General features: G+C 64.9%; 4 protein-coding genes and 1 long non-coding RNA gene across 9 annotated transcripts in view; 3 read left to right on the forward strand and 2 right to left on the reverse strand.

Annotated features, from left to right (window-relative positions):
- The first annotated feature begins 41,099 nt into the window (after positions 1–41,099).
- Positions 41,100–58,014, forward strand: SLC6A19 (solute carrier family 6 member 19). Its single transcript, XM_047753501.1, has 12 exons — positions 41,100–41,323; positions 47,789–47,929; positions 48,353–48,490; positions 49,846–50,027; positions 50,378–50,488; positions 50,680–50,792; positions 52,536–52,664; positions 52,766–52,922; positions 54,164–54,368; positions 54,507–54,666; positions 56,141–56,303; positions 56,444–58,014. Exons 1-12 carry the CDS (start codon positions 41,122–41,124, stop codon positions 56,645–56,647), a joined length of 1,905 nt encoding a protein of 634 aa, XP_047609457.1. The 5' UTR covers positions 41,100–41,121; the 3' UTR covers positions 56,648–58,014.
- Positions 58,015–59,525: 1,511 nt separating this feature from the next.
- Positions 59,526–73,950, forward strand: SLC6A18 (solute carrier family 6 member 18). Of its 2 annotated transcripts, none has more exons than XM_047796597.1 (12): positions 59,526–59,727; positions 63,874–64,014; positions 64,603–64,740; positions 65,256–65,437; positions 67,207–67,317; positions 68,031–68,143; positions 68,985–69,113; positions 69,991–70,147; positions 70,588–70,792; positions 71,094–71,253; positions 72,281–72,443; positions 73,675–73,950. In XM_047796597.1, the coding sequence occupies exons 1-12, from the start codon at positions 59,568–59,570 to the stop codon at positions 73,864–73,866; spliced, it is 1,851 nt and encodes a 616-aa protein (XP_047652553.1). In that variant the 5' UTR covers positions 59,526–59,567; the 3' UTR covers positions 73,867–73,950. The 2 variants fall into 2 exon arrangements, with proteins under 2 accessions (XP_047652553.1, XP_047653307.1); XM_047797351.1 differs by having other exon boundaries at positions 59,533–59,727; positions 68,037–68,143.
- Positions 73,951–75,546: 1,596 nt separating this feature from the next.
- Positions 75,547–94,593, reverse strand: TERT (telomerase reverse transcriptase). 3 transcript variants are annotated; one of them, XM_047798137.1, is made up of 16 exons: positions 93,468–94,592; positions 92,024–93,371; positions 89,078–89,273; positions 87,854–88,034; positions 87,008–87,187; positions 86,338–86,496; positions 85,067–85,162; positions 84,557–84,642; positions 83,826–83,939; positions 83,323–83,394; positions 83,007–83,195; positions 80,400–80,526; positions 79,655–79,716; positions 79,006–79,130; positions 78,229–78,366; positions 75,547–77,829 (listed from the first exon to the last, which is right to left on the reverse strand). In XM_047798137.1, the coding sequence occupies exons 1-16, from the start codon at positions 93,684–93,686 to the stop codon at positions 77,726–77,728; spliced, it is 3,396 nt and encodes a 1,131-aa protein (XP_047654093.1). In that variant the 5' UTR covers positions 93,687–94,592; the 3' UTR covers positions 75,547–77,725. The 3 variants fall into 3 exon arrangements, with proteins under 3 accessions (XP_047654093.1, XP_047654904.1, XP_047607600.1); XM_047798948.1 differs by having other exon boundaries at positions 77,397–77,829; positions 86,338–86,460; positions 93,468–94,593; XM_047751644.1 differs by lacking the exon at positions 83,826–83,939 and having other exon boundaries at positions 77,397–77,829.
- Positions 80,427–82,513, forward strand: LOC125110799 (uncharacterized). Its single transcript, XR_007130800.1, has 3 exons — positions 80,427–80,493; positions 80,765–81,545; positions 81,743–82,513. It is a non-coding gene; the product is annotated as an uncharacterized LOC125110799 (long non-coding RNA).
- A 9,205-nt stretch (positions 94,594–103,798) lies between the features above and the next one.
- Positions 103,799–109,163, reverse strand: part of CLPTM1L (CLPTM1 like) — an 11,646-nt gene continuing 6,281 nt past the window's right edge. The window contains exons 9-17 of one of the 2 annotated variants that reach the window (XM_047753487.1): positions 108,356–108,459; positions 107,480–107,545; positions 106,661–106,711; positions 106,012–106,094; positions 105,643–105,677; positions 105,150–105,205; positions 105,032–105,076; positions 104,485–104,600; positions 103,799–104,251 (exon numbers count right to left, since the gene is read on the reverse strand). In XM_047753487.1, the coding sequence (XP_047609443.1) occupies positions 104,167–104,251; positions 104,485–104,600; positions 105,032–105,076; positions 105,150–105,205; positions 105,643–105,677; positions 106,012–106,094; positions 106,661–106,711; positions 107,480–107,545; positions 108,356–108,459 (641 nt within the window). In that variant the 3' untranslated portion in view covers positions 103,799–104,166. Of the gene's footprint in view, positions 104,252–104,484; positions 104,601–105,031; positions 105,077–105,149; positions 105,206–105,642; positions 105,710–106,011; positions 106,095–106,660; positions 106,712–107,479; positions 107,546–108,355; positions 108,460–109,163 lie in introns of those variants that run through there. The other variant, XR_007131009.1, reaches the window with a different exon arrangement.

Below are 109,163 nucleotides of genomic sequence, written 5' to 3' on the forward strand. Positions count from 1 at the left end.
CAGGCAGCGCTCTTGGACGGCTGAGGCCTGGGGAGCTGGACAGGAGGCTGCAGTCCTGAGCACGGTGTGGCCAGGCCTGGAGCGCGTCTGCCTTCCTCCGGGCCAGCGTCTGCTCTAGGATCTGGTCACGTGGGGCCTGTGCCCTGACCCACATCCCCAGGGCAGCTGAGGGTGGCCTTCAGGGCACCAAACAGCCACCCCCGGGGACTGACTTACCTGGGGGGACAGGAACCAGGCCAGATGCTGCCTCGGGAGCGAGCCCCCTGCCGCCCCTTCCCCGGCCTCGCTCTCTTTTATTTCCCATCCTTTCTGGGCTCGGTTCCCTCGGGACCACAAGCCCTGATGGCCCAGCTCTACCCAAGCGACCACGAGCAGTGGCCATGGGGCATGGGTTGCTCTGAGGTCCTCACCCACCTGACTGCAGCGTGCACCTCTGACCCCCTTGCAGGGCTGGTGAGGACAGGGTGCGATTTCGGGGGCTGCAGCCTCAAAGCCACCAAGTGTGACGCCTACGTCAGCATGGCGTGGGGACCATGGGTTGTGGCCCAGGTCATGGCTGCTACGAGGCCCACCTTCAACACCAGCCTCAGGCACGCTGGCAACTCCTTTTGACTTTTCTTTCCCTTTAAAAAAAAAAAGATGAGAAGTTCCCATCATGGTTCAGCAGAAACAAATCTGACTAGCAACCATGAGGACACAAGTCTGATCCCTGGCCTCGCTCAGTGGGTCAAGGATCCCATGTTGCTGTGGCTGTGGCGTAGGCCGGCAGCTGTAGCTCTGATTGAACCCGTAGCCTGGGAACCTCCATACGCCGTGAGTGTGGCCCTAAAAAAAAAAACCCAAAAAAAGGTAAAATTAAAAGAAATAAATAAAAATAAAAATCATTAAACAAGGAGCCACTACATGGGGTTGCTCTGGCACCTTGGGGGCCTAAGTGTCAAATGGAAGCTCAGGCCATCAGGGCAGGAGGTAGAAGGGCCATGGTCAGAGGGCGTCACGGTCAGAGGGCGTCACGGTCAGAGGGAGGGCCACGGACTGAGCTCATCGGGGCCACACGCAGGCCCCCCATCGAGTCCCCTCCACGAAGCCTCTGTTTCTCCTGTTGGGGAGGGACACCCCAACCCCTTCTGCCAGATTCAAACCCGCATCTGCTCACACAGCCTCAGTTTACCCTTCGCCCCGGGTTGTGCGGCCCTCAGCACCTTTTTCATCCTGCGAAACTGACCCGTTAAACGCTCACCCCCCAGGGACCCACGCTTCCGTCTCCACGGTCCGCCTGCTCCACCCCTCGGTGGAGACCCCACACAGAGCTCGTCCTCCGTGACCGGCTCAGCACGGCGTGTCGCGGTTCTTCCGACCTGGGGTAGGTGTCAGGCCGCCCTCCTTTTTAGGCAGAATCACGTTTCCGGGTCCGCACGGGGTTTGCCGTCGGCCAGCGGCGGGCACGTGGCTGCTCCGCTCTCGCCCGCCCACGGTTCTGCTTTACTGCCTGACGCCCCCGGGAAGAGGCAGGGACACGTCCCAGGGCAGTTATCAAGTAAGAACAGAAGCCTTTCAAGGGCATTGCTGTTTTCACGCAGGACGGCAGCGACGCACACACACACGACCCTCTGCAGGGGACGGGGACCCGCCGCTGACGGAGCGGACAGGCCTGACTGTGCCCAGGCTTCTCTGGACCTTCTCCAGTTCAGAGCAGAGCCAGCAGCGCTGAGACAAAAATACCTGACAATCATTTAAATGAAACAGCTGCCACAGGCCGGAGATAAGAGGCCACCCTCCGGCCCAAAGGTGATTTCTGTCCTATTATTACCCACGGCACAGATAAGGTGACCGAGACCATCCCGAGGTCACACCAACCGTCCTGAGGCCCCGGGAGGGGACCTGCCGCCCATGGGCCAGAGGGCCGCACCCACCTCTGGGCTGAGACCCCCCGCGGAGGGCAGCAGTGGACCCGGAGAGCACAGGGACTGGGGACACGCCAGAGGCGGCTCTAGTCAGTTCTGCCAACCGTTTCCCAAGCTGGCTGAGCCACGGCTGCAAGTTTGAAACTTCAGCTCTGCTTGGCAAAACTGAAGCAAAGCCGCCTCTTTCTGGGCTGGCTTCTGTTCCATGCAGAGAGAGGGAAGTACGTACGTTTGATTCACAGTTTCTGAGTTAGAGAACCATCTCCCTGCTTAATTACCTCGTTCAAACCTTAAATATTTGGCTTGAATCACAGGAGAGCAGAGGGAGGGCTGTGCCTTTGGGCGTAACTGCGTCTGCAGAGAACGGCTTTTTTGTGTAAATACTGCAAGTCATTCATTTCTATTTTCTCAGAGTGAGTTGAAAACACCTCTTAGCAATACGTGCTGATTGCCATGGAAGTAGGTCAGGGTCACAACTCCGAGCCCACTGGTCAATCCGGGCCCCTTGCAGGGGCGCAGAGGAGCCCTGCACACAGAGGGAAACACAGGGACGAGACCGTGCCATCGCCTCCTCCGAGAAAGCGGACGCGTGTCGCAAACCAAAACCAGGGAGGATGCACCGCTTCAGGGTCGGGTTGGTCCCAGAGGCTGGGCCGGCGGGGAGCAAGGGGTCTTTAAGGGGCCCAAGGAAAGCAGCCACCGGCCAGGTTCCCACACCGGCAAACGCGGTGGGTAAACGGGGCAAAATAAAGACATCTCCAATCCAGCAAAGCTGAGAGGGGACGAGAGGAATGAGGCTCCCGCGGAAGCACAGACCACGGGTTCACCAAAAGGCTGAGGACGTGGGAGATGGGTCAGACCACGGGCTGCGGCAGCCGGCGACAGCCGTGGGCGCAAGTCTAACCCACTAAGCGCTCAATACATTTGCAGGTTGAACACAAGCCACAGCGCCCGAGAGGTGGGGGGTCCGGGTCTTGCACCGCAAGGTGAGTGCGCGTTCCCTCCCAAGGCAGAGGCAGCCCCAGCGAGAACGAGAGGACGCGGACCAGCCACCAGCGCAGAGCAGAGGCACCGAAGAAGGGGAGGGGGAGACGCCCGGGGTGCAGCCGAGTCCTGTGCCTGAGGCAGAACCCCAAGGGCAGGCTGGCCCTTGCGCCCTGGCAGTTAGAGACACGCCTCAGCCACGATACTGAGCGGGGGGACACATGGACCCACCCCCAAACCGGCAGAGATCGATTCAAACCACAGGTAACGAGGCCGACGTGCAGACACCAGAACACACGCCAACAACCGCAGACCCGTTCTTTCCAAGTTCATAGAGCGGTGAGCACAACAGGTCACGTTCTGGACCCCCGAGCAAATCTCCCCCGATTTCGGCGTGAAATGCCAGAGCAGCACCCCGGACCCCAGAGGAACACGCGGCACTTCAGCCTGAGCGGCGGAGGGAAGCCCAGGCGACTGAGGCTCAGCGACACGTTCACGGGCCCACGTGCTGCAGGAGAAACCACCGCTGACCGCAGGTGACACTCCAAACCAAAGGAGGCTGAAAACACGGCCCAGTAAAGCGCGGTCACGGCGGAGATGCTGCGGAAGGTCAAGGACCACACAGAGGGAGGAACCGCGTCCCCCAGAAGAAGCCCTGACGCCTGCCCCCAGCAGCCGTTGTCCAGAAACAGGGCCACTGCGGACGCAACGAGTTACACTTAGGTCGAGGGCCTAGGGTGGGCCTGATCCAACACGACCGGTGGCTTTAAAAGGAGAGGTTTGGGAGTTCCCGATGTGGCTCAGTGGTTAATGAACCTGACCAGCATCCATGAGGACGCAGGTTCAATCCCTGGCCTCGCTCAGTGGGTTAAGGATCCAGCGTTGCCGTGTGCTGTGGTGGAGGCTGGCAGCTGTAGCTCCGATTTGACCGCTAGCCTGCGAACCTCCATATGCTGCAGGTGCGGCCCTAAAAAGACAAATAAAAGGAGGTGGAGAGAGGTTTGAAGATCCCACAGGAGCGCTATGGGGCTGGAGGTGAGCGTTAGAAGCGGGGGTGGGGTGATGCAGCCACAGAAGCCGGCAGAGGAGCTGGACAAGCGGCAAAGACCCCCCACCCCAGAGCCTCCGAAGGGAGCACACACTCGATTCAGGGCTTGTAGCTTCCAGACTGGGAGACAGGTATTTGTACCGTTTTAAGCGCCCGTGTGTGATCATTCGTTAGAGTAACGTTCAGAAATCGGTCTGCATAGGACAGGGTGGCTTCCTCCCCCCAAATGCCAATGGCCTTGACCAGGGCCCGGCCAGGCCTCCAGAGCTGCAGCAAATAATCAGGAGGAGCCAGAGGCAATGTCTGGGGGAAAGTTGCAGCCTGACCCCGGTGGGGTGTGGCCGACACGACTAAGCAGGCAGAAGGTAGAGGACCTGGGCTGGGATCACATTCCCAGATGCCGGGGAGCCCTGCTGCCCCGAGACCAGGGGGCTCAACAGGAGACAGCATCCCGCTGTCGTCACAGGCTGGGAATCTGTGCTGCTCACTGTCACCCGACTCCTGGGCCGAGCCTGCGGGCGGCGTCAGCCCTCGTGGCAGGGGCCTCTGCGCCAAGCCAGCCCCACTTTCCCAGGAAGGAAAGTCAAAAAACCCAAGAAGCCTTTGAGGTCACCGTCATGAGTTCACTTCCGGATATGGTTCCAAAAACAGGCTGAAAGTCGCCTAAAAGTGCCTTTGTTCGGCTTGTCTGGTGACTTTTCCGTAGCCCCATCAAAGCGGCCAACTCTGGCAGCTCCAGAACTCTCCAGAACCGTCTAGAACCCTCCAGAGGTGGGTTGTTCCAGCCAGGCGACGAGCGGGCCCGGGGGAGGCTGGCTGCAGGAGGTGCCCCTTGGCGAGTGTCCTGAGCAGGCATGCCCATCTGAGGGGCCTCTGCGGTGTCCGGGGAAACCTCATGGGGCCCTGAGCCCTGACACAGGAGGACCCCCCTGGATGGGCAGAGCAACGGGAGGTTGGCTTGAAGTGAGGGAGGGAGGGGCTCAGCAGGGCTCCAAACCCCCCAGAGTGGACGTGACTGGGCCCCGAACCCTCCAGCCTTCTGCTGGGCACCCCTGAGTCGGGCAGTGGGAGGAAGAGGGGTTGCACCGTCCCTGCCGGGGCAGCCTTGGACGCACCTGGACAAGGCAGGGAGAGACCCCTGGGCTTCCAGGGCTCCCAGGAGGTGGGAAGGTGGGGGGCTCAGAAGGAGCCAGCTGCTGCCTCTTTGCATCTTGCACCAAGGGGCCCCGGGCCAGTCTGGAAGGGTGGCCCAGAGGGAGTCGGCAGAGGCTGGGGGCGCCCAGAATGTGCCCAGGGAGGGCGATCTGGGGTGCGTGGCCAGAGGCAGGTGGCCTCCGCCTCTTCAGGGAGCACGTGTGCAGTGGAGACAGGGCTCGGCCTCTGCCTCGGCCTCTCTCAGGACAGACTCCTGGGCCTCCTGAGCCATAGTCTGCAGCGTAGCTGCCCCGGAAGCTCTGGGGTTTTGCTGCCGCCCTGGGGGACCTGGCGCTCGCCCCACGCAGCTCCGGCTCCCAGTCTGGGGCAGAGACATGCTTCCGGGGTGTTAAAGGCCCTCCACACGCATCAGGACAGCTGCTGTCAAGAGAACACGGTGATGCGTGAGTGGTGACGGGAGCTCCAGCTCTACTGGCAGGAACGGGAAACGGGGCGGCTGCCGTGGAAAACGGAACGGAGGGCCCCTAGACATTCATTGAGGCGCCACATAACCCGCCCATCTGAGGACAAACGCAGAGGCACGGAAAGCAGGTCTGGCAGAGCTACGTGCACAGCTACGTCCACAGCAGCGTGTTCACGGCGGCCCAGAGGCGGGAGCAGCCCACGCGTCCGTCCACGCATGATGGACACACGCAGCGTGGCCCGTCCCTACCCTGGGGTCTTATTCAGCCTTACAAAGCAGGGGAGTCTGTCACAGGCCACGACACGAGTGAGCCCCGAGGACGCTGGGCTCCGTGAAACCAGCCACACAGGGCAGCTTCCGTAGGATCCACCCGCGTAAGGGGCCCGGGGGGTCAGAGCCGTGGAGACGGAGGGTGGGGGGCGGAGGGCAGCCAGTGTCTGATGGGGGCACAGTGTCTGGGACAAGGAAAAAGTTCTGGAGATGACGGTGGTGAAGGCTACACGACTGTGGATGAGCTTAAGGCTGCTGAGCTGTGCCCTGAAAACGGCTCTGACGGTGAGCTTGAATGGTGTGCGTCTCCACACAGAGACGGAGCTGGACGCTCACCGCGCAGGCAGGAAGAGGTCTGCGGGGCCAGGAGGTCGCGTGTGGCTCCAGGGGCTGCTGGAACTGGCCCACAGACGACAGCGTCAGCAGACTCCCTGGGGTCGCCAGTGCCCCCGACACGGCCATGTCCCCACCTCAGAGGGAAGGGCTGCCTGGCCAAGGAGGGGGTGCAGGGGACATGGACCCCATGCAAGAGCGGAGCCCACCCCAGGCAGACACGCACGTGAACACACACACAGACATGCACACCCAGGCACACACGTGGACACACACAGACGTGGATGCACACAGACGTGCATACAGAGACACACACATGAACACAGACACACAGGCACAGACACGGGCACACACACACAGCCGTGGACCCACAGAGGCACACAGGCACAGACACGCCCCTTAATGGGCCTCGCTCCCGCCCGCCCCCCATGCGTGCCCAGCACCACCTGGCCTTCCGATCACCGCGGGCGTCCCTCCCGGGCCTCTACTCGCCACTGCCCCGTGCAGGAAGATGAGGGCAGCCTGGCAGGTGGGCGGCCAGGTCAGGCCGAGCATCACAGGCAGCCCTCGGGGGTGGGGCTGTTTACTGTGACAGGTGTGGCACAGGGGTCAGCGGGGGTGGGGGGGGGCACACGGGGAGGTGGCACGTGGACAGCAGAAGGGGCGCGGGCAGAGCTGAGCGGCCTCCGGGGCCCACACCCCAAGGACTGGAGGGTGGATGAGGAAAGGGCGCCTCCATTCTGTGGGCGGGGGCGGGGGGGCAGTCTCCACCGCTCTGGCAAACCCCGCAGGAAAGGAATTCCTCTCCAGACCAGCAGGCCTCCCCTGGCCTCTGAGGGCCCGGCTGTGTGATGACGGTGTGACCGTGGCCGTGACGGAGGGTGAAGGCAGCTCCTCGCATGCTCACAAGGGCCTGCCTGGGGACGGAACTGCTCGCTGGCCACATGCTCATGACTCAGCGTCCAAGGGACCTTCCTTCCTCACGACAGAATCGCAGCCTCCAATCACGAGACCAGTGGGCCCAGCAGGGCGGCCCGCAGCGCTGGGTGGGGAACTCCGCAGAGCTCCCGCTGGCCTGGCCTCTGCTTTCTCGTGGCCGCCCTCCCACGGAGGCGAACGCCTGCGTCCTCGGGCCTCGCCACGCTCGCCGAGTCACGTCTCCGGCTGCAGGGACTTGAGGACATGGCGGGACTGCCCCCTGGTCACCACAGGCTCCAGCCCCCTGGCTCCCCCCGGAGGTCACCTGGCCTCCACTGCCAGGCTGTCCACCCCACACAGTGCACCTCACCTCAAAACGAGCCAACATCCTAGTCCTGGAGGGACCCGGAGCCGCCTCCGCACGCGGCCCCATCACCTGCACCGGGAGGCACTGTGTGCACAGCGGCCAGAACACAGGCACAAGCCCACCACCACCGCAGCCACCAGCCCAGAAGCCAAACCATAGCCTCAGCCGCCACGGGTCCCGGGGCCAGGACCTGGTCAGAGATGCCTCTCCCAGCTCAGGACCAACCACATGAGCCGGCACGACCGACCTCGCGGGACGCCTGCTCCTGACTCCCTTTGGCCTCCCTGGCCTGCACCCCCATCAGGGCCCCTGCCGCCCCCTCTCGGCTGAGACCCTCTCCCGACTCTGCCCGCCTGGGGGTCTCTGCCCGCCTGGGGGTCTCTGCCAAACCAGTGCCGGTGATGGGCCAGGGCGGAGTCCCCGGGCCAGCGCCCCCAGCCCCCGGCCGCCGCCCACACGCACTGGAAGGTCCTCATCACATCCAGCCCTGTCCTGGCCCTGGTGCCGCCCCAGGGCCTTTGCACGGCTGTCCTGGCTGGACACTGGACAGCTTAGGACACGGCATCCTGGAGGGGCCCTTGCAGCTGAGGCCCCTCCTGCTCACGGCACAGCATCCTCAGGACCCACAGGACCGAGGTGGAGGCAGCTGAGCACGGAGCTCCGAGCTCTGTTCCCGGCCCCTGGATCAGGGTCCCACACACGGTGGACAACCCCTCCCCCACCCAGTCTGGGACCAGGGCCGGCACGTAAAAGCGCAGAGAACAGGCACCCTCGCCCCGCCCGCCGGCCGCCGCTGGCTGGTCCTCCCTGGGCTGGACGGCGGCACCCGCAGGTCCTCCCTGCGTTCTGTGCCTGACGGTGCCGCGGCAGCCGCGCCTGGGGCAGGTGTCACCTGCGTCCCCCACGGCCACCGTTCCCGTCCACTGCTGACGTCACCGCCAACCCCGTGGGGCATCAACAGGTGGGCGAGATGTTCACCCCACTGGGTTACAGGCCCACAACCAGCTCCCAGGGAAGGTGTGGCTGTTGCCAAACATTAGCAAACTTCAGACAGCCCACTGTGACAGAGGGCGGTGGCCCAGGGACGGACAAGGCCCCGCCGAATTCCAGGGACATCTTCGCTTCTGCAAACGCAGCAGCCGATTCATACACACTCAGTGGCCCGTGCCTTGCGCCGTGTCCTTGGGGCTGCCGTGGGGGGCCCTCAGCCATGGTGCTGGCTCGGAGGAGGGACCCGGTCTGCACGGGGCGGGGGGCGGGGGGGGGCTGCACAGGAAGAAGCTTTGGTCCAGGGGAGCGTGGAGCCTCCTCCTGCATGGCTGCTTCAAGGACACTCGACTCTGGGGGCGGGGGCTCAGCCCCTCCATGTAGGGTCCGCTCTAGGCACCGGGCTCCTGGCTCAGGTCCCAGCCTCTGTGGGCTCCCGGTCACCCTTCAGTCCAACTCTCCCCGCCATCCGGCCCACCGCGATCCCTCTTGCTGGGGTCCGGGGCCGCCTGGGAGCAGGGTCCAGCCTCCTCTTCCTGGTGGAAGCAGATGGGTGTCCGCCGAGGCAGAGACCAGGCGTGGCTTTCCACACATCAGAGGAGCTGCTCTGTGAACTGAGCCTGGACACAGCCCTTGGCCTTGAACGGGTCTGTCATCCGTGATCTTCAGGGATGTGAGGGGAGCAGTCGGGAAACGATAATTCAGCCATAAAACACTCCTAGTTCCTCCTCTAGGGACACAGAACAAGCTGACCCACAGCTCTGAGGTCTGCAGGAGCCAAGGCCCCTCCCACCGGGAGGGTGAACGCTGCTGCTGACCGTCCCGAGGTCGGTCAGCTGGGGCCCCTAGTTCTAGGCTCAACGCTTCTCTGTCCACGGCCCTGGTGAATATGCATGTGCCCTGAGCTTAGACCACGCCTCTGTTCACGCCCTTCATGAATATGCATGTGCCCTGAGCTTAGACCACGCCTCTGTTCACGCCCTTCATGAATATGCATGTGCCCTGAGCTTAGACCACGCCTCCGTTCACTCCCCTTGTGAATATGCATGTACCCTGAGCTTTGAGTCTGCTCCTGGGGAGGCGCTGCTCTGGAAAAGATGCCTGGTCCACCTCACTTACTGCAGGAAATAAATGCTTCCTGCTCCCGATCTTTGGCTTGGTTGTGTCTTCTGGCTCAGCAGCCACCAAGAGGCAAACCTCCACGAAGTCCCCCAGCCCCAGAGAAGGTGGCTCTGTGGTGCTGCGAGGACGTGCAGGGCCCCTGGGCTGCAGGGTGGGCTCCAAGGGATGGGCTGAGGGCCTGCATTGTGCCCACTGCCCCAGGGCCCCCCTCTAGCCCTGTAGACACTGAGGTGGTGATGCCCCCCCAGGGCCAAACCGAGCGCCCAGAGCAACAGCATGTGAAAGACCATCTGGACCGCGGCCACAACAACGCCACACAATAGGAAAACCCTCGAGGGTCCAGTGTGGCCAGCACAGGCGTTGAGCCCAATCCCCTCTGCGCCACCCCCTCCCCAGTGCCCGGAGGCTCCAGAGATACTTCCAGGCGAACCTACCCAGGCCCTGTTGGCACCCCCACCCTGGAGAGCCCCTCTGAGGGTCATGCGGCTGCTATGACCCAGAACCACAACCAGTGGCCTGTCACAGAGATGCCCACGCCGGCACTGGGGCTGGAAGTCTGGGCAGGGCTGTGCTCTCCCTGGAGGCTATGCGGGGGGGGGGAGGGGGGGGGTCCGGTCCTCCTGCCTCCTCCAGCTGCTGGGGCTCCAGCCGGTCCAGGGCTTGCAGTTGCTCCCTGCGCCTCCATTTCTGTCTTCACGTGGCTTCTCGTCTCTTCGGGTCTCTTTCCGTGTCTCTTTTTGGCGTTTTGGCCACACCCGTGGCATATGGAGGTTCCCAGGCTAGGGGTCTAATCAGAGCTGTACAGATTGCCAGCCTACACCACAGACACAGCAAATGGGGATCTGAGCCGCGTCTGCGACCTACCCCACAGCTCACGGCCACGCTGGATCCTTAACCCAGTGAGTGAGGCCAGGGATCGAACCTGAGTCCTCATGGATCCCAGTCAGACTCCTTTCTGCTGAGCCACGACGGCAAGTCCTCCCCTGTGTCTCTTGAGGACACCTGTCATTGGATTCGGGGCCCTGGGATTTCTGGGGTGACTGCATCTCATCCCTAGTCACACCCTTAGGACGCTTTCCCAGATGATGCCCATCTATAGGCAGCAGGGCGGCGGGGCCAGGCCCGGTTCACAGGCCCTGAGCCCATGAGGCAGGTGCACAGGCTCCAGGCCCCTTTCTGCCATCCAACCCAGGGGCTGTGTCCACCGAAGGCGGGGGCCTCCCCTCGTGCCGACTGAGGGGGTGGAGGGACCCAGGCCCACAGGAGCCTGCAGCCCCCGTGCCGAGGAGGGAGCCTCGGCCCCTGTGCAGGTTTGGCCAGGTCCTTCTGAGGAAGGCGGCCCTGGTGTTGGCTGGCTCTGCCGGCGGGGGAGGAGGCCTGGCGGTCCCTGAGGTCCCTGGGGCCGTCCCGACCGCTGTCTGCACACCAGGCTCATGGATGTCTGGTCACCCCGAGGGTCACTAGCGTGCCCAGGCCGGGGGACGGGATGGAGATGGACGCCGGCGTTACCCGCTGGCTCCATAGCCCCTCCCGGCAGCCCCCGGGGGGTCCTGTTAACGGGGTTAGGGGGGACGTGGGCCCGCACGGCCCTTGCTCAGGATCCTGGTGCCGGCTGCTGTGCTGCGCAGTCCAGGGGGACGAGGGCGCTCAGGTCTCTAGGCAACAGGGAGAGGAGTGGCCCGGGGGAGGGCGCAGGTGGCCGGCGGGGGAGGGGCAGGGAGCCTCGGTCTGGGCGAGGCCGCGGCGCCAAACTGCAGAGTCTCTGTTCCGCCAGCAGAGCTCAGAGTGACCTCAGGTGGACCAGATGGGGCTCAGGGTGAGGCAGGGCAGGGTCCTGAGGAGGCCGAGCCCAAACAGGCCCGCCCCTCGGGGCTGGAGGCGGCTCAGGTGTCACATGCACCTGTGCCCTTGTGGGGTCGCACCCCTGGGCGTGTCTGTGTCCTCATCTCTCCTGCTAAGGACCGTGTGGCTGAGGACCACCCGAGTGACCTCATTTACCTTCGTGGCCCGCCGGGAGGGCCAGCTCCAACGACAGCACTGGCTCAGGCCCTAGGGTGGTGGCTCTGACAGCAGAACCTGGGGACACAACTCAGTCCACAGCACGGTCCTTGCAGCCGTCCCTGGTGCCTCCCTGCCCGGCTCCCCCAGCCCTTCCACCCGCTGTCTCCTCCCGGACGGAGCCCCAGGCCGGACCGCATGTGCTCTTCCTTGCTGCCCGGCACCTGAACAGGAGGCACAGTTCTGCGGCCACGAAGCACATGCGCTTCACGGAGCTCAAATTTAAGTTAATGAAAAATTTAAAAAGCTAAATCCAGTTCCTGGGTTGCAGTGACCCTGTCTCAAGTGCTCAGTGGGCACCTGTGGCCAGTGGCGGCTGTAGGGGCGGCAGCTGTGAGCAGGGTGGCCGTCACAGAGGACAGGGCTCGCGGGGTGGACGGAGGGATGGACAGGCCTCCAGAGCCACGTGGAGAGAGACGGCCTGCCCTGCGTCTGAGTCACTGTAACCAGGTGCTGTGGGGACACTCGCGTTCCCTCAGGTGGGCAGGTCGGTAGCGCTCCAGGGGGCGTGGCTGGGGTCCCTACCTGGGGAGGGGCCGCTCCCTGCAGACCACGGAGCTGGGCACGGCCTGGGTCTTGGTGCTGCGGCCTCAGCTCTGAGCCGTGGGCAGCCCCACCCCCGAGCCTCACTGGGGCCACGTTGACGCCGCTCAGCCTCTGGGCCCCGACGGCCACCTTCCCAGACCGGGGGCTGACGGCCCTAGGGAGGGGCCAGGTCTGTAGATCCTGACGAGCTTCCTAAGGAGGAGGAGAGCGCGGTCCCTCCCCCCCTTCCCCCCTTCTCCGCTCCCCCCCCCTCCTGTGTGTCTCTATCTCCGTCTCTCTCGGTCCCTCTGTCTCTGTCCCCCAGCCCCATGCTGAACATACGGCCCAGAAAACCAGGCAGTGCTTTTCTCGCTGGGCCAGCCCTGGATCACTGGCCATGAGATGCCCCCCACACGCCCTGTCCCTCACACCCCAGACTCTCCTGGTGGCCCCCACTCTTTGGGCAACGTGAGCAGAGCTCAGCGCGGATAAAGGCGGCTGGACAACCGGAGACAGAAGTGGACTTTCCCACCCATTTGTCCTCGCTGCAGGCTCTGGGTCCTGGGTGCTCACTAGGGGGGCTGGCAGGGGCCGACGCGGGCCTGGCTGGGGAGTCCTCCGTAGGCCTGACATGCGACCCGTCTGCTCCTGGGGAAGGTCTGGGAGCCATCCCCGAAGTCCCTCTGGGAGCCGGACTACCCCACAGCCCAGGAGGTGAGCCCTCGGAGCGCCCGACTATCCGGCATGGCTCCCAAAGAAAGCCCGAGACGCCCTGCGCTGTGTGTGTGTGAGCTTCCCCCTCGTTCTCTCCATCCTGGCCCTGCTCGTCCACTGGAGGGCCCCGCCTGCCCCCCAGCTCCTGAGCTGGGCACCACCCTGCATGAAGGCCGCCCAAAAAAGAGCCACCAGCCCCACAGACAGCAAGTCGGAGGGTGGCTGGCCAGCAGGATCGGGGAGGGAAGGCTGTCCTGGGCCAGCAAACCTGTCCAGATGGGCACCCGGAGGGGGTGTCAGGCCCAGACCAGGCAGGTCGGTGTCTCCAAGGCCTAGAATGGGGGCACTGCTGAGGCCAAGGTCTGTGCGCCCCCACCTGCCTGCCGGCTTCCCACGCAACCCCTGCCCCCGGGCAGCAGTGGTGCCCACCCTCCTCTGGCCAAGGGCAGTTCCTGACCAGACCAGGTGACCAGGTCCCCCGCTCGCACGACCCAGAGGGACAGGCTGCCTGGGCCTCGGGTCCCCTTGGCCAATGTGGATGGCTTCCCGCAGACCCTATTAGCCCAGGAGGAGGCGCCCCTCACAGGCAGCCCCGGGGAAGGATAGCGGCTGTCCGCTAGCCCTGGCCTTGCTTCCAGAACCTTCCACTCAGAGTCTGTTTCAAGTGCAGCCTGCCCCAGACACAGAGACAGGGACGTGGCCGAGGGGAATCTGAGCCCCGCAGAGCCAAGCTGACCTCTGAGGCATGTGGCCCTCGGGATGGGGGGCCCTGGGGAGAGGGGAGGGCATCTGGAGCAACACCTGCCACCTGCAGTGAAGAAGCCACAGGCTGCTCCTGCCCCAGCACAAAACCATGTCGGCTCCATGGTGCTTAATGGACGCAGCTCTGAAGCACGCCGTCACACCCTGGCCTGCGCGGAGGAGCCCCGGGACGCGGACTGAGACAGGGACACAGGGGCTGGGGGTGGGGGGACCCTAGGAGCTGGGTTCGCATCCTGTCCAAGGCAGAGAGGAGGGAGACCCCGCCGCTGACCAGCGCACACCCCACACGCGCACGGCCCAGCCAAGTCCACGAGGCGCCGAGGGCCCGGTCGAGACCAAGCGCTGGAGGTCCCTCCAGGCCACAGGTGGCCAGGAGCCCGGGACGGCCCCTGACACGGCCACAGGCTGGGGGCTCCCACGTGAGAGAGCGCCCTCTGCCACCCGCCACACACCTGCGCATGACAGGGCAGTGCAGGACAAGCGCCTGTGCGCCACTCTCTGGCTCTGGCCCAAGGCGCCAATAAAACCCACATTTGCTTTTTTAAACTGCGTTTACCTTGTCTTAACAGCAGCGTCAAATAATAAGCCCTTTGTTCTACGGTAGGAACGACGGTAAATCATCCGACTGACCCTCAGCTGGCACTGTGCCCGTGGCTCCCACACCGCTGAGCCCCACTCGCTATCGGCTGATGCCTGTCAGGGGCCGCGGGCTCTGAACACGTTCCACGCTGACAGCTGGAGTGGCGGGGGGAGCCCGACACCGGACACAGCTGGCCCTTGAGAAGGGCCGAGCGGGTGGGGGGGTCCCAGGGCCAGGGATACCCTTCCTCCCGCCTGCAGCATCAAGGATGCCAGGCGATGGACGTCTCCAGGTCAGCCCGAGGACGGAGATACTGAGAGCCAGTGGACGGTGTCCCCGGGGCCCAGGCCAGCGCTCTGGCACCGAGGGCAGCAAAGCAGCGGGGCCCCAAAGGGCAGGGAGGTGCAGGGAGGGCGTGCAGGGTCAGACGCACACCCAACCAGGCCGGTGCCCTGGAGTCCAGCCAAGAGACAAGGACCAGGCCCAGGCTGGGGTCCTCGGGGCCCAGGAGACTGGGGCCTCTCACGGCTGCCGGCCACCCCGGGCAGGTCTCCATCACCCAAGCTCTGCTCTCCCTCCGACTCCCCTGGGCAGACCGCAGGCTGGCACACACCCCAGCAAGAGCCAGCTGCTCTGGCCTGGCTAGGCACTGACCTGCAGGATCACCTGCTCATAGAGAACCGCAGACGCACCCGTGCCGGGGCTGCAGGAGCAGGAAAGCCCAGCCCGTCCAGGGCGCCCCCACAGAGGCTGTTGGAGGGGTGCATGGGGAGGGCCACCTCTGCATCTGGGGTTGAGGCCGCAGATCACACACCAGGTGCCACAGGACCCCTCCTGGAGCCCAAGAAATGGCTTCTGGGGCCAAGAGGGTGACCTGAGAACCACAGTGACAAGTGTCCAGTGTCCAGTGTCCCGTCCACACCTGGCCCGGAGTTCAGAGCAGCTCAGATGGAGACTGGCGCCCCAGCGCCTGTCATGCCGCCGGTCAGAGTTCTCAAGTCGGAAGGTGAGCAGCAGGTAGAAGTTCAGGGGTTAAAGGCAGGGCGGGGCGTCAGGGAAGGACACCACCCGAGAGACAGATCACAGGGCTGCGCAGCTACACAGAAACGGGAGGGAAGCAGCCGCTACACAGAAACCGGAGGGAAGCAGCAGGCGCTTCCCGTGGGCTCCAGGCCCCTCCCCCTCACACCGGAGCGCACCTTGCCGGGACCCTGCGCTCCAGGAGCAGCGAGATCCAATGGAGCCTGGGAGCTGTCACCAGCCAATCCTTGCAGACAATGACCCAGGACTCGCTTCCCTCGGGGGGGGGGGGGGGGGGTCACCGCCAAGGTGCCTGGGGAGGGCGCGGAGGACCAGCAGCACCAGCTCGACCGCAGCTCGACCATGCAGCGACACGCGGCTGTCCCCAAGGCCAGCGTCCAGGCAGCCCTCCCCCTCAACTACGAGCCACCGCCTCCGACCCACTGGCCACCACACAGGGCCCTGCGCCCCAGGCGCCGCGTCCCCGAGGGGACGGCCCGCACCTACCGTAGCGGTTGGGCTCTCGGAAATAGCGCAGAATGGGCAGCGCGTCCACTCCCCGAGGCTCCGGGGAGGCTGCAGGGTCCGGGTCGGGGACCTGGCCGAAGCTGGAGCTCTGGCTGCCGCCGTCCCGGGGCCGGAGCCCCGCGTCCCCCGCCCCTCCCGCCGCGGGGGTCACCACGAAGCGCTGGGACATGGTGGCCCTATCCCAGCCTCCAGGTCCCAGGGCGCCGCTGCGAAGACACCAAGACACCACACCTGGACGCAGGCGGGGCCCTGGGGGTGGGGGTGGGGAAGGGGCGGGGCTCCGGGGGTGGGGGGGAGGGGAGGGGCAGGGCCGACGCGAGGGCGGGGCCTGGAGGGCGTGGCAGGGGCGGGGCCCGACGGGTACCAGGGGAGGAGGCAGGATGGACCCTGAGCCGTCAGGGAACCGGAGGGGCAGGGGCACCTGGGAAAGTCGTCAGGGCCACCGAGCAGAGGCGGCGGCCGACCTTCACCCACATTCCCTGCCCCCCAGGTGACACAAAAGCCTTCATCTGGAAGCTAGTAGCGTCCCTTTCAGAACAGCCGTGGGGTGTCCTTCCAGGACCTTGGAGACACAACCCCAGGGACCAGGGATCAGAGCGCCAGGGTCTGGTCTGGGGAGGGGACAGCCCAGGGATGCTGGATGTCTGGCTTTGGCGTGGGGAGGGCAACCACCCCAGCACCGGGCGGTGGCCTGGGGACCACCCAGTTTGCCCACAAAGATTCTGGGAGTGAGGGTGGAGGTCTGGGGGAGGAGCCCCCGGCCGGGCATCTCCTCACCCCCAGCTCTGGCCTCTTGGCCACCCTGGGTCCAGCCATTCAGACCCCGGAGGTCAGGCAGGTGGCCCCCCTCAGACCTCTGCCTGTGCTGCGGCCGGAGGGGCCAGCTCGGGGCCGAGGCTCTGTGGTTTGCTTTCCCCCCATGTCTCAGGTGAGTGCGGCCACTGCCTCATTGCTTGTGAAGCGCTCACTCATCCTTTCAGGGGTCCTTGCAGGCGCCGAGCGATGCCCAGCCCTGCAAGTGCCGTAAAGACGCAGGTGTCCCTGCCTCTCTCAGGACACAGATCAAGAGCTCCGATTAAGAGACAAAGAGGGGTCTGAGAACTGTGGTATTTTAAAGGGGGTGTCTGGGGCGGCACCAGGAGAGGTTGACGTTCAAGCCGTGACTTGAAGGAGGTCCGTGGTTAGCTGTGTGTGGCTTCCATTCCCTCATCTCATGACCTAGGATGGCTGCTCCCGGTCCAGCCATCACACTTGTGTTCCAGCAGTGGTGCTGGAAACAGTGGAAGAGCAATTCGCACCCTTCCCAGGAGCACAACCCAGAAGTTGCACCCAGTGCCTTTGCCAGAGCTCACTCACGTGACCACACCTGCCTTTAGGACGGTGGGAACCGTGCCTCCCCGGCTGGGGGCTCTGCTAACGCGGAGAAACGAGGGGTTGGGGCAGAGGCCCCTCAAGCCCAGGAGGAGCGGTCAAGCCTCCTTTCTTGCAACCACCCTCTCATGGCAGCCCCCCCCCCTCCATTCACCGGGCAGCAGAGGAGCCCAACCGGGCCCACGTTCCCACACCTGCAACACACCTGGCCGCCCCCATCTCATTCCTGCACCACCTTCTCAGGCTCTTCTGGAAGCTCAGAGGCCCTCCTGGCAGGAGGGGTCCTCCATGGGTCCCAGGGTCCCCGTGACGTATGGGGACCCCCGTTCTGCCCCCTCCCGCCCCGTTCTTCAATGTCTCCTAGATCATTTTTGGCCCGAGATGAATATTTGAATCATTGTGGAAAGTTTTCCAAGTAGCTTCATGTTTTGATTGAAAAGGCTTCCGTCTAAACACGAACGCGTCCAGTCCTTCTGCCGGTGGCGCCCACGCAGCCCTCTCGTCACGTGCATTCATATGGATTCACAGTTTCTAGTCGCTGCTGTGATGGATCCTGCAGCTGTGCTGAAATGTAAAGATAGAAGCCAAACAAACGCTGTCGGCTGATGTGCATTTATTCTGCAACCGCCACCTCTCAGAGCTCTAAATTCTGTCATTCACTTGTTTTTCCAGTTCAGCCTCTGATATTTTACAGGCGTCTTTTTACCTGTAAAGAACGATAGCTTTGTCTTCGTCTTTTCTGTTTTCTGCCTCCCTTTTGTTCTTGTTTTGGAATTTTCTAGACATTTCAGGGCAATGTGAAATCATATGTTTGCTCAAGCGGCTCCCCTGGTCAGAACAGACGTGGGAACAGCCCCGGGGATCGTCACCGGTCACCAGAAGCCCCCGGAGCTGGGAAGGACCACCCATTCCAGGCCCGACACCCTCAAGACCTGGAGCCGCTGAGGGCGGCTCGAAGGAGGAGGCCTGGGAGGAAGCTGCGGGCGGGGCGGGGGGCGCCGGGTCCTTTGGGCCTGAAACGTGCAGCTTCAGAGACATGCGGTCAGAAGGCAGTGAGCAGCGGGTGGGCCTGCGCATGACTGTGGGGGGCGCGGGGGTCCGGGCATCCGCGAGGGTCAGCGTGCCGTCAGTCACTGAACAGGAGCCCCAGGGTCCGCAGTGCCTGGTGGTCACTCCAGGGACTCCGGCTGCACAGATTTCTCTCTCTTTTTTTCTTTTTGGCTTTTTGCCATTTCTTGGGCTGCTGCCACGGCATATGGAGGTTCCCAGGCTAGGGGTTGAATCGGAGCTGTAGCTGCCAGCCTACACCACAGTTCACGGCAACGCTGGATCCTTATCTTAACCCACTGAGCAAGGTCAGGGATTGAACCTGCAACCTCATGGTACCTAGTCGGATTCGTTCACCACTGAGCCACGACGGGAACTCCAAGATTTTAATTCTCTGCTCAGGAATTGAACCTGGGAAGCTGGAGTGAAAACCAGGAATGCTGGCCCCTAGACCGGCTAGAGGCTAAAAGCTGCCTGCACAGATCTCAACAGGAGTGGTCGTCCCGGGCTCATCCTGCTTGGCCCTGCCAGGCTGTCCACAGGGTCAGGGCCAAGGAGGTCCCTGCGTGGTCTGCAGACCCACTGCCCAGGAGATACCCCCCAGGGGACATCCCCCTAGCTCACATCCCCAGGGGACACACTCCCTGGGGACACCCCTGGGGGTCCGTCATCCCCCCAGAACTACCCAGAAGCTGCAGGCACTTGGGGAGGACCCCTGACCAGTGTGATCAGAGCAGATGAGTCGTGGGTCTGGGGGATGACAGGACTGTCCCCAGGCCCATCAGAGAGCCTGTGCCTCGGGGGCGTGGATGGTCCAGGGCCCTTTGCAGCCTTCTTTGACGACCCCACTACACACATGCGCAAACACACACACGCGCGGCACCTCGGGGCTTTATTCCCTGGCCAGGGAGCTCCTTGGGGGCTGCCTAGGGAGGCCCAAGGCCACAACGGATCAGTCACCTCGGGGGGTCAGGGCCCCACAACCTCCCCAGGGCTGGGAGACCCTGGGGGCGGGCCCGTCACAAACCTGGAGGCTGCTCTCCACCCCATCCCTGTCAGCACATCCTGTGAGGCTAGTGTCTCCGGGGAACGTGTCCCCACCGTCACCCAGGAGCAGGATTGGGGGAGAGTGTTCACCAGTGCAGGGGGCGGCGGCCCTGGTCCTGCTTGCTCGGCAGTGGCGTCTGGCGCTGTGGGGTCTGGTGAGCCTCAGATGGGCTTGCTCTTGTTCTAGAGTCCACCTTGGGGGTGCCCAGCGTCAGGAGGCCCAGAAGCCCCACCTGTGGTGTCCCCCCGCCTGGAAGCCCAGTCCACCCCTGGCCCCGCTGCTCTGCGGTCAGTCTGTCAGCCCTCAGCTGTGGGCCCCTTCCTGCACTGAGCCTGCCCCACTTTTCACATATAAACACGGAAACTTGGGCCACTGGACCTGCCGCCTCGCTCCCCTGGGAGGTCAGGTTTCCTGGGCTGGGTGCCCCAGTCTGCACCAGGGGACCCTGGCCCTGAGCCTCCCCAAGCCCCTCCCACGGCTTGGGGGGCACGGGAACCATGACCCTCAAGGAACTGCAGGCCTCGGGTGGATCAGAAGCCCGTGGCGAACTGCCCACAGGTGGGTAGTCTGAGCCTCGAAGTGTTCGCGCCCCCCAGACGCCTCTGTCGGGAGGTCTAAGACAGCACACCCGGTCCAGGAAAGCTACTTCTCCCCCCCCCCCCGCCCCCGTGTCCACTCCTCCCCCGCCCCATCCCCTCCACCCCCCATCCCCCACCCCATCCACACTTATCCCCCACCCCATCCACTCACCCCCATCCTCCTTCCCCCATCCACTCAGAAACTATCATTCGAGCACGTGAAGGTCGGGACAGGTGCTCCAGAGCCAGGCTCTCGGGCTTATATCCTCACTAGTCTGAGGCAGCAGACAGCCAGGTTTCTCCAAATTCTAAAGTGTCAGGGTGGTTGCGAGATTTAAATGGGAAACTTCTGTCGCCCCATCACTGTGACCACGGAGGTCAGCAGGATGCAGCCGCACAGGAGGGGCGAGCAGCGAGGGAGGGACACCCCCCGACAGGAATGGGCCATTTCCGGGACCCATCTCCTCCGAGGCCCTTCATTCATTCTCTGGAGGTGCATTTTTAGTGACGTTATTAGTAGATAAATGACAATTTTGTGAATGTGGCTTTATTTTTGCTGAGTTTTTTAGCTTAAGGGAATGAGCTCGCTTTTTTTTTTGTCTTTTTACTTTTTTTTTTTGTCTTTTTGCTATTTCTTGGGCCGCTCCCTCGGCCTATGGAAGTTTCCAGGCTAGGGGTCGAATCAGAGCTGTAGCCACCGGCTTACGCCAGAGCCACAGCAACGCGGGATCCGAGCCACGTCTGCAACCTACACCACAGCTCACGGCAACGCCGGATCGTTAACCCACTGAGCAAGGGCAGGGACCGAACCCGCAACCTCATGGTTCCTAGTCGGATTCGTCAACCACTGCGCCACGACGGGAACTCCTCTTTTTACCTTTTCTAGGGCCGCTTCCCATGGCACATGGAGGTTCCCAGCCTAGGGGTCGAATCGGAGCTGTAGCTGCTAGCCTACGCCAGAGCCACAGCAACGTGGGATCCGAGCCTCGTCTTTGACCTACACCACAGCTCATGGCAATGCCGGATCCTTAACCCACTGAGCAAGGCCAGGGATCGAACCTGCAACCTCATGGTTCCTAGTGGGATTCATTAACCACTGCTCCGCGATGGGAACTCCGGAATGAGCTCACATTTGAAAGAGAAATAAGAACCAGAATTGCACTGTGTTCAGAGTAGCTGGCCTTCTGTTGTGATCTGCCCCAATCTTTGCCTTGGAGCCGCGTGCATCTCTTTGGGAGCAGAGCGGGCTGTAGAAGCCACTGGCCACCTCATGAGAGTCCTTTGCCATCACTGGTGCCTGGTGCCCGAGGTGCAGCCGCTGTAGTTCTGGCTCAGCCGTGGATGGGGTCCCTGCCTGGACCCTGGGCCATTTCCGTGAACTCAGGGTCCCCGGGCGTAACCTTTGAAAATCACTTGAGCACCAGTGTTCTTTGAAATCTTTGCCGAGCTGTGCAGAATGTTAATGAAGTGGTTGAAAGTAGAACACGTTTCCATTTTAAAGGACAGTTGAGAAGTGCTGGCTGACCTTCCAGAAGGCTCCACATGGGAGAGACACCCAAGACAGAGTTGGCTGCAAGGAGCCTTACGGAAACGGTCAGCAGCGACGGCAGAGCCTCCGCGGGCGGAGGAGGCGCCTGTAAGGAAACCCCGTCTCCACGCAGCTTCACCCGCCCGGAGGTGGAAAGCGCACAGCCTCGCCCTGCGGCCCGGCAGGGGTCCTGGCCTGTGGACCAGCGCAGACCCGGCCCCCCGGCGGGCGGCCTTGGACCTGTGGGCGGGACTCGAGGCTCCAGGATGTGCGGAGGTGTTGCTGGAGCGACGGCTCCTGGCCTCGTGAGGACTCACTCCTCGGACCAGAGGCTGGAGAGGGAATCCCAGCTCTTCAGGCCTGAGCGGCGCTGGGCCCCAGGGCGCTCGGAAGGACACGCAGGAGCCGGGAACACGGGCACCAGCCCGCGCTCACCAGGCAAGGAGCTCCCCGGGCGGGGGCTGCCACCGCGCTGCTCTGGGCCCCGGGAACCGTCTGGCTCAGGGCCCTGGCCGGGTCCCGCTCGGGGGAGATCAGCGGGATCCAAGGAGCCACATCCTCAGGTCCGGAAACAGGAATTCTGTTCCCAGGCAAGGCCCTGCGCCAGAGGGCAGACGCCAGGCCTCTCTCGGGAGCCCTGGGCACCCACAGCCTCTGAGCAGGTCCTGGAGAGCGGCAGGTGCTCGTGGGGGCAGGGGGCTTGGGCAGGTGGGGGACAGGACACCACTGGCTGGACGCCCCCCTTGGAGGACAGGGCTGCGAATCAAGGACTCCGGGTTGGAGCTACCTACCCATGGAGCGTATGTCACAGCGGTCACGCGTCACCTCTGTGATCCAAATTCCTGACCCCCTGGCCCCGGAACCTGAGGGTGTTTGGAGAGGCAGGGGCTTCCAAGAGGGGACTGCAAGAGGGAGGAGGAGGAGCCAGGAATCTGCCAGAAGCCCAGGGCACGTGTGGATGACAGGCTGTGATTCCCCAGACAGCCCTGCCCAGGGGTCTGCCAAGCCAGGGTGGCCCCTTGTGCCCCCCACTCCCGAGGGGACTCTCATAGAACCCGCCGACCTCATGGACCCAGAGACCACAGGCACAGGAGCAGATGTGCAAACCTGTACGGCCAGGCCAGTTAACGGGATGTCAGCCGGGTGCCAACAGTGCCACGTGTGTGCTGAAGGCACCTCTGAGCCCAAAGCAGCTGGGGTGGGCTGGGCCTCAGAGAGGACAGGGAGGGAACCCTCACAGCTCCGGGGGCGGGGGGTGGGGGCAGCTCACTTGGAACAGATCTCCAATAGGAGTTCCCGTAGGGGCTCAGCAGGAAGGAACCCGCCTAGTATCTATGAGGACGCGGGTTGGATTCCTGGCCCCACGCAGTGGGTTAAGGATCTGGCGTTGCTGTGGTGTAGCCGGCAGCTGCAGCTCTGAGTAGAACCCCTAGCCTGGGAACTTCCATGTGCCGCAGGTGAGGCCCTAAAAAAAAAAAAAAAAGATCTCCAGTCACTCTGGAACCAGAGCTGGAGCTACTTGCTAAAGAATGTGCGTTTTAAACTTGAATGAGACTTTGGGATTTATCCTGGCCAAGACTTCTTTCCAGGGCGCTGAGAACTTGTACCCCCAGGGGGCGCTGCTCCTGCTGCGGTGGGGGCAACCCGTGCTGGCTTGGAACCGCTTTTTTCCCCGGTCTCCAGGGCACATAGAGAGCCCTGGGTCTGCAGGGGGAGGGGGGCGGTGGGGGAGGGGGGCCCCCGGGGCGTGGAGGCCGCCTCCACCCGCGGCTGTAGGGCTTTCATCAGCTGGTGTGCTGGCCAGGGTGCCTGTGCACGGGCGCATCTGTGTCCCTCTTTACGCCTGCCGCCTTTCCTCTGGATGACTGCGCCCCCTGCTGGCGTATCCAGACATTACGGTCAGCAGTGTCTCTCGCAGGCAAGACCTTGAGCTGTTGGGACAGGTCTGACCTGGAGTGACCCCTCCAACCCCCTACCAGGCCCGTTAACGCGCTTCCCTGTGCACCTGCCAGGAGAGGCTGGGCCTCGCCGAGGCTCTCTGACTGCTCCCTGGCTGCCCTGTTCCCCCGCGGCGCACTCGGGGTGGGTCGGCAGAGCCCAGCACCTGCACCTCCAGCGCGTGTCAGAGTCTGAGGCACCAGCCTGGGCTGCACTTGTCACTGCAGAGCCCGCAATTAATATAAAGACGAACAGCTTATTTCTCTGTTTATTCTTTTGGCCATATTCACGGCGAACAGAAGTTCCCGGGGCCAGGGATTGAATCTGCACCACAGCAGGGACCTGAGCCACTGCAGTGACAACACTGGATCCTCAATGCACTGTGCCACAGGGGAACTCCTAGACAAACGGTTCAGGAAGCGCTTCCCTGAGATGGAGAGTAGGCGTTTTGTTTGTTTTTTGCTTTTTAGGGCCATGCCTGCAGCATATGGAAGTTCTTAGGCTAGGGGTCGAATCAGAGTTGTAGCCACCGGCCTACACCACAGCCACAGCAATGTCAGATCTGAGCCGCGTCTGCGACCTACACCACAGCTCACGGCAACGCCGGATCCTTAACCCACTGAGCAAGGCCAGGGATTGAACCTGCAGCCTAATGTTTCCTGGTCGGATTTGTTTCTGCTGCGCCACAACGGGAGCTCCCAGAGTAGGCTTTAACAATCCGTCTCACCTGAGGCCTTCTTGTTGTTCTGCCTGGAGCAGGGGAGCAGGCACCAGGGGCTCCTCGTCCAGCCTGCCACTTCCTAGGGAGGGTGGGGGACCTCCTGGGGCCTGTGCCCCTGGAGCCCAGGCCTTGTCCCGTCCTCCCGTCTCAGCCATGACTGTGGGAGGCGGCACAATGAAGACACGGGTGATGGCACCAGAACGGGCCGTGTTAGGGCTGGTGCTTGGAAGTGTCCCTGGTTAAAGGGCAGAGTCCTGGCGCTTGGCAGCCCACGTGGAGAGGAGTGGCTTGGTCTGCTTCGTCAGCATCCGCGGTGACCATGAATGACAGGAATGTCACCCACGGAGGACCTGGCGCCCCGGCCACATTGGCACACGGACGGAGGGAGTCCAGCAAAGGCCCCTCTGAGAGCTGCCCCTCCTTGGGGGACCCTCCCACTCCCCGGGGTGGCTGAGGGGGGCGGGCCAGGGGACCCTGAGGGGAGCAGGGAAGCGGGCGCGAGGGTCTCCACCTGGCCGAGGACCCGCCGTTCCTGGGGTCTGCTCACGGGGGCCCCCAACTCCTCCTTCTGGGTGTATCAGGGCTGCATGGGGGCCCCCAGCTTGGGTCTTGTCTGCTGTGGCCTCGGCTCTGTGCTCTGGGCCCACTGCACTCTGCCCTAGGGAGGGGGCAGCAGCCCCGCTCTGTCCCCAGGGCTCAGTGGCCACCTCACTGTGGACACTGCGCAGCCCCCAGGAAAGGGCTCCACAGAGGGAAACCCGCCGAGCTGCCCCGCACCCCGGCCCGCTCATCCCCTGGGCTTCTGTTCACCCTTTCCCCAAATTCAGTCCCCACCCCGTGCACACGAGGCGCCCTCCCCTCCCGAGAGGATGTCCGAACCGAACCCCCCGAGCCGTGACCCGCCACCGTGCGCACGCCTCATAGACCTCGGCGCCGCCTGGGTTCAGGTCACGTACAGTAAGAGACAGAGGCGGAGGAGCTGCTCATGGAACCTGCAGATCAGGGCCCGCTGGCTGCCCGGGCCTCGTGCTCCCTCGGAGCTCAGACGTGCCGGTCCTGAGCCAGCGGGTGAGCCCCCTCTTGTTCCTGAGTGGCCCCTCTGGGGTTATACCCACACGGGCGTCCCCCCCACCCTGCCCCGGATGCGCCGAAGGCCCTTGGAAGACCTGGTTCCAGACACACGCCTTGCTGTGCACAGAGCTGTGCCCCAAATTCCCAGGCTGAAGCTTAACCCCCAGTATGGCTGTGTTTTGAGGGATTAGGGTTAAATGAGGTCACCAGGAGAAGGGGGGCCGTGTAGGAAGAGGCCCAGGGCCCTCCGTCTCTCCCCCCGAGGACAGAGGAGATGGTGGCATCTGCGGCCGGAAAGAGGTCTCGCCAGGAAGCAGAGGGCTGGCACCACGAACTTGGACGTCCAGCCTCCAGAACTGGGAGACTAAACGCCAGCTGTCTCTGCCGCCAGACTGCAGCGTTTGCTGTGGTGGCCAAGCAGGTGCCGAGTGGGCTGGCGGTGTCCCCGTCTTGGAGTCCTTGGTGATCGGGAGCCGGGCTCCAGCCGGCTGCCCTATGGTTCCGAGGCACCAGCAGCCAGAGGCCCTGGCAGCACGAGGGACCTGCTGTGTCCCTGGAGGGCTCCCCCTCAGCTGCAGGGCGGGGACGGCATCTCGCAAGTGTACCTGGAGCAGCGGTCAGCGCACCAACCCACACCGTCTTCCCCCCCGCGGCTCCAGGAGGTCCCCAGTCGGCCGTGATGGACGGCATGCCCGCCCACGGGCACCCCAGGCCCTCGTTGAGTCTCCTCCCTGCCTCCGGGGACCTGAGCTCCCACGGGAAGGGTAGGGGCTGGAAAGAGCCCTCCACCTCCCTGCTGGGCTCTGGGTCTCCCTGGGCACCGAGAGAGGGCACATGTGTCCTCTGGCGCCATCGGCATCTGGGTAGCTCTGTCTGCAAAGCACCTCCCAGGCCACCTGGTTGTCGATTTCTGGGTGGCCTTCCTTCCAGGTCGCCCATCAGCCAAACCAAGAGCCGTGGCCCAGGGCCTGGCAAGTGGTTCCTCTGGACACTGCTCCTTCCACACAAGTGCACGGCCCGCCAGCGGGAAGGCTGTGTTACGCCTCCAAGAGGCCCTTCTGTCTTGCCTCCTCCAGGAGCACCCACGTGGTCCTGCAGCGGCCCCCACCCCAGCGGGGGCCCACTGTGCAGAGAGGAACTGGGAGCCCTGAAGCCCCCGCGGTAAGAAGGTGGACTTGCTTGCTGGGCCCAAGGTGCAAGCTGGTTCCCTGAGGTGAGGGCTTCCTCCTGCTGTGAGCAGCTGCCGCTCGTCGCCGTGTCTCAGCCGTGACCCACGCTCCTTCTGGGCACACATCCTTGGGAAGCATCCCCAGCTTATCCCGGAGTCTGACTCCAGCCAGAGTCCGGAGGTTGAGCGGGCGAGGGGCGTCTGGAGAAACAGGGCAGCAGGTGGGGGCCCGAGGAGCCCCCCAGAGGAGAGGTGACAATGCTCCCACCCCCCAGATTCTTGGACAGCGACACCGTAGGCATGAACACAAGACTGGTAGGCAAGCTCGGTGCTCCAGGGAGGAGGGAGGTGCCGGCTCTCGGGGGAGGGGCCGCAGGGGCCGATCAGTGGGGCTCCTCTCTGGGACTGGTCGGCATCAAGGTGAAGTTTCCAGCACCATCAGCCTTCTGGTTGCAACCGGTCCGGGCCCACGTGCTTGTAGCCTTTGTCTGGTGGGGCTGCTTCCCGCAGAGTCGCCTTAGGACGCTGTGTTGTACCCTTATCTCCATCTTTCAGGATTTGGGAGTTGGGCGTTTCTGCTGGGTGACTTGTGCCTCCTGCCCCGGTCCTTTGGAAACCACACACACACACTCACTCACACACACGCACGCACGCACGTCAGGTGCGGAGACAGAGCTGATCTCTTACTCGGGGTCTCAGATCCGAGGCTTCGGGAGCTTTGTCTGACCAGCCCCGCCAAGCCCACATGCTCAAGGCTGCTCCCTCCATCCTTTTTCCAAGGTGGATGGTCTCTCGTCTCCCTGTCTCACCTGGATGCCCAGGTGTCTGCAGCCAGGCATCTGCAGGCTCTTCTGATTCCACCCAAGGCCATCTGGATGGCATAGACTTGGAAGCCAGTGATACCAACCCAGGTTGGGGCTCTGGGCCCACTGGTGAGGCCTGGTTCTGCCGCACATGTTTGGGGTTCCTTTGGGGCTCCCCAGGCTGCCCTCGCGTCCCATGAGCCTGCTGCCCGCTCATCCTGTTTCCACGCGGATTCCACCAAACATTGCGGCCGTCTGCTCTCGTCTCACTTTTCTATTTCTGCCCAAAAAACCCCCAGCGCTTGGCATTAAAACGGCTTCTTTCTCCCTTCACGGTCAGAGCTCAGGATGGCCTCAACAGAGGGCCCTGCTCCCTCGGCGGCTCTGGGCGTCACACCTGGGCTGGGCTGGACGGTCCAAGAAGGACTCACTTGCAAGACTGTCACCTTAGTTTTCCCTCACGCGGCCCCCGCCCCTCTCCGCGTGGCATCTTGCCCAAGCTACCCGACAGCATGGCTTCCAGAAACAGGGGCTGTCCTGGCTGAGACGCCCGAGGCTGCACAGCCTCACCTCCTCTGCTTCCCGCTGGTCAGGGCAAGCTGCAGACCAGCCCAGGCCCAAGGGGAGGCCGCGGGCCTCTGCGCTCGCTCGGTGGCAGCCGGCACCATGTGCACTGGGTGGGGGGATGCACCCGGGAAGCCCAGGGCCATGACGGAAGTGGTGGTGTCACCAGTCAAGTGTCCAGACTGGAAGTCATCTTGCAGCCCCTGCCTCTGGGTTCACTGCCGGTGTTAAACCCCAGCCAGCTGCGGCCGGGTCCCAGGACCATCTGGCCTCCCAAGCAGGAGGGGCTGGTGGCAGAGGCCAGGAAGCCATCCCAGGAAACCTGGACAGCTGGCTCCGTCCCCAGGGAGGGTCCCAAGAGATGCGGAAGGCACCTTCCTCCTGCAGCCAGCCTGTGGTGTTCAGATCTCTGGGTGCTTCCAGGCGGCAGGCCTGCTGCCCCGCGTCGCCCACAGACCCTGCTCGGGGCAGAGCTCAGGCCTCTGACAGGATGCAAACAGAAAGACTGCACTTCTGTGACCCTCCCTTTGCTGCATGCAGATGCATTTTTTTTAGGGCTGCACCCGCGGCATATGGAGGTGCCCAGGCTAGGGGTCTAATCAGAGCTGTAGCTGCCGGCCTTCACCACAGTCACAGCAACGCCAGATCGGAGCTGCACCAGGATTCGACCTACCCCACAGCTCATGCCAGCGCCGGATCGATCCTTAACCGGCTGAGCGAGGTCAGGGTCCAAACCCGCATCCCCATGGATACTAGCTGGGTTCTTTTCCACGGAGCCACACCCTGGAACTCCAGCAGGTACAATCTAACCGAATCAGAGAACCTTCTGGAAGACCCTGTCCCACACTTCATTTGCAAATGCGCCCCTGAGGGTGGGAGCCCTGACATGCCTGAGGGGGTGGGGGTGGGTGGAACTTGCTGGCTCATTGGGTTTCTCTCCTCAGGGCTCAGCTTTTGTCCTGTTCCTGTAACTGGGGTCCTGGGATCTGAGACCCAGGAGCCAGAAGGGGCGCGAGGCCACCTGCGTGGGTGGGGAAGGCCCCTGGGGCTCCAGCACGTCTCCACTCAACTTGCTGGGAATATGGGCTGTGCCAGCTCACCCAGTGGTCCTGGAGCTGCCTTTTCACTCTGCCCCCCCACCAACAGGGACCACGGAGCACCCCGGCCCCTCCCAGGGTGGGGCCTTCTCACCAGCCTCCAGGACTCCCCGAGGGCCATGGCACCCAGACCCTCACGCACCCGCCCCACGGGCTGGCCTGGGGCTTTCGTGGGCACCCAGGCGAGGGCCCACTCAGCAGGAGAGCGTGGGGCAGGGACAGGTTTTGTCTTTCCTTCCTTTATGACTTCTGCCAGTGTCCCGGGTCCTGGCGAAGGACACAGGGCAGTTTGGCCAGATGTGTCCCCCTGGCCAGGCCCATCTTCAATTTCCAGACCCCGGCAGCCCACCCTGCACGCCCGGCAAGGATTCTGCCCCTCCCCCCCCCGGGGGAAACAGGAAAGCCCCCAGGGTGTGTGGGGGACCCTCACATCCACACCCACCACCCCTCCTTCTCTGGGAACCTCCCTCCCCGGCCTGGGAAGGAACCGGTTGGGGAAGGGGCGGCCGGTGGAGCTGGGGCCCCAGGCCACCTGCCTGGCCTCTGAGCAGAGCGATGATGGAGTCCTGGGCTGGGCTCCGTGACCTGCCGTCCAACAAAGACGCCTCCATAGCACCCAGACGCTGGCACGCAGGATGGCACCCAGGGGGCCAACGGGGCGCCTCGGGGAGAGGGATGGTCCAGGAGGGCGGGGAGTTGGGGGGCTGCGTTCCCCGAAGCCACCCTGCGCAGAGCGCCCTCACCCCGGGTGCACTGGGGTCTGGGGAACACAGGGGCTCTGGCCCTCCGCCCCGCCTCCCAGGACAATGACCCCCACAAGGACAGCCCGGGCTCCTCTGAGCTTTTCCCACCAGGGCAGCTGGCTCAGAGCAGAGCCTCCTTTGAGAACCCCCCCCCCCCCCCCAAGTCAGGAGGAAATCCCATGGCCCCCCCCCACTTCCTGACTCGACTGGTCCCTTTGCCCCTCCCCACCCTGCTCACCTGCCCGCGCACAATGGGGCAGGGGGTGGGGGGCCCACGTGCAAGGGGCTTGTCCTGTCAGCACTTGGGACAGGAGTGTGGGGCAGGGGGTCAGGGCCATCGGGGCCAAGGTGTGCGGGCCACCTGGGGTCCTCCTGGACTGTCCAGTCTTGCCCTTTGGGGGGCAGAGGCCCAGGGCCATCGGGCCAAGGTTTGCAGTTTTCCTGAGCTGAGGCCGGCAGGCAAGGCTGGGCTCTGAGCCGTGGTGACTCGGGGTCTGTGATGGGGCCAGGCCTCGTCCTGGGCCAAGGTGACCAGAGGGAAAGAACACAGGGCCGACCCCAGGCAGAGTCCCCGGGGCCAGGGAGAGCAGGCCACAGCTGTCCCTGCGTTGGAGCGGGGGAGGGGGCAGAGGCCGGGGTGGGGGGGCCTGGCTTGTTCCACCAGAGGTGGGGCATTGTATAGAGATGGGGGCTGGGGCTGCTGACCCCAGAGTGAGGTGGTCCTACCTACTCAGGTGAGCTGAGCTTGTGGGGAAGGGGTTTCCCGGAGGCCACTCCTCTCCCAGCCCCATGGACTTCGGTGTAGGGGCCATCCTGCCCCCCCAGCCACCCCTGAGCCTGCCCCTCCCCAGCCCAGCCCCGCCTCCTTCCTGCGACATTCGACCTCTGACCCGGCCGCTCCTCTGAAGACTCTGCCCCTCCCCTCCCTCCTGGACACTTTTGCCGGCCTCTCACGTGTTCGGCGCTGACTCAGGTACTGCCCACCTCTGCGACCTTTGCCCTCTGAACCTTGGCCACTTTCGAAGGCCACACCCGGCCCGTGTCCAGCCTGGAGTGCCTGGTCCCTGCACCAGTGCCCGCGGATCCCCCAGCCCAGCCTGGCCGAGCCTGCAGCCCTGGGCCCCGCAGCCCTCACCTGTCCTCCTGCTCTAGAACCTTCTCCCCAGCACTACCTCCAAGGTTCCTGAGTCCACTCTGGGCGGCCCCATGTCCCGGTGGGGGTGGGGCCTCTCTGACCCGCAGGGGGGTCCCCAGAGCTTGGTGTCCTTCCCCGCTTCAGGCTCTCAACGATGCCCGCACCCCTGACATCCTGCCTGGCCGCCCCCGACCACGTGCGGAGGTTCAGGAGTGGAGTCCAGATCCTGGAGCCCAGTCCCGGGGGGCGGGGGGGGTGCTCCCCTGGCCCCGCCCCTCCCCAGTGGGGCTGCAGGTGAGCTGAAGACACCTGTGCCTCAGCTCCTTTTCAGCAGCCCCTTCCCAGCCGGAGCAGCGCTTCTGAAGGAATTAACTTCCCTTTACATGAAATCTTACGAAACCAGCACAGTTTAAGTCATGAAAACGATCTGCTCAGGACTGCTCTCCCTTTCTTACTCCTTCCATTCGCTTCTCTCTTAAGACACACTCCTGATGTCCAAGTCCCCGAAGGTGGCCCTCCAGTGGCTGCAGTGGGTCACCTCCCTCTCCTCCCACACCTATGTGCCCGGCGGCTGCACCTCAGGTGGGGCTGGCACTTGGGGCGGGGTCTCCGCCGCCCACCCTCCCTTGTTCCTCTCGGTGTCAACCCCAGGGCCTCTCAGGGTCCCGAGGGGTGCACCTGCAGATGCCACCCTGGCTGGGCTCCCGTGCTCCCTCCTGGGTGGGGTCTCCCTCCGCCCTGCCCCATCACTCCCCCGCTACAGCCGGCATTGACTCCGATCCAGGGACGCAGGGGCCCCCAGCCTGCCCGCACTGCTGGCCTGACCCCTGCCTGCTTCTCTGCCAACTCCCTTGGTCATCCTTGAAAGTGGGGGCCCCGGGGCTCCTCCCTCTTCTGCCGCCCCCCCCTGCCCCGTGGCCTGTGTCCAGTGGCACCTCACGGAGCAGGTGCTAGGGAAGTGCCTAGTCTGCTCCTGATGGGCCATCCACCCCTGCCGCTGTGTTGAAGGCCATCAGTGACCACTCAGCCAGGTGGACCATGGGTGACAGAGCAGCACAAACGCCAGCCCCTTTGTTTGGCTGTGCAGGAGGCCTCTGGAGCAAGAGCCCAGGAAGAGCCGCTGTGGCTGCGATCACCGCAGCCTCCCGTGGGATCACGCAGAAAGGGCTCCAGAATGGTTGTTGGTGGTGGACCCTGTATTTTGTTTTCACGATAAAAATGTTCCCCCTAAACTGCATTTCCTTCCCAGCACCTGACTTGAGATACAGCTGCACCAGCGCCCGCTCTGCCTGTCAAAGGCCAACAACACGCCTCCGGCCACAGCTGTCCCTGTAACGAGGGCACCTGCTCCCGTGCAGCTGCTCCGGCCCAGGACTGGGCGTGGGCACAAAGGCACAACTGCCAGGCCTGGGCGCCCCTCCGTGCAGACCCCCTGCCCTGCTCTGCACACCTAAGTTCTCCTCAATAGTTACATAAGGAGCCGTCCTGGGGGTCCCAGCCCCCCTTCCCCACTAGGGAGGCAGAGCTCATTGCAAGGCCTGGGGAAGGGCTCTGAGCCTGGCGGGGGGCGGGACTGGGATGCAGGAAGCGGCTGACTTGGGGAGGTGGGAGGTGGCAGGTGCAGGGGCCTGAAGGCTCTGGAACTGGTCTGGGGTGAGCTAGGGAGAGGCAGGAAGAGAGTTGAGGAGCCAGAAGATGTGGGGACGAGGGACCTGACTGGGGAAGTGGGGGTGCCCTGTGGGGTGTCTCGTGGGGACCCTCAATAGGGCCACAGGTGTAAAGGTGGAGTCCCTGGTAGTCCCGCCCACCCCGGCCCTGCCCACGCCCAAAGGGTTTTTCCGCAGGGCCTCTTGGAAAAGTACTGGCCTGGGGGCCGCTGAGAGGGCATTTCCTCAGGTTGATGGTTAATCCCCAGCGGCTTGAAAACAATTTGACCGGTTTCTGGGAATGCCTTGAGCAGGGCAGCTGGCGGCCCCTCTGCCCCTGCCCCTCTCAGGAACCCAGACTTCGCTGGGGAGGGCGGCGCAGGCTGCCCCTCTGCTCCAAAGCCCTGGGGTCACGTGGAAGACGTGCCCCCCCCATTGCACTCTCTCCAGACCCCGGACCCCTGCACTTATGATCTGCCCAGGTCTCCGCGCTGCCCTCTGCAGACGGGGGCTGTCCTTGACCCCAGTGCAGCCCCTACGAGAGGCCAGTGAAGTCCTCGCCCCGGGTGGGGGCACAGGCAGGTGGGGGCTGGCAGAGGGACCTGGGGCGGCCGCAGGGGTCCCGCTCCACCCGCAGCCTGGCAGGGCGTTCAGCTGCCTCATCTGTGCAGCAGGCAGTAGGGAGGCGGGCGGGGGGGGTGGTTTGCCGGGCCGAGGCCCCACCCACCCCATCTCCTCCCCTCTCCCCCCAACTTCCCACAACATCCTGTCGGAGTTTCATCTGAACAGAGGTCCAGGAGCTGGCTGAAGATGCGGCGCCCCCAGAGCGGCTGGAAATTCCTCCTGGAAGTTTGGTTGGCAGCCTGCAGCTTCCCCAGTGCTTGGTGGGGATCCCTGCCTGGTTGGCTGTGTCGTCTCAGAGTCCAGCCGGCCACAAGGCCACACAGGACGGACTCCCTGCCCCTGTCTCAGCCCCCAATCCCGTGTGGCTTGTGCCCTCTCCGTCCGCCCCCCCCCCCGGCCCCCCAGTTCCAGTGTCCTGCTGACCAATGTCCATTCCCTCCGTGGGCCATGGCCACTCGGCTCCTGAGCCACTCTCTGCAGCTCGCCCCCTTCTTCACACTGCTGCTTCAACAGCCATCCTGGCCTCTGACCATCCGGCCTGGCCTCCACTTCCAAGGCCCTTGTGCCTCCTACAGCGCCCGAGTCCAGCTTCTCTCCTCCTTGTGGCGTTGGTCCCGTCAAGTCAAGGGGTCCTCTGGCTGGGGTGTCCCGGAGACTCCCAAGTCCACGGGCAGCCATTCCACGCCTCACCCCATCCAGCGGCTGAGTCTCTCCCATGAGTCTGGGCCCCAGGGTTGAACCAAAGCTCAGAGGTTCTGGCCAGGCTGCTGGCTATGAGGGGAGGGAGGGGACTCGGGGGGGAGCCCATTCCAGACCCGGACCTCGGGGGAGGGGGTGCTGAGAGGAGGTGGGTCCGCAGGTGGCCCTGAGCCACCAATGTGAACCCCAAACCCATGAGGGGCCAGAAAACTGCCCAGGGCCCCCACTCCCCTGGAAAAGGGGGCATGGCAATTTGTAATTAAGGACATTAACCAATGGAAACCCAGCTGAAATGGGGGGGGGTGTGGGGAGGGGGCTCTCTTGCACCTGCCACCCCGGCTCACACAGGGGCTGGTAGGAAGTGACTCCGGGAGCAAGAGCCTCTCCCTGCCTGGCAACAGCGCAGCCAGTGAAGAGCCCTGGTTTCCTCCAGTGGACCCCCAGCCCCCCTGCTCCCTAGAAAGTAGGCCTCTCCTTAGTCATCCGGACCAGCCTCAGCCCCGGCTCACCAGGCTTGTGTCCCCCGCACCAGCCCCGGCTCACCAGGCTTGTGCCCCCAGGACCAGCCCTGGCTCACCAGGCTGGTGCCCAGGACTCCGCCACTTCGCTGTTCCCAAGTAAGCCTGTTTTGCTGGTGAAGAGAACTGGGTTTTTATTGTTTATCTTAACATGGTACAAATCTACCCAAATAGCTAAGAGACGTGGCCAATGTCAATCCAACCAGAACTCACGCAAACAGACACCACCAGACCCAGACCCAGGTCCCACTTAAACTGGCAAAGAGTGAGATGACGCCAGTGCTTCAGGAGGTGGGAGAAATGGATGCTCCTGGGCCAAGGCCTTTCCAGTTTTCATATCCTTCAACCTAATTAACCACGTCTAGAAAAATCTGCCCCAGATGTTCCGGATGAGGGGAGCAGGACTTCGAACAAAAAAAATTTTTTTTTTTTGTCTTTTTGCCATTTCTAGGGCCACACCTGCGGCATATGGAGGTTCCCAGGCCAGGGGTCGAAGCGGAGCTGTAGCCACCGGCCTCCACCACAGCCACAGCCACAGCAACGCAGGATCCGAGCCACGTTTGCAACCTACACCACAGCTCACGGCAACGGCGGATCCTGAACCCACGGAGCGAGGCCGGGGATGGAACCCTCAACCTCATGGTTCCTCATCGAATCCGTTCACCACTGCGCCACGACGGGAACTCCCTCGAACAAAGATTTTGATTGCAGCGATATTAAGAATAAAGTCTGGAGCAACAGAACTGCCCAATAACGTAAAAGCGGGTAATGCGGGTAGCGAGCATGTGAGTGCACCCCTAATGGGGACTAGTGGGCAGACGAGCTTTACTCTGTGGAAAACACGACGTGTCGACTGGAAAATGCAAAAAGATACCGATTATGAATATATATCAGAACATATATGTAATATGCGTGTCTACGCACATACGCACGCACGGCGGGAGAAAATGCTAAGTTGGTCTTTCTTCCAACCACCTACAGATGGTGAAATCAAGAATGCTTTTTTTTTTTTTTGGGTCTTTTTGTCCTTTTTTTTTTTTTGCTATTTCTTGGGCTGCTCCTGCGGCATATGGAAGTTCCCAGGCTAGGGGTCGAATCGGAGCTGTAGCTGCCAGCCTATGCTAGAGCCACAGCAACGGGGGATCCGAGCCGTGTCTGCAACCTACACCACAGCTCAGGGCAACGCCGGATCGTTAACCCACTGAGCAAGGGCAGGGACCAAACCCGCAACCCCATGGTTCTTAGTCGGATTCGTTAACCACTGCGCCACGATGGGAACTCCAGGTCTCTTTGTCTTTTTAGGGCGGCACCTACAGCCTATGGAGGTTCCCAGGCTAGGAGTCGAATCGGAGCTACAGCTGCCGGCCTCCACCACGGCCACAGCAGCGCAGGATCTGAGCCACATCTGCGACCTACTCCACAGCTCACAGCAATGCCGGATCTTTAACCCACTGAGCGAGGCCAGGAATCAAACCCACAACCTCATGGTTCCTAGTCGGACTCGTTGACCACTGAGCCATGATGGGAATTCTGTGAATTCTTTTTTTTTTTTTTTTTTTTAGGGCTGCACCTGAGGCATAGGGAAGTTCCAGGTTGGGGTTGAATTAGAGCTGTAGCTGCCAGCCTACACCACAGCCACAGTAACGCCAGATCCGAGCCACATCTGTGACCTACACCACAGCTCACGGAAACACTGGACCCTTAACCCTCTGAGCGAGACCAGGTTCTACCTGAATCCTCCTGGATACTCGTCGGATTCCTTACCGCTGAGCCTCAAGGGGAACCCCAGGAATGCTTTACTCTTCTCTTGGTTCTGAGTTTCCCAAAGATACAAAGTTACAAAAATATATTACTTTTATAATTACAAGTTATAAAACTACAAATGTGCACATGGGACTATTGACGTGGCAAAACTTTAGCCCCTTTAGCTAATGCCTTGTCGGCGTTTTCCAGCCGCGCAAAATAAATAGGAAGGCTCTGTGCTGTGGCCCCAGGCTCCCTGGCTAGCCTCCCCGCCCAGGCCTCCTGGACGTCCACCCACGGTTTCCTGTTGGGCTCCATGGGCAGCGAGAATCACCAGGAAGGCAGAATCTGGGCGCGTTATCTCAGGGCTGTTTCCTCAGAGAGCTGGCTCGGTCCTCCTGATAACCCGGCAGTGAGCAAACAGGCAGGAAGGAGACTCAGGGGGACTCTGGCCTCGCGCTGGGCCAGGATGAGCCAGGGTGTGAAGCCAGCATCCGTGGGCGCCAGAGGCTCTGGGGCAGGTGGCCTGGGGAGCCCCCCTCCCGGTGAGCAGGGCCCCGGGCGTGGCCCTTTGGGAGGGGGGCGGGCGGGGTGGGCCGGGCAGCTGGGCACCTTCCCTCTCGCCCTGCACCACCCCGCCCCCCGCAGAGACTGCGTCCTCTCCCTCTTCCCCGCGAGAAAGAGCAGAGACCTGTGGGCTCGACCCTGGGGCCAGGAGTCAGTGAATCCGTCGGGGCACAGCCAGGACAAAGCACCAGAGGCCCCGTGACTCCCGAGGCTGCGACTCAGTAACTCAGGCCCTAGAAACAGGCTGCCACCCCTGGGCAAAGGTTCCTGACTCAGGGGATCAGGACACTGTCCAGGCCCCCACCTGCTGCCCGGCCCAGAGGCTTCGGAGGCCCCGGGTGTGGCCAGGATGACAGGAGTCGCGCCGCCATGTCTGTCGCAGCCCCACGGTCCCAGGGCTCAGGGCGCCGTCCTGCCGGCACCGGAAGACAATGTCCCCTCCCACTCACTTGACAGGTAGGGCACCCTGGCAACAGGAATGTGAGAAAAATCTGAAGCTGACCTCCAGCGCTATTGATAGAGAAGACGCAAAATTGACCCAGGACGCAATCCGCTTGGTAAAGGCATCAACAAGCCATCTCAGCCACTTCAACTACATTTTTTTTTTGTCGTCTTGTCTTTTGAGGGCCCCACCCGCAGCTTATGGAGGTTCCCAGGCTAGGGGTCTAGTCAGAGCTGTCGCTGCCTGCCTACACCACAGCCATAGCAACACAGGATCTGAGCCACATCTGCAACCTACACCACAGCTCACAGCAACGCCCACTGAGCGAGGCCAGGGATCGAACCTGCAACCTCATGGTTCCTAGTTGGATTCGTTTCTGCTGTGCCATGACGGGAACTCCCTTACTACATTTAAAAACACTTATGAAATCAGCAAAGCTTAAAAATAATCCTGATTTGGAGTTCCCGTCCTGGCTCAGAGGAAACGAATCCGACTAGAAACCATGAGGTTTCAGATTGGATCCCTGGCCTCGCTCAGTGGGTTAAAGGATCTATCTGGCTTGGCCGTGAGCTGTGGTGTAGGCTGGTAGTTGTAGCTCCAGTTGGAGCCCTAGCCTGGGAACCTCCATATGCCGTGGGTGGGGCCCTAAAAAGCAAAAAGACAAAAAAAAATGTAGTTGAAGTGGCCGAGACGGCTTATTGATGCCTTTACCAGGCGGACTGGGTCCTGGGTCAATTGTGTGTCTTCTCCTGGGTCCCCAGGGTGGGGGAGGGGTGTCGGCAAAAGGCCCGGGTTCCTTTTTGGGGGTGACAACTTTGGTTGTAGCGATGGCAAAATGATGGGAAAGGGTTACGTGGAAGCTGTCATTTCCATTTGGCATCATCTTGTACTGAGAATATACTCAAAAGCAATTGTTCGACACGTGAAGGATTTTGATGTAAGAATCCTGTTGTTATGTGACCAGACGCGCACAACGGGAAGGTAAACCTTACAAACGACGCTGTTCGCAAGAGCGACCCCAAAGTCGAACCGCTGACAGGTGTAAGGCAAGATCTTCGGGCCTCCACACAAGCAACTGCCCGGCGTGACTGCGAAAAGGAGGCTCCGCCTTAATGGAGAGACGAGCCACATTGACGGTTCGGCAAACCCAATATTGTAGAGACCCCCCTAAACATCTCGACAGATCTGTGCCTTGAATGCATTTGAGTCAAAACCCCGGCGGGTTTCGTGGAAACGTACAAGCGTATCCGGAAACGGAGGCGTTCTTGGAGACCCCGTCGGAAGCGAGAGAGGTGCGAGAACTTCTGGAGCGAGGCCTTGTGCCCCTGGAAGCAGGGAGACGGGACGAGCAAAGGACCAGATGGGAAGGCGAAGAAACAGACCCCAGCCCCAGCAGTGGGTCTGCGGCCAGGGCAGCCTTGCGGGAAGCGGGGCAGGGGATGCTGAGGAAGCGGTGCCTGCCGGCTCCTGAGGCCGCCCGCCCCCAGGAGTCTGGCCTGACAGCTGCCTCGAGAGACACGTGAGAAACAATTTCGAGTGGACAGTTCACGTACTCGAATCAGGACAACGAAGCTTCTAGGTTAACACCAGGTCTTTGCGACCCTGCGGAGGGCAGCGGTCCCTTGGAGGAGAGATGCTGGGACGTGGTGCCATGAAGGGCTTCTGCTCATCCAAGACCTGGGGGGGGTGGTGGGTGGCAGCAGCTGAGCAGGAAGATGCTCACGAAGGGAGGGCCCCAGAGCACACGGAAGGGGTCAGCGTCCCCGGAGCCAAGGACAGTCAAAGGGTGCTTCGTGGGAGGACAGCGAGGTCACAGCCTGAGGGATGCCCACAGCCCCTGCAGCGCTGCCTCTAGTGGGCACAGTGGACACAGGGCACGTGACTGTGTCGTGTGCCGTGTACCCAGGCGGCCGGCAGGTAACCGGCTCAGTCCTCTTAGATGCCGTTTGGCTTCATCTCCTCAGGTGGGGCCCGGGCACGAGTGTGCAAGAGGCGAGGACGGGCTCAGAGCGGCCCCCGTGTCATGGCGCAGACCGGGCGCTGCCCCATGGCGGGGGCCCAGGTGAGTGAACCGGCCCTGCCCGCCTGGGAGACGTGGGCACGGTGGCAGCAGGAGGGACCAGTAGCCTGGCTGAGGCTGGGAAGCAGAGTGGAGGCACAGACCGGGGTGCCCCCGGTTTCGGAACCGCAGGTGGACGGATGGTGCCTATGGGGGAGCAGGGCCTCTGGGTTCTGGAATGTTCTGTTTCTGGATCTGGGTGATTGTCCCATGGTGTGCCCGCTACTCGAAAATCCACAAACCTGTGAACCAGGTCGAGTCACAAAAGGATGCGTGTGCACGTACACGTGTCACCGCACCCCTGGCCGCGGAGGGGAGAGGGAAGAGCAGAGACGGGCTGAGACGCGCCCTCTTCCGTAAGGAGTCAAAAGTGAGGTTTGAAAGGAAAAATGAACCAAAAGTCAATAAAATAAATAAAATCTAAATTTAGTTTAAAACTTTAATTTAACTAAAGGAAAATTCTCAAGGGATAACGTCGAGTAAAAGCCATGGCCGGACAGCGCCATTTCCAGCTGTGACTGTGTGTCCCCGACACACAGTGTGAATGCGTGCAACGCGTGTGAAGCTGCAGAGCCACGAGGAGACTGCCGTGCACGCGTGGCTCTTCCTTACTGAGCGCGTGTTTGCGGCGTAATGACTAGTTGTTGGGGCGAGAAGGAAGGGGCCACAAGCCGGGAGCCAAAGGACTGAATGAGCTGCAGGTCCGGTTGGGGAGCGGAGGGCCGTGTAAATGGGGGAGGGGCTGGCCTCCCGGACCCTGGGAGGAGTGGGAGGGGCTGGGCTGGAGTGGGGGGCGGGAGCGAGGCGACAGGTCTGGCAGGACCTGCAGGAGGACCTCCGGAGGCCTTTGCCCTCAGAGAGGCCGGAGCTGGCGGGGCGGGGGCGGGGGCGGGGGGGGGTGTCCAGCGGGGGTGTCCAGCAGGGGGGTCCTTCGGAGGAAAGCGGATCTGCCAGAGGCCGGGGGAGCCTCTCTCCTGCCTCCGGCCACCACCTCTGCCTCTGTCTGTCTCATCATTGTCTCTCTGTCTCTGTCTCCCTCTGTCTCTCCCTCTCTGTCTGTCCCTCCCTCTCCCTGCCCTCCAGCCCACGCCTGTCACAGGAAGCAGGTAACCCTAAAAACACAAACCTCATCTCTTCCTTCCGGGCTCCACCCTCCTGAGAACTGTGCCCCCCTAACCGGTGGGGAGCACAAAGGTCAGAGTCCTGAACTCCCTCCCTCCCACCTTGACTGGGTTATTCCTCGAATGTCAGTGTGAACCAGTGGGGAGGGGGAGGGGGGCAGAGGGGCCGGGAGGGAAGACGGGGTCGGGGCGGGGGGGGGGGGTGCCTGGGCAGGGAAGGCGGTGGAGGGGGGGGCTCTGCCCTGAAGGCTGGCCGGAGGACACTCCCCAGGAAAGTCCCTCGAGGTGGGACAGGTGTGGCTTGGCCGCTACCGAGGACAGGGGGGCTGCGGATCAGGGAACCTGGGCCGGGTCGGGTTGGGCATGGGGCAGAAACTGCCCACTTTCCATCCTGGTTCGGTGTTGCTTAGATGTAACCATGGGGGGTGGGGGTGGGGGTGGGGAGCCTCTCTCTGTGCCCGGCCTTGAGGCCAGGCCGGGTGGCAGTCATGCCACCATGGGGTCACCTTGTGGTCTGAGCCCTGGGAGAGCCCAGGGGGCTGAGGGCCCACCCAGGAGGCCCCTGTCTGAAGCCACTCTGGGCACGACGCAGAGCTCTGGGGGAAGATGCCCAGAGCTTGGGCTGGGGGCCGGGCAGCTCGGAGCTCAGCGTGAACAGCACCGTGGGCTGCTCCCAGGTCCCAGGGTCCAGCTTGCATTCCTAGGCCTGGACAGGTTCAGGTCGCCAGCATCCCCCGCTGGCCTGGCCGGGGGCCCTCCGCCTCCGCAGGTGGGGGTGTGGCTCCGAGGGTCTGGGGAGAGCCGGGGTCCTGCAGGGCCTGGCTGGCCTCCTCCCCTGCCGTCGGGTCCCTCCTCCCCAGACCAGCGGCGCGGGGGTGGGCGGTGGGCGCGGCTACCCGGGCCCCGAAGACGCGTTTGCACCGGGGGCGGGGCCGGCAGTGCCTGAGGAGCAGCCCGGAGGGTCCGCGTTGGCGCCTCTGCAGATAAGGCATTAACAGTCTGGCGGACTCGCCCTGCAGATCTGCTGACGCTTCCTTTCGGCCCAGGTGCTCTGGGCTGAGGTGCCAAAGGTTCCCTATAAAGTGCTGGGGCTCCGGCCGCGGCCACTCACCCTCCACTCGCCGCGCACCGCCGGGAACCGCGGGGACCACCATGGTGAGGCTGGTGCTGCCCAACCCGGGCCTGGAAGCCCGGATCCCGTCGCACGCGCAGCTGGAGCACATCGAGGTGGAGGAGGGCGGCTCCCGGCCCAAGTGGGACAACAAGGCCCAGTACATGCTCACCTGTGTGGGCTTCTGCGTGGGCCTGGGCAACGTGTGGCGCTTCCCCTACCTGTGCCAGAGCCACGGTGGAGGTAGGCGGTGCAGGGCGCCAGGGCCGGGGACTGCCATCCAAGTCCGCTCCCCCATCCCCCCCGGGGGTGAGAATCTGGAGGGCAGGGGGCTGGGGGTGGTGGTGGCTGGTGCCCTCCACCCTGAGCGCCCCTCCAGCGAGGAATCGAGCCCCACCTTTGCACAGAGGGGGCAGCACGTCCGGGCCCCCACGTCCAGGGCTTGTGTGGAGGGGAGGCCCCGGTGCGCCAAGGCCCAGGAGCCCTGCCCTGTTCCCGGAGAACAGGCCTGACGTGGGCACGGGGGTGAGAGAGGAGCTGGCCACTCCTCAGGGGAGCCCCCTCTGAGCGTGGACCAGGCCGGCCTGAGGGGCAGTAGCTCTCTGCGTCCACCCTGTGGGCACCGGGCTGAGGCCTTTCTCCGCATCACCTGCATCCCGTCCTCACTGCTGGCACCTCGCCCCGGCGGACAGAGGAGGGAGCTGGGCCGGAGCTGGTGCCTACTGCACACAGCCGGACCGGCGGCCTCAGCCCCATCCCCTACCCCCAGAGGCTCCGGAGGGCCTTGCCTGGAGCCCAAGGGCCCCTTCCCAGGGCTGAGGCCCCCTGGTGTCACCGGTGCAGGGATGGAGGTCACACCATGGTCTCCTCCGGCCCCACGAGGTCCTGGGGCAGGGGACCCGGACCCGGGAGGAGGTCTGGGGCCATGGCGGTGCTCGCTGGGCCGGCCACGTGCTCTGGGCGCTCTTGGCTGAGGGCTTTTGAACACTGCAGAGGGGCCAGGTCTGGGTGCCAGCTCGTTCTAACTCTGAAGGACCTGCAGGCTCTCCAGGCTTTGTGACACAAGTGTCCTCAAGAGAAGCAGAAGCAGAAGTGGCCGTTCCTGGCTCACCCTAAGGGACCCCCCTGAGCTGCCAAGGCCTTGAGTGCCCAAATGTCTGGCAGGCTTGTTTCTGAGCCTCTGGTCCAGCCTGCCTTTCCCGGACACATCTGTGCCTGGGGGCCCCCAGGGAGCATGTGAGGTCAGGGGTCCCCAGCCTGGAGTCACTGACCGTCTCTCGCCTGGTGTCTTGGCCGCCTCAGGGAGGCCAGGGGCCCCTCCCTCTGGAACATGCTGGCCTGTCCTCTCAGGGGCCATCTTGAGAGAGGGTCCCGGCATCACCGCTGTGTTGGCAGCATCTGCTGGTTCCACACGCAGACAGGAGATGGATCTGCCCCCTGTGCAGTGGACGGGGAGCAGGGGCTGGCTGCTCCGCCTGCTCGCAGGGCCTGGGGCAGCCAGGATGGACCCATACTGTGGCAGAGGCCGGAGGCTTGTCCCTGAGAATGGCGGGAGTGGGGCCCCGGAGCTGGGAGGGACGCCTGGGAACACACTGGAAGCGGCTTTAAGGTCTGGAGCAGTGACCACGACCTCAAACCCCCAGAGAGCCGCGGGCCCCTGCCGGGAAAGAAGGTACCGCAGGGAGGGGGGTTTCAGGCCTCAGGTCCCTCATGTGGTCCGTCTCTCAGCGTGGGCGAGGGGGGCGGTCCGGCCACCTCCCACCCACACAGGACGGGGCCCTCCTGGTGGCTCATCCTTGTCCACCCACAGGGTGTGTCCACCGCCCTCTGGTCCGCGCGTGGGTCAAAAGCTGAGTGTCTTGTCCTCTGTGTCCAGGAGACAGCCCCTGAGGACAAGGAGCAGATGGCCGGTGACCTGTCAGGGGGACGTTTCTGCAGCACCAGCTATGGGGGAGGGAGTGGCTGGAAGAGGCAGATCCGAGGCCTTTGGGCTCCTTCCAGCCCTGACCATCGGTCCTGGTTTGGCAAAAACTTAACTTGTCTCCAAGTATTTCTAGAAGTTTTGGGTAACTGGAAAAGTAAATGATCTTGCCGTTGCCGTCGTGGCTCAGCCGTTGCGAATCTGACGCGCCTCCATGAGGATGCAGGTGGGATCTCTGGCCTCGCTCAGCAGGTTAAGGATCCGGCGTTGCCGTGAGCTGTGGTGTAGGTCGGATCCTGCGTTGCTGTGGCTGTGGCTGTGGCGCAGGTTGGTGGCTCCAGCGCCAGTTCAACGCTTAGCCTAGGAACCTACACATGCCACCAGTGTGGCCCTAAAAGACAAGCAGAAAAGAAGTAAATGATCTTTTAGTGTATTTTTAACTTCATATTATGAAAAAAAGTAGATATAGATAGAAAAGTAGAGGAGGCCACGGGGCGGACACACGTGCTCGACTTCACCATCAGTGACGTCCTGCGGTTTGTCGCGGGTGCGGCCTGTGCACCTGGAGCCGGCTGGTGTCGGACCCTGGGAGACCAGGTCTCGCTGGGCCCCTGGTTCTGCGTCTCCGTGGGGCTGGGCCCACACCGCCCTCAGCACGAGGGTCTGGCCATGCTGTGCTTCTGCTCTGGGTTTCCTGTTTGCTGTTGCCTGCAAATAGCAGGGGTCTGTGACCCCGAAGGAGCAGGGCCCCCGCAGGCAGACTCATTCCCGGCCACAGAGGCCAGGAGCTGGCCCGGCCGAGAGCAGGTGCGGGAGCCGAAGGGCCGGCTGCTGCAGCTCCCTAGGGTCTGGGAAGATCCTGCTGCCAGAACAGGTTCCGCCTCTGCCTCCAGCACCCCACCCCCGCCCCCCATGTCCCAGGGTGCCCCCACTTCAGGAGTCTCCTCCTCTGTCCTTGGTGCCACCACGCCACTCGGCCAGCCAGCTCCTTCCCTTCCCGCGTCCAGGGCGACCTTCCGTGGCCATCCTCGGGCTGCCCGCAGGTGTGAGTCCAGCCAGCAAAGCCAGCTGTCTATCCGCCCCCATCTCAGACCGAGAGCCCGTGGTGTGGCGCCCACCCCCAGCGCCATCTCAGTTTCCAGGAGATGTGCCTGGATCCCAGCCCCCACCCAGCTCTGTCCATGTCCACCTCGCCGGCCACCTCTGCCCATCCGCTGACCGGGGGCACGGGGGGACGGGGCCGAGCAGGGGCCCTCGGGGTCAGGTCCCAGGCAAGGGGGCAGAGCAGGGCCCTCAGAAGTCCAGGGTGGTCCACCTCTGGGGTCGTGACCTCCGGAGCCCGGACAGGCTACCCCCTGCCCTGGGCCGCCTCTCTGTCCTCGGGCCCACCGGTCAGCTTCTCCGACTGCAAGGCAGCACCGTGGGGCTCGGGGGCCCCGATGCCTTTCCCGTGCTCACTCTGCCGGATGCTGAGTGGGTCTCCCCAGACCAGGCCGTCGGCTGAAGGACGGCGTCTGGCCAGGCCGGGGAGGGCAGGACCCACCTGCGGTCCAGAGACTGCTCATGGGTCCTGTGAGCCTGAGCTGCGGGGCGGCAGGGGACGCGGGGAGGCCCTGGGCAAGGGGTGGGCGCGGGGCTGAGCCTGCCCTCCGGGGAAATGGCAGAGGTCCGAGCCCTTCCTGAGCACCTGGGGAAGCGGGCGGTGTCCGGGGGAGGCCGGCCGTCAGACGAAGCGTCGGCTGCCCACCCCACCCCCGGGCCCACGGGAGTGAGCCCGATCCCAAACGTCCTCATGAATCCAGGTTGTTGTGCAAACCGAGGCGGAGTAGGGGGAGGGGGGCCTGAGTTTCCACTTTGCCTTCCTGCTGGAAACCCACTGAGGGTTGGCGATTGCCCTTCAAGATGAAGCAACAGTGAGGCGACCCTGCAGCTGAGGGCCCCCCAGCCTGTGCCGGTGGGGGGGCACGCTCTCGAGGCCCTTTCGGGCAGCTCCTCTGCCTTCTTTCCTGATTTCTCAGAGAAAAAACTGCCTTCTCCTTCCGGGGGCGGTTTCCACTCCCACCCCAGTGTCTCCATCTCAGGGACCTTTGGAACCACGTGGGCCCTGGCGCCTTGTGGCTTCCCTCCCTCGCTCAGGCCTGCAGCCCTCCCTCCCCCGTCCTCTCCCCACGTCCACACCTCCCCCCACAGAAGAGTCCCTCCCTCGTTTAAAAAGGAAGGATTCACGGCCCCTGGGGCTCACAGCTATTTGTCCTTCCTGTGGGAAAAGGAGCCAAGAACCGTCCACCCCTGGAAAGAACAAGGTGCGTCCTGCCAGGGGCTGCGGGGGCTGTGCGTGCCAGGCAGGTGGACCCCACAACATGGGGAAGGGGAGGGCTCGCTGCCCCCCCCAAGGGGTGCAACAGACATGCGCTGCCCCATCCTCTCCTGAAGCTGAGCTTCTGGTCCAGGAGGAGCTTGTGGGAGGGAGATGTGCCAGGACCACGGGCAGCAGGGGACATTTCCTGGAGGAGGGGCTATCCTAGCAGGGCCTTCAAGGGTGAATAGGAGTTTTCCGATGGAGGTGAAGGGGCAGGGAGGCCTAGAGGTAGAAGTGGCGTCAGGCGGGGAGGCAAAGGCATTGAAGGATGTTTCCTTCCTGGTCAAGTTGCCCCAAAAATGTTCACATCAAACTCCTGCGAAAACATCCGGCAACAAATCTTAGCTTAACTTTACCTTCATTGACGCGGGACGGACACAGTCCCTGCCCTGGAGCCCGAGGCCCCAGCTCCTCTCCCCTCCTGCGGGGAATCTGGTGGGCGCCTGTCACCCCTCTGCTTTTCCTCATTGTCACATTCAGTTGAACAACCTGGGTGGGTCCCGGCCCACAGCCCTCACCTCCTGACCCCCAGCCCCCCTGAGGCTCCGTGTCCCCAGGAGGTGAGGAAGGCCCACGGGGCAGGCGGAAGTGCTGCTGGGCTGGAGGGTGGTGACATGAGGGCACCGTGGACACAGGACATGGACAGAGGAGGAAGAAGAGGAGAAGGCGGAGGGATTAACCCAGGAGCCGCGGGCGGGGCAGGCTGGGGGCCCCTCCTGCTCCCCCACCCGCCGGGTCCCCCTTAACACACACACACACACACATACACACACGCTCAGGCACACACGCCCGAGAACACACCTATACGTGTGCACACATTTACATCACCAATACGCACACAAGGACACACCCACACATACGTGTGCACACCTACACCAAGTGTTTACATATGTGTGGACACAGATATATAAACACTCATGCACGCATACGCATTCGCAGGCACGCAAACTCTCACAAGCACACTCAGGCACACATATGTGTGGATGTGCACACACGCAGTGCCACGCCCGTGAGGCCCTCAGCTCAGGGTGTGACACCACGCTGATCAGGAGGCCAGTGTGGGCAGGTGGCGGCCTGGCTGGGGAGGCCGGTGGGAAGAGACCCCGCAGGCGGAAGTGAAGGATTTCAGGGACCAGGAGGAGACGAGAGAAGGGCTGGGGGGGGGGCAGGGGGGTGGGGGCCGCACAAATGCACCAGACCTTGCGGCGCCACACCCAGCAACCCCACCACTCGGCAGGTTCCCAGCGGGACCCCTGGGGCCAACGAGGCTGAGAGGTGGTCCCCACCAAGCAAGACCCCAGGCTGGTGAGGTGGCCCTTGGGGCCTCATCAGGCGGGTCCTGCATCCGCTCTGAGGTCCTGAGCCGTAGCCTGCTTCCTATCTTATCGCCCAGTTTCGGCTTCTGAGCTTCGTCCTGACTCATGCGACCGACCTTTGGTAACCGGGGCTCCGCTGATCTCTGCTGCGCGGGGCTCAGTGCCGTCCGGCGGCACCTGGGAGCCTCCCAGGTTTTCCCCAGAGCCCTGGCCGGGGGAAGGGGGCAGCTCCGAGGCCCCGCCTGGCTGGCCAGGCCGGCTGGTCAACCCACGGCCGGCAAGGGCCTGAGGACGAGGCAGTGTGGTTGCCGGCAGGGCAGCAGAGCGGGGGGCGCCAGGTGGCCACGAAAGCGGGTGTGGCTGCGTCCCTGTCCTGCCTCCAAGCTCAGCAGACGTTCACAGCCCCCGGTCAGGGCCAGGCTGGGCCCTGCTGCCTGATCTGGCTCCTCCACCTCCTCAGACAGGGTCCCCGAGACTCAGACTGCGGTGCCCGCTGCGTGGCATCCGGGTGGGCCCCTGGCCCCTCGACCTCTCCCATCTGCCCGCACCCACACATGTCCACACCCCCAGGGCTCACCCTGGCCTGAGCCCCTCCGTGGGTTCAACCCGCAGGAGGATACCACCCCTCATCCTGCAGACCAGCCTGTGGCCACTGTTAGGAGGTAGCACAAGGTGGCTCTGGCACAGTGGTGATGGCCACAAGGACACTGTCCACGGCGTCCTTTTATGTATGTATGTATGTATGTATTTACTTATTTACTTATTTATTCTTTTGTCTTTTTAGGGCCACACCCACGGCATATGGAGGTTCCCAGGCTAGGGGTCAAATTGGAGCTGTAGCCGACCGCCTACACCACAGCCACCGCAACGCGGGATCCAAGCCGCATCTGCAAACGCCGGATCCTTGACCCACTGAGCAAGGCCAGGGGTCCAACAGCAACCTCATGGTTCCTAGCGGGATTCATTTCCGCTGCACCAGGACAGGAACTCCTCAATTGCATCCTTGGGCGGGTGGCTCTACAAAGGCCTCCCCAGGGCGCCTCCTGCCCCCCCAGCCGCCCCAGGCCACGCCCCCGCTCCTGACTCTGCTGCCCCCCACCCCCACCCCGCAGGGGCATTTATGATCCCTTTCCTCATCCTGCTGGTCTTGGAGGGGATCCCGCTGCTGCACCTGGAGTTCGCCATCGGGCAGAGGCTGCGCAAGGGAAGCGTGGGCGTCTGGAGCGCCATCCACCCGGCGCTGAAGGGCTTGGGTGAGCGTCTGCGCCCACCCTCCGGGGGGGGCCATGGGACGCCTGGGGTCCCGCACTGGCAGCAAGCCCCGCCCCTCCACTCTCGTGAGCCGGGCTCCTGGGTCCCCAGCCTGAGGCCTCCGCAAACCTTTCCTTAACCCCCCGTGGGGGTGCGGGCTGCAGGGTCCAGCCCAGGGCCTCCCCAGTCCCCCTGGGAACCCAGGCCGGACAGGGAGCGGACACACTGCGAGAGCAGAGTCCCCCACTCCCTGCCCAGAGCAGGGGCCCCGAGACAGGGACGCGGACAGCGGGGGGCTGCCCTCCTGCCATCTGGGACCCCTCCGTCCACTCGCCTCCCCGCCCCCCAGCGAGACCCCGCCCCCAGCGAGACCCCGCCCCCAGCGTGACCCCGCCCCCAGCAGTGACAACCCCCTCCCTCCGCAGGCGTGGCGTCCATGTTCGTGTCCTTCATGGTGGGTCTCTACTACAACACCATCATCGCCTGGGTCATGTGGTACTTCTTCAACTCCTTCCAGGACCCTCTGCCCTGGAGCCAGTGCCCACTCAACGCCAACAAGACGGGTGAGCCTCTGATTCTCCAAAAGCCTTGGGTTTTTGGGGGCTTGTCTTTTGTCTTTTTTTTAGGGCCGCACCCGTGGCACATGGAGGTGCCCAGGCTAGGGGTCCAATCGGAGCTGTGGCCGCTGGCCTACACCACAGCCACAGCCACGTGGGATCCAAGTCGCATCTGGGACCTACACCATAGCTCACGGCAACGCCGGATCCTTAACCCGCTGAGCGAGGCCAGGGATCGAACCCGCATCCCCATTGTTCCTCGTGGGATTCATTTCCAAAAGCTACGTGATTGTAGCCCCCAAACCAGAGCACAAGGCAACCGGACACTAAAAGAAATCGCGTGCAGGAGACAAGTGCTTAAAACCATCTGGGTGGATGGGGCGGGGGCGTGGTTATGGCGGGAAGTGGGAGGTCCCCTCCCCAGCCCCGAGGGTCACCTGGCCTCGGGTTTGGTGGTCCTTTGGGGCCCAGCCGGGGAGTGTCAGGGGCTTCCGCGTCCCTGCCATCACCCTGTCCCCCTCACCGTGCACCTCAGCAGAGGGTCCCCTGTCCCCATCTGCTCCCTCCAGGCCCCCGCAGGCCCCTGGGGGAGCAGACCCTCCTCCCGAGGCCGGTGGGGGCTGGGGGCGTGGGCCCACCTTGGCAGCCGCCCACACAGCTGTGTGAGGACATGAACCACCTGTTCTGTAAGCAGAGTGGCTGGTGGGTTAACCACACAGACCCTCCAGACGTGGGGGGTTGGGTGTCAGAAAGGGGAAGGCCCCCACCCCCCGCAGCCTCCCTCCCTGCACTCCTGGACCTTTTAGGGCAACTCCCCTGTCTCTGGGATTGGCGCGGTCTGCCGGGACTACACCACACCCTTAGCAGGGGCTCAGTCGGGTTCCCGAGCCAGGGATGGGGGCAATGTGGACCCTGGGACCCAGGGGCTCAGAGGGGTGAGCAGACTTGCCCGCAGTGGGCGTCTGCCTGGGAGCCCCAGAGACTGGTGACCTTCTGAATGGCTGAGCGCCTGCCCAGGGCCCTGGTTCCCAGTCGAAGCCTGTGAGTCTGAGCCTGCCTGGGGCACCGTCGGGGATGAGAAGGCAGGCAGTCGAACGCACAAGTGTGTGTGTGTGTGTACATGGGTTTGCATGTATGTTTGGTATCTGCACATGCGCTCATGTGTGCATACGAGTAAGCATGGCCGTGTGGCCGTGGTCTGTTGCATTGTGAGTGTGCACATGCGTGTGGCATGGCCGCGTGTGGGTTGTCTGTTTGGGGGGGAGGCATGCACACCCACGTGCGCGGATGCATGCCTGCCCAGCATTTCCTCCCCGGGACTCTGGGCTCCGCGGGCCGCACTGACGCGGCGGCCGTCGCAGGCCACGTGGAGGAGTGCGCCCGCAGCTCGTCCGTGGACTACTTCTGGTACCGCGAGACCCTCAACATCTCCACCTCCATCAGTGCCTCGGGCTCCGTGCAGTGGTGGATCCTGCTCTGCCTGACCTGCGCCTGGAGTGTGCTCTACGTGTGCACCATCCGGGGCATCGAGACCACCGGGAAGGTGCGGGCGCAGCCGGGCGGGGGCGGGGGGGTGCCCGAGCCCCGCCCCGCAGCCCGCGCCGCGCGCGGGGGGGGGGGGGTCCTGCCGCCCCAGGCCTTGCTGGTCTCTCGGGCCGGCGCCCCAGACTCAGTGCTGGCGCCGACGGCTCTCAGACAGCTCAGAGGCCGCGTGCGGGAGCGGCTGTGCGCCCACGTGCCCGGCAGCAGCTGGTGCCCGTGGGTACAGCTGAACAGGGGACACGGAGAGGGGGGGCTGGCCCGGGCGCCTGGAGGGAGGCGGAGTGGGCCCCGCCCGGCCAGCCCTGCGCCTCACGCCGCCCGCCCGCGGCGCCCCGCCCCTGCGCCTCCCAGGCCGTGTATGTCACCTCGACGCTGCCCTACGTCGTCCTGACCATCTTCCTCATCCGGGGCCTGACGCTGAAGGGGGCCGCCAATGGCCTCGTCTTCCTCTTCACGCCCAACGTGAGTGTCCTGCCCCCGGCCCGAGAGGGCGAGCGGGGCTCCCCTGCCCTCTGGGGGGCCTCTGCCGGCTGATCGACGCTCAGCCCTTCACCTCCAGGCTCCCGTCTTCTCCTGGCCCCCCACCCCCACCGCCCCCCGTCTCCTGCGCTCCCGTCCAGGCCCAGCTGCTGAGGACCTCTGTTTGGTGGCAGGTCACGGAGCTGGCCAACCCGGTCACGTGGCTGGACGCGGGGGCCCAGGTCTTCTACTCCTTCTCTCTGGCCTTCGGGGGCCTCATCTCCTTCTCCAGCTACAACTCTGTCCAGTGAGTGGGCGGGGCGGGGAGTGTCCTTAGGCCGCCCCAGGCGCTGGGAGCTCTGTGCTCAGTCTCCCGTCCATCAGACCTGGCGGGATCCCGCTGTGAGGGTGACAGGCAGGAAAGGGCTTGAGGGGCTGACCCGAGCCTTGTGGACTGTGGGGAGTGGGGCTGGGACGGGCAGCGGGGCTGGGACGGGCAGCGGGGCTGGGACCGGCAGCAGGGCTGGGCCGGGCAGTGGGGCGGGGCCGGGCAGGCTGACCACCTGCCAGCATTTTCATGAGCTGGTGCCGCTAGCTACATCCGGCCTCCCCTTTGTGCCCTGGCCCTGGTGGCAGTTGAGTGCCAGTGCTCCCCTTCCCCTGCCACTTCATCGCCCCTCAGCACCCAGGACCCTGGAGGTGGAGGCCCTGCAGTTCACCCCGGGCAGACACCCACACAGAAAGACCAGAATCCCTGGGACCCCCAGGGCCTCTGGGGAACACAGTGGGGTCAGTTCATCTCATAAGTATCTACGGAGCACCTGCTGTGTGCCCCTGGGGGCGCCAGGGCCCGTCCTCCTGGGCACTGCGTCCAGCGGAGGTGGACCAGCAGAGGGAGCGTCCGTCAGGTCGCAGGTGATGAGCGACCCAGAGGAAAGGAAGCCCTGAGGAGGCGATGCGTCCGGGCCGGGGCTCCGTCAGGGGAAGGGAGGCCCTGTGGGTGGGGCAGCAAGCTGAGGGTGCCTCGGGACCACCTCTCCATTCAGCAGCTTCCACGCCACACAGCCCGCCCCTTCCACGTGCGCAGTCCCGCGGTTTTGAGTGTGTTCAGGGTCGGGGGCAGCTCTGGCCACTAACCCAGAGCCTGTCCAACCCCAGAGGAGACCCGGGCCCCTCGGCCCTCAGCCCTCCCTTCCCTGACCGCAGTCAGCTGCTTCCCCTCCCGGCGGGTGGGCCCCTCTGGACTTTTCACGGACGCGGCCTCCTCCGGGGCGTCCTGGGTCCCGCGCCACACACTGAGCTCGCGCCTCGAGTCGGTCCCTGTTGTCGCGTGTCCCTTTCGTTTCGTGGCTGAGTCGCGCCCCAGCAAGCAGATGGCCCGTGCTGCTTGTCATGCCGCTGCCGCTGGGCGCCTGGGCTCTTTGCGCTTTCTGGCTGCCCGGGAGCCTCTGCACCGGAGCTCCGCGTGCACTTGTCTTCACGCCTGGCAGGTGTGCCCCACGGGGGCGGCCCCAGCTTGAACGTGCTGGGAGCTGTCCTCCACGCAGCCGCCCCGTGGGAGGCCCCAACCCCCAGCCTCCCACGCTCGTGGAGGTTTGGGTTCTGGCCGCCGCTGTGCATTGGCGAGGTGTCTAACTGTGGTTTGATTTGCGTTTCCCTGGCTCTTGATGGAAGCATCTGGAAGGGGAGTGCGGAGGTTGGGGGTCATATGCTGAGATGAAGAAGACCTCCGGTGTCCGGGGGGGCGGGGGGCGACCAGCCTGCCTCTTCGAGGCCCTTGTGGCTGCTGAGGCGTGAGGTCCAGGCCCACGTGGGGCTGACGACTCGCCTGCCTGCGCCCGTGTAGACACTGGCCACGCAGGGCTTTGAAGACACTGGCCCCCAGCTCTGGGCCCCCTGGGCTTTGGGGGGCTGTGGGGCCACCAGGTCGCAGCCGGGCTAGGGTTGGGCCCTGTCAGTCACCTTGTGCTCGGTGGTCGTGGAAGAACCGGGCGGGGCAGGCAGCCTCCCCCACCCCGGCCCGTGGTGACGCCAGCCCGTTCGGCCACAGCAACAACTGCGAGATGGACTCGGTCATCGTGTCCGTGATCAACGGCTTCACGTCCGTGTACGCGGCCACCGTGGTCTACTCCATCATCGGCTTCCGTGCCACCGAGCGCTTCGACGACTGCTTCAGCGCGTGAGTGGCGGCCCGCCGCGCCCGGGACCCTCGCCTCCGCCTCCAAGGAGCCCGCCGGGCTCGCCCCCGCCCAGGCTGAGGTCCCCGCGCTTTCTCTCCAGGAACATCCTGACGCTTATCAACGGGTTTGACCTGCCCGAGGGCAACGTGACGCAGGAGAACTTCGCTGAGATGCAGCAGTGGTGCAACGCCTCCGACCCCGCGGCCTTCGCGAGGCTGAAGTTCCAGACCTGCGACATGAACTCCTTCCTCTCGGAGGTAGGCCCCTCGGGCTGGGGGCAGGGCTGGGCACCGTGGGGAGGCGGCCAGCTTCTCCCAGGAGCCCTGTTCCTCTCCCTGTCCTGGGGGCCCGCCCGGACCCTCCCGTCCTGCGGGCTCCTGGGCACCCGCGTCTGCTGGGCCGCAAACCCCATGTGCCAGGCCCGGTGGGGCTGAGGCGGGGACTCAGGGGCCTCCGAGGGCCTGACCTCCCCCATGGCCCCGCGTCAAACACACAAAAACACCCTGCAGTCCATTTTCACTTTAAGTTTTTCCACAAAAGGAGTCAGAGTCATTGGAAGTTCCTGTTGCGCTCAGGAACTAGGGTTAAGGATCCCTATGGAACCTCCTTTTTCAAAAGCAACCTTACGGAGGCCTGAGTGTGTGCACGGGGTGGGGGTGGGGGGGCGAGTGCGTGGGGGAGGGTGTGAGTACACGGGGTGGGGGGCGAATGCCCGGGGCTCAGTTTCCCGTGCCGTCGGCGGGGCTTCGGGCAGTTTAGCCAGTTTATGCCGTGGAGCGCAGCGTGCAGGCCGAGGTTTGCCGCCAGCCCCAGGTGGCGCTGAGGGGCTCCCATCTTTCCCGCGTGGGCTGGGCTGGCTTCCTTCTGTCCCACTGCCGCCACCCCCACCCCGTGTGCGGGACAGAGCTTCCTCCTCCCTGTGGGCCCCAGGCCTCTCATTGTACCATCTCTCAACCCTGCCCTTTCCCCAGGCTGTTAAGTCGCCTTGGGTGCCTGCTTCTGGGGGAACCAAGATTCTGTCTGAGCAGAGCGAGTCTCTCTGCGGCTCCCCGCCCCGCCCCTGCCCCGCTCCCCACAAGCCGGAGCCTCCAGACGTCCAGGGCGTCCGTTTAGGGGGCTCGCTCGGCCCACAGACGTCGCTCGGCGCTGGGCCCTGCGGCGGGGGCAGGTGTCAGCTAGGAGGCAGGTGGTGCGCTGGTCCCTGTGTCTGTCTGGGCCACGCGAGGCCGGGGCCTCTGCTGGGCAGGAGAGATTAACTTCCCGGTCGTAAAACGAGTTAAGGTTTTAAAGTGCACTTGGGACTGAAAGATGAGCTCTGCTTATTTGACAAGGCGGCTGAAATCAGCCTGATGCCCGTGCAGGGCTGGCCCGCGGGCAGAGGGCCGTCCAGGGACGGGGGTGCCGTGAGGGGGCTGGCCAGTGGGGGGGCCTCGGAGGCAGGCCGGGGGGCGGGGGGAGAGTGGCCTCAGGCGGACCCCTGCCCCCCCCCCCCCCGCAGGGCGTGGAGGGCACCGGGCTGGCCTTCATCGTCTTCACCGAGGCCATCACCAAGATGCCCGTGTCCCCTCTTTGGTCGGTGCTCTTCTTCGTCATGCTCTTCTGTCTGGGCCTGTCGTCCATGTTTGGGAACATGGAGGGGGTGGTCGTGCCCCTGCAGGACCTCAAGGTCATCCCCAAAACGTGGCCCAAGGAGCTGCTCACAGGTAGGCGGGGCCCCGGCGGGGGCCGTGCGGGCAGAGCCCCGAAGGCGGGGCTGCGGGGGGCGGCTCACGGCCGGGGCGCCGCCGGCCCCTGTCTGTCTCAGCCCGGTGACAACGGCGGCGGCGCCTTCCGCCCCGCAGGCCTCATCTGCTTGGGGACGTACCTCATTGCCTTCATCTTCACCCTGAACTCCGGCCAGTACTGGCTGTCCCTGCTGGACAGCTACGCCGGCTCCATCCCCCTGCTCATCATCGCCTTCTTCGAGATGTTCGCCGTCGTGTACGTGTACGGCGTGGACAGGTAGGAGGAAGGCGGGGGACCCCCTTGCGGCACAAGGGCTGCGCTCCGGCGGAGGCCGCCCTGCTGGGACCCAGGACCCTGCCTGCATTTTGGGAACGGCGTGGAGCGGGCGTGGGCCTGGTCCCAGAGGCCAGGGGAGAGGGGGAGGAGCCCGTTCAGGGCCTCCAGCTTCCAGATGCTTCCAGGCCTCAGGAGTACGGATGACACAGGGGCTGCCGTGGAAGCAGTGGCGTCGTCTCCGGTCTCAGGGTGGGGAGGGAGAAGCGGGGGCTGGTGCGTGGGCCGGGCGTCTGTTGTGGGTAAAGGGGCTCCCCTGGGGGCCGCCAGGGAGCAGGTGCTTGACTCCAGCTTGGATGTCGTGGCCAGGGCGCCTCCCCCCCGGGTCGGGGGAGGGCTCCTCAGCCTCACAGTGGTTCAGGTGAAGAAAGGCGGACAGGAGTGGCCTGGCCGGCTGTCCCCTTGGCTGGCATTTAGGGCATTGCTCGTCACGGCAGATGGGTGGGGAGCCAGCGCCCGCGTCTTAGTGGAAGCGGGCCTCCAGAGCACCAGGAACGATCCGCCGAGTCCGTTCACGTTAAATTGCACAGGCCCGATTGAGGGGGCCGAACCGGGACCCCTGCCCTGCACCACCAAGAGCACACGTGTGTAAGGACCCGCGTGCAGGGTGCTCACGCAGCACACAACCGAACCAGGCTGGCGGCGCTGTGGAAGCTGGGCGCACGGGCAGAGCCGCCGTGTGTGACCTCAGGGGCCCTTGGGAGGAAGATGGAGAGTGAAGCACGGGGTGGCTGGGTGTGCGACGCTGGTCGTGCGACGCTGGTCGTGGAGCCGCGGGAAATCGTCTAAAAGAGCGCGTCTGCCTGAACGGCCTGAAGGCCATTTGCAGCCAGACATAGTTCCAGGGGCGCATGACCTGTAATGCCACCTTGGGGGGCGGGGGGCAGAGGAGCCTGTCACAGCTCTCCGGGCTGGCGGGGGACAAGGTCTGGGCGCCCATCCTTCGCCCGCAGCGCCCCCTGGGTCCTCCAGGCCCTGGACCGTTCTGTCCGCTAACGCACTGTGCAGAGGGCGTGGGCACGGGAGGGAGCAGACCGTGAGGCCACGCTCAGGGCTGCTGCCCGGCCAGGGAGGCTGAGACCCAGAGGCCGGGCAGCTTCCCTCCCCCGCCGCGGAAGTTCCGACCCCTCCTCAGCACGAGTGACTGCCGGGGCCCGAGGGGGACGGGGCCGCTGAGGCGTTGGCTGGCCCAGCGGGGCTATGGCACTGCGGGACGTGGGACGGCGGGGCCGCCGTCTGCTGGGCCGAGTGGCGCACTTCCTAGGGAGCCTTCCTGGCGTGTGGAGGGGCCAGGTCTGAGCACAGCATTGCAGGGCGGCGGCCGTCTGTCCGGGCGTGGGGAGGCCGCCCGTCCTTGGCCTCGGGATGCACGGCCCAGGGTCCAGTGGCGACGGCTCCCTTCGGTCTCTGCCTCCAGGTTCAACAGCGACATCGAGTTCATGATCGGCCACCAGCCCAACCTCTTCTGGCAGGTCACGTGGAGGGTGGTCAGCCCGCTGCTCATGCTGGTCATCTTCCTCTTCTTCTTCGTGATCCAGGTCAACCAGGAGCTGATATACAGCGTCTGGGACCCAGCCTATGTGAGCCCCGGGCCTCCAGGGTGGGGGCAGGGGCACTGTCCCTGCCCGTGGGCGTCGGGGGGGGGAGTGCTGGGAGAGCGTCACAGGGCTGGCGGCCCCGGCTGACGCGCCTGCTCGTCCCGTGGTCGCTCCCTGTCCAGGAGGAGTTCCCCAAATCCCAGAAGGTCAAGTACCCGAGCTGGGTATACGCCGTGGTGGTCCTCGTGGCCGGGGTGCCCTGCCTCATCATCCCCGGCTTCGCCATCTACAGGCTCATCAGGGACCGCTACCAACGGCCCGGGGACCGCCAGGGGCTGGTCAGCGCGCTGTCCACAGCCTCTGTGAACGGGGACCTGAAGGCCTGAGCAGCCCAGCCCTCGGTTTGAGGGGGCTGGGCTGCACGTGTGTGTGAGCGTGTGTGCGTGGGCATGAGTGTGCCCTGTGTGAGGGTGTGTGCCCATGACTGTTTGCATGTGAGCGTGTGCTGTGTGAGTGTGCACAGGTGTGAGTGTTGCCTACATATGTACATGTGCATGTGTGAGCAGACAGGCACGTGCCAGGGCATGTGACTGCGTCGTGTGTGTGTGTGTGTGTGTGTGTGTGTGTGTGTGTGAGTGTGTGTGCACAAAAGGAAGGAGGGGACCCTCCTGGTGTGGGTACACACCTCCATGTGCATATGTGCACGTGAGCCAGTGCATGTATGTGATGCCTCTGTGCTGTGCACACATGTGTTTGTGTGTGTGTGCGCGTGCAGCACACACGCCTGCCGGGGGGCCCAGCCTCCCCGCCCCTGCTCTGAGGGTGAGTGGGGGTGGGGCACCTGCCGCGGGCATCCTGCTCCTCCGGGCCGGGAGCGGTCCCACCGCCCCCGCCCCTGCCCCTTGCTGTCGCCTCCTGATCTAGGGGTTCCCACGGAAGGTCCAGGCTCCTCTGTGACAGGGAACATCCTTGTCAAGCCCCGTCCAGGACAGCCTGGTGGGCGTGTGAAGGTGGCGCCGCCCGCCCCTGGCCGTGAAGCTTCCTGAGTCTTGGCTACACCCCGCGTAGTGAGTGTGACCCACGGAGTCAGTGCGTCTGGCCGCCGCGCGTGGACGAGCCGTTACGTGAGGCTCCCCTTGGTACCGTGAGGCAGAAACCCCTTTGCCTCTTCCTGAAGCTCATCAACTGCGTGAATGTTTACCCAGATGTTACAGGGTAACCCGGCCTTGGCTGCGAGGTGCACGGTCTGTGTGCCCGGAGCAGCGCCAGGGACCGTGAAGGCCAGAAGCCTGTCCGCCTGGTGCCACAGCCAAGGCCGCGTTGGCTCTTCCCGCCCATCGAGGAAGGGATGCGCCGTCTGACTGCAGACGCGGTTACGCCGCGCCTGGGTGTTTGTGTCGGAACTGGTCACCTCGGCTTCTGTGCAAAACCTGGACGTTTACATTAAACGGGACCTTCCGAGGGTCTCCACGCAGGATGGAGGCCCGAGGGGGCCATGCCCTCACCCCCGAGACCCCGCCAGCCTCTGCGGCCCCCACCGCCTCCGCTCCCTGGAGCATCCCGACCCTCCCCTGGGAAAACCTGTCAGGGACCCTGCGGATCCCCCACCCCAGGCGTGGCGGGCCCGGGGGGCCAGTCCGTCTTCATCTGCCCCCGGGCGAGGGCTTCCTTTCGGTGTTTTGCAGATGGGTAGAAATGCACGTTGGGTGGGTGTCTCGTGTCCCTGTCTGAATAAATCACCCCCTTTCATATCCTTGGTCTACACGTCTCTAAATGCAGACAGTGAGCAAGCAGCCGAGCCCCAGCCTTGAAGGCACGTGCAGGACTGCGGTTCTGCTGTGTCTACCAAGCCCAGGGCACGGCGGGCTGCCTGGGGCGCTCCGTGAACTGCGGGGTGTGGGTGGGCTTTGGCCTCAGGACATGGGGGCTGCTGGTCAGGTTGCTGGGTGAGGAGACCGGGAAAGGCCTGTACAGGTAACTTGGGGCTGGGCCGCCCCCCCATCACCTGCCTTCCCCCCCCACTTCTTTCCATCTCTGATTTTCCCTCTTCTCACCCAAAAAGGACTCCTTTTAAAAACCTGTCTCCTGGGCCCTCATGTGTGGAGCCGTGCCACACAGCTGAGAGGCGCCACATCCAGGGAACTGAGACCGTGGGGGTGGGGCCTGGCTTGTCTGAGCGGGGGGGGTCCACGTGTCCGGGGAGCCCCCAGTGGGAGGCCTGGGCCGAGCCGAGTCTGCTGGTCCTCCCCAGCACGAATGTGGGGGGCTCCGAACTGAGGGAGGACCACGTGGCCCCCATCTGGCTGAGCCCGCTCCCCGTGCCACCCCACCTGCAATCGGGAGCCCCTTGGGGATACAGGGCCCACCCCTTCCGTGGCTCACGCTGGGCCCAGACCAGGCGAGGACTCCCTGGGCAGAGGGCCGGGTGTGCCTTCTGGATCCGGCCCGCCCGTCCTTGGAAGAGGAGCATTTGGAGCCAGAGGAAGCCTCACATTCAGGCAGTTTGAGACGTTTGGGATGCTCTTTGGAAAATTAAACGGCCTTCATGCCACGTCAACCAGACCCCTGCGGGCAGGCATCCCCCCGCTCATTGCTCACGGCTCAGCCTGTCGGGGAGCCGCAGACCGGGAGCTTGACGGGCCCTGCAGGGGCGGCTCTTCCCACCTGGCCGAGGGGCTTCCAGGGGACCAGGCCTCCCCAAGCTCGTTCTCAAGATGACAAAGCTACAGTGACAGAGAGCAGGTACAGGACCCCAGGGGGTGGCCTCAGGGGGACAGAGGGACCCTCCGGTGACGGACCTGCCTGTCCTCAGCTGACCTGTTGGCTGTGACGCGGCAAGATATTTGCAAGATGTCACCCGGGGGTGCTGGGGGCACGAGTCTCGTGGGGCGGGGGCTGGGGGCACAGGTCTCACGGTGGGGAGCTGGGCGCATGGGTCTCACGGCGGGGAGCTGGGCACATGGGCACTGGGCAGTTCGTATCTCATAGCCCCTCATGAATCTACAACTACCTCCCAATCAAGTAAATAAAAAAGTAAACCACTGTCATAAAAACAACCAAGTGTGCCCCAGCATCGGGGTCCTTGTGGCCTTGCGCTGGTGGTGGCCGCAGCCTGCAGGCATTCTGCATCGGGCAGGACGGGCCAGGCGAGGGCATGGGTCAGGGAGGGGCTGCATGGTGAGAGCAGGACCTGCTGTTACCAATTAACTGGCTCCACCGGTTTTCCTTTAAATAATGAAAAGTCCCACCCACGGGGGAGACAGCTCTCGGCTTCCAAACCCCAGCAGCCAGAAGCGGGTGGCGGGCATGGCGTGCGCAGCGGGGCCAGACCCCCCCTCGGCCAGCGCGGAGGATGAGCGGCCCCAGTGGGACAACAAGCTGCAATACCTCCTCAGCTGCGTGGGCTTCGCCGTGGGCCTGGGCAACCTCTGGAGGTTCCCGTACCTGTGCCAGACCCACGGGGGAGGTGAGCCTGCGCCCTCCTGCCCGTCGGTCCCTACTCTCGTGCCCCTGCCAGGGCCCAGTCAGCCTGGGGGGTGCGGTGCTGCCCGCCAGGCCGCCCGGCCCCTTCACGGGAGCTGCGGCGTTGCTGCCAAGCCCTGGACAGCGAGCCCAGGAGCCTTGGCTGCAGGCAGAGCCAGAGTCGTCTCTCAGCTCAGGCTCCGGGCACCAAGCGCGTGGTCAGAGCCCGTGGTCAGGGCCCGGGGCAGCCGGCCTGGGGCGCTTCTTACCCCGTGGTCTGCTTCCCTTGGTGTCGCCTCCCTCCTGGGGACGCGAAGCCCCAGGCCGGCAGGACTGCTGCCCTTGGGGATGGACGTGGGACGTGGCCCGATGTCGTCTGCAGACCCGGATGGGAGCTTTCCAGGTGCCTCGTCCCGTGTGGGGGTCGGACCTCGAGGCACCCTCCGCCCGGCGGGAGCTTGGGGCTCCTGGCGCCCGCACTGCCCTTCCTGGCTGGGCTGGCCAGCACCTCCTTGAGGGCGCCCGGAAAGCTCAGGACACCCCGAATCACAGGCGGCAGGCCTGGGGCCCCAGGGGGCCCCCGTGCCCTTGGCGGGTCAGGCCTCCTCGATGCTCCACACACCGGGGTCCGACCATCTGCGAGAGCGTCCCTGACCATAATGCGACCCTCTGTTCAGAGCCACCAGGGCCCCAGGGCCCGGACCTCACTTTTCTGGGATCCTCGCCGCCCATTTGCTGCCTGCGTCCCCCGAGGTCCGGGCAGCAAGGCCGTCAGTGCCCTGGGCCAGGGCAGCCCGGCTCCACCTGTGCCCGGGGCCTTGGAGACGCTTCTGTGAGATCTGTTTCCAGATGTGGGAGCTCTGGCCAAAGGTCACAGGATGTTTACACCGCACGGGGCCCCTTGTCGGCTTTGACCCCCTCGGGGGACTCTGAGGGGAGAGGCAGGCCATCAGCCTGTGTCACTGCATTTGCACCCTCGCCTCTGAGGCCTGTGTTCCCCTCCCCGTCCTCATCCCCCTTTGAAAGGAGGGTGACACTTCAGCAGAACACTTAGAGAGAAACGTGCAGTGACTCAGTCACTCGCGTGTCCCCCTGCGGCAAAAGCTGCTTGGTGCCGTGAGTCACAGGATGATGGTAGGACCGCGAGAGCCCAGTGGCGACGCAGGCCGCCGACCGCAGGGCTCTGACACGTGCTGTGGGTTGGGATTCACTCGAGGAAGCCAGGAAGGTGGAGCCATCAAGAGGCCGCGATTTCTGCGCTGCCCTGTCCCAGACTCCTGTGCAGAGAGGACACCGAATGGTGCACTGAGTCCTGCCGCGTTGTCGCGCGCCTCGGGCCTGGCAGAGCGAGCCCCCGCTCGCTCTTCCTTTGAAGGCTGCTGCGTCACGTCCCCCTGTGAGCAAGGACACGGGCGCCCAGCCGGGCCATTGGCGTGGCGTGGACGGTCCTGCTGGGTTGGGAGGCCCGTCCCGCTCCTGACAACATGAGGCCCCGTGACGACATGCGTCACCCCGGCTCTGTGCCGTGTCTGTGAAGACCCCGGGTGGTTCTCCACAGCCCTGGCTCTTGCTGCTCTGGGCAGAACCTGCTTTCTCTCGGTGACACTTCCTTAGCGGGTTGAAGTGTGTGTGCTGAGGCCAGAACCTCTCACGCAGGGGGTGGGACCTCCCGGGGGGCGACACTGAGGGCAGCCAGCCGTCCACAGTGGCTGCCCCCGATGGGCTGTGGGTCCTGGCACCAGCGCCTTGGTCAGCCCCGCGCCCACCAGGGCTCCGATTCTCAGCAGACACCCACTGGGTGCCATGACACAACCCAATCCTGTCGCCACCTGAACTCGGCACAGACCCCACAGGCTAGGGCTCCCTCCCAAAGGCTGGCCCCCCTTGGACGCCAACCTGGAGTAGCCTGTCCCCAAGTCACCTACAGCTTCTTGCACCTTGGCTGCAAAGTCGAGGGGCCCCACGAGCCCCCTGCTAAGGTTCGGTGGTTTGCTGCAGCTGGGGAACTCAGGGAACCTTTCCTTGGGCTCACAGGTTTGCTCTGAGGGCCGCAGCTCAGGACCTGGCGTGTGAAAGCGGGGAAGGTCGAGGTGCGGGAGGGGCTCAGAGCCCCTTGCTCCCCCTCCCAGCAGCTCCGCTCGCCCCGGGCGGGCGGTGGGGGCGTCCTTGAGTAAAGGACCACCGATCAGTGGTCAACTCAGTCTCCCTGCAGGCGGGCTGGGGCTGAAAGAGCCAGTCACATGGTCGGTTCCTCTGGCACCAGCCCATCCTCCAGGAGCATAAACCAGGGAGGGTAAAGGGCTGACGCCAGCCGGAGTGGATTCGGTCGTCCCCCAGGAAACGCCCGGGGCCCCAGGGGCTGAGCCGGATGGGTTCCCCGACCGCTGGCCCTCACGGGTCCATGCTCCCCCGTCAAGCCGCGCAGAAGTGATTCACGGCATGACGTCCGCTCACCCAGGCCTCCTGTGTGCTCGGTGGGAGGGAAGCAGGTGCCCAGGCTGGACCGGGGCGCGGCCCCAGCCTCGTGTGTGACTTGAGTCCTTGTCCTCACGGCCCTGCTGGGGCTCAAATGCGCAGGGCAGAGGCGCCTCGGCCCTCGGCTTCGGTCTCGTGGTCACAGAAGTGCTCCCGTCCCTTCTCCCTGCACATGGAAACGCAGCTCCGAGAGAGACCGCCCCCCCCCTTTCCTTGGGTTGCTCCCTGTCCTACTGACCTCAGCCAGCCCCGAAGTGCCTCCGACCTGGGCCCGTCGGCTGGGGCCTCCCCTCAGAGCAGGGGAACCTGGAGCCAGGAGCTGGCCAGCCTGGAGGCTGCAGCCCTTCCCAGACAGCGGAGCAAGCCCCTGCCTGACAGCCAGCCAGGCAGCCCCGTGTGGCTGTTAGTGTCTGTTCTTGTCATGCTGCAGATGTGCGCCTGGAGGCCCGAGGGTGCCAGGAGGCCCGCCTGCATGGGATGTCACCATGGGATGGGGACGGGGCGGGAAGCAGGGAGGGCCGATGGTGAGCTCGCTTGGGCCCTGGGTCCCGGCCTGGAACCAGCCTCCTCCCCCAGGGGCTCCCTGGATGACCCGGTTTTGTTCACACTCCTCCAGCCCCCAGCCCCGGCCCACGGGTGTCCTGCTGTCCCTGCCTGGGCATCCGGCACATACGTCCATCCCGGCTGAGCCTGCCCAGTGGTCAGCTTTCTCCTTGCAGGTGCCTTTGCCTGTTTGCTGCTGGATAGATGACACCTGTCAGAGGCCAGCATGGGCTGGGGGCCCCAGGGCTACCTGCTCTCTCCAGAGCCCCCACTCTGTGTCAAAGCATCCAACAGAGACACAAAAAGCCAGAGAGGCTGCCCTGGCCCAGGACCCAGGGCCTGGGGTTCATGGAAGCGGCTCTTGGAGGCTGAACCCGAGCTTCCCACGCACAGCAGGGGAAGGAAGGTGCCCACTGTTTCAGCCGTGGCATGGGTTAGGGGCCTAACTGCCTGTGCTGCTCCCTGGGGGGGAGGACCTGGCTGTGCAGCTGGGGGCAGCTACCTTCGGCCCCCGCATCTGAGTCCCCAGTCACACCGATGGCGGGTCACTGGCAGAAGGACCTGCAGCCCCATTTGCCCTGTAGCCCTGGGGGCCCGAGACGCCAATGCTGCCAGCTCTGCCGCTGGGGCCCGGTCCTCCCCCATGATGGCGTGGGGACATCCAGGGGCTCCTGCCAGGATCTGGCATCTCCCTGACAGGCTTGGCAGGGCTGTGGGCTCAGGGAGGCCAGCCCCCAGCTCCCACACCCACTCTGGCCAGCTGCCTCGTGGCTCAGAAAGGCTGCTGTACCCACCAGGCCCCGGGACCACGGCGCCCTCGCCCGCCACAGCTGGGTCCACCTCCCAGCGTCCAGACTGGGGTGAGGGGATGGAGGGCTGGTCCCTGGCTCAGCTCAGGGCAGAGCTTGAGAGACCTCCAAGGCGCTGCCCCCGCCAAGGCTCCATGTCGCAGACCAGCTCCTGCCCCGGGAGGTCCAGGGGTCACGGGGCTCAGTGAGAACCGCGGCCCGGCTGTGGTGAAAGCCGCCAACAGACGCCAGGCGGCAGCGGCACGACCGCAAAGCAGGGGCCCCGTCGCGGCGGCCGCGGGTGCTTCCCCTGCCCCAGGCCCGCTGACGCTGTGTCTCCGCAGGGGCCTTCCTCATCCCCTACGTCATCGCGCTGGTCTTCGAGGGCATCCCGCTCTTCCACGTTGAGCTCGCCATCGGCCAGCGCCTGCGCCGCGGCAGCTTCGGGGTGTGGAGGGCCATCTCGCCCTACCTGGGCGGAGTGGGTACGCACCTCCCTCTGCCCCTGCCCGCGGCCCCGGGGTGGGCGGCACGTCCATGTGCCGTCGTGCTGGGTGCCTGCGTGTCGGCTCACAGCACGGTCTGTGTTCCCTGTGGACACAGCAGGTGCCCTGATGCGAAGGGGTGGGTCCCGGCAGCACAGCCCCGAGGGAGCACCTGGGGGCAGGGGGCGGGGCAGGGGCGGCCCTGGGCAGGGCAGGCTGTCCTGAGCCACCCAGCCTGGGCACACGTGTCCCAGGAGCTCCCCGCAGACCCGGCCCCCAGGCGCCTTTGAGGTGGGTGCTGCAGAAAGGGGCTCCAAGCTTCACTGTCCAGGCCTGTGACACACCCAGGTGGCTGCGGGCCGTCTGAAAGCCCCGTCTGGACGTAGCCTAGAAAGCGGGGGAGAGCTGCCCAGCCCAGAAGGGAGGATGAGAGGTGTCCCGCGGGCAGAGGCACCAAAAGCTCTGCAGGCCAGCGGGCGGCAGCGGGAGCCCGCGGGACAGCTGAGGGGAGTGGCAGTGTGGGCAGTGCGCGGGACTACTTGTCTGGGGCGGCCACGAGGGAGGCGCTGACCGCGGCCGGGCCCGCAGGGCTGGGCTGCTTCACCGTGTCCCTCCTGGTCAGTCTCTACTACAACACCATCCTGGCCTGGGTGCTGTGGTACCTTCTCAACTCCTTCCAACACCCACTGCCCTGGAGCACCTGCCCACTGGACCTGAACCGCACAGGTACTGCTCACTGCCCGCAGCCCGGCCCCGGCCTGCGCGTTCGAAGCTGGGGCTGCTCACCCCTGCCTGCTGATGCCTGGTCACGGCGGGTCCCAGGGCCCCGGATGCTGTGCTGCTTCACAGAGCAGCCTTGGGCCCTCGAAGCCGCTCGAGAGACGGGTGGCCAGAGGGTGAGGGCGGGTGCTGCTCTCCCCGAATCGCCTTCAGGTGGAGACCCCAGCCCAGGGCGCCATCTGGGCAGACCTCCGAGACGGGGGCACCGTCACGGTTCTCAGGCCTGCTCCAGCAGTGGGTTCTCTCTTTCCCACCCTGCCTCCGGCCGATACCAGGTTGTGTCTGGACCGGAGGCTCCCGTGTCCGCCCCACAAGCTGCGCTGGGCGCCCAGGGCAGCGGAAGCATGGAGGGCCCCCGCCGCGGGCGGCCAGCCTCCCTGCCCCTCATTCAGGTGGCAGTGGTCCTGCTGTGTGCCCGGGGTTCTCTGGCCGCAGCTCCGCGACAGGCCTCCCGCTTCCAGGGCTCGTGCAGGAGTGCCAGGACACCAGCCCCGTGACCTACTTCTGGTACCGGCGGACGCTGAATATCACCCCCGACGTCAACGACAGTGGCGCCGTCCAGGGGCGGCTGCTGCTCTGCGTGGCGGCCTCCTGGGCGGTGGTGTACCTGTGTGTCATCAGAGGCATCGAGACCGCCGGGAAGGTGAAGGCCCACAGGCCGGACCCCAGTCCCCGTCCCCCTCTGGCTCCAGACGACCCCGCCCCATTTCCGTCACCTTTGTCCTCGGGGTTCAGAGGCTTGGTCGGGGGGGCGTGGCATCAGGACGGGCACGTGTCCCTGGAGAACTGGTGCTTTTTCACTGAGCCTCATCCCCTTGGTTGTAGTCTGCCCTGACGTCCACGGAGGCGTGAAAACAGCCACTCCAGCCTTCGTGCCTAATTCAGCACAGGGCGTTTATTCTTTCTTTGCTTTAGGTTTCGAGTGTGATGCGCGTGGGAAAGCTGTGTAGTTGGATCTTGCTTTGTTATCCATCCCACAATCCCTGCCTTTTCCATTTGGGGTCTTTAGGCCATTTACATTGAATTGATTATTGATCCGGTTGGGTCTAGCCTTTTTTTTTTCTTTTTTTTTTTGGTTTTTTTAGGGCCTCACCTGTGGCATGTGGAAGTCCCAGGCTGGGGGTCTAATCAGAGCCACAGCTGCGAGCCTGAGCCACAGCCAAAGCAGTGCAGGATCTGAGCTTCATCTACGGTCTATACCGCAGCTCATGGCAATGCTGCATCCCCAATCTTGAGGCCCAGGGTTGAACCTGAGTCCTCATGGGTACTAGTCGGGTTTGTTTCCGCCATGCCGCAATGGGAACACCTAGCCTGTCATCTTGTATTCGTTTCTGCTTGTCTGCTCTGTTCTTTGTTCCTGTTCCATGCTTGTTCTGAGTGTCTTTGCCTTGTCACCCCGTGGTGGAATCAGGGCTGCAGCATCACGGCCTGTCTTGGAGGCTGCGTCGCTGCACAGAGGCCGCGCTCAGCCTCGCCCTCCCTCCCTCCCTCCCTCCCTCCGGAGCCCGTGCCCAAGTCACACATGGGATTTACAAGGCGTTATAAAAAGCAAGGGCATGCTTGGTAACGTGGTTTCAAACAGTCGATTGTCTTTTAAAGAGACTTAGATGATGAGAAAAAGATATATTGATACTTACACGGTTCCCATGCAGCTGTGATCCTGAACCAGCAGCTCCCAGGCCTGCCTTCTGAGGTGCACCCCACACGGGGTTCCCCCCCCCGCCCCCGCTTCCCTCTGGGCCTGGATAAGTCCAGTATGGTATATGTCTGTCCTTTGAGGGACTGCGATGAAAGTCCATGCGTTTCTGCCGGGTCTCCCGCCCGCGGGTGCAGCGGTGTGCCGGTCTGCGTGCCGCTGCGCTTCTCTCGGTTACTGTGTGAGGAGGGGTAATTACTCTCGAGTGAGGGGGCTCCGAGCTGGAGACCAGAATTTCCAAAGCAGCCGTCAGGCCCAATGAGCCATCTGGAAACCCTGAATAATCCCGCTAGGAGCGTCCCAAAGAGGCACTGGGTATTCCCCGGGGCCAGGAGGAAGGGGCACCCATGTGCAAGCTTAGTTTCTGCGGAAACAGCGCGCAGCCCTCCCCAGCCTGGCAGCTGGGACGGGTCCTGCTGGAGAGGGGGCGTGGGCAGGCGGGCAGAGCGGCCAGCGGGGGGCCTTGCGGGGAAGGGAGAGACTCTGGTGCCGGGGGGTGGGGGGGGTCCGACCGCGGGCTCCATCGGCCCCTCAGCCGCCCCACAGGGCAAGGACCGCAGGCCTGAGCATCACGGGGACCCCACACCCGCCGCCCTGACCCCCGTCCCCGGATCCCAGGGCGTGGCCGGGCCCGAGGCGTCTCCCCGCCTGCCTCTCAGGGCTTCCTGTGGGACCAGACTCATGGAAGAGCCGACCCCCCCACCGGCCTTTTTCAGGCGATTTACTTCACCGCCTTGTTCCCTTACGTGGTCCTCAGCGTCTTCCTCGTCAGAGGACTCACCCTGCCGGGAGCCACCGAGGGGCTGCTCCATCTGTTCACGCCTGACGTGAGCCCCCGGGCCCCAGGGAGGGCAGCCCGGGGGGTTGGGGTGCAGGGCAAGGAGCAGGAGGAGGCCTGGTCTGGGACTTGGGGCCTCCGTGAAACGGGAGGTTCAGGGGAGAGGCCGCTGGGGACTCGGACCCTGCGTTCTCCGAGGGCCTCGTCCAGCAGCGCGACCCCACCAGGCGGGGAGTCTGAGCGCCAAAGGGCCTGCCCACTGGATCCAGGGGCCCTGAGCGATCCAGTGTCCGGGACCCAGTGTCCTGGGCCCGGGGCTGCGCAGCCTCCCTGCCTGGGGAGGGAAGGGCCCCGGTGTGCGAGCAGCTGCAGGAAGAGGGGTCCGCCTGGTCCAGCAGCAGGAGCACCAGGGGCTGGGCTCACGGCCCACTCCCAAGTCTTCAAAACCCCGGCCTGGGAGGACCAGGCCAAACGGTCTGTGTCCGAGCTGCTCAGACCTGACCCCCAGCCCTGAGAGGGATGCCCCCACGTTCTCAGGGACATGTGTCCCCTGAGGAAGGGACCCAGAGTCACTGCCTGTCACGAGAAGGCAGCCCGAGTTGGCGGCATCCGCTGTCCCTCACACCTGGTCCTAACGGGTTCCTGGGTCCCAAGGGGGTGGCCCGCTCGTGGGAGGGGTCCCGAGGGTCCCTGGGGAGGTCCTGGAGCAGGAGGCTGGGCGGGGCGGCTTATCCGCTGAACACAGGTCTCCCGTCTCCCCAGATGCAGGTCCTCCGGAATCCCCGGGTGTGGCTGGACGCGGCCACCCAGATTTTCTTCTCTCTGTCCCTGGCCTTCGGAGGACACATCGCTTTTGCAAGTTACAACCCACCCAGGTAGCCAGGCCGGGGGCGGGGCCCCACTCCGGAGGCACAGCAAGCCCTTCATGGTGACCCTCTGGGAGGCGGGCCATCTGCTGTGAGCGTCTGACAGGGACAGACCCAGGATTCCGGCAGCTCCTGAGTCACCCGCAGAGGGCGGTGGGGGGCGGGTTAGGGCCCTGGGGCGGCTTCTAGCAAGATCCGGAGCTGCAGGGAGAGCGCCTGGGCAGTCGCACCCTGGGACAAGGCATACATAACCAGGCGACCTGTGAGTGGCGTACGTGGCCGTGGAGGCGGAACACCCCGTTGTCAGCCCCGCGGTCACAGGAGCCACAGACGTGCCTAGCGGCTCCCATGCAGGGCAAATAATCATAAACCACGCGGCTCGAGCAGCGGTGCACTTAAACCTTCCTCCGGGGCGGGGGTGGGTGGGGCCAGGGAGGGGAGACGGTGCCGGAGGGGGGGTGGGGTGGGCGGGGGGGGCGCATGGGGTGGGGGTGAGCTGGGCGCCCCAGGGCTTGATGCGTTTCTGCAGCAGCCCATGTGCCCACCTCATTGGAGACGATACCAGCCAAACCCATGACGGTGCCCTGCCCCCTGTCACCCCGTTGCCCTCTGCTCCCTGCTGCCCCGAGGCCCCAGGGGTGGGAGCTGAGTGTTTTATGCCAGGAGCAGCCTCAGGCTGGGGTCCCCGGGGAAGAGGTCCCTAGGGAGAGGTCCGAGACATCCTCAGATGTGTTCTGGGCGGAGCAGAGGCAGGTCCAGGGGCAGAGTGGGGGCGCCTGGGGCACAGGGCAGCAGCCCCACCCCCCCGCCCCCACCCCGAGAGGCCCTGGTAACGCCCGGGACCTCCCAGGAACAACTGCGAGAGGGACGCGGTGACCATCGCCCTGGTCAACAGCATGACCTCCCTCTACGCGTCCATCGCCGTCTTCTCCGTCCTGGGCTTCAAAGCGGCCAACGACCACGGGCGCTGCCTGGACGGGTGAGCCCGGCGCCCTCGGCTCTGGGGCGCAGTGTCCCTCCCCAGGCGCGGCCATCTTCCCCGGGGAAGTTGGGGGGAGGGTCCTCCTGGGCGCTGGGACGGCACCTGGTCCGGAACTAGGGTCTCTGCCGGTTAGGATGGGGTCGTCCTGGACGGGCCGGGCCCCTGATCCAACGGCTGGTGTCCTGGTAAGACAGCAAGGGACACGCAGACATGGAGGAAGGGGCCACGGGACCGCAGAGGCAGGCGCTGGGGGATGCCGGAGGCCCGGCAGCTGGAAGAGGCAGGGAGGACCCTCCCCTGGAGCCCCCAGGCGGCGGGGCCCTGGGACACCTCAATCACGAGCTCCGGCTTTAGAGCCGTGAGAGGCTGAGTTCCTGCTGTTTTAAGGGGCCAGACCGTGGTCATTTGTCACCAGCCCCAGGACCTGATGCAGGTACGATGGCTCCACATCGGAGCCATGGCGTTAGGTGGTTGCTGGTGGCCTTCCACACAGGGCTCCCTAGTTAGAACCTGCCAGGTGTGCAGGCCCCCACTCGGGGTGCTGCTAAGTGTCCCAGTGCCCAGGCGGCTGCAGGGGACAGTCACCGGGTTCCTGTTCCAACCCCACTCGGCCACACCCCTGGTATCCTGAGGCCCAGCCCTCCGGGCACCGCTGAGCGTGAACCCCTCGGAATGTTCCAGAGAGGCTGTAGTGGCGCGCCTGGTGAACGGCGCGGCCCCTTCGTACCCACAGGGAGCGCCTCCCTCCAGGCCTGGGGCCTGGGGCCTGGGGCCGAGCCAGCCTTTCCCCCACGCACTGGGTGTGCAGAGGCCAAGGGGCACCCTGCCTGGTGCCGGCCCCCGGGGGTCTGTTCACCCCCTCCTGCCCCCCCAGAAACATCCTCCTCCTCCTCAACGCCTTCGATCTCCCGGACCAGAGCGTCTCCAGGGACGACTACGCAGCTGTCCTCTCGCACCTGAATGCCACCCAGCCAGAGCGGGTGGCCAGGCTCCCCCTGCAGGCCTGCCACCTGGAGGACTTCCTGGATAAGGTACCCGAGGGGCCTGGCAGGGGCCATGGCTGCAGACGTTTGCCCAGGCTCAGGAGAGGAGGACTCTAGGCCGACCTGTGCCTCGGCTTCCCCGAGCTTCTTGAAAACCCTGCGGCCTAACTGCAGCATGTCCCATGGGCCCTGTCCAGGGATCGGGGGGGCCCGGGAGAGGGCGCTGCTGGTGCCCAGGGCCCAGGGAGCACAGCCGAGCACGGCCACAGGGCCAGGCCCTGGACGCAAGAGCCACATGCAGGGTCGGCAGATGCTGGGGACTGGGGGCAGCAAGCTGGGCGGGCAGTAAGGTGGCAGGGCTGATGGCCCCGGCCCCGCGTCCCCTGCCGGCTGCAGGTGGCTCAGAGGCACAGGCTCCCCCGCTCGGAGGGGCACCTGCAGGTGGTCAGGACCCCGCCTGAGGGCCGGGGCGCGACCTGCGTTTGCAGAGCGCCTCGGGCACCGGCCTGGCCTTCATCGTCTTCGCGGAGGCCGTGCTGCACATGCCAGGGGCCCCGGTCTGGGCCGTGCTCTTCTTCGGGATGCTGTTCAGCCTCGGCCTGTCGTCCATGTTTGGGAACATGGAGAGCATCCTCACGCCGCTCTTCGACCAGTGGGTCAGGCCCCGACGGGTCCCCAAGGAGGTCCTGACCGGTGAGTGGCCAGCCGGGCCTGCCGGCAGGGCCTGGCCGCCCTGTCCAGACGCCCTCCTCCACGAGGGCTCGAGGGCCCCGGCCCCGTCCCGGCGGGGCTGGCCCCCACAGCTCTGACGTGATGGCCCGAGGGTCGTCGCGGGGGTCTGGGGTCGGGGCTCGGGGAGGGCGGGGACTCGATCCCGCACGGTCCGGCTGAGGCCACACCCATCCCCGTGTGTCCTCCAGCCCCGAGGTGCAGCGTGGGGCCACGGCGGGGAGGCGTGGGTGGGGCAGACGCCCGAGCGTGGGATCTTGTCCAGGGCTGGTCTGCCTGGCCTGCTTCCTCCTGGCCAGCGGCTTCACGCTGCAGTCGGGAAACTACTGGCTCGAGATTTTTGACCAACACGCGGCTTCCCTGAACCTGATCTTCTTTGCGTTCTTCGAGGTCGTGGGTGTCATTTATGTTTATGGGATGAAACGGTGAGTCGGCTTCCCCCGCCCCCCACTCCAAGGGTCCCCAAGGACACACGTGTGGACATCAGGCAGCCGGTCTTTCTGGCGGCCGCAGCCAACAGGGACCATCCGAGGTTCCGCCCCAGACAGACCCCAGGGCAGCTCCCAGCCGTCCACAGATGCCCCCAGGACCCACCGCACCTGGCTGTGGGGAGGCTGGCGACAAATGGCGTCTCCAGCTGCGCAGGTGGACAGGCAGACACTCGGGCCCGGGGAGGCCCCACCCAGGGCTCTAGGCCCTGCCCTCCTGGAGGCCTCTGAGGAGGCACCACACTGGTCCTGCCCACCTGCACCTGGCCGGGGGGGGGGGCCCTGCTGCACACCTGTGCTCACACCTGTGCTCACAATGTGCTCACACCTATGCTAACCCTGTGCTAACACTGTACCCACCCCTGTGCTCACACTTGTGCTCACACCTGCCAGGCTGACCACAGCTCTGCCCAGATGACCCTGGAAGCTGTGGCCACTGACCTTGTATTCTAAGAGTTCTTGGGAGGCTGAAAGGCCAGGGCCTCCAGGGCTGCTCTGTGGGCAAGGGGATAGGGTGCCTGGGGAGGTGGGGCGTTGGCGTCGTGAGAGACAGGAGCGAGAGGCAGCGGTCTGGCGGTGATGGGCCCTGGACTGGACCCCACTGGTTGTGGGACCTTGGCAGGGGCCTCTCAGGCGCCGTGAAGCGTGGGGCCGGGGAGTGGGTGCTGGGGGGGGGGGGGCTCGGCTCCCACATGCTCCCTGCAGGGGTGATAGCTTCTGCCATGTCCTGCCCCTCCTGGGCCTCTGTCCCCGCCCCAGGGGCCTGGGGCGGCTCTCCCTCCCCCTAGCGCCCGGCCAGCAGGGGCCTCGCTGTCCCTCACAGAGCCAGGTCCCCCCGAGCTGCCCCTACCCTGGGGGTCATCTTCGTCCTGAAGACATGCGGGCAAAGGTCGGGGGGCAGCCCCCTGGGCCACGTCTCAGTGACAGCAAGGGCTGTTGGCTGAGCGTACTGTCTCCGTGGCAGGTTCTGTGATGACGTAGCGTGGATGACCGGGAGGCGGCCTGGCCTCTACTGGCAGGTGACCTGGAAGGTGGTCAGCCCCCTGCTGCTGCTGACTATCTTGGTGGCATACCTCGCCCTCCTGGCCAGCAGGCCCCCAAGCTACAGGGCCTGGAACCCCCAGCACGTAGGTGCCACCCAGGCCCAGAGCCCCCTCGCAGTGGCCATTGGGCACCCTAAGGGCCATGTGACGGCCTTTGCTCGGACCCCCGATTCCCTGGGCCTCCGGAGCCCCTGGGGCAACAGCGCCAACTCCCGCAGCCCCAGCGACCTTGCACAAGGGCCTCGGCCAGCGGCAGGAAGACAGGAGCAGTTTCTATGTGCCGGGGGCCTCCGGGCCCCCATGGGCCCTTCCGTACAGCTGTGGTGCGGAGCCACGCTTCCCACGAGCTGAGAACGCTCAGCCTGGTCTCAGAGGAGACACCGCCACCCAGGCGCTCAACATGTGGGCACTGGTCCCGTCGGCCCAGCTCCTGGCCCAGGTGCCCACCCCGGGGTGGGCTGTGCTCTGAGCTGTGTGGGCCCGGCCTACCCGCCCCGTCCGGTGGCTCAGAACCACCCCTTCTCTGCAGCGTGGAAGCACCTTGTTCCAAATTCTCCCCGGGGGAGTTCCCGTCGTGGCTCAGCGGTTAACGAATCCGACCAAGAACCATGAGGTTGTGGGTTCGATCCTTAGCCTCCCTCAGTGGGTTAAGGATCCGGCGTGGCCGTGAGCTGTGGTTGCAGACGCGGCTCGGATCCTGCGTTGCTGCGGCTCTGGTGTAGGCCGGTGCCTACGGCTCCAATTAGACCCCTAGCCTGGGAACCTCCATATGCCATGGGAAGTGGCCCTAGAAAAGGCAAAAAGACAAAAAACAAAAACAAAAACAAAAACCCCCAAATTCTCCCCAGGAAGGTGCTGCCCCAGATGGCCTGGCAGGCATGGAGGAGTGGCCTTAGGTTTCTGGAACTTTTGTGACTGCTGTCCTGTCAGGTCCATGTCAGGGCCTTCGGGCTCAGGCAGTGGCGCTGTCCCCCAACCCCGACGCCCTCAGGTGCAGCCAAGGCAGACTGAGGCCGGGCAGCCCCTCGGGTCCTGGGCAATCTCTCCAGAAGACGGCGCCCAAATTCCAGGGCTCCTCTCAGAGCCCGCCCCACACGGGGCTCAGCCCGAGCCCCCAGACGTCCATGCCCCAGGGAGCAACTCTGCGAGGTGCCTTTTCTACCCACTTTGCTCTGCTTCCAGAAAGGGTGGGGTGAGCCCACCCCACAACTCATGGTTCCCACGGCTGAGGGCCAGCCTTGCCTGTCTGGGAGGTAGAGTGGGGACCGCCTGTCACCTTCCCTGGACGCCCACCTCATGGCCTGTGTCTCCACAGGAGGCGTTCCCCTCACGGGAGGAGAAGCCCTACCCGGGCTGGGTGCAGGCGGCCTGCGTGCTCCTATCCTTCCTGCCTTCGCTGTGGGTCCCGGGGGTGGCGCTGGCCCAGCTGCTCGCCCAGCGCAGACAGAAGCAGCCGAGTGCACCGCAGGACAGGCGTCCAGAGCTGCGGGGGGGCGGCGTCTGCTGAGGGGGGTGTGGTGTCTGCTGGGGCGGGGGCACAAGATGTGTGGCTGCAGAGGTCACCGCAATACACTCTCACCCGACCCCGAGACCTGTGGTCACTGCTTCCCGACACTGTCGCCCTGAAGACCAGCTCACGGCCCAGCTCGGCTTCGATGTCACAGTCCAGGCTCTTGTCCAGACAGGAGGCGGCCTGCCATCCAGCTCCTGGCCCTGCGGGGGTGGGAGGCCCACGCGGGCCGGTGTGGGGGCCGCGTGCTCTGTCTGGCGAGTCCGTGGGCAAGGGGGCCTCCGGGAGGGCCGGGCCACACCCTGCTGCCGAGGGGCCTCACGCCTCGAGACTCTGGGAGCCGGCAGGGCCGGTCTCCAAGGAAACGCGGACGGGCTCTCCGCCCTGAAATGGAAAGGGAGCCCCGCGCCACAGAAGCCCCCTTCTCTACCTGGAGCCCGGGGTCCCGGGAAGGGTCTGTCCTGACGGCAGGTGATCCTGAACCTTGAGGGAGAGTGGGGGCCGTCTGTGAGGCTTGGGCCGCGCGATGCCCAGAGAAGTCACAGAGCCACAGCCCACCCCACTCTCGACGGCCGGGAGCCACGGCCGAGAAAGCAGGCCGGGCGGCCGGCCCGTCCAGGTGTGGCTCAGAAACCGCACTGCGTTCTTGGAGACTTTCTCAGTCAAAAGGGCCTCAGGAGGAACAGAAAGGCCAATTATCAGGCAGCCTGTGACCGTCTCAGGAGGAAGCCCAGCACCCACTCTTGCACGTCTGTTTCCCATGAGCCAAGTCCCCAGCAGCCCTCTGTGTGGGGCCCTCGCAGCCGCAGCGCCCGATGCCACCCTCCCCCACCTCCCCCGCAGCCAGGAACCGGTGACAAGGCGCTGGACACACAGGCTGGCTTCTGATGGGCCCACAGGGACCCCGTGTGTCCTCGGGGATCCTGCCCACAGAGCCCAGGTCCCAGGCGGGCAGGCACTGTCCGAGGTGCTGAAGCCTCCCACCACCAGGGCCCCACAGCGAGGCCAGGCATGCGCTGGGGCCCCGCCTCGCCTGCACCCTGATCCCGGGCCGGGCTGAGTGCACACTGCTGCCCGCCAAGGGGAGCCGAGTGCTAGGAGGAGGTAATGCAGCAGTGGCTGAGGTGAGTCCGAAGCCCCGTGGGGAGGGCGGGGCCTGCACTCCACTCCTGTCTTGCGGCCAAGGGCGCCTTCCTCAGCCTCGTGTCCGCAGCCTCCCTCCTCCACGTTCAGGGACCTGGCGCACACCGGGTGCCGCCAGGTGACTCGGGGTCGTGTCCCACCCTATGGTCGGCTGATTAGTCACCAACTCCACCTGCCCCTCTGACGCCCCTTTGCCACATCGGGTGAAGTAGCGGTGGGTCCTGGGACTAGGATGTGGGCATCTTGGGGCCAAGACCTGTTACCAACCCCCCGGGGACCCTGAGCTGCCAGGCTTGGGAGGCCCTCTGCTCTAAGCGACCCTCACAGGTGAGCATCCCATGGCCAGGCGCCAGGGAGGAGGTGAGGGAGCGCCAGGAACGTGGGGCTGGGGCGACCCCTCAGCACCCTTGAGGGCCCCGTGTTCACCCACGCTTCATTCTCGTGCCTCGAAGCCCCTCACTGTGCACACGTCTGGGGCACGGGAGCCAGCGAGCTTCTTCACGTGCAGATTAGATCCAAGGAAGCCCGAAAAACTAGACTTTTCACGTCTCAAAATTTTATTATTTTGACATTATCACCCTGAGCAGGCTTGGTGGTCTGCACAGCGGTTTTAAAAAGACAGAAATTGGAAGGAGGTTTTGGTCTGCTGAGCCTGTGACCAGAGCACAGCCTCTCCAAGCACTTTATTATCATTATTTGTCTTTTGAGGGCCGCTCCCGCGGCATATGGCGGTTCCCGGGGTAGGGGCTGGATAGGAACTGCAGCTGCCAGCCTCCACCACGGCCACAGCAACGTGGGATCGGAGCCACATCTGCGACCTCCACCACAGTTCGCAGCAATACCAGATCCTTAACCCACTGAGCGAGGCCGGGGACTCATGGATACCAGTCAGATTCGTTTCCGCTGAGCCACGTTGGGCATTCCTCTCCAAGCCCTTTCACTTTAGGAAAGGCACACACAATTCTGAGTAAAACTCGGACAAAATGCATTTACTAGACAGATGAGGTTCTGAGCTGCGTAGATACTGGAAAACGGAGTCGTGACGGAAATGCCACCAACAGGCCCGGGGCAGCGGGAGCCCGTGGTGGTCAGCGGCGGGCAGCAGGCACAGGCGTGGCATGTTGGACACCTCCGCCTGCATGAAGTGTCCTCTGCCCTGAGTGGCAGGTCAGTCCTTTCCAGCGAGGGCACTACCAGGCTGGCACACGGGTGGGTGGGGGTGGGTGGGGTCAGTCCCTCGTGGATCATCTCGTGCATTCATGATACACTCTGCGGACTTGGGTCCATCATAAACACATCAGCTCGGTCACGGGAACGTGGTCGCAGCGGCGTCAGTAAACAGGTAACAGCCATAAACCCTGACAGGCGCCCACGCTCAGCCGATTCAGCTGCATTAGCACCGACACCGGCCAAGGTACACACCGTGGCACCTGCCAGGTTGGATGGCCCCATCGGGGACGTCCCGGGAGAAAGCCTTGGGAACTGTCATCAAAATGCCACCTACGGCCTTTGTGCTCTCCCCAGGCACAGGGCACAGCCAGCCCACAGGGCACCCCCGAGCGGCGCCCTGCTGTTCTTTCTGAAGGGCACGGCCTCAGCACAGACAAAGCAGGGCGGGCCCGACTTGCCGGAAGGACCCCTGCAGCTCCCTGGAAAACAGGCTCTCTCGGTGGGTGGGGAGCGCCACACAGGGATCTGAGGTCGCGGAGGGCAGGGATCTGACCAAGGACGCAGAGGGACTCTGACGGTTACGGCACGGAGGGGCCGCTGCTCTCAAACAAGCCCCCGTAACATCTCTGCTCCCCTTCTTCCTGCAGCTGAGCCGTGTCCCCACAACCTTACCCAACCCCTGGCCCCGACTGTGGACCGAGCCTGCTGCTGGCTGCCCTGCCCTCGGGGGTCCCTGCATAGAAGACACAGCACCCAGACCAGCCTCCAAACCGCCCCAGCCCCCAGCAGCATCGGCACCATCTGGGCCTAGCGTAGGACTCACCCCTAGGCCTCGCCCTGTACCTGCGGAACCGGAAGCTCAGGGAAGGGGCAGCACCTGTGTGGTTCCCCCAGGAGACCAGGGCATCTGTGTGCCCCCCGCCCCCAGGAGACTGGGGACCCCTGAGTGTCTATGGAGTTCGGCTGGAGCCAGAGCAGGCAGGGGTGGGCGCCGGGAACCGTGGGAGTTCCCGTTTATCCTGTCTATGTGTGTCCCCAAGGGCAGAGGGAGGCACATGGGGGCTCAGGGGTGGGCGTGGGCGCCTTCCTGCTGACCCCACAGGAGTCCCCTTACTGCCCCACCCACTGCCCTCCCCCACATCCCCTCCCAGGCAGGCCCAGGCCTCAGGGGCAGCACGCCCGGCAGAGTTGGGCACACTCTCTGGAACACGCTCTAATGCAAACACCAGAGGAAGACTTTATCAAACAGTCAGCGAGAGCCCGCCACCTTCCCTCGCTGGGGCGACGGCCCTGCGCCAGGCGGGACCTGCGCAGAACGGCGCGGAAGCGGGAGTAGCGGGCAGGGGCAGGGGCGAGGCCGGGGGCAAGGGGCGGAGGCTGGAGACGGGCCTCAAACAGCTGACGGGGCCCTTTGCTTCTGGGGAGGCCTGTGAGGCTGAACTTGGGATGCAGCTGGGGTGGGGGGGCGGTGGGGCAGGTGTGGGCGCCAAGCTGGGGTGCTGCCCGGGTCGGGGGGCCAGACCCCGCCGACCGGGGCCAACTGTCAGTCCAGGATGGTCCGGAAGTCTGCAGTCAGGGCTGGGTCGGCGGCGGCCTCGAGGGCGGCCAGCGTGGCCCCAGGGAGCCGCTGGCACAATCGCTCTCTGGCTGCAAGGGGGTGACTGAAATCAGACCTCCTCCCAGAATAAAACTGGAGCATGGCCCTGACGGGGACCTGGGGGTGCCACCGAGATGGGCAGACGGTGGCACCAGGGGAGGAGCCCCGGTGGAGCTGGCACCCCACCATGCTGGGGGCCTCGGGCAGGCAAAGACTCCAGGGGATGCAGACTCGGGGGTGCTGGAGGGGAGGCCAGGTCCCAAGAGGGAGGGGGGGTGGGCAGTCCTAGACGCGGGAGGGGAACTGTGACCCTTGGGGCACCCGCACCCCCTCCCCTCCAGGCGCTCCTGGACCCACCCACCTGCCCCGGGACATGGCAGGGTGGGGTGGGGGAGACCAGAGGGTGGGGCGGCGCTCCCCAAGGGGCCACTGACCCCGCCCATGCCTACCTGCCCGGAGCGGCCCCAGAAGACAGCTGTAGGTGACGCGGTGACGAACCAGCTTGAGCAGGAAGGCGTGGAGGCAGAGCCACTCTGCGGCTTCAGAGGGAAATGGGCCGGAGGCGCCCCTGGCTCCCAGGGACATCCCTGGGGACACAAGGAGCTGAGGCCTGGCCTTGCTCCCAGGGGTTTGGGCCCCAGACATCGCCTGTGCAGCCAGGGCCCCAGCGGAACACCAAGACGGGGTTTGGGATGGGGCGAAAAGGCACTTGCACTGCAGGGACCCCCCTGACATGGGCGCAGGAAGCTGACACTGACAGGTTTGCCTTGACTTCTCCAAGAAACCCCCACAGGCACAAGCAGCAAAAAGCAAAGTCTGCCCCACCCAGGACTCGGAGACACACACGGCCTGAACCGCAGGCAGGTCAGAAATGCCTGGGACATGGCTGCAGGCATCGGGGCCTCTCGGTGGGGACGTCAAGGGGATACCGAGCCGTGGGCAGTGGACCCGAAGCCGACGGTGCGGCTGGCGTGGTGCCCCTCACGGTTCTGGGGTGCCCAGGGCCTCCTGCTGACCACTGACCTAGGTCCATGCAGGCTCCCAGAGCACCAGGGAGCAGGCAGAACGAGCCAGGAGGCAGGGGACAGTCACCAGCCGGCCCCCAAACGGCCATCACTCTCCAATCGTGCAGGGGAGGGCGGGCGAGCCAGGGGGCGAGCCAGCGAGTGGAAGGGGTACCCCGAGTCCCCATCTCACTGCCCCGCGGCCGTGGGTGGGGCGCGCACCTGCGTTTCTGGCTTTCAGGAGCGAGTAGCAGCAGGACGCGGTGTCCGAGACGAGCCGGAGGAAAAACGAGGGGTTCCTCGAGAGCGGCTGACGGAAGGGCAGCTGCAGCACACACGCGTGGAACCTAGGACACGCCGGCCTCGTCAGGCAGAGCCGCTCCCCGAGCGCCGCCCTCCGGGGAGGCGGACACGCAGAAGGGCACGCGCTCCAGCCCAGACCGGGCCCCAGGTCTCGGCAGCGGGGCCGCCAAGCCACCCGTGGACAGGGAACATTCTGGAAGCATGGCTGGGCTGACCGGGAGCTGCCGGGAGCGTCTCCGCCCCCCGCCCCCCGCCCGGTGACCCCGAGCGGGGGGGGGGGGGTGGCGGGGGCGACGGGGGGGGGGCAGGGGGGGGCGGGGACGCTGCTTCCCCAGGTCTCGGCAGCGGGGCCGCCAAGCCACCCGTGGACAGGGAACATTCTGGAAGCATGGCTGGGCTGACCGGGAGCTGCCGGGAGCGTCTCCGCCCCCCGCCCCCCGCCCGGTGACCCCGAGCGGGGGGCGGGGGTGGCGGGGGCGACGGGGGGGGGGGGCAGGGGGGGGCGGGGACGCTGCTTCCCCAGAGCGAGGCCGCGGTGCCCGCCAGGCCGTGGGGGCGCGGGAGGCACCTGTGGGCCTGCAGCAGGAAGATCTTGTAAACGCTGGCGAGCACCGTCGGAAGACTGTTCACCTGCAGTCGAGGAAGAAGGGATGCTGGCCACGCCCCTGGCGCCTGAGCGTCTGCCTTTCGCTGTATTGCCACCTCCGGTGGAGCCAGAGAAAGGGCCACTTTGCGAAGAACCCGCCAGAGCCTTCGCCCCCGCCAGGCCCTCACCGTGCCCCCAGCGGCTGCCGGAGCAGGACCCCAGGGAAGATATTTGGGGGGGCGAGGGGCGGAGCCGGGCTCGGCCCCACAGCCCGGGGGGGCAGCCCCTCAGCAGGTGACGCTGGGGCTGACACACGCACACACCTGTGAACACTCCCAACACACACACTCGTGCACACTGGCCTGCACGTTCCTGCAGACATCTGCACACAACACACACCTGCAGTCACACACACGCATCCACTCATTGGTGTCTGCGCGCACACACACGCACACCCACAGTCACGTGCATGCATAACACACACACTAACGTGCATGCCCACACAACACACACCCCCTCAAAGGTGTGCACATTTGTTACATGGACACACGTGTGTGAGCGCACACGTATGTGATGTCTGGCGTGCTTTCACCCACATGCATGCATAGCCACGCGCCCTCACACACGCTCCCTGCCAGGGTCTACACAGCACGCCCTGGACAGGAGGCACTGACACCTGCCGCCCCCTCACCCGGAAGTCCCGGCTGCCTCCCGGAAGCCCTCGCACCTGCAGGTCCAGAAGGATCCCGTGGCACTTTAGCCGCAAGACCGCCAAGAGCTTGCGACGCATGTTCCTCCCGGGCTTGAAGCCCTGGTTGAAGGTGAGACTCGCTCTGATCGAGGTCCGCGCGTAACTGTAGGACAGGGCGGGGTCGCGTCAGACGCGTGGCCTCCTCCTTTGGGCAGACATGCGGGCCCCGACCCTCGCGCACACCCGGCCCGCCCACCTCCCTGGAGGTCCTGGTCGGGTGCAGCCACCTCTGTGCTTGGAGGGCGGTGCCAGACAGACGGGTCAGGAGCCCCGCCAGGTGTGTGTGTGCCCAGGATGAGTGCGTGGCACAGCCCAGACCCGTAGGGGTTCTCTCACTCCAGCTCCCAAGGGAGAAGTTCTCGTCCGTGAGACGGACCTGCTGTCTCCTTAAACGTTCTCTGAGATCAACCTTAACGACAGAACAAGAGTTCTTCCTGGCGACACGACATCCCTGTTTGCGGTGCTGTGTTGCCCACAAGCGCCTGAAGACAGACAGTGCCTCTCGGCCTCGCCTCGGGGTGAGTTTCTGGAAGTGGAACTGCTGGGACACGCAGGACTGCTGAAGAAGGCAGGGCAGGTTTCTGGTTCCAAGAGCAGCTGTCGGGGGCGCCTCCGCCCGGCCACCCTGACCGCGCTCCCCACGGCCGGCGGGCAGAGGCTCCTGCGCTCAGGCCTGCGCCCGCGACCGTCAGCCTGTCACAGTCTCTGGCTTGCTCAGGACCGCGTCCGACTTGTGCAGAAGCTCCGTGCATGGAGCGGGGTCTGGAGCCGGGCTGGATCCTGCTGCCCGTGGGCCCCTGCCCCTGCCTTAGTGCTCCGTCTGCCCCGGGATGAGCTGGAGCCGGGCTGGATCCTGCTGCCGTGGGCCCCCCGCCCCGTCTGCCCTGGGATGAGCTTTGAGACCAATGCCAGGACGACAGTGGGTGGCACCAGCGGTGCCCACCGGGACGGGGACCGGCTCTCCCGCGTCAGGACCAAGGCCTCCTTTCTGGCCGACTGCCCGCGACACGCGACCCGCCAGCACGACCACTTCTCTGAGTCCTTTTGTTCGTTTCCGTCGTCACATTGGTTTCCGCGTTGAATGCCTTTCCCACCGGGCGTTTCTCCCGCTTGCGCTCTGAGGTAAAATGGCTGCACCGCTTTCTTCCGGATTTTCTAAGACGACGACCACATCGCCAGCCTCGTCCCCGTCCAGTGCCCGGGGCCCAGCTTTGGGGCGGGGCTCTGGCCGCTCTGCCCGGCGGTCATCCCTGCGCAGCCCCGGGCTGCGGGGTGGGGCGGCCGAGCCTGGGGCTCACCCCACCGCTCTTCTTTCAAAGGCTCTTCTTTCCGGCTTCTCTGTCTTCGCGGCCTCGCAGGTGCTTGGCCGTGTGCTCGAGAAGCCCTCGCGGGGTTCTGAGGGTCACCCCCAACTCCACGGCTGAACTTGTAGCTTCTGCGAACAGGCATCTGCCAAAGCGGTGGCCCTGGAGCCTGGAAGGTTCAGGCATCGGCACCACGGCCGACTCCCAACGCCCACTTGTTCTGGGCTACGGCCGGCGCTACGGCCCTTCTCGGCTCCACCCGTGGCTCGGTGACGCCCACTGAGGCTGTGCTGGGCTGGAACGGGCGCCTGCGCCCAATGGTCACAGCAACAGGCGGGCGGGCAGTTCACGACGGACTGGAGTGGAGTGGTTGGTGCAGGGACATGCGAGGGGTGGTGTGGGCACTGCACACGGAGAGCCTGCGGCCCCCACCCCGGGAGCAGACCCAGCCAGCCCCGAGGGTTCCAGCCTGAGCAGCAGGGTCACAGCCCAGGCTGGGGACACGCGATGTCCACACGGCCTGGACACCGGCATCTTGTACCCATCAGCAGACAGATTCCTGCACCCACGCCTGTCTCAGGTCCCTCTGTATCTGGGCCAAGTCTGAGCCGGGCTGCGCTCTCAGGCTGGGGGAGGTGGGGACAGGCTGTCAGGGGCTGAACTGGGCCCCCAAGCCCACATGCTGAAGCACTGACCCTCGTGGCCGCGTGGGCACAAGGCCTTTAAGATGGTGATTAAGTGAAATAAAGTCATAAGGGTGGGGCCCCCATGCAACGAGACGAGAGCCCCAAGAGTCACCGAAATGCGTGCGGATGAGGGCCACCGCGTGAGGCCATGGGGACCGCGGGGGCTGACGCACCCACACGCCGGGAAAGGCTCATGGGGAGGCGGCTGTGACACCTGATCCAGCTTCCAGCCTCCAGGACCGAGAGCATAAGGTCTCAGCCTGAGCCGACAGAGGCAGGGACGGCGGCACAGCCAGCGCGGGCCACCTGCGATCCTGGCCGACCCCAGGTGACCATGAAGCCTGACACCCGGTGACACCCCGGGCGGCGTCGGCACATGCGCCCCCGCCCTGCAGGGACCTGCCAGGTCCTGGGATCTCTGGTTCAGATCTACACGCTTTCCCGCAAAACATCTGGTGCCCCCAAGTCGGCCTCACAATCTCCTTTTATTAAAAAAGGCCGGAAAACTGCTCCCCTAGAGACTCTGGCCCCATGTGGGGCGGGAGGACGACCCCGGCCTCTGACCTCCTGGGTTGCGTGCCCCTGGCACTCACCTGGCATAGTCGCAGTGCACCTCCAGCGTGCGGGTGTCCAGCAGCAGCCCGCACCAGGGGAACAGGCAGTGCGCCGGCAGCTGCAGTGGGGCTGGGCCGCCCCGGGCACCGTCCTCCACAGGGAAGTTCACGGCTGTCTTCCGCAAGTTGGCCAGGCAGCCGTACTCGGGCACGCCGCGCACCAGGGTCCTGACGCAGAGGCCGCGTCAACCGCGGGCGGAGGCGGGGGGGGGGCGGGCGCTGCGGGCACTGTCAGTGCTGCCCGCCCTGTCGGCACTGCCCCCCAGCAGCCACTGGACACGCGCGGGGACCTCACCTGAGAAAGGCTTTGGCTCGCGTCAGGTGAGGGGTCACCAGCAGGAAGTCGTCCACCAAGCGCAGGAGCACCCTGGACAAGCAGAGACCCCGAACGCGCTGCTTTACGCCCACGTGTGCCGCCCTCCCACGGGCTGCAGCCTGAACTCGGGGACACGGTACAATGACCTCCCGCAAAGAGGCTGACAGACGACTTAAGCTTCTGGGGACTCGGCTCCGGCTGTGACAACAAGCCGGGGCCCTGCGGTCACGCGCACGTGCCCGGCACGTGCAGGCCCGCGGACCACCGTGTGCACTGCTACGTGAAGAAAGGGGGCGGCCCCGTGGTGTGGCCCCCTGACCAGAAATCCAAACGCGGAGCCCCCTGACGGCGGCGCACTGGGTCAAGGATCTGGTATCCCCGCTGTGGCGCAGGTTCGATCCCTGGCCCGGGAGTTTCCGCATGTCGCAGGCACAGCCAAAAAGGAGGCTGAACGGGCCGGATGCCCGTCCCGTGGGTCGTACCCGTCACGCTGGATCCCGGGGAAGAGTCTGTTTTCCATGTCCCCGTAGCACAGGCTGCAGAGCAGCGTGGACAGAATGGAGCCCTGTGGGATCCCCTGACACTGGACGTAGGACCTGGGGGCAAGACGAGGTCGGAAGGTGGGCGGACACGCCCGCTCCTATGTACACACTGCACCCACCCGGGGTGACATGAGCCAGGATTTCTCATGCTCCCTCGCCACGCCCTGCCACGCACCTGCTCACACATGGCACGTGACCAGGTGGACGCCACGAGGGCCACAGTGGGTGGCGCCCCTGGGAGGAGTCAGGGGACACAGGCCCTTCCTTTGGAGAAGCTCTCTTCCTCCCCAGTGCCCGTTACACACGTGTTCCCTTTGTCCAAACTCGCCCTGCCATGCGTGCCTTTAGCATGTGCGCCACTCAGAGCGTGCCCGTGACTTTAATGAGAAAGGCACGCCCTTGAACGAGAAAGCTCCGGGGCTTGGCACACAGTCCGAGCTGACCTCTGACGACCTGGGCCCTGAGCCGGCAACCCAGGACCACCACTCTCCCCAGACACTCGGGGTCTCACACAGGCGCCTGCCCAGGCAAGTCTGGTTTCACGCCCGTGAAAAACGTTCTCTGCTGGGTTTTGAACACAGGGACTTCCGTAACCGTGGGGGCCATACTGGGCCACGCCACCCGCGTGGCAGAGCGCCATCAGGGGTGCTGGGGGTGGGAGGCTGACCCACCTGCCCCCGATCCGGATGACGTGGTTTCGCAGCAGGCTCAGGAAAAGCTCCAGGAGACGGCTGCCGGCCTCGTTCAGAGAGCAGCTCTGCAAAGCAGGCGGCGTGTGGTGAGCGGGCTGGGCCGCCGGACGCAAGGGTCTCAGAGCCTCACGTGGTGGCAAGGTCGCCCCAAAACCGCTCTGCGCAAAGCATGGAGCCACAAGGGCCGACCCCCTGCTGGTGAACCTAGCCTGGGCACCCTGCCCACAGGCAGGAGGCGGGTCCCCTTGATGGGCCACGTGGGGGTGTGTCTACAGGCCAAACCCTCTTTGTCCGCCTAAAGGAGGGGCTCGTCGTCTTTGGCTTCGGGACTCGCGACGAGTCACGGGAGAGCCTCCAGCAGCAGCAGAGGGTTCGCGGGGCAGCAAAGGGAAGACGCTGCCCGCTGCAGAAGCCAGTCTCCGTCGGCCCTGGAGGGTGCCCACGCCCCACCCCAACCCCGCCAGCAGTGAGCTGGGTGCCCACACGGACCTGCTCGATGACCACGGCGTCCCTCAGCGGGCCGGTTGCCTGCAGGTGTGCCACAAACTGTCTCATGTAAGGCTGGAGGTCTGCGAAGGTGGACACCTGCGGGCCAGGAGGATGCGGTGAGCAGGTGGGCGCCCGGGAGGGCCCCTCGCTGTGAAGCTTCTGAGGTCGCCCCACCACAGCCACTAGGGGGCGCTGGGAGGCAGGATGCAGGCGGGCTGGGGTCCATCTCCGGGTGCATCCCACCTCACCCCAACTTCTCCAAGGCCTGTGACCACTGCGACAGGTGGTGCTCGAGCAGGAAGTGGGGGCAACCAGGCTAAAGACTTCAGGCTTCAGGGCCGCAGAGCAGCAGGGAAGTGGGGGCAGCCCCAGGGAGGAGGGGCCGCAGAGGGAGGAGGGGGTGCAGAGCTGGGCCCCAGGGAGGAGGGGCTGCAGGAAGCCGGGGAGAGCCGGCCGTGGCTGCCTGCAGGGCTGGGAGGCTGAGGGAGCCCGGCTCCTCTGAGGGGCCCACACCAGCTCCCGGGCGAGTGGGCAAAAGGGCCGAGACAGAGAGAGAGATCAGAGGCCACACTGCCTCGAACTGACCCTCACGAGACTCAGGCCAGGGCTCCCCCCATCTGTCAGGAAAGTACCACCCTTTCAGCAGGAAAACACGCGAGAGCTCTGTACACAGCCAGGCATCGCGCCCGAAACGCCGCAGCTGCAAGACAGGTCTGTGACCAAAACCACGCGCGAAACGGCAGAAAGAAACACGAGAGAAACGTGCCTGCGGGTGAGGTGGCATCCCGTTTCCGGAATGTTCAAATTCGTGACGAGAACATTGCTCATGAAACAAGGGCAAGACGGCGGGTCTACCCAGAGACGGAGCAAGTTCACGTGGCTTCCTATGGCTGGAAAACACGCTGCCAGACCGAGGAAGGCCAAGTGCGTGTAAAATCAGGCACGGCGGCAGATGAGCGCGCGCAAGACCAGCCTGCAAAGCCCAGGCTCAAGCGGAGACAGAGCACGAAAATAATTCCCAACAGGCCCTGGACTGAGGTGGCAGCCTGCGGGGGCCCGCGGACCCCTGCCCCTCTAAGCCGACAGGGACAGCGAGCGAGCCTCCCTCTGCCTCCCGCCCCCAAGACCACACGCAGCCCCTCGGCAAGGCTGCAGGCCGGGTCTGGGCAGCCGGGGGGAGAGGACTCCTGGGAATCCCAGAAAGAGTGAGGTCGGCGACCCCGCCCCCCAACACCGAGGGCCCCCGCCCCACCCCTCCCCTGGGGGCTTACATGGGTTTGGAAGGACTTGCGTACGTGCCCGCGGGCGGTCCTCCGGAGCACGGCGCACTGGCGCACGCAGTACGTGCTCTCCTGGGGCCGGATCACGTTGGCGACCACCTCCAGCAGCCTGTCCTGAGGGAGGGCGTCGTAGGCCCCCGTCACGTCCACCTGTGTGGTCACGGAGCGCCTGACGACGTGCTCTCCTTGGACCCGAGCTCCTGGGGCCTGCTGCCTCTGAGCCATCCTGTCCCAGCACTCGCTCTCCCGCCCCTGGGGGCTCTCACTGAGACCTCCCCCCGCCCAGGTCCCCCAGGCTCTGAGCGCCCCCAGTGCAGGCTGCGCCCCTCTCCCTGAGCTGCTGGCTGGTGACCAGGAGGCCCCTGGTGGATGACTGAGGGGCTGGGGGCGACAGGGTACTGGGATCCAAGCAGGCGTTTCCTTCTCTGAGGGCATCCCCCGAGGGCGGCAGCCCCCTGGAGTTGGGGCACAGTCAGAGTCCACTCCAGAGGGAAAGGCACAAAGCTTCTGCCTCAGACCAGACACCCCCAAATGGAAGCAGGGTCCCTGCCCTCCCCCTCTCAGGAGAATGTATGGGACACAGACACGGCCGCCGAAGGCGGACGGTCCCCACACCAGCAGGGAGCCAGCTCCCTTGGAGGGCTGGGAGGCGGGCACCCACCTTGACAAAGTACAGCGGGGGGGCCGGGTCCTGGGCCCGCAGGGGCAGCACGAAGGCCCGCCAGGCCCTGTGGATGTCATCCACGCCCAGCACGGAGGCCCCCAGGAGGCGGGGGCGCCGCGCCCGCTCGTAGTTCAGCACAGCAAACAGCGTCTTGACCTGCCCCGTGAGACGCCGGACCTGCAGGCCCCGCCCAGGATGGGCAGTGTCATCAGGAGGGCCGCGGCGGAAGGGGGGCCTGGGGCCAGACAGCCCCCGCTGCCCCCCTCGGCCAGCCAGCCTCCCCGAAACCCCAGCAGGGCCCCCCCACCCCCACCCCGGGATCGCCGTGGGGTCACGGACACTGGAGAGTGCAGCTGGCTAGGCCCTGGATCCCCTCCGCTCGCCTGCCCTCCCCCCAAGCGAGGACGCCTCCAGGGGACGCCGCCCTGAGGAGGTTGTTTTGGCTGGAGACCAAACCCCCATCACCACCAATGGCTTCTCTCTCTCACTAACGATGAAACACCCCAATACCGCAGGGAGGCCCCCGGAAGGGTCGGAGCTGCTGGGCACGTGGAGACGCAGTGAGGGCAATGCAGGCACCGGGGTTACGGGAGGGAGCGAGGTCCCAGAGGGTCCTCGGGACCCCGACAGGCTGGTGACAGCTGACCGCGAGGCCCCTCTGCCCTGGCTCGCGGAGCGCGTAGGGACAGGGGGCTCTGGAGCCCGGCCACCGCCTCGCAGGACTGGCCTCCGGCGCTCGGCCCTCCCCGGGATCCCCGGTCCCCTGGCCCTCGGGGCTCTGATGACAGAAACCCAGGCCTGGGGCTGAAATGCACTTCGCCTAAAAACGACACCGGCAGTGACCTTCTTGTCTCTGGGGCCTGTCCTGGCTCCCACGACGTTTGCCATGTTCACAATGGGCCGCAGCCCGTCGGGTTTGGGGACGAAGCGGAGCTTGGAGGTCAGTACAGCGGGCCTGGCTTCCCGGTGTCGCCTGATCTCTGCTTCCGACAGTTCTCGAAGCTGCACACGATCTAAGTGTTGCCTGAAACAGACGGGCCCGTGGAAAGGCAGGCAGGTGAGCCTGGGAGACACCAGAGCCCGGGAGGCTGGCGGAGCCCACGCCCAGCGCCCTGGCGGGGCCGGACATCTGGGTCCCGGCGGACGACGCCCTGGGCAGTGCAGGCTGGGGCCCGAGGGACCCCACCTTCCTCCCCGCCATCGGTGCAGCCTCGCTCCCAAAGACCTGTGACCTTCAGCCTTTACCCCTAAACCAGCCACAGGGAGGGTCTGGGTGCCCCCACCCCCGGGCCACCGAGGTGAGGTGCTCCCTGTGCTGGTGGCCCCAGGATAAAAGGTGCTTCACAAGCACAGCCCAGCCTGGGACTCGAACGCCCCCCGCCCTGGGAGACGGGCCCACGGGCCCCACGAGAGCCCACACGGCTGCTTCAGGTCACATGGCACAAAATACTTAAAATGAAATCGGGCCACTGTGCCTTTGCTGAGACCCGTAAGTCTGACACCAGAGCCTTCCCCAGACGCAGGAGGACACGGGCTCCACCCCGCGGGCTCAGGGGCCCTGCCCGCTCCCTGCACGGACGCCTGGCTCAGGGCGCCGAGCCTCTGACCCTGGGCATCCCAGTCTTTCAGGCTGTCACACCATCCCAGTGGACCCTCGCCTGGCTGACCTCTGCCCAGTCCTTCGAAATGGACACAGCGGTCACTGAGCCGCTGAGACAAATCTCGTGGCCCCCCCACCACAATGCAGCCCCGGGTCCCAGGGGCTCCCCACAGCACATCCGCCAAGTCCTGCCCGTTCTGCATGAATTAAACAGCGCTGGGCCCATGTGCCAGGGAGACGCCAGCAGCCCACCCTCCCCGCTTTAGTCCGTACAGACTCCTTCCAGACCCTGCAGACCGGCCAGCTCGAGCCCCGGTGGGCAGGTAATGAGAGGGGCTACAAGAGCCCGAGCCCAGCCGCCAGGAGGGGGCCTGGGGAAGGCGCGGGGCTGGGAGCAGGCCCCTGGCATCGCCCAGACAGGAGCGAGACACCGTGTGACCACCCCCCCCCTCCTCCGCCCCCCGTACCTGATGCCTGCGCTCTGCAGCCGGCTCCAGATGCGCTTCCGGAAGAAGAAGAGCCGGTTCTTCTGAAACGTGGTCTCCGTGACATAAAAAAACGACCTGAGCAGCTCGACCACGTACGTGCCCATCAACCAGCGCAGGAACTTGGCCAGGACGGCCTCTCTCAGACGGTGCTCGGCGGCCTGGACACGGCGAGCCTCTGGGAGGAGAAAGGTGGGCGCTCAGCCCGTGCACCGCCCGCCTCGTCCCCGGAGGGCCCGGGGCAGGTCTGGGCTGCTCGCGGCGTGTCTGGGAGACGCAGCAGAGGGGGAGGCGGGTACCTTGGAAACGGCGCTTCTCCCAGGGGCGCGTGAAACCCTTTTAACCGAGTTCCCCACGCCTTTTCACTTTGTTACCGGGGCTCCTGGAAAGCTTAGTCGTGTGCAGAGCTCACTTTGTGTTGCTACTGGGCAGGGAGGGCGAGGGGCCTTGTCACTTGTCCTGGTTACGCACAGGCTGCACAAAGCGAAGGCTGCTCCCCAGAGACACGCTGCAGGGGGCTGGTCTGTGTGGACTCGGGCTTTGCCACTGGGCAGCACGACCCAGAAACGCCTGGGGGTTTGCAGGCCAACCTTGGGCGAGAAGAGACCGCCACACGCTGGCTAAGGGATGCCAGGCACCTCGGGCTTGGTGCACGTGCCTCGGGCCGAGACGGGTGCCCGCCCTGTGGTCCTCTGCGTTTGTTCTGTGCACTTGGGAACACGAGCAGGTGCCAGGGCGCCTCGGCAAAGACAGCCGGGGCTCTGTGGCCACTACCCGGCATGAAGGGCACGTACAGAGACCAAAGGGGCCCCAGAGGCAGGTCTGGGGCAGGAGACAGGCCAGCGAGCAAAGAGGAAGAAGGGAGTCCAGCACCGAGACGTCTCTGCTGGGGACACAACTGGGTCAGTATGGGAAGTGGCTCGAGTCAGGCTGTGATCTGATTACAAGGGCAAAGCCCTGGAGTTCCCATCGTGGCGCAGTGGTTAACGAATCCGACTAGGAACCATGAGGTTGTGGGTTCGATCCCTGGCCTTGCTCAGTGGGTTAAGGACCCGGCGTTGCCGTGGGCTGCAGATGTGGCTCGGATTCCCCATTGCTGTGGCTCTGGCATAGGCTGGTGGCTGCAGCTCCTATTGGACCCCTAGCCTGGGAACCTCCATATGCCATGGGAGTGACCCTAGAAAAAAAGGCAGAAAGACCAAAAAAAAAAAAAAAAAAAAGCAAAGCCCTTACCTGGTTCAGAAGGTAACCAGCAAAGAGAAAGTGGAGACTAGAAACCTACAGCAAGGAGGCAGAGCCAGCGAGTACCCACAGCAAGAAGCTGCACAGGACCCGCCAGGAAACCAGGGAGAAAGTGGACAAACTGGGAGGACGGGTGGCGCCCTGGGAGCCAGGGACGCAGGTTCAATCCCCAGCCCGGCACCGTGGGTGAAGATTCCCACGTTGCCACAGCTGCGGCTCAGGTGGCAACTCCAGCTTGGATCGGATCCCTGGCCCAGGAGCTCCATATGCCACTGGGGCCGCAAGAACACAAACAAAAAAAAAGACACGTGAAACATCAGCTTGGTGTTGACAAGATACCTAAACCCCATGTCCTCGTAGGACACGAAGAGGTTGAAAATAAAAATTAAGAAGGAAAAATGGCACCAGAGGGAGGCGCTAACCGGCTGGGGCCGCGCGGAGGCTCCAGGAGCGGCTGCTGGGCTCTACGCTAGAGGGTCACGGGACCTTCCTCTCGGAGATAAACCCTGGACGTGTGCGCAGTGAGTGCGACCCAAGTCCACCTCGGGAGGACGAGGGGGACCGACGCCCCGGGGCCGTGACCTCTGCATCGAGCACCATCATGACGGCCCCAGCCCGGGGCCGCAAACGCACAGGGACATTCCTGCAGAGGCCCAGGCACGAGATCAAGCCAGTCAGACCCCCACCGGCTGAAAAGGAAACCAGCAACAAAGGCCACTTAAAACAGCCACACATTTGGAAAATAAGAAACACGTGTCCAGTAACTCCAGGATCAAAGGAGAAGAAACAGAAAACACTCTTAAAAAGCGGCTCAGATAAAAATGTGCGCCAACATCAAACACAGAGCAGCCGGCGTGGAGCTGGGGAGACGCGGGACGGTCGCGGCAGGAGAAGGAGCGCGAGAGAAGGCGGGCGGCGGGGAGACTCAGGCTGGCGGCCCCACGGAGATGCGGGAGACATGCCAAGGGGCGAGGCGGGAGGGGCCCGCTCCCACCGCAGCTCAGGAAGAGTGATTGTGGTTGGATGTGGGTGGACAGGCACGTGCCCAGCTGTGGCAGCAAGCAGGAATCCTGGCGATACCTGGAGGCAGATACGGACGGCCTGTGGTCTGGCCTCCCGGGCTGGGGATCAAGGAGCTGGCGAGGTCAGTGCCAGCATGGCAAGCGGGACCAAGGCAAAGGAGCCTGCGGCTGTGGACAGAGCGCACGGTCGGCTTGGCGGAAGGGGCGTCCAGCAGGAACTCCGCTGGCCCTGGCCTGGGGCAGCACACTTCAGCTGTATTTGGATCTACCCTCCACTGCCTAGATCCCCCTGGGAACCCGGAGCCTCACCCCCAGCCCCCCAAAGGAGGTTCTCAGCTCAGCTCCCGTTTCTATCGCGGGCACCGTCTCTAGGCGATGACCCTCAAGTCAAAAAGCTGCAGGCACGCTTACCAGGGCTCCTGGTACCTCCTGTCGGCACAGCCCTACTCCCCATGTGCCCATCTCCCCGCTGCCCCACCCCGGCAACCAGAATCTGCCCGAGTCCGTGAAAGTCGGTGGATGGGTGCAAACTGGATGGCGAGGGAGTCAGAGGCCGAGAAATCAGATGGCACCACCCATCACCACCAAGAAGCCCCCTGCCCCCAAGGGAGGGACGCAGCAGGTCCTGGGGTCTGGGCCCGCGGGGCGGGCGGCGCCTCCTCACCCGGGCTCCGGCGCAGCCAAATGCAGTCCTGCACCTTCATCTTCCACATCAGCTCCTGCAGCGAGAGCCTGGCGTGCTTCCCCAGGGAGACGAGCTTCTTCACATTCCTCAGAAAGCGGCGCTTGTTGTGCGGGGAGCCCCAGAGGCCCGGGGGCACCAGCCGGTGAAGACAGGCCCGCAGGAGGCGGTACACCTGCCAGGGGCTGCTGTGCTGGCGGAGCAGCTGGACTAGGCGCCTCGAGGCCGAGTCCCCCTCGGCGGCCGCTGCCAGCCGCTCTGGAGCGAGGGGGCCCACTCTGTGGTCGCACACCTGACCGCCGGACCCCGAGAGGGTCGCCGCAGCCCGCAACGGGCAGTGCGCCCTGAGAAGCGCCTTGTAGGGGCACCGCGCGTGGTTCGCAAGCAGCTCCCGGAACAGGGGCCTCATCCGCCAGTAGCGCGCGGGCACGCGGCGCGCCCCTGGCTGCCCGGGCTTTGAGGCCAGAAAGATGACCTCCACGAGCCTCCGGGCCCCCGCCAGGCTGGGCGGCAGGGAGCAGAGCAGGAAGGAGCGGCGCAGCCCTTCCTTGCTCCCCGAGCAGTAGAGGAAGCGCTTGGTCTCGGCAGCGCACACATGAGGACTGGGCTTGCCCTGGAGGTGTGGCTGCCACCAGGATGGGGGGCAGGTATCCCGCGCACCGCCTGCTTGAGGGGAAAGGTGCCGGGTTCCGGGCGCCTCACCCTCCCGAGACTTGGCTTTCGCAGCGGCTCTGGTAGGTGTCATCACGGGGGGGTCGCTGTCGCTCGACCCAGGCGCCCTGCCCTGGTGGGCCCGGGACGCCTGCCCTTTGGGACCCTGTTCAGGCTCCGGGACGTGCCTGGGCCTCTTGGCTGGAAGTGGATGTCCCCCCGCTCTGCCCCGACGCCGCCTCACACCTTGCGCCCTCTGCTCCTGGGGTCGCCCATCTTCCCCGCTGCAAATGGGGCGCGTGAGTCCGAGGCCAGTCGGGGTCTGGCCCTTGTGTCGCATGGGCCGAGCCTCCGCTGCGGTGTAGAGGTCATAGAGTGGCGGCCCGCACACCTGGTAGGCACAGCTCGGGGGCACCAGCAGGTACAGCGCGCAGCGCGCCAACAGGTGGGTGAGCACGTCGTCGCCCACGCGGCGCAGCAGCAGCCCCCACGCGCCGCTCCCGCGCAGCGTGTCGGTCACGGTGTTGGGCAGGTAGCTGCGCACGCTGGTCGTGAAGGCCACGGGTGGCCCGCCGCGAGCCCCGTCCAGCAGCGCGAAGCCAAAGGCCAGCACGTTCCTCGCGCCGCGCTCGCAGAGCCTCTGCACGACCCTGGCCACCAGCTCCTTCAGGCAGGACACCTGCGGGGGAGGGCTCCTGAGTCGCCGCGGGCGGAGGTACGTCGTTCCCCACCCCTGTCACCACCTCCCAGGCCGGCGTCCGCGGGAGCAGCCCACCTGGCGGAAGGACGGGGAGGCAGGAGGCGGCTGCGCGTCCCAGGGCACGCACACCAGGCACTGGGCCACCAGCGCGCGGTAGGCCGCCGGGTCCCCGCGCCGAACAAGCCGCCGGCCCTCAGGGCCCAGGCGCCGCACGAAGGTGGCCAGCGGCAGCACCTGCCTGTAGCGGTCCCGGAGCAGGGAGCGCACGGCCCGGCACCGGGGCGCGCGCGGCATCGCCGAGAGGAGGGAGGGGGTCCGCGCGGAGGAAGGGGCGGGGCCGGGAGAGGAAGGGGCGGGGTCGCTGGAAGCCCGCAGCCCCGCCCTCCGGTCGCGGGTGTGGCCGGGGTGTTTGCGCCCAGGTACTCAGAGGGTTCGGCCCCATCGCGCGGCTGCTCCGGGGAGCATCCCCACCCACGCGCCGCGACCCAGCCCAGGGCGCAGGGATCGCGCGAGGGTCGCATGGCCGAGAGGCTCTGTGGCACCTGGGGAGGGGACCATAACGTGGGGTCCCCAGGGGACCTGGTGCTTTCCGCGCCCCCTCCCCCCGGAAGTGGGTCCTTTTGGTTTGTCACTTTCTCATGTGGGCCGTGACCGGACACTGAGGATGCTCTCGGTCCAGCAGGGGCTTTAGAAGGAACAGGGCAGCGGATGTATAAAGATGTGCAAATAAGAACGTGGACACCACCGCCCTGGCCAGACGGGCCTGGGGGAGCCGAGGGCGCAGGCGCATCCTCAACTCCCACGAAATTCCCGCAGCTCTTCCCTGGCCCCGGGCAGCGGGCAGCAGGCAGCAGCCCTTGCCCGCTGCCGAGGTCTCCTTGACCCCAGGCCTTGGCTTCTCTTTGTGGGTTCTTGGGCTTCTCTGGTCCTTCCATAAACAAAACCCCTCGCATCAGTTCCCCGTTAATCAAAGGAAGGGGAGAAAAGGGATGCACAGGCCCGCTGGGGCACGGTCCGCAGGCTCCTTGCAGCTGCCCACAGCCCTTTCTTACCCGGAGCTGCCAAGCCCTCCACACGTACCTGGACAGAGGTAAGTCTGGATGGTCAAGGGCCTGCCCCACAGGCTTGCAGCCCAGGAGAGCCAGGAACCTCCACCTTCCATCACAGCAACAGGGACCCTCCCCACGGCCGGTCATGTAACAAGACAGTTCAGAGCCATCACCCTAGTGACGTTTCACCCAAACCCAGATGCTGCAAGACGTTCAAGTTTGAACTGTAGGAAACGGGAAACCTCGGGGTCTCGGAAGGCTCGGGGGCGGGGGGCGGGGGGAGTGACATACCAGAGTTTGGCAAACACTGAGCGGCTAAAGAAAGGTTAACCTTTCACAAAGTCAAGAGATCTGGCCAGAAATTGCTTTTCTTTGTGGCCGTGGCATTTACACAGGCCTCCGCCTCCCTCCCTTGACCGCGGTGCTGCCCGGCCACCCAGCGGGCTTGGCTGCCCGGCTGGTCACACTTGGGATTGTGGCTGTTTTCCTGGAAGTCCACCCGGTGAGCACCCAAGGACTTTGAGGCTCGCTTATTTCTGCTGATGGAGGATTTGGGGTGGCTTTGGGAAATTTCATTATTTTCCACCTCTAGAAACCAGAGAAATCAGCATGGAGAACAATTTTTTTTTTTTTTAAGAAGAAACAGGGAGCTCCCACCCGTCATGGCGCAGCAGAAACGAATCCGACTAGGAACCATGAGGTTGCAGGTTTGATCCCCGGCCTCGATCAGTGGGTTAAGGATCCGGTGTTGCTGTGAGCTGTGGTGTAGGTCGAAGATGCGGCTCGGATCTGGTGTGGCTGTGGCTGTGGTGTAGGCCAGCGGCTGCATCTCTTGATTAGACCCCTAGCCTGGGAACCTCCTCGTGCCTGAGTGCGGCCCTAAAAAGACAAAAGACAAAAAAAAAAGAAGAAACTGAAGCGGGTGATTGGCCCCCTGTCGACACGACACAGCGGGAGGCTCTCCCAGCTTGGGTGGGAATCTTCACCTCCCGGCGCTCGGCCGCCGCTGCACGTTGGGTTCCTCTTCTCTGGAGCTAGTGATGCTGGTGGTCACGGCAGCGAAAAGCACGGGCACCTTCCTGGGAAAACACGAGGCTTACGAGGCAACACGGCAAGATCCAGTTCTAGACCTTCTGGAAGGCATCGTGCTGGACACCCGGCAGTTTCTAAACAAAAGAGTGGATTCCGTGCTGGAGCCGGATACTGACCGTCGTTTGTCACCGAAGGGGTGAGCAGGGCCCCCCAGTAATACATTAGCCCGACCCTGAGGTGTTTCCAGCAGCGTGTGCGGCGCTTGGACACGGGGGCTCCTCTCGGACGTCATCCCCCCACGAGGCGCTGCAGCAAAACTCAAGAGGGGGACGCTGAGCAAAGGCAGGGACAGGGAGCCCACGGGCTCTCACTGGTGCGCGGGCCTGGGGGCCGGGCCGCTGTCTAAGTAAATGACGAGGCCGCTGGGCCCCGAAGCCAGCCTGTCCTTCTCAGGGCAGCCGTTTCCTCGGGGACGCCGCGGCCAGCTGGTGGCTGGTGCGGGAGGGCCGGCTCTGGGTGGCAGCCTGGGGATGGCAGGGACGAGCCACATGGACTGTGCATCGGATCTGCAGCCAAGACGTGGGGAAGCGTGGGCGGGGTCCAGCCCCGAGCTGGGGAGGTGGGTGGCCAGAGCAGGATCCTGACCGCGCGGGGTGCAGGCAGGGCAGTGCTGGGGCCTGGGGGCCGGACGCTGGGGCCGGGGAGATGGCCCTTGGGCCCCGCCCGGACCCGCCAGATGGACTCCAGCCTCCGCCTCTGTCGCAGCCTCCCCGTCCCTGACCGTGACAAGGACCTTCTGATTGACGTAGGGTCCGCCTCGTCCAGGATTGGCCCTCACCTCAAAACCCCAGCCCTCCCCATCTGCAAAGTCCCTTGTGCCAGGAGGTCACCTTCCCAGGCTCTAGGACGTCACTCCGCCTCAACACTTGGTGCAACAGTGTGGCCAAGGAGAGGCGGTTCTGCCACCAGGGGTCAGTCCCGCATGGCACTGACCCTGGGGCAGCGTGGACAGTGTCAATGTCATTTTGTTACCTGTGTAGACACGTGTGCCCAGCACTGCCATCGGGATCAGAACTGTCCCACCACTTCCCGGACAGCCCCGTATGCCCCCCCACACACCTGTGACCCCTGGTGGCCACCACTCTGCTCTGTGGTGAAAATACATCACCTCAAGATAGTTCCAGAAATGGCGTCACCTGACAGGTCCCCCGTGAGTGGCACTGTTCACTCAGCACAGGGGCGTCTTGGGCACGTCCGTCCCCTTGACCGTGGACAGCCTTCCCGCGGGGACGGGCAGCTATTCACCCACCAGGTCTGTTGGGGCATCTGGGTTTTTCCCGCTTTGGGGCCGTTGCAAGGGCAGCTGCTGGGCCCTGCAGGCCGGATTCTGTACAATGCCATGACTTCATCGCTCAGGACGTGTGCCCAGGAGTCGGGCCACTGGGTCGTGTCATACAGGGCGTGTGCCCGTCTGCAGACCGGCCAGCGACAGGACAGCTCCCGTTCCCCCCTCGCCTGTATTTGCCGGTGTTGCTGTTTTACTGCAGGTGCTCGGTTCTGCTGCGTGCGCGCCGTTTCACTGCAGGTGCTCTGACGGGGTGTGGGCAGGGCAGACACTGGGCCTGAGGCCTTGACTCCAGCAGGGCTGGAGATGCCGGGAGTGGGCGCAGGCTGGACACGGGACCTGCGCTTGGGCCGGGGGAGGAGGTAATGGTGCCAAGAGCACTGCCCTCCACTCGACACCAAGGGCAGACGTGCCAAGGGTTAGGAACAGCATCTAGGAAGTGTTTCCTGGAGAAGCCAAGTGGGGAGGGTCAGACCTCCTCTTGGCAGGGGCAGGGGGGGAGCAGAGGACACAGGAGCCATGGCAGGTGGCAGAACCACCCACAGGAGAGGCTCTGGGTGCGGGGCTGCTCTGCAGAACCTTGGTCTGTCCTGTCTCCGAGCGTCTCTGGGTCCAGGCGATGCTTGCTTTATTACGTCTCCGGGGTGCGTGGTCAGGAGCAGGTGCCAGGACCGCGGGGAGGGGAGCTGTGGGAGTGGGTGTGCATGGTGGGCGTCTGTGCCTGGGGCGTCCTGGAGCGGTGCTGAATTCTCAGAGGGAAAGGCAAACAGCAGAGAGAATGGTCGTTCTTGACGAGGAGGCCCTCAGTTCAGCAGGCAGTTTGCTGCTCGTCAGCTCCTGGCAGCTCTGGGAAGGAGGTAGCAGGGGCGCCACCTCTTCAAGGGGCAGAGGTGGTAGCCTCCTCAAAGTCCCTGATCTCTGGGGGCAGAGCTGACGCTGGGGAGATACAGCACAGCCAGGAGAAAAGGCAGTGAGTTGCGGGGGGCGCCCAGGGTCACGGCGCCCCTGGGTCCCGCCTGCCCAGTGGGCAGCTCCCTGCTTTCTCAGCGGACGAGGCCTTTGCCCCCTCCCCGTGGTGACCTGGGCACTGATCCGGCCTGACCCACTTCCCGTCTCTGTGTACTTTCTCTGCACCTTAACCCACTTTATGAAAACTAATAAAAAGTGCTTAGGCCTGAAAATCCCTCCAAACGGGGCAGTCGGTCCTTTGCACTTCAGCAAACATACACCCTGGCTTTCTGCACCCTTGAAAGTTATTTGATGAAATTTAAGAAAGCCGCAAAGATAAAATTATCCACTCGGATGCCGAAGGGTGGAATTTACTTAGAGAATTAGGCCCTTTAATCGCTCCCGGCCTAGCCCCATCCCGGGTCTCTGGGGGGCCAGGCCCAGCGCTGGAGAAGGTTCCTCCCCAGGGCCACAGGGAGCGTGAGGACTGGGCCAGCAGGGGAGCGAGGACTGCTCTGCCGCCTTCAGCAGGTGGCGGGGAGGGAACTGGCCGGGCTGCGGTCTGCCGGGAGGCGGGAACCAGGTCCCCTGGACTCACCGAATCTGAGGTCAGGATGGAAGGCAGAAGCTGAGGAAACACCTGGGGTCTAGGGCCTTCCAGCGGGCCAGCTGCGGGCCAGGAAGCTCCAGGACCCCCTTGGAAGGGCCCAAGTGGGCGCGTGTCACCTCCGTGCCGCCGGCCCCCACCCCTAAGATAAAATCCATGTGCTGCGCCCCGGGTTAGCTTTGCCGGGCGTCCAGGCTCAGCCGTGTGCATGGACCCGGGGCCACCCTTCTGCTCAGAGAGCCCTGGGTCCTGGCAGACAGGACCAGCTCTAACTCTTCCTGGAAGGGGCCACGGACACGCTTGGCCTCAGGGTCCCCACCCAGTGGTTTTAGTCAAACGTGAGCACAACTGATACCTCCAGACACACGGGAAGACTGAGCACAGAGAGCAGCAGAGACCGACAGCAAGGTGGGGGCACAAGCAGCGACATTCTCACCCCAGGGACCTGTCCTCTGCCCAAGCCCCCGGGCGGGAGGGTGGGTAGGATGGGCAGAGAGCCTCGCGACAGACCAGGAGGCCGAATGAAGACAGATAAAATTAGATAGAACGTCTGAAACGAGTATTACTGAATAATGAGTAATTCCACAAACAAACTGACCCCAAAGGAGAGAAGCAGCCTGTGAAAGCCAGCCCTGACTGCAGCTATGGGACAAGGAGGCCGGGGCCGGGCATGGTCGGGGCAGAGAAGGGGACACGCGGGCGGGCAGGTGGCTGCCGCCTTCCTGCCGTCGAGGGAGCCCAAGGCGCTGTTGGAGCCAGTGCCTCCCACCCCAGGGAGGCAGAAGGCGCCCCCACGCGGGGAGGAGCATCTCGGATGCAGCGGGAGAAGCTGGCCCTCCCCGGACGCCCACGGCCACAGCGGCTCCCGAAGAGCCCACAGGCGACGGGGACAAATGGCCACCCACGGAGAAGAGACATGGAAGGACTTAGCAGCGGCAGGTCCCGAGGGACGCAGCACGAGACGCGCCGGTGTGAGCGCAGGGCAGGCGCCCCCCCCCCGCCCCCGCCGGCGGGGCTCAAGGGGAGCGCGGCCGTGACGCGGCGCTCGAGGGGCCGGTGGGGCCCAGGAGTCCCGAGGGCCTCCCGGCGACATCTGGGGACGGCGGGGGAAGCGCTCCATCCTCCTGGGTTTTCTGAAGCCCAAGGATGGGCCCCACTTCGTCCCTGAGTGTCGGGGGGCCCACCAAGCCAGCGGCCGTCTGGCCCTGGGGTCCCCTTGCCGGGAAGGGCTTAACTCCCGCTGGCATTTTCGGGAGAGACAGGACTCTTGCGGTTCCTCCTGGTGCTCGGGGGTCTATGTCTCTCCAGGGCCGTGTCCCGCGGCCACGCTGCGTGGAGGCCGGTGGTGTGGGACGGCGAATTCTCTCCTCCCGTCCGTCTGGCCGGAGGCTTATTCTTTTTGTGCTTGGTCTCAAAGAACAAGCTCTCTGGTTCACGAATGTTCTGCAGCATCTGTCTCTTTCCCGTCACCGGTTTTTGCTCTGACTCGTAGTATGTTCCTGTAGGGACGTTGGGTTTCATCTGCGTCTTAGTTTCTCCAGGCGGAAGCGGAGGACGTGGAAGCCTTGTTCTGCTGCCGATTTCATGCCATGAACTCCCGTTAAGGCGCGGCTCACGCTCTGCCTCCGTCTCGCCGTCAAAGTGCCACACACTTGGATGGTTTGTTTTCCTTTTCATTCAGTTCAAAACACCTTCTAATTTCCCTTTTGGTTTCCGCTTTGATCCACGGCTTATTTCAAAGCGTGACATTTAATTTCCAAATAGTTGGAGATTTTCCCAGATCTCCGTTAATGATTTCTAACTTAAGTCCCCTGGGGCTAAAGGACACAAGTCATGTGACTTAAGCACGTTAACGCTGGTTAGGCTGGTTTTATGGCCCAGAGTGTTTTCTTTTTGTTCCTTTTTTTCTTTTTTCTTTTTAAGGGCCAACCTGCGGCATATGGAGCTATGCCTGCCGGCCTGCGCCACAGCCACAGCAACGCAGGATGCGAGCCGCGTCTGCGACCTACACCACAGCTCACGGCAACGCCGGACCCTTAACCCACCGAGTGAAGCCAGGGATCGAACCCGTGTCCTCCTGGTTCCTCGCCGGATCCGTTAACCACCGCGCCACAATGGGAACTCCCGGGACATTTTCTTGGTAAATATGCTACATGCTGCTGGAAAGAACGTGCACACCTCCGCGGTCACGCAGAGCGGCTGCTCCGGTCTCCTGCGTTCCTCCAGGCATCTCCCGGTACCTTGGCCGTCGTTACCCAGAACGGCAGGATCCCCTGCAACGGCGCGTCTCACTCTGTGTGCTGGCATTCCCAAATGCTTCTGCGCAGCGTATTTTAAAGCGCTGGTGTTGGGCACATAAACATTTAGGATTGTTGTATTCTTTTGATGAACTGATGCTTTTATTTATTTTGCTTTTTAGGGCTGCACCTGCAACATATGGAAGTTCCCAGGCTAGGGGTCTAATCGGAGCTGCAGCTGCCGGCCTACACCACAGCCACAGCAACGCCGGATCCTTAACCCACTGAGGAAGGCCAGGGATCGAACCCGCATCCTCATGGGTGCTCGTCAGATTCGTCTCCGTTGAGCCATGATGGGAACTGCCGCCGATGCTTTTATTTTTACGAGAAGACTATTTCTTGGTAGTATTACTGAAGCATACTTTTCCTGAGGTTAACATGGAGGCGCTCCCGTCGTGGTGCAGAGGAAACAAATCTGACGAGCATCCATGAGGATGCAGGTTCGATCCCTGGCCTCGCTCAGTGGGTTAAGGATCCGGCGTTGCCGTCAGCTGTGCTGTAGGTCGAAGATGCAGCTCCGACTAGACCCCTAGCCTGGGAACCTCCGTATGCCGCAGGCGCGGCCCTGAAAAGACAAAACGAACCCCCTGCCTTTTCGTTGGAGGGTTTAATCCGTTTACATCTGAGGCGATGACCGACGTGGTTGAGTCTGACTTGCCGCAGGTGCCCCCCGCTTCTCCCTCCGTATTGCTCCGCCTGCTCCCGCACCAAGGCCTTTGTCTCCCTCACCGATTGTGGGCTTGCCGGTTGCCGTCAGGTTTGCGGTCTGTCTGTAGCCCATCCCAGCCCCCTGGAAGCACACCCCGTGTGAGGGGCTCCGTGGCTCCCCGGCTGCCCTGGGCCGTCACACACGTTGCTGCTACGTGAGAGCAACCCCACAAACGCTCTGAATATTTTAGCTTTACGTGGTTTGTTGTTTGGACAGTTTAACACGCCTGTCCCGACCTACCCGGTGCCGTCTCCACTGCCTGCCTTCCTCTGTGCAGAGCGGATTCCGTCCGCTGCCGAGGGCTCCCTTTAGCATTTCTCGGAGCGGGTTTGCTGGGATGAGCTCAGTGTTTGTAACGCCCCTAATTTCTCAGCGTACTCCGATGTAAACTCTCGCCGGCTGAAGAATTCTCGGCAGCACCTCTTCTAGAACGTGGGTGGCGCGTGTTGAGGGCGAAGGTGGAAGCCCACGTTTGTCCTGCTGCTTCCAGCTAGAGGAGCACGCCTGCCGGGCGTGGAGCCCTGGCCACGGCCAGCTGAACGCCCGCTCCAAGGCTCCTGGCCAACGGCAGGGTGTGCACCTCTGCCTGAGGATCTGTCTCTCAGAGCCTTTGAGGCCCAACCTAAGAATGACCAGCCCCACTTTGAAACTGGCAGCGATGCAGCCGTGAAGTTACGAGAATCAAGGATGCTCCCGAGAAAACCCATCGGCCAGCATCTCGTCCAGCCGGGAGACTCCTGACAGGTCCGGTGGCTCCCCCTCAGGATGTGACCCTTGCAGCAACACGGGCAGCCAGCGGGCAGGATGGTGCCAGAGGGCGGGCCCTCAGACCAGTGACCTCCTCCTTAAAACACTGCCCCTCTGGGAGCGTGAGCCCAGAGGGCGGATCAAGAATCAGAACAGAACATCCAGTCCTGGAGTTCCCGTTGTGGCGCAGCGGAAACGAACCCGACTAGTATCCATGAAGATGTGGGTTTGATCCCTGGCCTTGCTCAGTGGTTGGGATCCGGTGTTGCCGTGAGCTGTGGTGTAGGTCGCAGATGCGGCTCGGATCCTGCGTTGCTGTGGCTGTGGTGTAGGCCAGTGGCTGCAGCTCCAATTACAGCCCCAGCCTGGGAACCTCCATGTGCCACAGGTGCGGCCCTAAAAAGGAAAAAAAAAAAAAAAAAAAAAGAACATGCAGTCCTGAAGCCAGAGGGGACTTTTAAATTCTCACCATCTATTTACGCTTCCATTTATCTTCAAAAAGGAAACAGGTACACACAGTCACAGCTTCAGAGAACCACCTGGACTCACTCCCGAGTCGTACCGAGGAACAGCTCTCTTGAAAGGATGGGACCTCAGGCCTCAGGAGAGGCCACGGGTAACGTCATCTGCAGCCTGCAGGCCCCTCGCCGCTCACGCACGACCAGGGGCTGCGGAGCGTGGGTCGCTGGCCTGCCCGCCGCAGCCCTCTGCCTCTTTGGCGGCCCCTCAGCTGAAATGAAGAGCCGGCCGTCTTGGTGAGCAGTCCTCCCAAGCGCACTTCATTCTGAAACCGAAGGGGCGTCGGCGCACACCTGCACCTGCAGAGACCGTCCTTACGCTTCTGAGCGAAGCAGTGGGTTCGACAGGCAGTCATTCTCAGGGAGCTGGGCTGCAGGCCCGAGAGCCCCCGGCCCGGCCCGGCCCCGGGAGACCGCACGGCCCGACCTCGGAGCAGGTTGAGCCCCTGGGGTGCCGCCAGGGCTCGGTCCCGGGTGAGGGGCAGAATCTTCCTGCCCCACATGTCTCTGGCCAGGGCCTCGCCCGTCCTGCTCACTGGGGTCCCCGAGGCCCCGGGCCCGCCACCCTCGCCCGAGCCTTCCCTGCAGCTGGAGCAGAGGCTCTGGGCGGCGGGTGGGGCTCTGACCGCAGGGGGACCTGAGATGTTCCCTCAGGCGGGGCGAGGCTCCCCGCCCGCGGCCCCCACTGCGGTTCTCGGTCTGGCCTGCGGGCAGGGGCGGGTTGGACGTGTGCAAAGGACCTGCCGCCCGGGCTCCCGCCTGTCCGGGGGCGGGGGGGGGGGGCCCTGAGGACCATCTGGAGGCCACGGCCCAGGGCGGCAGCGCTGAGGAAGAACCTCGTCTGTTTGAAAGACTCGACTTGGGGCCCTGAGGCTGCCCCCCCACCCCTCCACGGCCAGAGCAGGTTCCGGGAGCTAATCCCCTGAACCCGGCCCCTCCGCCCCTTGGCGCTGGGCTGCGGCGTTTCTCTAGTGGATCCCCAGCCACCTGCTCCCGGGAGAGTGGGTCGGGGGCTTCCGAGCCTGAGCCAAGGGCCTGGAGAGGGGCCCCCGCGTGCTCCTCCCAGCAGACACGGAGACAAAGCCCGCCAAGGCCGCCAACGGGGAAAGCGCAAGTGTCTGAAACCGGCACGTCGTCCCAGGCCGGGAAACCCGTTACAGCCGGAGAAATTTATTTTAAAATAGAAACGTACATACATTAAGCTTTAAAATTGTCAAATTTTAAACAAAAAGGAAAAAAGCCGCGTGACCCCAGAGTCTACACGGAACGGACTCAGAGGCGTCGGACTTTCCTTCGAGGGGCACTTTTAGACGCCGTGACACGGGTCCTGTGGGCGAGGCCCCCGCGCCCGCAACGCCTCCTGATCCCGATCACGGCGCGAGGGGACCGGGGGCGCGAGGGGCCTCCCGAGGTTTTGGCAACGCAGAGGATGGGACGCCCGGAAGTTCCACCAAAGTGTCCAAAATACTCGGTCGACACGCGAGGCTCCGCCAGGCGGCCACGAGCAGCGCCAGTGGGGCGCTCAGTCTGTGTGGGGCTTCCGCGGGGGGCTCTCCTCGTACGACTCCCCGAACTCGTTCACCCTGCTCTTATCCACGGGATAAAGCCTGCGAGGAGACCGCGCGGGGTCAGCCTGGCCGGTCTGCAGGGAGGACACGCGTGTCCCAGGAACTCCGTGTCGAGACCGCGAGACCGGGCGGAGGCGCGCGGGGGATTTTAACAGTCAGGCCGGAGCCCCGACCCCGGGCCACGCGCCTCAGGAGACGGTGCCGGCGGGGGCGCCCCGACCCCGAGGGCGGGCAGGTCCCGGGTGGCCCCGCCCTGCCCGAGCCGCGCTCACCATCGCTGGTACAGGTACACGAGAAACACCACGTCGTCCCTGAAGCAGGCCAGCCGGTGGGAGGTGGGCATGGTGATGACGAAGGCGAACACGTCGTCAATGAAGGTGTTGAAGGCCTGCGGGCGGCGGTGGGCGTGAGGCCGGGGCCCCTGGGCCGGCGGGCCCCACGGAGCCCCGCCCGGAGCGGGGAGCCACCCAGGCTGCTGGTGCCCCGGCCCCACGGCCCGGCACCCTGCCCGCTGGCCACGGCCGCTCAGCTGGGGAGACCGAGGGACATTTTGACTGTGTCCCAACCCCCAGCACCGGCGCTGACGCACGGCCAGGTCCGTGTGCGGACGCCCTGGGGGGCCACGTGGTCCCAGCCCCTGTGCAGGGATGGCCTTGGCGGCCTGGGCCCGGAATCGGCCCCCCAGACGCCGGCCTCTGCATTGAGAGCATCCCTGCTCCGGCGCACGCTGCCGAGAAGCCTGGCTGGGACTGAGGCCGTCTCCTGCCTCAGAGACAGAGGCCCGACGGCACAGACGCGCCGACGCAGCGGGAGGCTGACCTTGTAGGTGAAGGCTTTCCAGGGCAGGTGCGCCACCGACTTCATCTGCGGGGAGATGGGCACGTGAGCGGCCGGGCAGCTCAGGGACGCGGGGGCGGCGGGACGGGGTGCGTCTTACCTTGTAGTTCACGAAGAGCTGGGGCAGCATGAACAGGAAGCCGAACGCGTAGACCCCTGAGGAAGTGGTCAGGCGTGGGAATGCGGTCCTCATGCCCGTCCCTCGGGGCACCGGGACCGCCTGGCCCCCCACGCCCAGGAGCGCCACCCTTCAGCTGACCACCCGCCTCCGCTGTGGGCAGAGCGAACACCACGGGCTGTGAGATGCAGCCCCAGCCCCACGCCAGGCGGACACAGCAGCCAAGGGCCTATCCCCGTGCTGCCCATGCGCAGAGCAGGGCATGGTGGTCGGGACCTGCCCTGCCAGTGGACAGGCCCCTGAGGACGCTCAGGCTGGGGCTGGGGCCCTGGTGCACCCTCGGGCAGCGTGCACAGTCCACTGCCCACACCCAGCTCTTGCCCGGAGAGAGCACATGGGACGCAGGCGGGGCAGCTGGCCTCCCCCGGGCTCCCCAGCCGTGTGGCCTGCCGCCAAGGCTGTTGCTGAGACTCACCGTTGACGAAGCTGTTGATGAGCCAGGAGTACCAGCTGCAAGACAGCAGAGCAGGGGCTGGGGGCAGCTGGCCCCCCACCGCCCAGTCTGTGTTAGTCCAAGCCCCCACCTCGCACACCCACACGCCCTCTGGAGTCCCCAGGCCTGCCTCGAGGCCATGGGCCGGCCAGGGCTGACCTGCAGGAACGGTGGCCATGGCCCCACTGCCTGCCCCATCCCAGTGCCGTGGGGGACACCCAGGCCTCAGGAGACCAGGACGAGGGAACAGCGCGTGTCCGTCCCGGGCCCGCTGCAGGAGTGCTGGGGCCCCGCGGGGACGAGGCTGGGCGCCCGGGACCCACGCTGGCAGGCAGCGGGGGGACGTCCCACCTTTTGTACTTGACGTTAAGCAGGGAGTAGACGGCGCCTCCGACGCACAGCGGGTAGAGGAGGTAGGACAAGAGCGTCATGGCCTGCGGAGCAGAGGCTGGTTGGATGCCGCCCGCCCGGGCCCGGCCCCTGCCCTCACGGCGCTTGCGGCCAGGGCAGCGCGCCGGTGCGCGGGGCACCGTGACTGCACGCGTCTAGACCTCGGGGTGCCTGCGGCGAGGACCGGACACTGCAGGGACGTGTCAGGCCCTCCTGAAAAGCAGCCGACCCTCGGAGAGCGCCGAGGAGCCCCAAGAAAGGCTGCGGGCCGCAGCACGCCCGCCCGCCCGCCCTCCGACCAAGGCGGTGTCTGCTCTCAGCTGAACTGTGCTAAATCCGCACGAGGGCTGGGATGCAGCTTGATGCCCGTTACAGCGGGAAACGAAAGCTTCCCCCGCAGGACACAGGTGCTCCCTCAAACCGCAGTCCGTGGCTGCCCCGCATCTCGGGACCGAGACTCCGCCCGCGCCCCCACGGCCACCCACAGGCCCAGAGACAGGCGCCCCCGGCCCCCTTCCCGGGGCAGGCCCAGGGCAGACACGGGCCCAGCTCCCAGGAGGCGGCTTCCCCGTGGGACGCGCCGCCAGGCCCGGGCCCGCTAGCCGCTCACCTGCGTGTCGTACTCCTCCGTCTTCCTCTCGGATTCACTGGACGAGCCGAACTGAAACGAGATCCAACACCAGCACGTCCCGAGCAGACCAGGAGGGACGGGGCGCGGCGCGGCGGACGTGGTGGCTCGCCTGCCCTTCAGAGCCGGAGGCAGAGGCACCGACGCGCAGGCCGGCACCGCGGGCCCCAGGCAGAAGCAGGCCCCGCTGCCCGGCTCCAGTCCTCGCGCAGCTCCCCGCTCCCCTGGTTTCTGCAGTGAAGACGCTGCTGCGGGGCCCCGCGGGTGGACGCGGGGCCGACTCAGGACAAACCGCATCCCGGGCCTGAGGAACCCCGAGGTTCCTTGGCTGAGGCCACCACACGGCACAGGAGCTTCCAACTGCGAGCCTCGCGCTGACGCCCACCCCGCAGCGGCTCTCTGGGAACCTGGGTGAGCTGCCCTCTCACCCCCGAGGACTGCGGGAGCGCAGGGAGGCTCGGACGCCCAACGGCGTCCTGTCTCGTCACGGAGGTGGGGGCACTGCCCAGGGGCGCCGTGCTGGGTCTGCGATGGGGCCCTGGGTGAACCAGAGCCCAGGAAGCCTGTGGGCAGAACACTGACCCCCACCTGCCCCCAGGTGCTGCTGCGTCTCCCCCCTGGTCTGTGGGCGCGAAGCTGCTCTCTGGGCCGGGCGGTTGGCAGCGTGACCAGGGGACAGTCAGCAGCCTTCACCACCGCCTGTGTCCGACTGGGAAATGCCATCGCCAGTCACCGCGGCTGAGGCGGGAGGCGGGAGGCAGGCGGGGTGGCGGGTCCCTGAAAGGACGCCGGGGGCCCTACCTGAAAGGCGGGCCTCAGGCCTCTCCAAACCACGCTCATCTTCAAGGCCTTCTTCACCTTCCACAGCTGAGGGGAGACGAGAAAGCCACTCTCGAGGCCCCCGGGTCAGAGGAGCCTGACCCACTCCTCAGACGTGACGGCCCCCAGCACCTCCTGCTCGGGCCCTGGGGCACCCCGGGTCCTGCCCGATATTCTCATGCTCACAGCGGGACCGGCCTCCAGCCCCAACCCACCAGCTCTCCCCCAGCCGCGCAGACTGACCGCCTCTGGGCACCAGCGAGACACTAGCCACTGGGCCAAGCCCAGCTCGCCTGCTCCAGCCAGCTCGCCCCACCTGCCCAGCTCCAAATTCACTCCCCGCCCTCTCCCCACCACTGGGAGGCCCGAGCCCCATGTCCCGCCATCAGGGCCTCTCCAGGACTGACCCTTACATGTCTACACGGTGGCTTGCATGCAGGGCCCTCGCCAGCACTGCCCCACTGGCAGCCACGGGAGCTGGTGCCTGCGGTGGCCTCAGAACGTGGCCACAGCTGAAGGAGGCGCTGGGACCCTGGAGGGGACGCCCTGGTGGGGTGCCCTGGCCCGCCACCCTCTGCTGTCCCTGGGGCAGACGCTTGTGCTTCACGCAGCACCCGGGGCAGGGGAGCTGCGAGGGAGCCCCTGTGGCGCCCACGGACGGGTGCGACAAGCTCCAGTGCTCGTGTCTCACGAGGAGAAACACGGGCCAGTGGGGGCTCTGCTCAGGAAACCGCGGCAACTGCGCCCCCGCCTACTGCCGGTCACTCCTTGGCCAAGGCCCTGGGCTCCGGCTGCACCGGGCACTTGGGCCCCAGGACAGTGGCACAGGACTCAGACCAGCGCCCGGGGGTGCCTCACCTCGATGGCGGCCCCGATGCCCGCGGGGACCAGCACCAGCAGGCTCGTCTGCTCGTCCAGCAGGAACAGGAAGATGACCACGGTGCTGAAGCAGCGCCAGAGCACTGCGGGCGGGCGGAGGGGACCGTGCTGAGCCGGGGGTCACCCCGCTGCGCCCACGCATGCACACGCACGCCCACGCTCCCTCGACCGCTTCGCCCCCTGCACCCACCGCAGAGGAAGAGCGGACCACACGTGACCCCAGGAGACGCGGGCTGACTGTGAGAGGCCAGGGACCGGCAGCGCCGGCTGGGAGCACACGCCAGCTACCCCTACAAACCCGCAGTGTGCAGGAAGCGCCGAGGAACCCGGGTCCTGGCAGGTCTCGCCAGGCCTGCTTCCTGCCTCCACACTAAGCCCGTGGTGCCCGTGCTGGGCTGTCCCTCCAGGTCGTGCTTCAGGAGACGGCACAGCGCGAGAGCAGAGCAGTGGGCCAAGGGCTTGGGCCCCAGGACCCACAAAGCTTGCTCGCGCCATGGCCTGGGAGGGCCGGAGGCGGGAGCAGGAAGCCGGCGGTCAGGACCGGAGACCCTGAGCCACAGCCGACGTGGGGCTGCCCACGATCCCAGACCAGCCGCTCGGGGTCACGTCCCAGGGAGGGAACGAGCTGCCTCTCGCTGGAGACCCGGCTTGGCGGCCAAGAAGACCGTGAACGGACCCCTGTCGTTGTCACTCAAGCAGGGCCCCCTGCCTCCCTTGGTCACCGGCTGACTCGGCCCGCACGACCCCAGACTGGCGCCCTCCCGGCTGCTGTGACGCCCACCTAAAT

Source organism: Phacochoerus africanus, chromosome 1, assembly GCF_016906955.1.
Source record: "Phacochoerus africanus isolate WHEZ1 chromosome 1, ROS_Pafr_v1, whole genome shotgun sequence".
Classification (NCBI taxonomy): Eukaryota; Metazoa; Chordata; class Mammalia; order Artiodactyla; family Suidae; genus Phacochoerus; species Phacochoerus africanus.

Coding starts and splice junctions, on each gene's coding strand:
- SLC6A19 (XM_047753501.1), top strand. CDS start 41,122: ATGGTGAGGCTGGTGCTGCCCAACCCGGGCCTGGAAGCCCGGATCCCG. Junction 52,923..54,163: donor TGAACTCCTTCCTCTCGGAG/GTAGGCCCCTCG, acceptor CCCCCCCCGCAG/GGCGTGGAGGGCACCGGGCT. Junction 54,667..56,140: donor TACGTGTACGGCGTGGACAG/GTAGGAGGAAGG, acceptor CTCTGCCTCCAG/GTTCAACAGCGACATCGAGT.
- SLC6A18 (XM_047796597.1), top strand. CDS start 59,568: ATGGCGTGCGCAGCGGGGCCAGACCCCCCCTCGGCCAGCGCGGAGGAT. Junction 69,114..69,990: donor CACGGGCGCTGCCTGGACGG/GTGAGCCCGGCG, acceptor CTGCCCCCCCAG/AAACATCCTCCTCCTCCTCA. Junction 71,254..72,280: donor TATGTTTATGGGATGAAACG/GTGAGTCGGCTT, acceptor TCTCCGTGGCAG/GTTCTGTGATGACGTAGCGT.
- TERT (XM_047798137.1), bottom strand. CDS start 93,686: ATGCCGCGCGCGCCCCGGTGCCGGGCCGTGCGCTCCCTGCTCCGGGAC. Junction 83,196..83,322: donor CGAGCCAAAGCCTTTCTCAG/GTGAGGTCCCCG, acceptor CCTCTGCGTCAG/GACCCTGGTGCGCGGCGTGC. Junction 77,830..78,228: donor TCTGGGGCCGCTCCGGGCAG/GTAGGCATGGGC, acceptor ACCCCCTTGCAG/CCAGAGAGCGATTGTGCCAG.